Source organism: Bombina bombina, chromosome 5 (assembly GCF_027579735.1).
Source record: "Bombina bombina isolate aBomBom1 chromosome 5, aBomBom1.pri, whole genome shotgun sequence".
Taxonomy (NCBI): Eukaryota; Metazoa; Chordata; class Amphibia; order Anura; family Bombinatoridae; genus Bombina; species Bombina bombina.
In genome coordinates, this window is record NC_069503.1 from 472,297,902 (window position 1) to 472,442,080 (window position 144,179).

The 144,179-nt window shown below is 39.4% G+C and overlaps 1 protein-coding gene across 1 annotated transcript; it reads left to right on the forward strand.

Moving 5' to 3' along the window:
- Positions 1-43,887: 43,887 nt before the first annotated feature.
- LOC128659387 (carboxymethylenebutenolidase homolog) lies at positions 43,888-111,706 on the forward strand. The gene is made up of 6 exons (XM_053713040.1): positions 43,888-44,080; positions 70,706-70,927; positions 84,689-84,796; positions 96,674-96,816; positions 108,701-108,792; positions 111,347-111,706. Exons 2-6 carry the CDS (start codon positions 70,713-70,715, stop codon positions 111,527-111,529), a joined length of 741 nt encoding a protein of 246 aa, XP_053569015.1. The 5' UTR covers positions 43,888-44,080; positions 70,706-70,712; the 3' UTR covers positions 111,530-111,706.
- The last annotated feature ends 32,473 nt before the right edge of the window (positions 111,707-144,179 follow it).

Here is a 144,179-nt window from a genome sequence, read left to right on the forward strand (position 1 = left end):
AAGTGAGCAGTGAGAGAAAACTGCTCGTTAGCACCGCACAGCTCATAATGAAAAACTCGTAATCTAGCCGAAAATCAGCTAAATAAACAATATACACACTTAGCTTTGGTAGAAATTGTGTACAGGCAGCTTAGTTCCGACAGTAACATCAGAGGCAGGATCAGTCTGAGACATCTTGCAAAATGTAACAAAAAAAATAAAAGTAATATTTAAACAAAATATCCAATTTCCTCAAAATAGCAATTTCAGGAATGGGAAAAAACGCTTATGCTAAAATACTTATATGAAAATAAAATTAAAAAGCAAACATCATAGCCCTCTGTAAACAAATGAGAGCAGAAAGCAAAAGAGGGAGAGACTTAATTTAACAATTCTTTTGTGCCAATAATGACGCAAACAAAGTTGAAAACTTTTGGCGCCAAAGTTAACAAGAAATGACACGTCATAACAATCGCGACTTCGCGCCCCCCAAAAAAATTGCATCAACAAAGACACAATAAATGACATAACTAGCGTCACAACAAACGCAACCTCCACACCAAAAATATTCACGCCAAGAATGACGCAATAAATAGAAGCATTTTGCGCCATCGCGAGCCTAATTTGCCTGCGAATATTTGAAAAAACAAGTCCGAAGTTACAACTAGCTGGAACCCCAGGTAAGAAAAAAAATTACTAAATATCTCCCAAAAACATCATTTCCATGCTGAAACTGTTAGCCTGCAAAGGGAAATAAACATAGACCTGACTCATGGCAAATATATTCAATATATATTAAAACTTTAAAATATAAAGTGCCAAACATAGCTGAGAGTGTCTTAAAAAATAATATATACTTACCTGAAGACACCCATCCACATATAGCAGACAGCCAAACCAGTACTGAAACATATCTGCAGAGGTAATGGTAGAGGAGTATAATGTCGATCTTTAAAGGGAGGTGGAAGATGAATCCCCATGACAGAATTTAAAGAGAGCCTTAGAATAGATTTTAGGTGAAAACATGGCATCATCAGGCAATACTCCCTTCACATCCCTCAGACAAACACTGTACTTTGAGAGGAATTGGGCTTCAAAATGCTTAGAAGTGCCTTTCACAGAAGAAAATCAAGCACGACTTGATTCACCATCCTCCAACAAAGTTTGTAAAACTGAGGTATGAATGAGGTGGGAAGTGTATTTATAGGCATTTTGAGGTTTGGGAAACTTTTCCCCCTCCTGGTAGGAATGTATATCCCATACGTCACTAGCTCATGGAGTCTTGCCACTTACATGAAATAAATAAATAAATAAATATATATATATATATATATATATATATATATATATATATAAATATATACGCCTCACATTTTTGTAAATATTTTATTATGTCTTTTCATGTGACAACACTGAAGAAATGACACTTTGCTACAATGTAAAGTAGTGAGTGTACAGCCTGTATAACAGTGTAAATTTGCTGTACCCTCAAAATAACTCAATACACCGCCAATAATGACTAAAACGTTGGCAACAAAAGTGAGTACACCCCTTAGTGGAAATGTCCTAATTGAGCCCAATTAGCCATTTTCCCTTCCCGGTGTCATGTGACTCATTAGTGTTACAAGGTCTCAGGTGTGAATGGGGAGCAGGTGTGTTAAATTTGATGTTATCGCTCTCACACTCTCTCATGCTGGTCACTGGAAGTTCAACATTGCACCTCATGGCAAAGAACTCTCTGAGGATCTGAAAAAAAGAATTGTTGCTCTACATAAAGATGGCCTAGGCTATAAGAAGATTGCCAAGACCCTGAAACTGAGCTGCAGCATGGTGGGCAAGACAATACAGCGGTTTCATAGGACAGATTCCACTGAGAACAGGCCTCGCCATGGTTGACTAAAGAAGTTGAGTGCACATGCTCAGCGTCACATCCAGAGGTTGTCTTTGGGAAATAGACATATGAGTGCTGCCAGCATTGCTGCAGAGGTTGAAGGGGTGGGGGGGGGTCAGCCTGTCAGTGCTCAGACGATATGCTGCACACTGCATCAAATTGGTTTGCATGGCTGTCATCCCAGAAGGAAGCCTCTTCTAAAGATGATGCACAAGAAAGCCCACAAACAGTTTGCTGAAGACAAGCAGACTAAGGACATGGATTACTGGAACCATGTCCTGTGGTCCAATGAGGCCAAGATAAACTTATTTGGTTCAGATGGTGTCAAGCGTGTGTGGCAGCAATCAGGTGAGGAGTACAAAGACAAGTGTGTGTTGCCTACAGTCAAACATGGTGGTGGGAGTGTCATGGTCTGGGCTACAGTTCATTGACGGAACCATGAATGCCATCATGTACTGTGACATACTGAAGAGGAGACTTGGCCACAGGGCAGTATTCCAATACGACCCCAAACACACCTCCAAAGTGACCACTGCCTTGCTAAAGAAGCTGAGGGTAAAGGTGATGGACTGGCCAAGCATGTCTCCAGACCTAAACCCTATTGAGCATCTGTGGGGCACCCTCAAATGGAAGTTGGGGGAGCACAAGATATCTAGCATCCACCAGTTCTGTGATGTCGTCATGGAGGAGTGGAAGAGGACTTCAGTGGCAACCTGTGAAGCTCTGGTGAACTGCATGTCCAAGAGAGTTAAGGCAGTGCTGGAAAATAATGGTGGCCACACAAAATATTGACACTTTGGGCCCAATTTCGACATTTCCACTTAGGGGTGTACTCACTTTTGTTGCCAACGGTTTAGACATTAATGGCTGTGTGTTGAGTTATTTTGAGGGGACAGCAAACTTAGGCCTAGATTTGGAGTTTGGCGTTAGCCGTGAAAACCAGCGTTAGAGGCTCCTAACGCTGGTTTTAGGCTACCTCCGGTATTTGGAGTCACTCAAAATAGGGTCTAACGCTCACTTTTCAGCCGCGACTTTTCCATACCGCAGATCCCCTTACGTCAATTGCGTATCCTATCTTTTCAATGGGATCTTTCTAACTCCGGTATTTAGAGTCGTGTCTGAAGTGAGCGTTAGACATCTAACGACAAAACTCCAGCCGCAGGAAAAAAGTCAGTAGTTAAGAGCTTTCTGGGCTAACGCCGGTTTATAAAGCTCTTAACTACTGTGCTCTTAAGTACACTAACACCCATAAACTACCTATGTACCCCTAAACCGAGGTCCCCCCACATCGCCGCCACTTGATTAAATTTTTTTAACCCCTAATCTGCCGACCGCCACCTACGTTATTCTTATGTACCCCTAATCTGCTGCCCCTAACACCGCCGACCCCTGTATTATATTTATTAACCCCTAACCTGCCCCCCACAACATCGCCTCCACCTACCTACACTTATTAACCCCTAATCTGCCGACCGCAAAGCGCCACCACCTACGTTATCCTTATGTACCCCTAATCTGCTGCCCCTAACACCGCCGACCCCTATATTATATTTATTAACCCCTAATCTGCCCCCCACAACGTCACCTCCACCTGCCTACACTTATTAACCCCTAATCTGCCGACCGGAGCTCACCGCTATTCTAATAAATGTATTAACCCCTAAAGCTAAGTCTAACCCTAACACCCCCCTAAGTTAAATATAATTTTAATCTAACGAAATTAATTAACTCTTATTAAATAAATTATTCCTATTTAAAGATAAATACTTACCTGTAAAATAAATCCTAATATAGCTACAATATAAATTATAATTACATTGTAGCTATTTTAGGATTAATATTTATTTGACAGGCAACTTTGTAATTATTTTAACCAGGTACAATAGCTATTAAATAGTTAAGAACTATTTAATAGCTACCTAGTTAAAATAATTACAAAATTACCTGTAAAATAAATCCTAACCTAAGTTACAATTAAACCTAACACTATACTATCATTAAATTAATTAAATAAACTACCTACAATTACCTACAATTAACCTAACACTACACTATCAATAAATTAATTAAATACAATTCCTACAAATAAATACAATTAAATAAACTAGCTAAAGTACAAAAAATAAAAAATAACTAAGTTACAAAAAATAAAAAAATATTTACAAATATAAGAAAAATATTACAACAATTTTAAACTAATTATACCTACTCTAAGCCCCCTAATAAAATAACAAAGACCCCCAAAATAAAAAATGCCCTACCATATTCTAAATTACTAGTCAGATTGAGCTCGCATTCTATTGGCTGATCGGAACAGCCAATAGAATGCGAGCTCAATCTGATTGGCTGATTGGATCAGCCAATCGGATTGAACTTGATTCTGATTGGCTGATTCCATCAGCCAATCAGAATATTCCTACCTTAATTCTGATTGGCTGATAGAATCCTATCAGCCAATCGGAATTCGAGGGACACCATCTTGGATGATGTCATTTAAAGGAACCGTCATTCGGCTAGTAGGCGTCGGGAGAAGAGGATGTTCCGCGTCGGAGGTCTGCAAGATGGATCCGGAAAAAAGAAGATTGAAGATGCCGTTGATACAAGACTTCATCCGGATCATGGACCTCTTCAGCTCCCGCTTGGATGAAGACTTCATCCGGATCATGGACCTCTTCAGCTCCCGCTTGGATGAAGACTTCAGCCGGATCATGGACCTCTTCAGCCCCCCGCTTGGGCTTGGATCAGGACATCGGAGGAGCTCTTCAGGACGGATCGGTGAACCTGGTATGGTGAAGATAAGGTAGGAAGATCTTCAGGGGCTTAGTGTTAGGTTTATTTAAGGGGGGTTTGGGTTAGATTAGGGGTATGTGGGTGGTGGGTTGTAATGTTGGGGGGGGTATTGTATGTTTTTTTTTTTTACAGGCAAAAGAGCTGAACTTCTTGGGGCATGCCCCGCAAAGGGCCCTGTTCAGGGCTGGTAAGGTAAAAGAGCTTTGAACTTTAGTAATTTAGAATAGGGTAGGGCATTTTTTATTTTGGGGGTCTTTGTTATTTTATTAGGGGGCTTAGAGTAGGTGTAATTAGTTTAAAATTGCTGTAATATTTTTCTTATGTTTGTAAATATTTTTTTATTTTTTGTAACTTTAGCTAGTTTATTTAATTGTATTTATTTGTAGGAATTGTATTTAATTAATTTATTGATAGTGTAGTGTTAGGTTAATTGTAGGTAATTGTAGGTAGTTTATTTAATTAATTTAATGATAGTATAGTGTTAGGTTTAATTGTAACTTAGGTTAGGATTTATTTGACAGGTAATTTTGTAATTATTTTAACTAGGTAGCTATTAAATAGTTCTTAACTATTTAATAGCTATTGTACCTGGTTAAAATAATTACAAAGTTGCCTGTCAAATAAATATTAATCCTAAAATAGCTATAATATAATTATAATTTATATTGTAGCTATATTAGGATTTATTTTACAGGTAAGTATTTATCTTTAAATAGGAATAATTTATTTAATAAGAGATAATATTTCGTTAGATGTAAATTATATTTAACTTAGGGGGGTGTTAGTGTTAGGGTTAGACTTAGCTTTAGGGGTTAATACATTTATTAGAATAGCGGTGAGCTCCAGTCGGCAGATTAGGGGTTAATAATTGAAGTTAGGTGTCGGCGATGTTAGGGAGGGCAGATTAGGGGTTAATACTATTTATTATAGGGTTAGTGAGGCGGATTAGGGGTTAATAACTTTATTATAGTAGCGCTCAGGTCCGGTCGGCAGATTAGGGGTTAATAAGTGTAGGCAGGTGGAGGCGACGTTGTGGGGGGCAGATTAGGGGTTAATAAATATAATATAGGGGTCGGCGATGTTAGGGCAGCAGATTAGGGGTACATAGGGATAATGTAAGTAGCGGCGGTTTACGGAGCGGCAGATTAGGGGTTAATAATAATATGCAGGGGTCAGTGATAGCGGGGGCGGCAGATTAGGGGTTAATAAGTGTAAGGTTAGGGGTGTTTAGACTCGGGGTACATGTTAGGGTGTTAGGTGCAGACGTAGGAAGTGTTTCCGCATAGCAAACAATGGGGCTGCATTAGGAGCTGAACGCGGCTTTTTTGCAGGTGTTAGGTTTTTTTTCAGCTCAAACAGCCCCATTGTTTTCTATGGGAGAATCGTGCACGAGCACGTTTTTGAGGCTGGCCGCTTGCGTACGCAACTCTGGTATCGAGAGTTGAAGCTGCGTTAAAAATGCTCTACGTTCCTTTTTTGGAGCCTAACGCGGCCTTTATGTGGACTCTCAATACCAGAGTTATTTTTATGGTGCGGCCAGAAAAAAGCCGGCGTTAGCTACGCGGGTCTTTACCGACAAAACTCCAAATCTAGCCGTTACACTGTTATACATGCTATACACTCACTACTTTACATTGTAGCAAAGTGTAATTTGTTCAGTGTTGTCACATAAAAATATATAATAAAATATTTTAAAAAATGTGAGGGGTGTACTCACTTTCATGAGATACTATATATATATATATATATATATATATACCTTTCTGCTGCTTTTTTTTCTAACACCCAAGAACTCATATCTTTGATCCCTTATAACTTTTGTGTGCAATATTTTTTAAATAACTTTTATTAGACAATGTTAAACTAAATATAACTTTGTAATGTATTTTTTAAGTGCATTGTGCAACTTTTTTGTTTCAGAAAACAGTTAAAGGGCCATAATACCCAAATGTTTAAACACTTGAAAGTGATGCAGTATAGCTGTAAAAAGCTGACTAGAAAATATCACCTGAACATCTCTATGTAAAAAAAATATATATTTTACCTCAAAAGTTTCTCAGTAGCCACATCCCTTTGTAAAGGACTTCTAAGCAACAAATCAGTATGTCTGTCCAGGAACAGCCGAAGGAGCGAGCTTTCGTGCACACTCATCTTATTTCCCTATTCAGTGTAAGGAAGTTTACAATGAAATCTCATGAGAGTTAAGTGAAATCTCATGAGATCACAGTAAAAAAGTTCATGACCTCAGCACTGTTGATGCTGATTGGCTGCTGTTCATTTTGGGCTGCAGCTGAGTATAACATTTTACACAGAACTTACTCTGGTGAGCTGAGGAAATTGTGAGGTAAACTATCTTCCTTTTCCTGTCAGCTTTTACAGTTATGCTGCATCAGTTTCAAGTGATTTAGCATATGATTAGTATGTCCCTTTAACCACAGCTCTGATATTGCGGTAAGTATTTTAGCATAAATCGCGATTGCGCTAGCGAAATCGTGATTTCACTTAACTTGTAATACAAGCGCAATGGAAAGGGGGCGCAAACAATCGCGATAACACTAGCACAATCGTTCGGGCCTCACTTGTGATCAAGCCCTAAATGTGCTTTGTATTAATCATTTCCCAGCGTAGTTAATTAAACCATTGCTTTATGCTTAGTTTAAATTGCTATAAATTTCACTCTTAAATAGATCACTAGACTGTGTTGAATTACAGATTAACAGAGTGCATTTGTGTAATGTATTTTAGCTAAAGCACAATTTACTAAAGTGAATTACATGTGTTGAAATGTAAAAAGGAATGTAACTAGACTTCAAATATACTGACAAGAGCAGTGTGACAGCTTACATCTTACAATACCATTTGTATATTTAGTACATATATATTTATTTGCAAGATTAAAAAATAGCTAAATTACATAAAAATGTATGCAGTATGTGAAATACATATCTTACATCATTTTCAATAAATCAGCATTGAGTAAGTCTTTTTGTTTATTAAAGGGACATTGTACACAAGATTTTTCTTTGCCTAGATGTTTTGTAGCTGATCCATTTATATAGCCCATCTGGGAGTGTTTTTGTAACAATGTATAGTTTTGCTTATTTTTTAATAAATTGTGATGATTTTCAGACTCCTAACCAAGCCCCACAGTGTCAGATGTATACACTCGTTTACAGACTCCTTCTGGCTCCTGTTTATGTTATCTGTCTTTTCATATGCGGGGGGGGGGGGGGGTCTGCTTTTCTGGTTTCCCAGCCCCTTTCACCGGGTGTCCCAGACTAACCTCATCAACAGTGCTAAACTGGGAGCTTCTAAGTAAGTTTTTAAAAGGTTTTATACTGGAATTTTAGACTTGTATCTGTGCATATTCTTCTATATAGAAGTGTCTATAACAGCTTGACATATTTTATTCATGTAACAGCTAATAACGGTCCTAGATGTGCAAAATCCAGCATTTAATCCATCTGCTTCCTACAGAGAGTAATGTTGAAGATATATTGCCCGTACTGCGGTTAATATTTTTTGGAGTCTCACGTTCAGCTCAATACTATTTTTGGGCATATATGTATATTTAATGTAGGAAAAACCTAAATATTCAATAGGGGAAAACAGCTGATACTATAGTTTTAGTTAAGCATTAAGAAAGCATGGAAATTCCTAAATTACCACCTGTTAACAAATATATTCAAATATAAAATTATTTAATTTTGCAGAGATGGGGATATTTAATTTTTGAAATGTTATCCTTTTTTAATAATTAGGTGGTAATTTAACTTTGGCATTGAAAGAGACATTAAGGGGCATATTTATGATTGTGCGAGCGGACATGAGCCGATATAGCATACGCTCTCGGCATTTATCATTGCACCAGCAGTTCTTGTGAACTGCTGGTGCAATGCTGCCCCCTGCAGATTTGCGTCCAATTGGCCGCTAGCAGGGGGTGTCAATCAACCCGATCGTATTTGATCGGGTTCAATTCTGTCGATTTCTGTCCATGGCCTCAGAGCAGGCGGACAAGTTATGGAATAGCGGTCTTTAGATAAATATGCCCCTATACCTCAAATTTTTCTTTCATGATTCAATAAAGCATTTTAAAAAAAGTTTTCAATTTGCTTCTGTTATCAAATTTTCCTAGTTCTTTTGGTATCTTTTGTTGAAAAGCATGTAGGCAAGCTCACTAGTGTGCATGTTTGTAGCACTATAGGGCAAGATTACAAGTCTTGCTTCGAATCAGTTGCAAAAATAACGTGCACGTTATGGCTGTTTCACAATTGAGGTTGCGCAGCTATTACAAGTTGCAAAATAACTTATTTTGCGAGCGCTTTAAGCAGCGTAATCCATACAGCCAAATTACGTGTGCGTTCACGTATTCCCCATAGAAGTCAATGGAGAAGAGAAATAGAAAAAAACTAAACACTAAAACCATAGTCTGTTGTGCAAAGCCCTTGAAGTATTCTCCTCGAAAAGTGTACATGAAAATGCGAATATTTCATATTGGGAAAAAAAATTCTTAGCGGAATATGTTCTATTTATTTATAAATAAATATTTCTCTATATATGTGATGATTTTTGGACTAATATATCTATTTATAGGGAGATATGTGTATAAATAAATATAAATATATATATATATATATATGAAAAAGTACACACCAGCTATGCCACAATTTAATTTTGTATGAGTGCAGATGATTGTAAATTATAGAATCACCTGGTACAAGGAGGTTCCCAAGTTAATTAATGACTCAAGAAGAAAAAAGGGAAGGAGTAACCTCTAAACCAGCACTTACTCATTAATGAAAAATAAACCAGAATAGTAGGATTTGACTCATTAAACAGAGAGGAAACAGTCTTCAAGTGTATATATATATATATATATATATATATATATATATATATGTATATATATATATATATATATATATATATATATATATATAAAGTAGTGTTGATGTTGGAGGGCACTCACAGGACTTGATATGAAGCCAATGAATATACATCTTTATTTTCAAATTAGTTTCACATTAATAAAATGTTGATGTTTCAACCCATTTGTGGGCCTTCTTCGACACAATTATCATCTGAAAAAAAATACAAAATATAAGTTGACAATATACTGTAACAACCGCAAACTATAAATTAACAGTTAATTACAACAGTGACAACCCTCCACCATAGAAAGTAACAACAACAAAAAACAAATGAATAGTACACTAGCTCAATGCTGAGCTCACCACATTAAAAGCCAGGGAAAAGAAAAATATTATGTATCTCTCACATAGTAACCACAAGACCACCTCTTATTTACTACATACAAAAATGTATGGGCCACAGCTTTCAAAGAAAAGGAATAATGTATATGCAATAGGATATATGGATGCCCATCTAAAAGGTTACCAATATGCCCCACAACGAAGAGATCTCAATCTTCTAACTAGAAAATCAATAGTGAGTGCACTGGCCTGCAAAGTAGAAATCCCATCACTATACAATCAGCAGTGAATACATACAAGACAAGAGTAGGTACCATTCATACCCAAAACGTGATATACAGCAAACTTCCAGTGTCAATATCCAACAATAGGACCTACCCATAAAAATTCAAAACATGGCACTACCCCTTAGAAGTGCATACTCATGTATACCACTATGCAGCAATATACCCACATATAGCCGATTGAGAATGTTACCGATACCATGGCCACATTGAGCAATCCCTATTTGATTTCCTCATCCCGGAACACCCTAGACACCCTATTATTTATACTATCCCCAAAATCCATAAAAATCTGGTTAATCCACCTGGCCGCCCCATTGTTTCTGCTGTGGGGTCCCTCTTTCAGAATCTGGCTAAGTACATTGATTTCCACTTACAAGAGTTTGTGAGGGATACTGAAGCCTTTTTACAGGATTCTATTGAGCTCCTCAATCTACTCCAGGACAGACTGTTCCACACACTGCCTATTGGTTACACTTGCTGTCAATAGCCTCTATACCATTATAGGCAGTGAGACAAGCTCTAAGTGATTCTAATACTTACATGGGTCCCCCTATAGAAATACTCCTGGATTGGCTTATGATGTGTTAATTATTTCAGGTTTGAAGACACGTTTTACCTCCAATTAGTTGGTACGGCCATGGGGTCCAGTTTAGCCCCCTCGTATGCCAACTTGTTCATGCCTGGGTAACCCCAATGTCCTTCTGTACCAATGGTATATTGATGATCTCTTTGTAATCTGGGATGGATCAGTTGAAGAACTTTGGAAATGGATTGACATCATTAATACTTTAGAGGCAGCAGTCAAGTTCAAGAGTGAGATGAGCTCGAAAAAAATACATTCCCTTGACCTGTGCATATATAAATCAGAGATTGATGGTGATTGTTAGCTGAAAACGAGCCTGTACTCCAAGCCTACCGACAGGAATACATTGTTACAATTTGATAGTTACCACCCTATACAACTTAAGAGGGGAATTGTAAAATCCCAGTTTATGCGAGTCATACGCAATAATTCTGAAGCAGATCAGAGGATGACTCAACTTGAGGAGATGAGAACAAAGTTCTTAAATAGGGGATATAATCCAAAAATGCTCCATGAGATTCTGGATGAGGTGAGACACTGCAACCGCAGTAGCCTGATCCATGGGTAGCAGAAATCGACTGTTACCAGCAGTGAAGCTTCTATCAATTTCATTACTGATTACACTCCAGCAACCACTAAAGTGAGGGACGTTATCCATAGAAACTGGCCTCTAATCAGTGGTGATAGATCCTTACCGTTTAAGGATAAGCCACCGTCAAGAGTAGTCCACAAAAGTGGCCGCAGCTTAAAGTCTTTGTTGATGAAGACGGATCCTTGGAAAAGAGAAAAGACGTGGCTCCAAAAGGTAAAAAATGGCTGCTACAAATGTGGCAGCTGTGTGACATGTAGTACCCTCCTTACGGGGGAGAAGTTCCATCACCCAGGTACAACTAAGACCTACTGGATTAGACACCGGCTCACTTGTACCTCTGACTTTGTGATATACTTTTTGTCCTGCCCATGTAGCCTTTATTACATTGGCAAGACCATTACTACTTTCCGTGAGAGACTTGCTAATCATAAGAGTGCTATTAGAACTGCCCTCAAGGAGGGACAATCGGACCAGCCTGTGGCAAGGCCCTTTGTGGAACAATGACACCCCATTTCATCATTCAGAGCCATGTTGATTGATAGAGTGGCCACGGGGTGGTGATAGGAACCGGGAATTACTGAAGTGTGAAGCGCAATGGATATATATGCTGAACACACTTTCTCCAGTGGGCTTGAATGCCAGTATTGACTATGCTCTATTTTTTTGAAGTTTGAGCTTATGATGCTATTGTGATTATCCAGCTATAAGTATTTATTATGTGTTTCTCTAGTCACCTATATCTCAGGGTGCCTCTCCACTTCTCTATGTACATCTGTCCTCTCTATTAGTATCATCTTTGAGCATTGGATGTGGCCCTGGTTGATGCTCAATCTCTGTCAATATTTCGTTCATCATGTCCCCTTTTATATTCTTTGGTCACCTACATTCCTGGGTGTCCTTCTGCATCCTCTCAATATACATTTGTCCTCTCCAATAGTATCACTCTTGAGTAGTAGGTACGGTCTCGGTTGGTGCTCAATATCTGATATATATATGTATGCTTGGGTCTTGGTTTGTGGTGGAGGAACTTATGTCCATTTTTGAGTGATTTTTAATCTTGTGTGCAGTGGTGTGTCCATTGCATGAGATTATATGGATCTCTATACGAGGGTCTGTGGATGTGAGTATGGCACTCCACTCTTGTGCTTTGACTCAGCCTGTGCTTTGGCATTCTCTTGCCATTAGCACTGTTAGGGTTAATTAGTGGACATAGCATTATATTATGAATCTTGCTAATAGACACTTTATTTGTTGTGAATGGTTGTGGGGAGGTCAGTTGGGCTCTAGATGTCCAATTTGACAGGTTACTGTGGTGATAGGGTGTAGCTTCTCATTACATAAATGGTGACAGTTAAAGTATTTTTGTTTGTTTTTCCTGTGTTGTGGTATGGTTGTTATTACTCTTTGTGACTGACCATAGTGTGCACTTATATTGGTGGTTCATTATGTTTAGGATTATACAAGTAAGTATTATGATGAATGTTTCACTAGGGAGATTGTGCGGGTGACCTACACACTTGGCTTCCGTGTTTATGGGTGTGACTGAATGCGCCCTGATGATTGGTTAGTGTTTTGTGTGGTTGCCCCATGTACAGGCTATACATTTTATGTCCGGTATCTCCGATATTTTCACCGGGAGTCCAATATTGAACATCGTTGCAGGGAGTGCTGATCGCACTAATACAGTGAGTGGTCTATGGTTATGGTTGGGTTTACACCTCATCTCTGCCAGCATTGCCATGTTGGATGTGTGGCTAGTTCTGGATTAGCATACAGCGATCTTCGGGGTCTCCATGGCATCTGTGTAAGCTTACATTTTATATCTGCTATACTGGGGATACAGCATTAAACTATGAGTCCTGTTTACATGGATTTTGATTTTTTGTAGGCGATTATGGGGACTCTAGTTATGCCATAGATGTCTAGCATAACAGGTTACTCTGTTACATGATGTAGTTTTTGCCATGTTAATGGTGACAGTTGAAGTGTATTTGTTTTTGTACATTGTTGTCACACCTTTATGTAATTGATTATGGCGTGCACCTATAGTTGTGGGTCATTGCATCTTGGTTTATGTGTGTGCGCTACAGGATGATCACTCCACCAGTGTGACTGTGTGGATGGCGTGCACACATGATTTCCGTGTTTGTGGGTGTGCGTGAATGAGCGCTGATGATTGGCTAGTGTATTCTGGGATTGCCCTATTTATAGGCTGCACATTGTATTTCCGGTATCTCCGATACCTTCATTGGGAGTCCGGCATTGAACGCCGCTGCATGGAGTGCTGTTTGCACTAAAAACAGTAAGTGGTTTATTGCTATGGCTATGTTTCCTACTCATCTCTGCCAGTAGTGTTAAGTTGAATATTTGTTATTAGCATATGATGATTTGTGGGGCGTTCATGGTATCGGTAACATTCTCAATCGGCTATATGTGGGTATATTTCCGCATAGTGGTATACATGAGTATGCACTTCTTAGGGGTAGTGCCATGTTTTGAATTGTTATGGGTGGGTCCTATTGTTGGATATTGACACTGGAAGTTTGCTGTATATCACGTGTTGGGTATGAACGGTACCTACACTTGTCTTGTATGTATTCACTGCTGATTGTATAGCGCTGGGATTTCTACTTCGCAGGCCAGTGCACTCACTATTGATTTTCTAGTTAGAAGGTCGCAATCTCTTCGGTGTGGGGCATATTGGTAACCTTTTAGATGGGCATCCATATATCCTATTGCATATACATTATTCCTTTTCTTTGGAAGCTGTGGCCCATACATTTTTGTATGTAGTAAATAAGAGGTGGTCTTGTGGTTACTATGTGAGAGATACATAATATTTTTCTTTTCCCTGGCTTTTAATGTGGTGAGCTCAACATTGAGGTAGTGTACTATTCATTTGTTTTTTGTTGTTGTTACTTTCTATGGTGGAGGGTTGTCACTGTTAATTAACTGTTAATTTATAGTTTGTGCCTGATACAGTATATTGTAAACTTAGATTATATCTGTATAGTCTGTAATTTTTTCAAATGATAATTGTGTTGAAGAAGGCCCACAAATGGGTTGAAACGTCAACATTTTATTAATATGAAACTAAGTAATATATTCATTGGCTTCATAACAAGTCCTGTGAGTGCCCTCCAACATCAACACTACTTTACATATTAATTTGAGGATAGCACCCAGGCTGTGGCTACACCTGTGTGGATGGAGTGCTGGGCTACTGGCTATATATATATATATATATATATATATATATATATATATATATATATATATATATATATGCGAATATCTCTTTGAAAATCCCTCAGAGATATTGTTTAATGTGCATAAGATTCTAATGGAAAATCTTTTCATTATCTTCCTAGGTAAACATATCTCTTTACATATATTATTTATTATCAGGTATTTGTAGAGCTCCAGCAGGTTCTGTAGCACTATGAACATGGGTAGTATATAAAAAACGACTACAGGGATCAAATGGGGAGAGAGGGTCCGGCCGAGAGTTGCACTGTTGTCGTCGGCTCTTAAGAAGGTGAACTACAAACAGCTGGGTTCATAGGCTTACATGCCATGGGGTTTTAGAGGATAGCAGTGGAGATAGGAAGGTTAGTGTAGGTTGTAAGCGTCCCTGAAAAGTAGAGTCTTCAGGGAGCACTTGAAGCTTTTAAAACTAGGGGAGATTCTTGTGGAGCGAGGCAGAGAGATGGGAGCCAGTATTGAGAAATCTTGTAGACGGGAAAGTGAGGAGGTAACAAGAGAGGAGGAGAGTAGGATATCATGAGCGGAGCGAAGGGGACGGGAGGGAGAATATCTGGAGACAAGGTCTGAGATGTAGGGGGGAGCAGTACAATTGAGGGCTTTGTGTGTCAGAGTGAGAATTTTGTGTTTAATCCTGGAGGCAAGAGGAAGCCAGTGAAGGGATTGGCAGAGAGGTGCGGCAGATGAAGAGCGACGTGCAAGGAAGATGAGCCTGGCAGAGGCATTCATTATGGATTATAAAGTAGCTAGGCAGCAGCTAGGGAGACCAGAGAGGATAGAGTTGCAGTAGTCAAGGCGGGAAAGGATGAGAGAGTGTATTAAAATCTTTGTTGTGTCTTGTGTAAGGAAATGTCTAATTTTAGCAATGTTTTTAAGGTTGAACCGGCAGGCTTTAGCCAAGGAGTGAATGTGAGGAATGAAAGAAAGATCTCAGTCAAGTGTTACCCCAAGACATCGGGCATGTGAGGTTGGGGTAATGATGGAGTTGTCAACAGTTATAGAGACATGGGGGTGGAGATTTTAGAAGTAGGGGGGAAAATTAGGAGATCAGTTTTGGAGAGATTTAGCTTGAGGTAGTGAGAGGACATCCAAGATGAGATATGAGAGAGACAGTTAGTGACACGGGTTAGCAAGGAAGGAGATAATTCCGGTGCAGAGAGGTAGATTTGGGTATCATCGACATACAAATGATAATGAAACCTGTGGGACTTTATTAAAGAACCTAGTGAGGACATGTAGATTGAGAAGAGAAGGGGACCGAGGACAGAGCCTTGTGGTACCCTGACAGAAAGAGGTAATGGGGCAGAGGATACCCCAGAGTTTCCAGGTTTCTCTATGTATGTGTATGTATGTCAATGTAAAATCCCTACGTCTGCTTTTTTTTTCTAACACCCGCGATCTTTGAGCCCTTATAACTTTTTGTCTGCAATATTTGTTTTAAATATTTTTTGTTAAACAATGTTAATATGAGTGCAACTGTACTTTGTAATGTATTTTTGAAGTGTTTCATGAAACTTTTATGTTGCGCAAAACTGTTAACTACAGCTCTTCAAGCACGGAAAGGATTGTTGCATAAAAGGTTAATTTGCGTGCGTGCAATCGTGATTTTTCAAGACTTGTAGAGCGATATTACTTATTCGGTGCAAGCTTCAGTGTAACTGCTGAAACAAGCGCCACCTGTAATTTCACCGAACACATCAGGGTATAACATATACGGCGCCGGCAGTTCATAAAGTGCCGTAAATCGGATAAACTAGCGATGTCCAGAAATTAGCGTAAATACAAATTTCTGGAGTCGCCAGTGACTTATGGCACTTCAGAAATTGCCGGCACCTAAGAAAATAAAAAAAATTAAATCTCCCGTAAAAGTCTAACCCGCATCCCAAAAATAAACCCGACATGTAAAACCCCTATATACGCCATCAAACCCACATCAGAACTATTAATAAAAGTATTAACCCCTAAACCGACAACCCCCCAATGCAATATGCCTAATTAAACTATTAACCCCTAATCCGCCATTCACACACATGGCAATCTAACTAATAAAAGTATTAACCCCTAAATCCACCAACCCCAACACTGCAAACTACCTAATTAATGTAACTACCTAAATAATCCGCCATTAACCCACATCGTAATAAACCTAATAGATGTATTAACCCCTAATCTGCCATTAACCCACATCGCAATAAACCTAATAGATGTATTAACCCATAATCCACCATTAACCCATATCTCAATAAACCTAATAGATGTATTAACCCCTAATCCACCATTAACCAACATCTCAATAAACCTAATAAAACTATTAACCCCTAATACGCCATTAACCCACAATGCAATAAACCTAATAAAACTATTAACCCCTAATACGCCATTAACACACAATGCAATAAACCTAATAAAACTATTAACTCCTAATCCACCATTATCCCACAACGCAATAAACCTAATAAAACTATTAACCCCTAATCTGCCAAACCCACACAACATTTCTTTCATATTAGCAAGAGTCCATGAGCTAGTGACGTATGGGATATACATTCCTACCAGGAGGGGCAAAGTTTCACAAACCTCAAAATGCCTATAAATACACCCCTCACCACACCCACAAATCAGTTTAACGAATAGCCAAGAAGTGGGGTGATAAGAAAAAAGTGCGAAAGCATAAAAAATAAGGAATTGGAATAATTGTGCTTTATACAAAAAAATCATAACCACCACAAAAAAAGGGTGGGCCTCATGGACTCTTGCTAATATGAAAGAAATGAACTTATCAGGTAAGTTCTTACATAAATTATGTTTTCTTTCATGTAATTAGCAAGAGTCCATGAGCTAGTGACGTATGGGATAATGACTACCCAAGATGTGGATCTTTCCACGCAAGAGTCACTAGAGAGGGAGGGATAAAATAAAGACAGCCAATTCCGCTGAAAAATAATCCACACCCAAAATAAAGTTTAAATTATAAGCAGAAGATTCAAACTGAAACAGCTGCCTGAAGTACTTTTCTACCAAAAACAGCTTCAGAAGAAGAAAACACATCAAAATGGTAGAATTTAGTAAAAGTATGCAAAGAAGACCAAGTTGCTGCTTTGCAAATCTGATCAACCGAAGATTCATTCCTAAACGCCCAGGAAGTAGAAACTGACCTGGTAGAATGAGCTGTAATCCTTTGAGGCGGAGTTTTACCCGACTCGACATAAGCATGATGAATTAAAGATTTCAACCAAGATGCCAAAGAAATGGCAGAGGCCTTCTGACCTTTCCTAGAACCGGAAAAGATAACAAATAGACTAGAAGTCTTTCGGAAATTCTTAGTAGCTTCAACATAATATTTCAAAGCTCTAACAACATCCAAAGAATGCAATGATCTCTCCTTAGAATTCTTAGGATTAGGACACAATGAAGGAACCACAATTTCTCTACTAATGTTGTTAGAATTCACAACCTTAGGTAAAAATTTAAAAGAAGTTCGCAACACCGCCTTATCCTGATGAAAAATCAGAAAAGGAGACTCACAAGAAAGAGCAGATAATTCAGAAACTCGTCTGGCAGAAGAGATAGCCAAAAGGAACAAAACTTTCCAAGAAAGTAATTTGATGTCCAACGAATGCATAGGTTCAAACGGAGGAGCTTGAAGAGCCCTCAGAACCAAATTCAAACTCCAAGGAGGAGAAATTGACTTAATGACAGGTTTTATACGCACCAAAGCTTGTACAAAACAATGAATATCAGGAAGATTAGCAATCTTTCTGTGAAAAAGAACAGAAAGAGCAGAGATTTGTCCTTTCAAGGAACTTGCAGACAAACCTTTATCCAAACCATCCTGAAGAAATTGTAAAATTCTCGGAATTTTAAAAGAATGCCAGGAAAAATGATGAGAAAGACACCAAGAAATATAAGTCTTCCAGACTCTATAATATATCTCCCTAGATACAGATTTACGAGCCTGTAACATAGTATTAATCATAGAGTCAGAGAAACCTCTTTGACTAAGAATCAAGCGTTCAATCTCCATACCTTTAAATTTAAGGATTTGAGATCCTGATGGAAAAAAGGACCTTGCGACAAAAGGTCTGGTCTTAACGGAAGAGTCCACGGTTGGCAAGAGGCCATCCGGACAAGATCCGCATACCAAAACCTGTGAGGCCATGCTGGAGCTACCAGCAGAACAAACGAGCATTCCTTCAGAATCTTGGAGATTACTCTTGGAAGAAGAACTAGAGGCGGAAAGATATAGGCAGGATGATACTTCCAAGGAAGTGACAATGCATCCACTGCTTCCGCTTGAGGATCCCTGGATCTGGACAGATACCTGGGAAGTTTCTTGTTTAGATGAGAGGCCATCAGATCTATTTCTGGAAGTCCCCACATTTGAACAATCTGAAGAAATACCTCTGGGTGAAGAGACCATTTGCCCGGATGTAACGTTTGGAGGCTTAATCCGCTTCCCAGTTGTCTATACCTGGGATATGAACCGCAGAAACTAGACAGGAGCTGGATTCCGCCCATACCAGAATTCGAGATACTTCCTTCATAGCCAGAGGACTGTGGGTCCCTCCTTGATGATTGATGTATGCCACAGTTGTGTCTGTCTGAAAACAAATGAACGATTCTCTCTTTAGAAGAGGCCATGACTGAAGAGCTCTGAAAATTGCACGGAGTTCCAAAATATTGATCGGTAATCTCACCTCCTGAGATTCCCAAACCCCTTGTGCTGTCAGAGACCCCCAAACAGCTCCCCAACCTGTCAGACTTGCATCTGTTGAAATTACAGTCCAGGTCGGAAGAACAAAAGAAGCCCCCTGAACTAAACGATGGTGATCTGTCCACCACATCAGAGAGTGTCGTACAATCGGTGTTAAAGATATTAATTGAGATATCTTTGTGTAATCCCTGCACCACTGGTTCAGCATACAGAGCTGAAGAGGTCGCATGTGAAAACGAGCAAAGGGGATCGCGTCCGATGCTGCAGTCATAAGACCTAGAATTTCCATGCATAAAGCTACCGAAGGGAATGATTGTGACTGAAGGTTTCAACAAGCGGATATCAACTTTAGACGTCTCTTGTCTGTCAAAGACAGAGTCATGGACACTGAATCTATCTGAAAACCTAAAAAGGTTACCCTTGTCTGAGGAATCAATGAACTTTTTGGTAAATTGATCCTCCAACCATGATCTTGAAGAAACAACACAAATCGATTCGTATGAGATTCTGCTAAATGTGAAGACTGAGCAAGTACCAAGATATCGTCCAAATAAGGAAATACCACAATACCCTGTTCTCTGATTACAGACAGAAGGGCACCGAGAACCTTTGTAAAAATTCTTGGGGCTGTAGCTAGGCCAAACGGTAGAGCCACAAACTGGTAATGCTTGTCTAGGAAAGAGAATCTCAGAAACTGATAGTGATCTGGATGAATCGGAATATGCAGATATGCATCCTGTAAATCTATTGTGGACATATAATGCTCTTGCTGAACAAAAGGCAGGATAGTCCTTACAGTTACCATTTTGAATGTTGGTATCCTTACATAACGATTCAATATTTTTAGATCCAGAACTGGTCTGAAGGAATTCTCCTTCTTTGGTACAATGAAGAGATTTGAATAAAACCCCAGCCCCTGTTCCAGAACTGGAACTGGTATAATTACTCCAGCCAACTCTAGATCTGAAACACATTTCAGAAATGCTTGAGCCTTCGCTGGGTTTACTGGGACACGGGAAAGAAAAAATCTCTTTCCAGGAGGCCTTATCTTGAAGCCAATTCTGTACCCTTTTGAAACAATGTTCTGAATCCAGAGATTGTGAACGGAATTGAACCAAATTTCTTTGAAAAAACGTAATCTGCCCCCTACCAGCTGAGCTTGAATGAGGGCCGCACCTTCATGTGGACTTGGGAGCTGGCTTTGGTTTTCTGAAAGGCTTGGATTTATTCCAGACTGGAGATGGTTTCCAAACTGATACCGCTCCTGAGGATGAAGGATCAGGCTTTTGTTCCTTGTTGTGACGAAAGGAATGAAAACGATTATTAGACCTAAATTTACCTTTAGATTTTTTATCTTGTGGTAAAAAAGTTCCTTTCCCTCCAGTAACAGTTGAGATAATAGAATCCAACTGAGAACCAAATAATTTATTACCCTGGAAAGAAAGGGAAAGCAGAGTAGACTTAGAAGACATATCAGCATTCCAAGTTTTAAGCCATAAAGCTCTTCTAGCTAAAATAGCTAGAGACATATACCTGACATCAACTCTAATGATATCAAAGATGGCATCACAAATAAAATTATTAGCATGTTGTAGAAGAATAATAATGCTATGAGAATTATGATCTGTTACTTGTTGCGCTAAAGCTTCTAACCAAAAGGTTGAAGCTGCAGCAACATCCGCTAAAGATATAGCAGGTCTAAGAAGATTACCTGAACACAAGTAAGCTTTTCTTAGAAATGATTCAATTTTCCTATCTAAAGGATCCTTAAAGGAAGTACCATCTGCCGTAGGAATAGTAGTACGCTTAGCAAGAGTAGAGACAGCCCCATCAACCTTAGGGATTTTGTCCCAAAATTCTAATCTGTCAGATGGCACAGGATATAATTGCTTAAAACGTTTAGAAGGAGTAAAAGAATTACCCAAATTATTCCATTCCCTGGAAATTACTTCTGGAATAACTACAGGAGATTTAAAAACCTTATCTAAACGTTTAGATTTAGTATCAAGAGGACTAGAATCCTCAATTTCTAATGCAATTAGGACTTCTTTAAGTAAAGAACGAATAAATTCCATTTTAAATAAATATGAAGATTTATCAGCATCAACCTCTGAGACAGAATCCTCTGAATCAGAAAAACCAATATCAGTATCAGAATGATGATGTTCATTTAAAAATTCATCTGAAAAATGAGAAGTTTTAAAAGACTTTTTACGTTTACTAGAAGGAGGAATAACAGACATAGCCTTCTTAATGGATTTAGAAACAAAATCTCTTATGTTATCAGGAACACTCTGAGTATTAGATGTTGACGGAACAGCAACAGGTAATGTAACAGTACTAAAGGAAATATTATCTGCATTAGCAAGTTTGTCATGACAAACAGTACAAACAACAGCTGGAGGAACAGATACCAAAAGTTTACAGCAGATACACTTAGCTTTGGTAGCTCCAGCACCAGGCAGGGATTTTCCAGAAGTATCTTCTGACTCAGCTTCAATCTGGGACATCTTGCAATATGTAATAGAAAAAACAACATATAAAGCTAAATTGATCAAATCCCTTAAATGACAGTTTCAGGAATGGGAAAAAAATGCCATAGAACAAGCTTCTAGCAACCAGAAGCACAAAATAATGAGACTTAAATAATGTGGAGACAAAAGTGACGCCCATATTTTTTTAGCGCCAAAAAAGACGCCCACATTATTTGGCGCCTAAATGCTTTTGGCGCCAAAATGATGCCACATCCGGAACGCCGACACCTTTGGCGCAAAAAAACGTCGAAAAGGACGCAACTTCCGGCGACACGTATGACGCCGGAAACAGAAAAAATGTTTGCGCCAAAAAAGTCAGCGCCAAGAATGACGCAATAAAATGAAGCATTTTCAGCCCCCGCGAGCCTAACAGCCCACAGGGAAAAAGACAAATTTTAAGGTAAGAAAAAATTATTTATTCATATGCATTATCCCAAATATGAAACTGACTGTCTGAAATAAGGAACATCCTGAGTTAAGGCAAATAAATGTTTGAATACATATATTTAGAACTTTATATAAAAGTGCCCAACCATAGCTTAGAGTGTCACAGAAAATAAGACTTACTTACCCCAGGACACTCATCTACACGTAGTAGAAAGCCAAACCAGTACTGAAACGAGAATCAGTAGAGGAAATGGTATATATAAGAGTATATCGTCGATCTGAAAAGGGAGGTAAGAGATGAATCTCTACGACCGATAACAGAGAACCTATGAAATAGACCCCGTAGAAGGAGATCACTGCATTCAAATAGGCAATACTCTCCTCACATCCCTCTGACATTCACTGCACGCTGAGAGGAAAACCGGGCTCCAACCTGCTGCGGAGCGCATATCAACGTAGAATCTAGCACAAACTTACTTCACCACCTCCATAGGAGGCAAAGTTTGTAAAACTGATTTGTGGGTGTGGTGAGGGGTGTATTTATAGGCATTTTGAGGTTTGGGAAACTTTGCCCCTCCTGGTAGGAATGTATATCCCATACGTCACTAGCTCATGGACTCTTGCTAATTACATGAAAGAAATACTAAATTACAATTAAAATAAAAAAGCTAAAATTAAATTAATCTAAGATTACAAAAAATAAAAAAGTCTAACATTACATAAAATGATAAATTATCCAAAAAAAAATTAAAGCTAATTCCTATGAAAATAAAAACACCCCCTAAACTAATGCTAAACTACCAATAGCCCTTAAAAGGGTTTTTTGTAGGGCATTAATTTAAAAGATTTGAACAGTCAATAGGATTTCAGTAGCTCTCATCCTATTGGCTGATTTGAATTTGAAGAATCAAATCAACCAATAGGAATGCAAGGGACGCCATTTTTAAACGCGTACCTTGAATTCACTATTCAGTGTACGGCGGCGATCGTACAAAGAGGATCCTCCACGCTCCATGGCTCCACGGTCGCCGGTCCTGCTCCACGCTCATCTCTGCTCCGCGCCGGCTTGGTCCTAATGGCGGATTAGGGGTTAATAGTTTTATTAGGTTTATTGCGATGTGGGTGAATAGCGGAATAGGGGTTAATATACTTTATTAGATATTGCGGTGAGGAATTGTGGTTGACAGGTCGATAGATATTGCGCATGCATATGTAATTTTGCCCGGAATACCCGCGCAATGGAAATTGATTGTAAAAGGACCATATCGTGTGTGGAAAACTCATAACGTGCGACTTGTAACCTACCTAGATATGCACTTTGACAAAGAATACAATGATAACAACGCAAATTTGATAATATAGTTAAATTGGAAAGTTTTTTTATTTTTAATTGTTTGATATGTCCCTTTAATGGCCATGTATGGTGTAGCTTGTCCATTGTTGAAATTGTAGTAGAGTTAGTGCATTATATAATATTGCCAAAAATGAGAAGCTCAGTTCAAATTGTGATCTTTATATACAGGCGTACTTCTGAGATATTGCAGATCCAGTTCCAGACCACCGCAATAAACCGAATTTCCCAATAAACCGAATAGCGCAATGAATTTGTCATACAAATGTTTTTGTTTCCAGTGCATAGAAAAGTTAAGTTTGCACTATACTATAGTCAATTAAGTGTGAAAAAGCATTGTCTAAAAATCAATGTACAAACCTTAAAGAGACAGTCAATACCAGAATTTTTGTTGTTTTAAAAGATAGATAATTCCTTAATTACCCATACCCAAGTTTTGCATAACCAACACAGTTATATTAATACACTTTTTACCTCTGTGAGTACCTCGTATCTAAACCTCTGCAGACTGCCCCCTTATTTCAGTTCTTTTGACAGACTTGCATTTTAGCCAATCAGTGCTCACTCCTCGGTGAATTCACGTGCTTGAGCTCAATGTTCTTGGAGTTCAGCTGACTTTCTTCACTACAAGTTCATCCTGAACTCCTACTACTCTGCCCTTAATCTCTATAAGCAGCAATACTTCTCTAATCTCATCTCTACTCTTTCCTCTAACCCAAAACGTCTGTTCTCCACGTTCAATACTCTTCTCCGCCCACCCCCACATCCTAATACAACCTCTCTCTCAGCTCAAGATTTTGCCAGCCACTTCAAAAACAAAATTGACTCCATCAGAAGTGAAATCAGCTCTCAACATACTACCAATCTCCCACCCCCTCAAAAGCTCACAATCATCCAAAACCCAAATATCCAAAAATGCAGCTCTTTTGCCCCTGTTAACAAGGATGAAGTTTCTGCCCTTATACTGTCCTCCCACCTCACTACCTGTCCCCTCGACCCCATCCCCTCACAGCTACTCCCCGCCCTCTCTTCTACCCTCACCCCCATACTCACACACATTTTAAACCTCTCCCTCAGCACTGGTATATTTCCCTCATCTCTAAAACATGCACTGGTCACACCTACTTCCTCTTGCCTCAGAGCTCCTCGAAAAGCTAGTATACGCATGTCTATCCCATTTCCTTACAATAAACTCTCTTCGTGACCCACTGCAATCTGGATTTCGTCCCCATCACTCTACAGAGACAGCAATTGTCAAGGTTACCAACGACCTACTTACAGAAAAATCCAAAGGCCACTTCTCTCTGCTTATCCTCCTTGACCTGTCTGCAGCATTTGACACTGTTGACCACCCTCTTCTGCTCCAAACCCTCCAATCCTTCGGCATCTGCGACACAGCTCTCTTGTGGTCCTCTTCCTAGCTGACTAACCGTACATTAAGTGTAGCCTTCTCTGGAGCATCCTCTGCCCAGTTACCACTTTCTGTTGGGGTACCTCAAGGCTCTGTCCTCGGTCCCCTTCTCTTTTCAATCTACACGTCATCACTAGGTTCCTTAATAAAGTCCCATGGGTTTCAATATCATTTGTATGTCGATGACACCCAAATCTACCACTCTGCACCAAACCCAGCTCCTTCCTTACTAACCCGTGTCACTAACTGTCTTTCTCATTTCTCATCTTGGATGTCCTCTCACTACCTTAAGCTAAATCTCTCCAAAACTGAACTCCTTATTTTCCCCCTTCTTCCAATGTCTCCTCCCCCAAAATTTCTATAACTGTTGATAATTCCATCATTACTCCTACCCCGCATGCCCAATGTCTTGGGGTCACACTTGACTCAGATCTTTCCTTCACTCCTCACATTCAGTCCTTGGCTAAAGCCTGCCGCTTCCACCTTAAAAACATCTCTAAAATTAGACATTTCCTTACACAAGATACAACTAAGATTTTAATCCATTCTCTCATCCTTTCCCACCTTGACTACTGCAACTCCGTCCTCTCTGGTCTACCTAGCTGCCGCATAGCTCCTTTACAATCCATTATGAATGCCTCTGCCAGGCTCATCTTCCTTACTCGTCGATCTTCATCTGCTGCGCCTCTCTGCCAATACCTTCACTGGCTTCCTCTTGCCTCTAGGATTAAACACAAAATCCTAACTCTGACATACAAAGCTCTCAACTGCACTGCTCCCCCCTACATTTCAGAACTTGTCTCCAGATACTCTGCCTCCCGTCCCCTTCGATCAGCTCAGGATCTCCTCCTCTCCTCCTCTGTTGTTACTTCCTCACATTCCCATTTACAGGACTTCCCCAGACTGGCCCCCATCTTGTGGAACTCCCTGCCTCGCTCCACAAGACTCTCCCCTAGTTTTAACAGCTTCAAGCGCTTCCTAAAAACTCTACTATTCAGGGATGCTTACAAACAACACTAACCTTTCCTAACTCCATTGCTTTCCCCTTGAACCCCTTAGAATATTAAGCCTATGAGCCCAGCTGTTTGCAGATCGCCTTCATAAGAGCCGACTACAACAGTGAAACTCTCGGCAGGGCCCTCTACCCACTTGATCCCTGCAAAAGCTATCCTGTATACCGACTATGTTTACAGCGCTGCGGAATCTGTTGGCGCTCTACAAATACCTGATAATAATAATAATAATAATAATGTTATCTATATGAAACACATGAACTAACGCCATCTAGTGGTGAAAAACTGTCAAAATGCTAAACCAAAATTGGTGATAAAATTCAATGGAAAGTAGTTTGTAAATTACATGCCCTATTTGAATCATGAACGTTTTTTTTTGGACTTGACTGTTTCTTTATTTAAAAAAAAAAAAACACTTTATTTAAAAAAAATGCTAACCATCTGAGCCTTAAGTAATCTATTTGCTAGTGGCAGTGGTGTGTGTGTATATGTAAAACGAGATATGCCGGTATAAATTTTTACATAAATATACAAAGCCAGGGAAATCCTGGGGTTTAAACACTCAGTAGGAATATGGAGGAACATATAATACAAGGGAAAAAAGTAGAGTGTGTGTAACACAAGTATCCTATATTAGTCCACAAAAGAAGTTTATGGAGGGTGCTGAGTGCCAAACGTAATGAGTGAATATAAATGGAAAAGAAGCACCTATAGCAACACTCGCTTATAGAGAGTAAGAGGAGGTAGGGACCCCTATCATTAAAATATAACTTTTAATAATGATCAAAGATATATGAAAATCCATAGGAGACAGATAACACAAACAACATATAGTGTTAAAAACGGCATAGATGGATACCTACAAACAACAACCCAATCTCGCCTTTGAAAAAGCTACGGCGAAATGTACATCAGGCGACCGCTGCCTTCAATACACAATCCCTATGTGTGAATTATATTCCACATAGATCTGTTAACTTAGCCTAATTTAATACTAATCACTTGGTACTACTTGCTTTGGGCTTTTCCCTTAAATATTATTTAGTGTTGTCCGTGCGTGTGAAATTTGTGCCACATTCAGATTAGGCTAACTGTACTGGGTTTGTCTTTGTGTATATCTCTCTGGCCTGTTTGCTTTATATGTAATTAGGACTGTGTCCCCTCCATTTTAGTGGTTGAATTGTTCATACAGTTTTACATATCCGTTTGTGTGAAAATTGTTCCACATTCGGAGTAGTCCATTAACTCAGGGTCTATATATAGGCCCCCCCTATTGGGGTATTTACCCCTTTCACATGTTTGGACAGTGTCCACTAAATAGACTAATATATGCGCATATATGATATTAGGGGGCCCTATATTCATCCCAGTATTTAACGACCAGTGATATCATCACTCTTTGGGTTGTTGTTTGTAGGTATACATCTGTGCCGTTTTTAACACTATATGTTGTTTGTGTTATCCGTCTCCTACAGACTTTTACATATTTTTGATCGTTATTAAAAGTTATATTTTAATGATAGGGGTCCCTATCTCCCCATACTCTCTATAAGCGAGTGCTGCTATAGGTGCTTTTTTTCCCATTTATATTCACACATCTATTACAAGACTAAACTTAATCAGAACTTCACTTAACCACAACGCAATCAAAATTTTGTAGAGTTTAAGTTTTGAATTTCCATTAAATGAGCCCTTAAAGTGCCAGAACACTCTAGAAAAATCTATTAAGCATATAAAAGGGCGCTATTTAAATGTGTTAAATTATATTGCATGAAAATATATTTAGTTAAAGATATTTTGTTCTTGTTTAAATGTTGCCATTGTGGCATGAACACTCATTTGAAATAGTGGCCATTTTTATAGGTTTACTTTTTCGATCATATAATGGGGTATATATATGTATTAAAGTGCGAGCGGACATGATACGATGTAGCGTATCATGTCCGCCACACATCGATAAATGCCGACAGCATATGCTGTCAGCATTTATCATTGCACCAGCAATTCCGGTGAACTACTGGTGCAATGCCGCCCCCTACAGATTCGCAGCCAATCAGCCGCTAGCAGGGGGTGTCAATTAGCCTGATCATATAGGATCGGGTTGATTTATAGAAAGATTGGGATATATTCCCTGGAAAGAAATGCTATGTAGCACTCTCTGCCCAGACTGGGGTAGAGCCACTAGTACCTTTTTAAAATTTAACTTTTATTTTTCACTTTAAAAAGAATGGGTGAACACAAACAAATTAAAATATCTCTATCTCTAAATGGCTGGTGTCAAATATTTCTGGTTGTTGTCAAATTGTTCAAGTGACCGGCTGTTTTTCTAATACTTTTATATGTAGTTTTGTTAGATCAGTCGGTACTCCGTTATATTAGTCAAATCAGGTTGATCAGAACCTTGTAATGGGTATTTGTTGTATTTGGGTGTCTCTTATATTTTTCGAGGCTTGTATTAGTGTAAAGTTGGTTGGAATTAAGCCTGAGTGACAGCAGGGATTGTCAGGTTTTGTTCACGTTTGTACATAGATCTCGGTAGTGGTTGGGTATTTTGAAATCTATTTTGCTTTATTATGTAAGTGTACGTATGGCCCTGTTTGGGTATCTCTTATATTCAGAGTTATTTTTGTATATTCCACTTATATTTTACATAAATTCTGCGACCATATAATTGAAATCTGTTATTTTTCTCACTCCTTAAAAATAAAGTGATCCCATATTTGTATTGCGTGTATTTTTTATGTATAGTCTTAAATACTTAATTCAATAAAGACACCAGTGTGCCTGAATTTTTACTGATAGTTTTTTTCTCTAAGACCCACTGAGGCCGCGGACATAAATCGGGTTGATTTATGTCCGCGGCCTCAGATCAGGCGGTCTTTAGACCGCTGCTTTATAACTTCTGTTTCCGGAGAACTCCATACGGAGCTTGATAAATCGACCCCAATCTGTTTATTTCATATACTAATATAGTTAATGTAAAAAATATATAAAGTGGATACAAATTATCCATGTAGAATGACATATTTAGCTTTCTAAAAGGTCATGTTAAAGGGTCATTACAATGAAAACATTACATGCTCTCATTCGTTAGTGTGTGTAATTGTATCACTATTGACCCTGTAAATCTAAAAAATCAGAGCATGTAATTTATTTTACTATAACGGCCCTTTAATGTCTTTTTAGGAATTTAATTAAAATATATGTTTTAGACAGCTAAGTGTCCACCTTAAAAAAATATTAGCAATTGTCATAAGTTTTTGCATTTATTTATTTTATTAATAATTCCAGACCTAAGGGGCCACCTGCATACAAGAAGTTCAGGACACCAAAGCACATAAGTGTCTCCTTCCAAGTGACTGGTCCACTAATTTCCCTCAGTGTTTAATCTATCAAATCCTAATTCACTGTTCTTTTTTGGTGCCCCATAATATAAATTCTGGAAATTATTGCCCTGTTCAGTTCCGAAGTTGAGATTCCAATTCTTTCTCTTTTTTTCTTATCACCAGGCAGTGACCCACTATGGCCTACTTTCCATTGAGGTAGTAAAGTTTGGAAACTGGTGGTAACATAAAAATTCTCCATAAATTTTAACGGAAATAAATGTTTTTATCACAAGTTTCAAAAATGTACCATCTTAATGGAAATTAGGCCTCTGTTTAAGACTAGATGGTGCAAAGCAACACAATCACTCAGAAGAAAGTTTACATTATATCTGCATAAGGCAGTTTCTACTAGATTTAATGATGGAAAAGATGGACACTTACTAACGTGGGTCTAGTTTCCATTGATGAGATAAATTGTTAAAAAAAAAAAAAAAGGTGATAAAAACATGTATCCCCATTAAATTCTATGGATCTTTTTTATGTTATCACCAGTTTCCAGACTTTACCACCTCAATGGAAACTAGGCCTTGGTATTTACCCCTTTGCGGCCAAAGTTGTATAACTGAAATTACATTGGTTCAATATAAGTACATAGTTATAAAAACATAATTTATGTAAGAATTTACCTTATAAATTAATTTCTTTCATATTGGCAAGAGTCCATGAGCTAGTGACGTATGGGATATACATTCCTACCAGGAGGAGCAAAGTTTTCCAAACCTCAAAATGCCTATAAATACACCCCCCACCACACCCACAATTCAGTTTAATGAATAGCCAAGAAGTGGGGTGATAAGAAAGGAGCGAAAGCATCAACAAGGAATTGTAATAATTGTGCTTTATACAAAAAAATCATAACCACCATTAAAAAGGGTGGGTCTCATGGACTCTTGCCAATATGAAAGAAATTAATTTATCAGGTAAATTCTTACATAAATTATGTTTTCTTTCATGTAATTGGCAAGAGTCCATGAGCTAGTGACGTATGGGATAGCAAATACCCAAGATGTGGCACTCCATGCAAGAGTCACTAGAGAGGGAGGGATAAAAATAAAGACAGCCAATTCCGCTGAAAAATTAATCCACAACCCAAATCAAAAGTTTTATTCTTATAATTAAAAAAACTGAAATTTTAAGCAGAAGAATCAAACTGAAACAGCTGCCTGAAGTACTTTTCTACCAAAAACTGCTTCTGAAGAAGAAAAAACATCAAAATGGTAGAATTTAGTAAAAGTATGCAAAGAAGACCAAGTTGCTGCTTTGCAAATCTGATCAACAGAAGCTCCATTCCTAAAAGCCCAGGAAGTAGAAACTGACCTAGTAGAATGAGCCGTAATCCTCTGAGGCGGGGATTTACCCGACTCCAAATAAGCATGATGAATCAAAAGCTTTAACCAAGATGCCAAAGAAATGGCAGAAGCCTTCTGACCTTTCCTAGAACCAGAAAAGATAACAAATAGACTAGAAGTCTTTCTGAAATCTTTATTAGCTTCAACATAATATTTCAAAGCTCTTACCACATCCAAAGAATGTAAAGATCTTTCCAGAGAATTCTTAGGATTAGGACACAATGAAGGGACAATAATTTCTCTACTAATGTTGTTGGAATTCACAACCTTAGGTAAAAATTTAAATGAAGTCTGCAAGACCGCCTTATCCTGATGAAAAATCAGAAAAGGAGACTAACAAGAAAGAGCAGACAATTCAGAAACTTCTAGCAGAAGAGATGGCCAAAAGGAACAATACTTTCCAAGAAAGTAATTTAATGTCCAGAGAATGCATAGGCTCAAACGGAGGAGCCTGTAAAGCTTTCATAACCAAATTAAGACTCCAAGTTGAAGAGATTGATTTAATGACAGGCTTAATACGAACCAAAGCCTGTACAAAACAATGAATATCAGGAAGATTAGCAATTTTTCTGTGAAACAGAACAGAAAGAGCAGAGATTTGTCCTTTCAAGGAACTTGCAGACAAACCCTTATCTAAACCATCCTGAAGAAACTGTAAAATTCTAGGAATTCTAAAAGAATGCCAAGAGAATTTATGAGAAGAACACCATGAAATGTAAGTCTTCCAAACTCGATAATAAATTTTTCTAGACACAGATTTACGAGCCTGCAACATAGTATTAATCACTGAGTCAGAGAAACCTCTATGACTAAGCACTAAGCGTTCAATCTCCATACCTTCAAATTTATTGATTTGAGATCCTGATGGAAAAAAGGGCCTTGAGACAGAAGGTCTGGCCTTAACGGAAGTGGCCAAGGTTGGCAACTGGACATCCGAACAAGATCCGCATATCAAAACCTGTGCGGCCATGCTGGAGCCACCAGCAGTACAAACGAACGCCCCATTATGATTTTGGAAATCACTCTTGAAAGAAGAACTAGAGGCGCATCCACTGCTTCCGCCTGAGGATCCCTGGACCTGGACAGAAACCTGGGAAGTTTCCTGTTTAGATGAGAAGCCATCAGATCTATTTCTGGAAGCCCCCACATCTGAACAATCTGAAGAAACACATCTGGGTGAAGAGACCACTCTCCCGGATGTAAAGTCTGGCGACTGAGATAATCCGCTTCCCAATTGTCTATACCTGGGATATGGACCTCAGAAATTAGACAGGAGCTGGATTCCACCCAAGCAAGTATCCGAGATACTTCTTTCATAGCTTGAGGACTGTGAGTCCCACCTTGATGATTGACATATGCCACATTGTCTGTCTGAAAACAAATAAACGGTTCTCTCTTCAGAAGAGGCCAAAACTGAAGAGCTCTGAGAATCGCACAGAGTTCCAAAATATTGATAGGTAATCTCACCTCTTGAGATTTCCAAACCCCCGGCGCTGTCAGAGATCCCCAGAGAGCTCCCCAACCTGAAAGACTCCCATCTGTTGTGATCACAGTCCAGGTTGGACGAATAAAAGAGGCCCCTTGAACTAAACAATGGTGATCTAACCACCAAGTCAGAGATAGTCAAACATTGGGATTTAAGAATATTAATTGTGATATCATTGTATAATCCCTGCACCATTAATTCAGCATACAAAGCCGAAGAGGTCTCATGTGAAAATGAGCAAAAGGGATCGTGACCAATGCTGCAGTCATGAGACCTAAAACCTCCATGCACATAGCTACTGAAGGGAATGATTGAAACTGAAGGTTCCGACAAGCTGCAATTAATTTCAGACGTCTCTTGTCTGTTAGAGACAAAGTCATGGATACTGAATCTATTTGGAAACCTAAAAAGGTTACCCTTGTCTGAGGAGTCAAAGAACTTTTTGGTAAATTGATCCTCCAACCATGTTTTTGAAGAAACAACACTAGTTGATTCGTTTGAGATTCTGCAGAACGTAAAGACTGAGCAAGTACCAAGATATTGTCCAAATAAGGAAACACCGCAATACCCCGCTCTCTTATTACAGAGAGTAGGGCACCGAGAACCTTTGAAAAGATCATTGGAGCTGTCGCTAGGCCAAAAGGAAGAGCAACAAATTGGCAATGCTTGTCTAGAAAAGAGAATCTCAGGAACTGATGGTGATCTGGATGAATCGGAATATGAAGATATGCATCCTGTAAGTCTATTGTGGACATATAATGCCCTTGCTGAACAAATGGCAGAATAGTCCTTATAGTCACCATTTTGAATGTTGGAATTCTCACATAACGGTTCAAAATTTTTAGATCCAGAACTGGTCTGAAAGAATTCTCCTTCTTTGGGACAATGAACAGATTTGAATAAAAGCCCAGACCCTGTTCCTGAACAGGAACTGGCACAATTACCCCAGATACCTCCAGGTCTGAAACACACTTCAGGAAAGCCTGAGCCTTTTCTGGGTTCACTGGAATGCGTGAGAGAAAGAAACTTCTCACAGGCGGTCTTACTTTGAAACCTATTCTGTACCCTTGAGAAACAATGTTCTGAATCCAATGATTTTGGATTGAATTGATCCAAACATCCGTGAAGAATTTTAGTCTGCCCCCTACCAGCTGAGCTGGAATGAGGGCCGCACCTTCATGCGGACTTGGGGGCTGATTTAGACCTTTTAAATAGCTTGGATTTATTCCAGACTGAAGAAGGCTTCCAATTGGAAACCGTTCCCTTAGGGGAAGGATCAGGTTTCTGTTCCTTATTTTGTCGAAAGGAACAAAAACGGTTAGCAGCCTTAAATTTACCCTTAGATTTTTTATCCTGAGGCAAAAAAGCTCCCTTCCCCACAGTGACAGTTGAAATAATTGAATCCAACTGAGAACCAAATAATTTATTACCTTGGAAAGAGAGAGATAGCAACGTTGATTTAGAAGTCATATCAGCATTCCAAGATTTAAGCCATAAAGCTCTTCTAGCTAATATAGCTAAAGACATATATCTGACATCAATTCTGATGATATAAAAAATGGCATCACAAATTAAATTATTAGCATGTTGAATTAACTTAACAATGCTATACACATTATGATTTGATACTTGTTGCGCTAGGGTTTCCAACCAAAAAGTTGAAGCAGCTGCAACATCAGCCAAAGAAATAGCAGGCCTAAGAAGATGACCTGAACATAAATAAGCCTTCCTTAGGTAAGATTCAAGTTTCCTATCTAAAGGATCTTTAAAAGAAGTCTGCCGTAGGAATAGTAGTACGTTTAGCAAGAGTAGAGATGGCCCCATCAACTTTGGGTATCTTTTCCCAAAACTCCAATCTATCAGACGGCAAAGGGTACAGCTTCTTAAACCTTGAAGAAGGAGTAAAAGAAGTACCCAGTCTATTCCATTCCCTAGAAATTACATCTGAAATAGCATCAGGAACTGGAAAAACCTCTGGAATAACTACATGAGGTTTAAAAACTGAATTTAAACGTTTACTAGTTTTAATATCAAGAGGACTAGTCTCCTCCATATCTAATGCAATCAACACCTCTTTCAATAAAGAACTAATATACTCCATTTTAAATAAGTATGAAGATTTGTCAGTATCAATATCTGAGGCAGAATCTTCTGAACCAGATAGATCCTCATCAGAGATAGATAAATCAGAATGTTGTCGGTCATTTAAAAATTCATCAATTTTATGAGAAGTTTTAAAAGACCATTTACGTTTATTAGAAGGTGGTATGACAGACAAAGCCTTCTGAATAGAATTAGAAACAAATTCTCTCACATTAACAGGAATATCCTGAGCATTAGATGTTGAAGGAATAACAACAGGTAATGGATTACTACTAATGGAAATATTTTCTGCATGTAAAAGTTTGTCATGACAACTATCACAAACTACAGCTGGAGGAACAGTTACCACAAGTTTACAACAAATGCACTTAGCTTTGGTAGAACCGACATCAAGCAGCAGGATTCCAATATTGGATTCTGAAATAGGATCAGTCCAGATTGAGACATCTTGCCATATGTAAGAGAAAAAATAACATATAAAGCAAAATGATCAATTTCCTTATATGACAGTTTCAGGAATGGGAAAAAATGCAAACAGAATAAGCCTCTGGAAACCAGAAGCAAAAATACATGAAGACTTAAATAATGTCAAAAGTCTGGCGCCAAGTATGACGCCCACAACTGACAAAATATTTTTGGCGCCAAAAACGTCTGCAACAAACATGAGCGTCATAGATGAGGCAACTACGTGAAAATTCTCGGCGCCAACTAAGACGCCGGAAATTACGAAAATACGTTAACAATTGTAATTCTCGTGCCAAAAAGTCTCGCGCCAAGAATGACGCAATAAATTATAGCATTTTGCGCACCCGCGAGCCTAACAGCCTGCAATTTAGAAAAAAATCAATTTGAAAAATTTCAGGTAAGAATTTTTATATATATATATATATATATATATATATATATATATATATATATATATTTGCATTTCCCAAAATGAAACTGACAGTCTGCAAAAAAGGAAATATACTGATAAACCTGAATCATGGCAAATATAAGTACAAACATTATATTTAGAACTTTACATTTAAAGTGCCAAACCATAGCTGAGAGTGTCTTAATAAAGGAAAAGATGCTTACCAAAAGACACTCATCTACATATAGCAGATAGCCAAACCAGTACTGAAACGAGAATCAGCAGAGGTAATGGTATATAAGAGTATATCGTCGATCTGAAAAGGGAGGTAGGAGGTGAATCTTTACGACCGATAACAGAGAACCTATGAAATAGATCCCGTTAGGATGACCATTGCATTCAATAGGTAATACTCCCTTCACATCTCTCTGTCATTCACTGCACTCTGAGAGGAACCAGGCTTCAGCACGCTGAGAAGCGCATATCAACGTAGAAATCTAGCATAAACTTACTTCACCACCTCCATAGGAGGCAAAGTTTGTAAAACTGAATTGTGGGTGTGGTGGGGGGGGTGTATTTATAGGCATTTTGAGGTTTGGGAAACTTTGCCCCTCCTGGTAGGAATGTATATCCTATACGTCACTAGCTCATGGACTCTTGCCAATTACATGAAAGAAAACTACATCTTATAGATACTGAATGACTATCATACCAATAATACAATTGTTTTAACCTCTTGATTATTTTGTTACACTCCAGTCATTTAAAGGTTAAATTAGTGCTATGTGTGTGTTCCAGTAAATCATGATTTCTGCGTAAAGGAAAATTAAAATCAAAATAATTATTTTCTTGAAATGTTTATGTATACATCAGATCCTGACGCTGCGACATTCTACAGAGTAAATTCTTAATGAGTACAGGAGCTCATTTATATGCCTCAAACTCAGGGCCGGCACTGTAGGCACAGTAGGCATGTGTCTACAAGCACATTGCAGGGAGGAGTGCCTTTTTGTAGTCAGTGTATTTTAAAAATATTTTTTTTTCTGAGAGCATTAGTTTGAGTAAGAATTATGCCGCCAGCTACTTACAGAGTCAAGTGCTTCATTGGGAATATGTTACAGTAGTACAGGTAGCCATGAAGGAGAGAGGGGCAAAAATTAAAACTAAACTCCTCCCATTTTCGCCAGGCATGTTTACTGTTAAAGTTTCACTTTTATTTTATGTACTTCTGTTGCCTCCCTCACACAGCCAAGCTCCATGCTGATAACTGTGGTGCAGACACTTTTTGTTGAAGGAATGAAGGCTTCAGGACAGGTAAGGGCTGTACAAGGCTTTTAAATGCTGCCTAGAATGACAACATAACAAGCAGAACACACTTTAACCCCTTGGCTACCACAGAGGATTGCAGTGTATTCATTTGTTATGTGCTGTATTCCTTTTTTATAGCCAGGGGGTTAAATTCTGCTTCAGGATGTATGTTTTTGTTCTATAAACGCCCTGGAGGTGAGGAGGCTATGTGGGACTAGCTGCTCTGCACTTTATTACAAGTTGCTGATTGTGATTTACAGCCTTTATGGCACTTTGACAACAATGTTTGTAGACTGTAAGGCTGTTGCTATAAATGAAGAGCTTGTTTACTAAAGGTTAACTAGCAAAATAAAAATGTGTATGTGTGTAAACCACTTACATGACATATTTGTGTGTATATATATATATATTTTGCATACAAAGAGAAGCGCTCTACCAGGAACGAACAACAGCTGGACTGACCTTACTTGGCGGGATCAGACTGATATACTTCAGGAAAGTTTTCTTCTGTGAAAAGCACACTGGTCTAAAAGAGGCTGCTTCCGGGTGGTAAATCGCCATAGAACAAGCCACTGAGCTGTTGTTCGTTCCTGGTAGAGCGCTTCTCTCTTTGTATGCAAATTATTATGACCCTGGGGAAGTCTCCCTATGGGTGATGGGGGAAACCAGACGTGGACTCCTTGCCCAGTGTGCTTAGAGGAATGTGGCTGCACCTCACTGACGAGGCCCATAGGAGGCCGAAACGATCGTCTGGGGTTGTCATGTTCCTTGTTCAGAGGAGAATTGCCTGGTATTTCGGGGCTGGACTGACCTCACTTGGCGGGATCAGACTGATATACTTCAGGAAAGTTTTCTTCTGTGAAAAGCACACTGGTCTAAAAGAGGCTGCTTCCGGGTGGTAAATCGCCATAGAACAAGCCACTGAGCTGTTGTTCGTTCCTGGTAGAGCGCTTCTCTCTTTGTATGCAAATTATTATGACCCTGGGGAAGTCTCCCTATGGGTGATGGGGGAAACCAGACGTGGACTCCTTGCCCAGTGTGCTTAGAGGAATGTGGCTGCACCTCACTGACGAGGCCCATAGGAGGCCGAAACGATCGTCTGGGGTTGTCATGTTCCTTGTTCAGAGGAGAATTGCCTGGTATTTCGGGGCTGGACTGACCTTACTTGGCGGGATCAGACTGATATACTTCAGGAAAGTTTTCTTCTGTGAAAAGCACACTGGTCTAAAAGAGGCTGCTTCCGGGTGGTAAATCGCCATAGAACAAGCCACTGAGCTGTTGTTCGTTCCTGGTAGAGCGCTTCTCTCTTTGTATGCAAATTATTATGACCCTGGGGAAGTCTCCCTATGGGTGATGGGGGAAACCAGACGTGGACTCCTTGCCCAGTGTGCTTAGAGGAATGTGGCTGCACCTCACTGACGAGGCCCATAGGAGGCCGAAACGATCGTCTGGGGTTGTCATGTTCCTTGTTCAGAGGAGAATTGCCTGGTATTTCGGGGCTGGACTGACCTTACTTGGCGGGATCAGACTGATATACTTCAGGAAAGTTTTCTTCTGTGAAAAGCACACTGGTCTAAAAGAGGCTGCTTCCGGGTGGTAAATCGCCATAGAACAAGCCACTGAGCTGTTGTTCGTTCCTGGTAGAGCGCTTCTCTCTTTGTATGCAAATTATTATGACCCTGGGGAAGTCTCCCTATGGGTGATGGGGGAAACCAGACGTGGACTCCTTGCCCAGTGTGCTTAGAGGAATGTGGCTGCACCTCACTGACGAGGCCCATAGGAGGCCGAAACGATCGTCTGGGGTTGTCATGTTCCTTGTTCAGAGGAGAATTGCCTGGTATTTCGGGGCTGGACTGACCTTACTTGGCGGGATCAGACTGATATACTTCAGGAAAGTTTTCTTCTGTGAAAAGCACACTGGTCTAAAAGAGGCTGCTTCCGGGTGGTAAATCGCCATAGAACAAGCCACTGAGCTGTTGTTCGTTCCTGGTAGAGCGCTTCTCTCTTTGTATGCAAATTATTATGACCCTGGGGAAGTCTCCCTATGGGTGATGGGGGAAACCAGACGTGGACTCCTTGCCCAGTGTGCTTAGAGGAATGTGGCTGCACCTCACTGACGAGGCCCATAGGAGGCCGAAACGATCGTCTGGGGTTGTCATGTTCCTTGTTCAGAGGAGAATTGCCTGGTATTTCGGGGCTGGACTGACCTTACTTGGCGGGATCAGACTGATATACTTCAGGAAAGTTTTCTTCTGTGAAAAGCACACTGGTCTAAAAGAGGCTGCTTCCGGGTGGTAAATCGCCATAGAACAAGCCACTGAGCTGTTGTTCGTTCCTGGTAGAGCGCTTCTCTCTTTGTATGCAAATTATTATGACCCTGGGGAAGTCTCCCTATGGGTGATGGGGGAAACCAGACGTGGACTCCTTGCCCAGTGTGCTTAGAGGAATGTGGCTGCACCTCACTGACGAGGCCCATAGGAGGCCGAAACGATCGTCTGGGGTTGTCATGTTCCTTGTTCAGAGGAGAATTGCCTGGTATTTCGGGGCTGGACTGACCTTACTTGGCGGGATCAGACTGATATACTTCAGGAAAGTTTTCTTCTGTGAAAAGCACACTGGTCTAAAAGAGGCTGCTTCCGGGTGGTAAATCGCCATAGAACAAGCCACTGAGCTGTTGTTCGTTCCTGGTAGAGCGCTTCTCTCTTTGTATGCAAATTATTATGACCCTGGGGAAGTCTCCCTATGGGTGATGGGGGAAACCAGACGTGGACTCCTTGCCCAGTGTGCTTAGAGGAATGTGGCTGCACCTCACTGACGAGGCCCATAGGAGGCCGAAACGATCGTCTGGGGTTGTCATGTTCCTTGTTCAGAGGAGAATTGCCTGGTATTTCGGGGCTGGACTGACCTTACTTGGCGGGATCAGACTGATATACTTCAGGAAAGTTTTCTTCTGTGAAAAGCACACTGGTCTAAAAGAGGCTGCTTCCGGGTGGTAAATCGCCATAGAACAAGCCACTGAGCTGTTGTTCGTTCCTGGTAGAGCGCTTCTCTCTTTGTATGCAAATTATTATGACCCTGGGGAAGTCTCCCTATGGGTGATGGGGGAAACCAGACGTGGACTCCTTGCCCAGTGTGCTTAGAGGAATGTGGCTGCACCTCACTGACGAGGCCCATAGGAGGCCGAAACGATCGTCTGGGGTTGTCATGTTCCTTGTTCAGAGGAGAATTGCCTGGTATTTCGGGGCTGGACTGACCTTACTTGGCGGGATCAGACTGATATACTTCAGGAAAGTTTTCTTCTGTGAAAAGCACACTGGTCTAAAAGAGGCTGCTTCCGGGTGGTAAATCGCCATAGAACAAGCCACTGAGCTGTTGTTCGTTCCTGGTAGAGCGCTTCTCTCTTTGTATGCAAATTATTATGACCCTGGGGAAGTCTCCCTATGGGTGATGGGGGAAACCAGACGTGGACTCCTTGCCCAGTGTGCTTAGAGGAATGTGGCTGCACCTCACTGACGAGGCCCATAGGAGGCCGAAACGATCGTCTGGGGTTGTCATGTTCCTTGTTCAGAGGAGAATTGCCTGGTATTTCGGGGCTGGACTGACCTTACTTGGCGGGATCAGACTGATATACTTCAGGAAAGTTTTCTTCTGTGAAAAGCACACTGGTCTAAAAGAGGCTGCTTCCGGGTGGTAAATCGCCATAGAACAAGCCACTGAGCTGTTGTTCGTTCCTGGTAGAGCGCTTCTCTCTTTGTATGCAAATTATTATGACCCTGGGGAAGTCTCCCTATGGGTGATGGGGGAAACCAGACGTGGACTCCTTGCCCAGTGTGCTTAGAGGAATGTGGCTGCACCTCACTGACGAGGCCCATAGGAGGCCGAAACGATCGTCTGGGGTTGTCATGTTCCTTGTTCAGAGGAGAATTGCCTGGTATTTCGGGGCTGGACTGACCTTACTTGGCGGGATCAGACTGATATACTTCAGGAAAGTTTTCTTCTGTGAAAAGCACACTGGTCTAAAAGAGGCTGCTTCCGGGTGGTAAATCGCCATAGAACAAGCCACTGAGCTGTTGTTCGTTCCTGGTAGAGCGCTTCTCTCTTTGTATGCAAATTATTATGACCCTGGGGAAGTCTCCCTATGGGTGATGGGGGAAACCAGACGTGGACTCCTTGCCCAGTGTGCTTAGAGGAATGTGGCTGCACCTCACTGACGAGGCCCATAGGAGGCCGAAACGATCGTCTGGGGTTGTCATGTTCCTTGTTCAGAGGAGAATTGCCTGGTATTTCGGGGCTGGACTGACCTTACTTGGCGGGATCAGACTGATATACTTCAGGAAAGTTTTCTTCTGTGAAAAGCACACTGGTCTAAAAGAGGCTGCTTCCGGGTGGTAAATCGCCATAGAACAAGCCACTGAGCTGTTGTTCGTTCCTGGTAGAGCGCTTCTCTCTTTGTATGCAAATTATTATGACCCTGGGGAAGTCTCCCTATGGGTGATGGGGGAAACCAGACGTGGACTCCTTGCCCAGTGTGCTTAGAGGAATGTGGCTGCACCTCACTGACGAGGCCCATAGGAGGCCGAAACGATCGTCTGGGGTTGTCATGTTCCTTGTTCAGAGGAGAATTGCCTGGTATTTCGGGGCTGGACTGACCTTACTTGGCGGGATCAGACTGATATACTTCAGGAAAGTTTTCTTCTGTGAAAAGCACACTGGTCTAAAAGAGGCTGCTTCCGGGTGGTAAATCGCCATAGAACAAGCCACTGAGCTGTTGTTCGTTCCTGGTAGAGCGCTTCTCTCTTTGTATGCAAATTATTATGACCCTGGGGAAGTCTCCCTATGGGTGATGGGGGAAACCAGACGTGGACTCCTTGCCCAGTGTGCTTAGAGGAATGTGGCTGCACCTCACTGACGAGGCCCATAGGAGGCCGAAACGATCGTCTGGGGTTGTCATGTTCCTTGTTCAGAGGAGAATTGCCTGGTATTTCGGGGCTGGACTGACCTTACTTGGCGGGATCAGACTGATATACTTCAGGAAAGTTTTCTTCTGTGAAAAGCACACTGGTCTAAAAGAGGCTGCTTCCGGGTGGTAAATCGCCATAGAACAAGCCACTGAGCTGTTGTTCGTTCCTGGTAGAGCGCTTCTCTCTTTGTATGCAAATTATTATGACCCTGGGGAAGTCTCCCTATGGGTGATGGGGGAAACCAGACGTGGACTCCTTGCCCAGTGTGCTTAGAGGAATGTGGCTGCACCTCACTGACGAGGCCCATAGGAGGCCGAAACGATCGTCTGGGGTTGTCATGTTCCTTGTTCAGAGGAGAATTGCCTGGTATTTCGGGGCTGGACTGACCTTACTTGGCGGGATCAGACTGATATACTTCAGGAAAGTTTTCTTCTGTGAAAAGCACACTGGTCTAAAAGAGGCTGCTTCCGGGTGGTAAATCGCCATAGAACAAGCCACTGAGCTGTTGTTCGTTCCTGGTAGAGCGCTTCTCTCTTTGTATGCAAATTATTATGACCCTGGGGAAGTCTCCCTATGGGTGATGGGGGAAACCAGACGTGGACTCCTTGCCCAGTGTGCTTAGAGGAATGTGGCTGCACCTCACTGACGAGGCCCATAGGAGGCCGAAACGATCGTCTGGGGTTGTCATGTTCCTTGTTCAGAGGAGAATTGCCTGGTATTTCGGGGCTGGACTGACCTTACTTGGCGGGATCAGACTGATATACTTCAGGAAAGTTTTCTTCTGTGAAAAGCACACTGGTCTAAAAGAGGCTGCTTCCGGGTGGTAAATCGCCATAGAACAAGCCACTGAGCTGTTGTTCGTTCCTGGTAGAGCGCTTCTCTCTTTGTATGCATATATATATATATATATATATATATATATATATATATATATATACACACAGTATACATACACATCACATTAAAAACTGTTCATCTGTTCTTTTATCAAGTGAGTGTGGTATGTTTGTGTTTTGTTGTAAATTAAATTTTACCCCTGAATTTTCTGGATTATTTACTATAGATCTTTATACAAATACCACTGTCTAGGTCCTAAAAGTAGAGCTCCTAAATATTCTTGCTGCCTTCTAATTTTAAACACATTTGTTGACCCCTGGATTACATATAATCTACATTCCATTTTTTCCTTTGAGAGCAACATCATATTATATTTATATTACAGAACAAAATAAAGTGTAACATCTGTGTGTATTTGTACTAAAAATATCAGAGTTCACAAGATTTTTTCATGTAGTGGAAAAAATACCTACATTTTATATTTTCTTCCACTGGCTGCAAAGGTTGTTGATGAGCTTGCATGCTGCTAGTTTTAATATTGCTATTGTTTACCCAAAACTGTGTTTAACTCCAACAAAACGTTAAGCACATAGTCAAAGTCATCTCCAGAAAAGCAATGCACTAATGGCTTGTCAGTAAACATGTCCTATGAGCCCATCTGGATCTGCACAGATGTATATTGCTGTCTCAGAACTGACATTGACTATGTGTTTAACTCTTTTGCAAGAGGCTAACACACTTCTGTGCAAGCACTAGTGCTATAATAAAATGCCCTATCAAACTGTCACATTTTATGTCCCTTTAAATAGGGTTTTCTTTAGAATATTTTGCATTTAAAGTTTAACATGATTATTTTTTGTTATACAGAATAGAAATTGTATGGCCCTATGAGTTAAGTGAATATTGATTTTTGGTGTAGCTTCCATTACAACAAATATTAAAATAGGTGTATGTATTTGTGTATCTCCATAAAAGGAAAAATGTAATTACCTAAAGCTTTAATGTTTTACATGTAATATTTATTTTTAGTTTCCCTAAATAATAATAAAAAAAATTCCTCATTTTTTTTCACTTTTTTTTGGGGGTGGGTGGGCGCTTCAGGTTTTTGTGCCTACAGATACCTGAGATGTAAATCCGGCCCTGATTGACCATGTGGTACTGTGAGTTTAACCCCTGCGACTATTGCTGCTGAATGGATCAGCATCAGGTTCCGCTCTGACCAGTAAAAGTTAAACACACAGTAACATAGGGTCAATAGTTGTAAAATTAGATTCTCCAATGAATTAGAGCATGTTATTTTTCACTACATCATTGACTACCATTAAAATAGCAAAATACCACATTTTCAATCCTAATGAATGTTTATTTATTGATAAGTGTTAATCAGACATTATGTTCCACAGCCCTATTTCTCCTTTAACAAACATATAAGTATATATTTGCTTTTACTTTGAAAGTTATTGTTACAGAAATGTAGAAAAGCAGAACTAGTGTTTCTTGTTAATTTGTATGTTTAAGAGCAAAATGCTAAGTCATTCTGACAAGTGAATTGATTTTGTCATTACTTATCTTCATAAGCAAAATGAGAACTATCCTGTTATTTCTTTCTGACGCTTCATTACTTTGACAAAAATCAAATAATCCATTATGGGTGTGCCTCACCTAAATATATACCTGGGTTGTGTTCAGAACAGTATTTATTTCTGTCAAACCATTTGTAAGACAGACTTTTACTACAAACTTCAAAGCTGCTAGATCTGGAGAGTTCGTCCAGCACACAAAAAGGTAAATCATTACTTTTGTTAAAGGGAAATTCTAGTGTAAAATAAAATACTATATTTCGTTAGATCATTTTATTTTTAAACAGATTAGTTTCTTTTACTATGTGTTTAACTCCTTCAAAGTTGCCTACATTCTAATTGATTAACGAGTACTTTTTGCATTGGTATTAATTGCTTACTTTGTGTCAGATAACGAGTGGAGTGCTATTAAGTCCTTTTGTTCGCTCGCTAACTGTGCTAGAAGTGTATTTTTTGCGCTCAAAAAGAAGTTAGAATATCTTAATAGTGATAACGTATTGCCCCGTAGAAGTCAATGGAGGAAAAAAAGGTGGAAAAACACCCCACTCTCCCGCTAACCCAAACGCATATTCTCAAGTGTGCTAACCCAACATAAAAATATTAATATTAAACATTCCAGTGTTCTTCACATAGCAGAATATGTTATATGTAGAAATATGTATTTAAGAATAAATAGATCTGATGGTATTTTGGTACTATATACAGTATATATACCTATATATATATATATATATATATATATATATATATATATAATGATTATATATAGGTATAGATATATACAGATATATATATATATAGAAATACCTATTTATAAATACATAGAACATATTCTGCAGAACATTGGAATGTAAAATATTTACAGTAAATACACATATTTAGACAAGTATATGTATGTGTCTCTATGTTAAAGCCCTTTGCCTGCCTTTTTTTCTAACACCTGAGATCTCATATCTTTGAGCCTTTATAACTTTTGTGTGCAATATTTTTTAAAAATAGTTTTTATTAGATGGTGTTATTATTAACGTAACTGTACTTTGTAATGCATTTTTGATGTGTTTTGCGACTCTTTTTAGTTTCACTAAACAGCTAACCAGAGCTCTGTGGTTACGGTAATCAATCTAGCGTAAATCGAAAATTGCACTCATTTTCTTTCAAATTGTAATAGATGCGCAATTTAACTTGCGTGCAAACAAATGTGGAAATTCGATATTGCTCGCACGCAAACAATAGTGCTCCACTCATAATCTGGCCTTTTGTGTTTAAAGGGCCATTATTGTTGAAAAATGTAATTATTTAATTCATTAGAGCATGTAATTTTAAGACTAGTGGCCTTGCGAAGTGGTTAAACACATAGTAGACATTCTGCTCTGGATTTACACAGCACTGCTGGTCCTGAGCGGAAATTGCCTCAGACCCAATCAACAGAGCTAGTCAATGACCTTTATGTGCGACTTTCTATACTGAATGACTGAGAGGCAGTTTCAGCATTAAGCTGGTCCCTAGTGGTACTTTTTTACGATGTGTTTAATTCCTTTGTGGTAGTTAAATCCAAGGAGGTGCACAGTCGCAAGTCTTAAAATAACACGCTTAAAATAAAACCTCACAAATTACTTAGATTTAAAGAGGTATTCTAATGCAAAACTGACATGCTCAAATGCATTCGAAAATTACATTATTAATCATAGGTAATGTATTTAAGTCTTGCAAATTGGTTAAACACATAGGTAAATTCCTGCTCTGGAGAGGCAAATCTGATTATTGGCAGCTATGCATGGCTGCTGCTATTGATTAGTTTGCTGTTCAGGTGCTGATATGCCTGTGTACTATCTTTGCAGAAATTAAAAACATACAGGTAGATTATGAGTTGTGCGTTTGTCTTTTAACGCTGAAAAAATTGTAATTTCAGAGTTAAAACAGCAATGCAGCCATTACACATCTTGTCGGTATAGCAAGCCTTTTAGCCTGTAACGCAACGTCAGTCCCGCACTCGTAAAAATTATGTTTTTTCATGGGACTTCCATAGCGCTGCCATTACGAGTTTTGCAGTGAGGCTAAAAAGCTTGCGTTACACCCTATAACGACAAGATCCGTACCGCCATCTGAGAGCAGTAGTTATGAGTTTTACGCAACAAAACTGTTACATAAAACTCATAACTAAACTGTTACAAAGTACACTAACACCCATAAACTACCTATTAACCCCAAAACCGAGGCCCTCCCGCATCGCAAATACTATATTATAGTTATTAACCCCTAATCTGCCACTCCCGACATCGCCGCCACTAATAAAATTTATTAGCCCCTATTCTGCCACTCCCTGACATTGTCACCACTATAATAAAGCTATTAACCCCTAAACCGCCGCCCTCCCACATCTTAAACACTATTTAAATATTATTAACCCCATATCTGCCATCCGCCCACATCGCCCCCACTATACTAAAGTTATTAACCCCTATTCCGCCGCTCCCCGACACCGCCGCCACAATAATAAACCTATTAACCCCTAAACCGCAAGCCCCCACAACGAAATATACTAAATTAAACTATTAACCCCTAAACTTAAAGCCCCCTACATTGCAATAAACTAATTTAAACTAGTAACCCCTAAACCTAACGTCCCCCTAACTTTATATTAAATTTACAATTTCCCTATCTTAAATTAAATTAAAACTTACAATACCTATCAAATTAAAAAAAAAGAAGTTTAAACTAACAAACTAATATAACTATTAAACTAAAAAAAACAGACTCTTTTGTTTGTTCCATTTAAAAAATGGCAATTAAGATGTATTACAGTTTTACGCTTTTTTAAAAATGCATGGTCCTGTATAAACCATAATTGTCTTGTCAGGCATGCAGAGGCGGTGAGAGTTGTCCTTACCAGCCAATTAGCATTAAGGGAATAAAAAATGCTGTGTTGTTTCAGTTTAAAGGGACACTGAACCCACATTTTTTATTTTGTGATTCAGATAGAGCATGCAATTTTAAGTAACTTTCTAATTTACTCCTATTATCAATTTTTCTTCATTCTCTTGCTATCTTTATTTGAAAAAGAAGGCATCTAAGCTTTTTTTTTTATTCAGAACTCTGGACAGCACTTTTTTAATGGTGGATGAATTTATCCACCAATCAGCAAGAACAACCCAGGTTATTCACCAAATATGGCCTGGCATCTAAACTTACATTCTTGCATTTCAAATAAAGATACCAAGAGAATTAAGAAAATTTTATAATAGGAGTTAATTAGAAAGTTGCTTAAAATTTCATGCTCTATCTGAATCCTGAAAGAAAAAATTCGGGTTCAGTGTCCCTTTAATTGTAACATATAAGTGAAGCAGTACTTATAATTACCTGGTAGTACTGCAGTAGACATGAGTGTCTATTGGTAGGCACAAGAGGGGGTTCCTGGCTTGCCCTCAGCTGGCCAGAAATTTCCCGCAGTGGCATTTTTAGACACAACTTGTTGGAGAAAATTGCAGGTGATGTCTGCCTACATCAGGCTCTCACTCTCCCTGAAGGAAATACCCAGAAGCTGGCTAAACTATTTCAGTCACTATGGTAGCAGGGGAATTAGCCTACCTACTCCATGTCACAGTAATCAAGGAATGAAGGACCACAATTAAGGCAAAAATGAACTTAGGGATTCCAAAATACTGTTGTAGCCTAACTAGTAAATTAAGAGGCTGCTGGAAGTTGTCACATTTTTAACACATAATGATTCTTTGTTGTAATAATGCAAGATACACATATTTCTTATGAGGCTTGTATACACTTTCGGCTAGATTACGAGTTTTGCGTTAGAGGCTGTGCGGTGCTAACGAGCAGTTTATGCTCACCGCTCACTTACAGACAGCCCTGGTATTACAGATTTTTACAAACCCGGCGTTAACCGCAAAAAAGTGAGCGTAGAGCAAAATTTTGCTCCACATCTCACCTCAATACCAGCGCTGCTTACGTTAGCGGTGAGCTGGTAAAACGTGCTCATGCACGATTTCCCCATAGGAATCAATAGGGGAGAGCCGGCTGAAAAAAAGCAGCGTTTAGTTTCTAACGCAGCCCCATTGATTCCTATGGGGAAATAAAAGTTATGTCTACACCTAACACCCTAACATGAACCCCGAGTCTAAACACTCCTAATCTTACACTTATTAACCTCTAATCTGCCGCCCCCGACATCGCCGACACCTACATTATATTATTAACCCCTAATCTGCCGCTCCGGACACCGCCGCCACCTACATTATATGTATGAACCCCTAATCTGCTGCCCCCAACATCGCCGACACCTACATTATATTTATTAACCCCTAATCTGCCGCCCCCAGTACAAAAACAAACAAACAAACAAACACTAAATTACAGAAAATAATAAAATAATTACAAGATTTTTAAACTAATTACACCTCATCTAATCCTCCTAACAAAATAAAAAAGGCCCCCAAAATAAAAAAAAAGCCCTACCCTACACTAAATTACAAATAGCCCTTAAAAGGGCCTTTTGCGGTGCATTGCCCTAAAGTAATCAGCTCTTTTACCTGAAAAAATTTACAATTCCCCCCCCAACATTAAAACCCACCACCCACACAACCAGCCCTATTCTAAAACCCACCCAATCCCCCCTTAAAAAAACCTAACACTAACCCCCTTGAAGATCACCTTACCGGGAGACGTCTTCACCCAACTGGGCCGAAGTCCTCAACGAAGCTGGGAGAAGTCTTCATCCAAGCCGGGTGAAGTGGTCCTCCAGAAAGGCAGAAGTCTTCATCCAGACGGCATCTTCTATCTTCATCCATCTGGCACGGAGCGAGTCCATCTTCAAGACATCCGATGCGGAGCATCCTCTTCTTCCGACGGCTAAACACAGAATGAAGGTTCCTTTAAATGACGTCATCCAAGATGGTGTCCCTTCAATTCAATCGGAATTAAGGTAGAAAAAATCCTATTGGCTGATGCAATCAGTCAATAGGATTGAACTGGCATTCTATTGGCTGATTGGAACAGCCAATAGAATGCCAGCTCAATCCTATTGGCTGATTGGATCAGCCAATAGTATTGAACTTCAATCCTATTGGCTGATTGCATCAGTCAATAGGATTTTTTCTACCTTAATTCCGATTGGCTGATCGAATTCTAGCAGCCAATCGGAATTGAAGGGATGCCATATTGGATGACGTCATTTAAAGGACTTCGGCCTGGTTGGGTGAAGACTCTTCCCGGTAAGGTGATCTTCAGAGGGTTAGTGTTAGGTTTTTTTAAGGGGGGATTGGGTGGGTTTTAGAGTTGGGTTGGTTGTGTGGGTGGTGGGTTTTAATGTTGGTGGTGAATTGTAATTTTATTTTCAGGTAGAAAAGCTGATTAATTTGGGGCAATGCCCTGCAAAAGGCCCTTTTAAGGGCTATTTGTAATTTACTGTAGGGTAGGGCTTTTTTATTTTGGGGGGCTTTTTTATTTTGTTAGGGGGATTAGATTAGGTGCAATTAGTTTAAAAATCTTGTAATTTGTTTATTATTTTCTGTAATTTAGTGGGGTTTTTTTTTTACTTTAGATAATTTTATTTAATTGTAATTAATTGTATTTAATTTAGGGAAATAATTTAATTGTAGTGTTAGGTGTAATTATAACTTAGGTTAGGTTTTATTTTACAGGTAAATTTGTCTTTATTTTAACTAGGTAGTTATTAAATAGTTAATAACTATTTAATAACTATTGTACCTAGTTAAAATAAATACAAAGTTGGGGGCGGAGCCGGAACGCCGTCGAAGATGGCTGTGTCTCACTGAAGCTCCTGTTAGTGGAAAGCTATAAGGCACAAATCCTGCACATCTAACTATCGTTTGGTCCCAGAAAGAACAAGACAAGATCGGTGTCAATGTGACACATCTATTGCAGCTCCCGGTTGTTTGATCACTTGCGGCAGACCGCCGTGAATATTGAGGCCTACACGGAGTTAGAGCCGAGGTAATGGTGGACACTTGAATCTAGAGACCGAAGAATCTGATATACAGACAAGCAGACTCAATCGGGTAAGCGATCAAGCATCGCATATATTATTGAAACAGCCTAAATTGAGACAATTAGGCTCATCCCCGGTTCTTCACATATTGAACCATCAGATTACCGGGGGGGGGGGGCGCAACGCACATGTGCTATGCATGTATAATGGAAAAGGGACCCAGTACTTTTCTGCACGACATATATAAAAAACAACCTCACAAGAGCCCTAATCACCTTGCTCAGTCGACCCAATAAGTTAATACAACTGAGATGTTAACAAAGAATTATGTAATAGACACTCATCTAAGAAGAACCATTAATCTGGTAATTACAACATTAGCTCACCAAATTTTGAGATAGATCCTCCTATATTCCATAATATTCACACAATCTGCTATAGACATGTCTACTAGAAGAGTGTCTAAACTAGAAAAATAGTTTAAAGCAAACTCAGGAAGCGTCAATACCTTCTTTAAAGCTATGGATAAACAAAAACCTATTGAAGATACTGCAGAGGAAACTACAGTCCACATGTCAGATATTACACAAGATACTGTCGCTCTAGTCTCCCCACCATCTGACAAAGCTACAGTAATAGATAAAGAAGGACCTGTCACTCTTAAAGCGATGGAATCATTAATAAATCAGGTAAAATCCTGTATCAAAGAGGAGTGTGCAGACCTTAAGAAAGAGCTAAATGATCTGGGTACAAGAGTGGAAACCCTTGAGGGAGATAGAGAGGAAATGACATCTGAAATTTTACTGATATCTAATAAGATGCGTATTCAGCAAAAACAAATAGTAGATTTGGAATCAAAACTAGATGACATCGAGAATAGGACGAGGCGTAGTAATCTATGTTTAAAAGGAATACCTGAAACCGTCCTAGGACCTCACCTACGTAATTACTTGGAAGGACTATTTAGGTCACTATTAGGGGACAATTACACAAACTCTGCTCCTATCCAACTAGAAAGGGCACATCGCTCCCTGAAACCAAGACCCACGGATGAGAATCCACCTAGAGATGTGGTGCTATGTTTCACAAAGTTCCAAGAGAAGGAATTAATTCTACAGCAAGCACGCCAACAACAATCCTTTCAATATCAAGGCGCTACAATCAAATTTTTTTGCTGACTTATCAATAAGAACCTTACAGAAAAGGAGAGAATTCAATGTTCTCACCCAGCACCTCCATAACTTAAACATACCCTATAGATGGGGGTTTCCTGTCCAGATACAGGTTACCAAAAATGGAAGAAGATTCGACTGTAATCAACCGGACAATATAATCACCTTTTGTAACAGATTAGATATCTCCCTTCCAACTATTGGACAGGGTGAAGCTTCCTTATCCTCGAGTTCAAAGAGACTTAAAATCCTCCTAACAAGAGACATCAACCCCAAGACCTGCAACAAACAAACCAAGCTAGGAAATCTTTCGCCACTTCTCAACCAGGATGAACGGAAAACTTTTTTCTTTTTTTTTGAAGTGCTTCAAACCTGGATAATTTTACTATCCCCTCTACTGGGTTACATTTACTCACCAATGACTCTCCAGATATGCAGCTGACCGGCTATCTTTTAAGTAGCCGATCCAGACCCAATATTATCCTTATGGAGTCTATTCTCTACTGACAATCGTCGCTGTTGTTCACAAGAGAAGGGAATCAGACGATTTTGGAATGAGATTTACAAGCCTTATGGATCCTTTGAATCATAGGGTTCTAATTCTATGATTACCTGTCATTTACCTATATAATTAAGACCTACAACAGAGGTCCAGTAACTACTTGTCTTGATATTTTATGCATGCATGAAAATACCCAGTTTAAGGTTCCACATTTATACTTTTCGTTTTCAGGTTTATAAGTTGAGGAATCTATTGTTATTTGACTGAAATAACCCCTTTTCAGATAGGCCTTACAGGTTTTAAATGTTTTTGATAATCTGAAACCATATCTAACTAAATATAATGGAGAATAAGTTAGCTCCTGAGCAGTTATCCAATTTGTTGAAATATATGCCAATTTATATTGTTCTTTTTTTCTTTCAATGTTATTTGTTGGTAAGTTGTACTGTTACAAACTGCTATTTGTGACTGGCCCTTTAAATGGAAGGTTGCCCTGCTTCCCTGGATTTTGGAGAAGCCTATTTGCCAGCCTCCTTCCTCATGACTATGGCCCCTGGAAGATTGTGCCCCTGAGAGTATATTGACTTTTGTTGGGTGTGTGTGGCCCTTTGGGAAACGTCTGGGGACATATTGTGACTCTGGTGAACAATGCCCCCTTTAAGACTATGTCCCCAGACCTGTGAAATGACTTGTCCCTGGCTTTCTCCCACTTGGTTCAGTTTCATTGTGTGCCATTAAGAGTTAAATTTTGTTCAGCTTCAAGAAACCTATTCTACATACAAGTCTGCTGGGATTAGCTCTAATTAGGTTTAGTGATCAACTTTCCCATTGTCTAATCAGACTAGTATTGATAAGGTGGACTGCATTGTTTTATTGTGTGTAATGTTATCTGCTGAAGTAAATGTTGTGGCCTGTCAAAGGGAGTGTCTCTCTATCTAATATCAAATGTGTGATGGGGGATTTTATGCCTCCCCCTGAGAGTGTCCTGTTTGCATGTAACCTCAATAAAAAGGAGGCTGTGTGCTCCAGCACATCAGACCTATTTTCTGTCCCTCTAACTTGCAGCTTTGACTCATGTTTGTAGGGGACAGCTTATAATCACTACAGGGATTGCTGACTATGGTGCTGATGATTCTTTGGTGAGCGCTAGGAGCATCCTTTTCTACGGTCCAACTTCCAGCCAGCCTGGAGGCAACCGTAACATTTGGCGGCAGCGGTGGGATAGCATCCTAGCGCAAGGAGCAGCACCACAACAGCACTGGTATCGTAGGAGAGTTATTGAGGGCAACGCTAGCCACTGCGCAGCGTCCCTACCTACAGCAGCATGGAGCTGACAAGACACTATTCAGAACCCTGTGAAGAGCACCTCAACCTGATCCGTCGCTATGAGGGCGCGGATTTCGTTCCAGAGGTAAAGAGGCGGCTAGTCCGATATGGTCCAGACCCTGCACAGGAGGTAGTCAGTCGCATCATCCGGGAATTGGATACGGAGAACAAAGCGGCACGAGCTTTTGAGCGCCAACTGTGGAGTTTGAGGGTCTGGACACCTGGTCTCCAGCGAGAAAGTGAGTCACAGGGAGCGGAGAGCAACGACCTCCCTTCCCAGCGGCAGCCAGAGTTACAGGGAGAGGAGAGCAGCGACCTCCCTCCCCAGCGGCAGTATACCGTGCAGAGGGAAGAGACAACCAGTCCCCTTCCCCAGCCAGAGATACCAGAGGCAGCAGGCCTCATAGACTGGTCCTGGGAGGACCCCCAGCAGGCAGGTGGAGATGGGACCGCAGTCTCTCTACCGGCCCTACAGGGATGCTGGGCAGGCGGCCCAGATCCCCAGCGACAGACCCAGCTACAGGGAGGGGAGAGCATCGACCTCCCTCCCCAGCCGGAGTGTGCCTTCCAGGGAGAGGAGACAACCGGTCTCTCTCCCCAGCCGCAGCATGTTCCACAGGAAGCGGAGAGCATCGACCTCCCTTCCCAACGGCCACCGGAGTATCAGGAGGAGGAGGTAAGCCAATCTCCCCCTCCCCAGCTAACTCCTAACTTGGGCCCAGGGTTAACAGTGGAGATGTTAACCCCCACTGACCCCCACGTTCCCTTTGCCACCGGGCAGGACTATGCCCCAATTCCCCCAGCAGAAGAGCTGGCATCAGAACAGAACGCTGCTGGCCTCTGCCCTACAGACCCCCTTGTTACAGGACTGGCCTGCAAACCCCTCACCCCAGCAGAAGCGCTGGCACCAGGGCAGAGTGCCGCTGGCCTCTGCCCCCCAAGTACCATCAGCTATTTGCACAGCTGCGCCAGGAAGGCAGAGGATGCTACACTTTCATCCTATAACCTGGAACCTACAGGCCAGTGCTACTTGTTGTGGGGGGGCTGCTTTGCTGCTAGTGTTTATTTGTGGGTGGGTTGCGAGACTAACTTAGGCACTGACCGACAGAAGGTCAGGTGCCTTGTTAGTCTCCTTCCAAAAGGGGAGATATGTTACAAACTGCTATTTGTGACTGGCCCTTTAAATGGAAGGTTGCCCTGCTTCCCTGGATTTTGGAGAAGCCTATTTGCCAGCCTCCTTCCTCATGACTATGGCCCCTGGAAGATTGTGCCCCTGAGAGTATATTGACTTTTGTTGGGTGTGTGTGGCCCTTTGGGAAACGTCTGGGGACATATTGTGACTCTGGTGAACAATGCCCCCTTTAAGACTATGTCCCCAGACCTGTGAAATGACTTGTCCCTGGCTTTCTCCCACTTGGTTCAGTTTCATTGTGTGCCATTAAGAGTTAAATTTTGTTCAGCTTCAAGAAACCTATTCTACATACAAGTCTGCTGGGATTAGCTCTAATTAGGTTTAGTGATCAACTTTCCCATTGTCTAATCAGACTAGTATTGATAAGGTGGACTGCATTGTTTTATTGTGTGTAATGTTATCTGCTGAAGTAAATGTTGTGGCCTGTCAAAGGGAGTGTCTCTCTATCTAATATCAAATGTGTGATGGGGGATTTTATGCCTCCCCCTGAGAGTGTCCTGTTTGCATGTAACCTCAATAAAAAGGAGGCTGTGTGCTCCAGCACATCAGACCTATTTTCTGTCCCTCTAACTTGCAGCTTTGACTCATGTTTGTAGGGGACAGCTTATAATCACTACAGGGATTGCTGACTATGGTGCTGATGATTCTTTGGTGAGCGCTAGGAGCATCCTTTTCTACGGTCCAACTTCCAGCCAGCCTGGAGGCAACCGTAACATGTACTTTATCACATATTCTATAATTCATATGAGTTGAGCCACATCAGACCCAATAGTAACCCTATGATGCCTATTTCCTACTAATAACCGCCATTGTTGTTCATATGATGTAGGCCACAGATGATTTTAAGCTGAAACTTTCAAGCCTCTTAGATTTTCTGAATCATAGGTTGCCAATCCTGTTACTATCTGAGATTCACCTATAACAATAAGACTTGTAATATAAGGTCTTGTAATCATTGGTCTTGATACTTCATGTATATATGAAAAGGCCTAGTTAAGGTTCCACTTTTTCGTGTTCAGGTTGTATAAATGTTTTTTTTTTGTGTGTTTTTTTTAATACAGGGAGTGCAGAATTATTAGGCAAGTTGTATTTTTGAGGATTAATTTTATTATTGAACAACAACCATGTTCTCAATGAACCAAAAAAACTCATTAATATCAAAGCTGAATAGTTTTGGAAGTAGTTTTTAATTTGTTTTTAGTTATAGCTATTTAGGGGGATATCTGTGTGTGCAGGTGACTATTACTGTGCATAATTATTAGGCAACTTAACAAAAAACAAATATATACCCATTTCAATTATTTATTTTTACCAGTGAAACCAATATAACATCTCAACATTCACAAATATACATTTCTGACATTCAAAAACAAAACAAAAGCAAATCAGTGACCAATATAGCCACCTTTCTTTGCAAGGACACTCAAAAGCTTGCCATCCATGGATTCTGTCAGTGTTTTGATCTGTTCACCATCAACATTGCGTGCAGCAGCAACCACAGCCTCCCAGACACTGTTCAGAGAGGTGTACTGTTTTCCCTCCTTGTAAATCTCACATTTGATGATGGACCACAGGTTCTCAATGGGGTTCAGATCAGGTGAACAAGGAGGCCATGTCATTAGATTTTCTTCTTTTATACCCTTTCTTGCTAGCCACGCTGTGGAGTACTTGGACGCGTGTGATGGAGCATTGTCCTGCATGAAAATCATGTTTTTCTTGAAGGATGCAGACTTCTTCCTGTACCACTGCTTGAAGAAGGTGTCTTCCAGAAACTGGCAGTAGGACTGGGATTTGAGCTTGACTCCATCCTCAACCCGAAAAGGCCCCACAAGCTCATCTTTGATGATACCAGCCCAAACCAGTACTCCACCTCCACCTTGCTGGCGTCTGAGTCGGACTGGAGCTCTCTGCCCTTTACCAATCCAGCCACGGGCCCATCCATCTGGCCCATCAAGACTCACTCTCATTTCATCAGTCCATAAAACCTTAGAAAAATCAGTCTTGAGATATTTCTTGGCCCAGTCTTGACGTTTCAGCTTGTGTGTCTTGTTCAGTGGTGGTCGTCTTTCAGCCTTTCTTACCTTGACCATGTCTCTGAGTATTGCACACCTTGTGCTTTTGGGCACTCCAGTGATGTTGCAGCTCTGAAATATGGCCAAACTGGTGGCAAGTGGCATCTTGGCAGCTGCACGCTTGACTTTTCTCAGTTCATGGGCAGTTATTTTGCGCCTTGGTTTTTCCACACGCTTCTTGCGACCCTGTTGACTATTTTGAATGAAACGCTTGATTGTTCGATGATCACGCTTCAGAAGCTTTGCAATTTTAAGAGTGCTGCATCCCTCTGCAAGATATCTCACTATTTTTGACTTTTCTGAGCCTGTCAAGTCCTTCTTTTGACCCATTTTGCCAAAGGAAAGGAAGTTGCCTAATAATTATGCACACCTGATATAGGGTGTTGATGTCATTAGACCACACCCCTTCTCATTACAGAGATGCACATCACCTAATATGCTTAATTGGTAGTAGGCTTTCGAGCCTATACAGCTTGGAGTAAGACAACATGCATAAAGAGGATGATGTGGTCAAAATACTCATTTGCCTAATAATTCTGCACTCCCTGTATATAGTTATTTGACTGAAAAAACCCTTCTTCAGATAGGCCTGACAGGTTTTCAATGGTTTTGATAATTTGAATCTACATTGGATTAAATACTATGGAGAATAAGTTTTCTCCTGTTCAGGTAACCATTTTTTGGAAAATTTGTTTACTGTTAGTTATTTATAAGTTGTATTGTACCACATACTCTATAATTTATATGAGTTATATATAATATAACCAGTAGTTTATATCTCACTACAAAAGGTTGTAACACAACACAAGTTTATCCATTGTCTGTTCACATCTCGACTAGAAACAAGTTTAGCTTCTTTGTCAGATGTTAACTACTTTTCATCCCCTACTCTCCAACCCGTTGAGAAATGTTGACCCGATCCCATGTTGTAATATTGTGCAGTTTTTGATTATTGTTGCTCATCGATACTCATGGCTTCATATAACTGATCTAAAAGTGCCCTTCCTGTCCCATTCTAAACTAACAAAGCCTTATCATTCCACTGCATGACCCCCTAACAACTTTCATTCAAAACACAGAAATTGATAGCTCTCTTTGCAATTTCTTAACACCCCACTTGACCCACTTTCTCCTCTCCTCACTCTCCAACCACATTACCCCAATTTCAAGGAATTCTCTCTAACAGTACTGCATCAATTACCCAGAACATGACTGACTTAGACATCAACGCCAATAGAATTAAGACTAATTTGAATAATCTTAAAATTGCAACCCAGAAGGTCAAGGGTTTTTTATCACCACAAAAACGATCTATAGCACTACACGACTTCCACAAAAAACATCTAGATATAGTATTTGCCCAAGAGACACATTTTAGGAAAAAACAGGAACCCAGACTCCCCACCTACTACTACAATAAACATTTCACTAGTTCCAACACAACTAAGAGGAACGGGGTGTTTATACTTCTCAAAAAAGGACTACCTTTTGACTTATTACACCGCTGCCAAGATGACAAGGGCAGATTTATTCCTATAGTAGGGCTCTGCTACGGTAAACCCATCACCTTATTAAATATATATGCCCCAAACAGACCCAACCCTTCATTTTTTAGAAAAGTGATGACTCTACTACTCGATCATGCAAAAGGTCCAATTTTCATAGCAGGAGATTTTAACTTCCCCTTAGACCCCTCATTAAATGTATCCTCAGGGAAATCTTACATACCTATTAAACACATCAAAGCCAACTGGCTGGCACTACAAACCATACCCACTTTTGACACGTGGAGACTGACCCATACCATGATCAAAGATTACACCTTTTTTTCCCATCCTCAAAGAACAAAATAAATACAAAGTTGCCTGTAAAATAAAAATAAACCCTAAGCTAGCTACAATGTAACTATTAGTTATATTGTAGCTAGCTTAGGGTTTATTTTATAGGTAAGTATTTAGTTTTAAATAGGAATTATTTAGGTAATAATAGTAATTTTATTTAGATTTATTTAAATTATATTTAAGTTAGGTGGGGTTAGGGTTAGACTTAGGTTTAGGGGTTAATAACTTTATTATAGTGTGCGGCGGCGGCGTTGGGGGTGGCAGATTAGGGGTTAATACATGTAGAAAAAAGTGAAGGAGACAAGCGAACAGAGAATAGAGCACTCGCAAAAACGTTGGCATAGGTGGCTATTCAGTGTTGGTATACAACATTAAAACAACATTTATTATGCAAAAAAAGAGATAAAAACTACTATATAAGTAGTAATTAATACTTAGATTAAAAAACACACATATAATGGATGGCTGTCTATCCACAATGGCCCCAAGAAATATAACGGTAGAACTCAGAAATTGAGTAGGAGGGATTTTGGGCAGAGACACACCAAACACGGTTCACGGATTGCACAATTTCTATCTAAAAAAAGAGGATTGACCTCAAACGTAATTATACTCTCTAGTGCAATGCTGGACAGGTGTGAATCTGTCCAAATTAATCCCTAATGACACAATTAATAATAATAACGATAAGGGGAAGTGTAGGTAGCGTAGGTCCACACAAACAAATTAATATACTATACACAGACACAGATTGTGAGGGCAGAGGTTGCAAACTAAAGTGTTCACAAATAAACCAATAGCAAGAACTGTGCCTCAAATAAATAAACTATAAGGGAATGTTAACCCATATGAATCAGCCCAATCCTGGTATAGTATAAACAAATGGCTAATATAATGTGACCAGCATGAGTACACTTAGGGGATAGTACAGCCGTAATGGCGCCTGATGCGCATTTTGCCTGGCTTGGCTTTCTCAAAGGCCTTGAGAAATAGTGTTTGCTATGCGGGAGTGCAGCGGTTTAGGGGTTAATATATTTATTATAGTGGCGGTGATGTCCGGTTCAACAGATTAGGGGTAAAAAAAAAATATTTTAGTGTTTGCGATGTGGGAGGGCCTCGGTTTAGGGGTTAATAGGTAGTTTATGGGTGTTAGTGTACTTTTTAGCACTATAGTTAAGAGTTTTATGCTACGGCGTTGTAGTGTAAAACTCTTAACTACTGACTTTAAAATACGGTACCAGTCTTGACAGGAGAGGGTATACCGCTCACTTTTGGTCAGACTCGTAATACCGGCGCTATGCAAGTTCCATTGAAAATATAGGATACACAATTGACGCAAGTGGATTTGCGGTATTTCCGAGTCTGGCCAAAAAAGTGAGCGGTACACCTGTACCTTCAAGACTTGTAATACCAGCGGGCATTAAATAGCAGCGTTGGGACCGGCCAACGCTGCTTTTTAAGCCTAACGCAAGATTCGTAATCTAGCCGTTTCTATTTTATTTTAACTCATGACCATTGTGATGTATATAGTGTTAATAGAACTTACAAATCCCTAGGGCAGTTACCCAGGACACTAGAGTCACATAAAGCATGTCTGTCACCTGGTGTGGTAGAGACTAATATTAAGCAGGAGAACTTTATTTATGCTGTGAGTCTGTCACTGACTTCCCAGTTGCAGGGGAGAGCATGAGTTGTGAGGACAGAAGCTGTATTGCTTTAATATGAGGCTGTAACCATGGGCTGATGTTTGTTCAGTGGCTTCTGTTTCTCTCAGTCACACCCAGCTGCACAAATTAGCTTGGTCTGCTAGAGAGGTTGCACAGCAGGATGTTCTTTCATTTCGTAGGACCTGCAACATGCAGTGATAGGAGTGCAAGGAGAGCTGAATTTGAAGGCTGCCTTATGATATTTATATTGTATTTAGCTAGACTAGTTAAGTAATGTCCCTCCAAGTGACATAAGTGCAGAATCATGTCACACAAATTTATACTTCTCAGGGTTTATATGGCTGGTACACAAGGCTGAAGTGCATTACATGGTACATGAGTACTACATCAACTATCTTATGTCCGGCTTTGGGAGTGAGGGATGGGAAGGGGTTTATCAGTCATGTATAGTTCAGTGGCACTTCTACATTTCTTGGGAACAGAGAGAGGCTTAATGGTTAGGGATGAAATATTGGTTAACTAATAGCATATTATATAGTATATGGTGATAGCTCTAAAGTACATTAACTTTAAAATAAAGCTGTATAAGAAACAACATAAAAAGGGGTCAGATTTCTGCATGTAACTTACTCAGAAGTGTTAAATATTACTGCAGAGTGTATGAAAAGGGCAGTATGGAAATGTTCAGTCATTGCTTTCAAGATATTTTTAAAGGGACAGTAAACCTTAAAAATAATGTTATATAATTCTGCACATAGTGCAGAATTATATAACATTATTTAGGTGCTATAGCTATAAACGCCTTTTTTACCTTTTAATTTGTTAAAAATATGGTGCTTTTACAGACCCGCTCTCTGCTCTCTGCTGAGCGGGTCTGTTATATTTAGTCAGCGCATCGGGCCAGCTGTATAGTCACAGCCCGGCCCGACCGTGCCATAGCACTAAGTGCAGCTCGCTCCTGTCACAGATGGGTGACAGATGGGTGAAGAGACCATTCGCTTGGATGTAACGTTTGGCGACTGAGATAATCCGCTTCCCAATTGTCTATACCTGGGATATGAACCGCAGAAATTAGACAGGAGCTGGATTCCGCCCATACCAGTATTCGAGATACTTCTTTCATAGCCAGAGGACTGTGAGTCCCTCCTTGATGATTGATATATGCCACAGTTCTGACATTGTCTGTCTGAAAACAAATGAACGATTCTCTCTTTAGAAGAGGCTGAAAATTGCACGGAGTTCCAAAATATTGATTGGTAATCTCACCTCCTGAGATTCCCAAACCCCTTGTGCTGTCAGAGACCCCCAAACAGCTCCCCAACCTGTCAGACTTGCATCTGTTGAAATCACAGTCCAGGTCGGAAGAACAAAAGAAGCCCCCTGAAATAAACGATGGTGATCTGTCCACCACGTTAGAGAGTGTCGTACAATCGGTTTTAAAGATATCAATTGAGATATCTTTGTGTAATCCCGGCACCACTGGTTCAGCATACAGAGCTGAAGAGGTCGCATGTGAAAATGAGCAAAGGGGATCGCGTCAGATGCAGCAGTCATAAGACCTAGAATTTCCATGCATAAGGCTACCGAAGGGAATGATTGAGACTGAAGGTTTCTACAAGCTGATATCAATTTTAGACGTCTCTTGTCCGTTAGTGACAGAGTCATGGACACTGAATCTATCTGGAAACCTAAAAAGGTTACCCTTGTCTGAGGAATCAATAAACTTTTCGGTAAATTGATCCTCCAACCATGATCTCGAAGAAACAATACAAGTCGATTCGTATGAGATTCTGCTAAATGTGAAGACTGAGCAAGTACCAAGATATCGTCCAAATAAGGAAATACCACAATACCCTGTTCTCTGATTACAGACAGAAGGGCACCGAGAACCTTTGTAAAAATCCTTGGAGCTGTTGCTAGGCCAAACGGCAGAGCCACAAACTGGTAATGCTTGTCTAGGAAAGAGAATCTCAGAAACTGAAAGTGATCCCATACGTCACTAGCTCATGGACTCTTGCTAATATGAAAGAAATGAATTTATCAGGTAAGTTCTTACATAAATTATGTTTTTCCTATTTGTCTTCTCCATTGACTACTTTGGGGAATACGTGAACACGCATGCAATTTCACAGTTTGCATTACGTGGCTTAACGCACGCACAAAATAAGTTATTTCTCAATTTATAACTGCACAATCCCAAATGCGAAAAAGCCATGACGCGCTGAGTTTTCGCAACTGATTTGTAATCTTGCCCAAAGGGTATTGTGTGGAATGGTACCTATTTTATTAAACTGTAAGCTCATCCTATTTTACAGATGGTAACAGTCTCTTTATATTGCAATCATTGTAGTGTGATAATTAGATAAATCACTGTGTCACAGGTACTGCTAGGCTATGTAAAACCTGTCAATATACATTAGCCTCAAGCCTGAGACTAATAAAGAGGTAATATTCATAAACTAATACACAAGATAAAATGAGGCAATATCACCTGTTAGTCATAACACAATGAGAACCAACAGAAACATAAAATTGTTTTAAAAGAACGACAAAGAAAATAGCGCTACCTAATATATGTAGGCTTAGCTAAAGCATGGGGTCGGACATGGAAAAATTGTAAGTTCATCCTGATTTAGCACCTAAAGATATGCGCAGCAGGTAGCATTGAATTGCTTATACAGTGTACAGATTAAGCTTGAGGAGGCAGCCCACTTAATTATAGTGTAATGTGTTATTAGCAATTGTTTCCTTATATTGTAGCAAGTATAATAATTAGTAAGTCACAATGTCACAAGTACATGTAAGATAAATAAAAACTGCTTGCAGCAGTAATGAAGTATTAGCCTATGTTTCCAACTAATATAAATTGCGATATTCCAACATATACATATACATGATAGGCAATTATCACCAACACTTACAGAACGTTAGGAACTAGCGAAACATGTAACTCATTTAACCTCTAACAGAAATTACAACTCTGAATAGTTTCAGTGGTCAACCATTCAGAATGGAGAAGTGGCTTTCATTCAGTTATAAACAAAGAAAGAAATTAGATGTGAGTGAAACCGAGAGCTGTTGCAGTAGACTTATGTCCAACAGGGTATTTATAAGTTTCTTGCAATAATATTACTCCAGTGTATATAGTTTGTTAAGAATGCGTAGCAGTAATATAATGTAGACATCCAGATATGTAGCGCTGCGGAATCTGTTGGCGCTCTACAAATACCTGAAAAATAATAATAATAATAATGAAGGCAACATAACAGGCAGTCACATTCATTTTACAACATACAGTAGCTACCTTAGTTAGTACTCCAGACTATTTGTTAACTCAGCGAAAACCAGAGGAGCCTTGGCTTTGCAGTAGAAAATGTAAAGACACTAATCAGCTTCACACCACACTGGTGAAAACAAGAAAAACATATTTTTTGATCAGCCAATTCCTCTGCACTCTGAGGCTGTCAAAAAATACCTCTTGCTCCTTATGTTTAGGATTTTGAGTAATGTAAACCTATCAAACAGGAAGATTATCCATCTGATTCCAAACTTGAGTAAGGTTGCAAGCTCGATTGCGACTGATGCTGCAGGCATAGAGAGCATAAGGAAAGGAGTTTTCAACTAATATCGGGGCAGTTTCCACTTATGGCGAAAGGGTATCAGTAGATGGATGTCATGTTCCTCAGAAAATGCGCTATCGATGACTGCTTCATCCCTGCATTGTTCAGATGTGATATCCGGATTTGCAATAAGAAGTAGGAAAGTCATCTTAGTCATCTCCAAACTGGAGCTTCACAGCTCAACTCTAGATATATGGTCCCCAACATCTTGTCTATTGGGGGGGAGTGGTAGTCAGCAGAACTGATCCAGATGGAGGGCAAGGATCAGTCATCATAGGATAGGCCGTATGTCCTCTGACCATTTCTTGATGAAATGTAATGGCAGCAATGGAGATCTGAGACTCTGATTAAAAGCAGCTGGGCTGCACAGTCACTTGCTCTATGTTCATATGACAAGGTCTCCCCGCATTGTGTACCATCCTACTCACAAAACTCACGACTAGAGAATAGTTGATCCAATTTAGGTTAAAGAATTGCCAGTAATTTAATGGCAATTTTTTATGCATCCATTGCCTTGTGAGTGGCAAAGGCAACTTTATACAAAGTTGTGTAAAATGTCTTCCGGTGTAGAAGAGATTGGATTTCTTCTATTTGTCCCGGACAGCCTAACTGTCAAGGGATAGGCAGATGGCAGAAAATGATGGCAGTAAAATGAAATTTAAATGATGTTTCTTCAGAGCTGAAGAGACCTGCAGCCATCTTGGAGAGCCGCCCACCGGAAGTTTCTCATAAAGCAACTTTTATATTATTTCATTATTGTATTGTTTAAAGTGCTCATTTATTAAAGGGACACAATTTGTAAGCTGCATGATGAAGAATAATTTTGAGAAGATTTTTGCTATGCATAATACAACTTTATTTTATGAACTAAGGACATTGTTTTATGTTTTTTCTTTTCACTGAATTTCCTTTCCCTCATAAAAAAGAACCTTTGCTAACCAATCACAAGCTAATAAACCTATATAGCATGAACTCTGTTTGCACATGTGCAGTAAAAGAAAGAGATTGGGGTAGCCTGTCCTCTTCCCTTAAAGTGTCTTACCACTGATTCACCTTAGTTACTTTTTTAAATAAACAGACCTATATTCCTTTCTAATTACAATCTAACACCTAAATATAAATATATATGAATATATACACAATAATATTCATACCTAAACGATTTAGCATGCCCACAGTTATTGCAAAGAATGCTTTTACTGTGATTCACCTAGATTACGGGTTTTGCGGTACGGATATACCGCTGAAAAATTGGCCATTGCATGTGGAATGGCCTGTAACGCATATTACAAGTTGCAGCTGGATAGCTATTCCCCAAGCATTTTAGCCTGTAACGCGATGTCCATTCTGCACTAAAAAAATTACGTTTGAGTACAGGATTTTCCATTGCGCCGTATTACATGTTGTGTGGTCTAGCTAAAATGCTTGGGTTACACTAACACACATAAACTACCTATTAAAACCTAAACCTCCACCCTCCTGCATCACAAATACTGAAGTAAACCTATTAACCCCTAATCTGCCACCCACCCACATCGCAGACACTAAAAATAAACCTATTAACCTCTAAAGCGCCTGTCCCTCACATCGCCAACACTATATGAACCTATTAACCCCCTAAACCGCCAGCCCACACATCATAACTAATAAACTAAACCTATTAACCCCTAAACCGCTGGCCCCCCACATTGCAAAACACTAAATTAAACTATTAACCCCTAAACCTAACACCTCCTAACTTTAAATTAAAAGTTACAATATAAGTATCTTTAAATAAATAAAAACTTACCTGTAAAATAAAAAAAAACTAACATTAAACTATAAATTAACCTAACATTACTATTCTATTTTTTTTTTTTTTTAAAAACTGCCAATTAAAAAAGCTAAATTAAAAATTTAAATAAACCTAATACTACGGGGGAAAAAAAAATCTAACATTACAAAAAATAATAAACACTAAAATTACGAAAAATAAAAAACTCTAAGATTACAGAAAATAATAAACAAAATGATCAAAAATAAAAACAATTACACCTAATCTAATAGCACTATAAAAATAAAAAGCCCCCCAAAATTAAAACACCCCCAACCTAATAATCAACTACCAATAACCCTTAAAAGGGCCTTTTGTAGGGCATTGTCCTAAGTTAAACAGTTCTTTTACATTAAAATATTACAAAGTCCCCCCTAAAAGTAAAAAACCCACACCGAACCAACCCCTCAAAATAAAAACCTAAGTCTAAAAAGATCCTAAGCTACCCATTGCCCCTTTGTATGGGTATTGCCCTTAAAAGAGCATTCAGCTCTTTTACACTGCTAAAAAGCCCTAATCTAAAAAAAAAACCCACGCAAAAAATTGAAAAAACAAACAACTAACACTAACTCCAGAATATCTACTCACGGTTCCTGAAATCCGGACATCCATCCTCATCCAGGCGGCGAGAAGTCTTCACCCAGGCGTCATAATCTTCTTTCATCGCGGGACCATCATCTATCTTCATCCCGGTGTTGCGGAGCTGTGGAGGCGCAGAGCATTGTCACCAGCAGCACGGACATCCAGCGTAAAGGATCCTCTTCATATGGTTACCGCCTGTTCAAATCAGCCAATAGGATTTCAGTAGCTCTCATCCTATTGGCTGATTTGAAAATGTCAGCCAATAGGAATGCAAGGTACCCCATATTTAAACAGGTACCTTGCATTCAAGCTTCAGTGTACGGCGGTGACTGTATGAAGAGGATCCTCCATGCTGGATGTCCGCGCTGCAGATGCTCTGCACCTCCACAGCTCCACGACACCGAGATGAAGATAGAAAATGGTCATGTGACGGAGGAAGATGTCGCCGCCTGGATGAAGACTTCGCCTGCTGGATGAGGATGGATGACCGGACTTCAGGAACCATGAGTAGATATTCTGGGGTTAGTGTTAGTTTTCTTGTTTTTCATTTTTTGGGGTGTTTTTTTTTTAGATTAGGGCTTTGGGCAGTGTAAAAGAGCTGAATGCCCTTTAAAGGGCAGTAAAAGAGCTGAATGCCCTTTTAAGGGCAATGCCCATACAAATGCCCCTTTAGGGGCAATGGGTAGTTTAGAGTTTTTTGGACTTAGGTTTTTTATTTTGGGGAGTTGGTTGGGTGGGGTTTTTTTACTTTTAGGGGGGACTTTGTAATATTTTAATGTAAAAGTGCTGTTTAACTTAGGGCAATGCCCTACAAAAGGTTTTTAAAGGGCTATTGGTAGTTTGGTAGATTAGGTGTAATTGTTTTTATTTTTGATAATTTGTTTATTATTTTTTGTAATCTTAGAGTTTTTTATTTTTCGTATTTTTAGTGTTTATTATTTTTTGTAATGTTAGATTTTTTGATTTTTTTCGTAGTATTAGGTTTATTTAAATTTGTAATTTAGGTTTTTTAATTCGTAGTTTTTTTTATTTTATTAGAATAGTAATGTTAGGTTAATTTATAGTTTAATGTTAGTTTTTTTTATTTTACAGGTAAGTTTTTATTTATTTAAAGATACTTATATTGTAACTTTTAATTTAAAGTTAGGAGGTGTTAGGTTTAGGGGTTAATAGTTTAATTTAGTGTTTTGCGATGTGGGGGGCTGGTGTTTTAAGGGTTAATAGGTTTATTTAGTGTCGGCGAGCGGCGGATTAGGGGTTATAAACTTTATTTAGGTGTCGGCGATGTCGGGGGTTGGCGGTTTAAGGGTTAATAGTTTGAATAGAGTAGTAACAATGTGGGGCGCGGCGGTTTAGGGTTTAATAGGTTTATTTAGGTGTTAGCGATGTGGGGGACGGCAGTTTAGGGGTTAATCACTTTATTTAGTGTCAACCATGTCAGGGGGTGGCGGATTAGGGGTGTTTAGACTAGGGATTTATGTTAGGGTGTTAGGTTTAAACTTAACTTTCTTTTCCCCATAGTCATCAATTGGGTTGAGTAATGGCGATTTGCCATTCCGCGATCGCAGGTGTTAGTTTTTTTTCCAACACTCTCTCCCCATTGATGTCTATGGGGGAAACCGTGCACGAGCACGTAAACTCAGCCCTTGGCTTTTGTGTGGTATGGAGCTTAACGCACCATAACGCACAGCACAAGGAGGTTTTTCAGTAACTCGTAATGGCAGCGCTATGGAAAGTGCGATACAGCTCATTTTATTGCGTTCTTTATGCACCCGGTATAGCGCAAAACTCATAATCTAGCCGATTGTTAATAAATAACTTATAATCCATCTTAAAAGAAGAAAGACAAACTGGGAAGGGGTGGGAATAAACAAAAAAAAATCACTGAAAATTAGATAACAATATTAACCCAAGCCTACCTGGGAGAAAGTGGACCAAGCACAATATTCAGATGTGTTTTACAACAAAAGGCAACAAAATGAATAATGAATGTAAGCTGCAATAGTGTTATATTTCTATAATGAAACATTATACATTGTTAAAACGTTGAGTTTAATGGTCCTTTAAATATTAGGTTTATTTAGGGGACATATTAAGTACTTTGGGGTTTTATTTGGGGAGTTCTGTACATATAATACTCTGTAAACTTTCTTTGGGTCCTAAATTGTTTAACTGGTGTCTATATTAAAAGGAAATTTATAAAGCTCAGTGAGAGAGTGCACTGTTTTCTGCATTGTTAAACTGGTGTCAACGTCAAATCCCAGAGTGAAAGTATTCTGAAGAAGGAAGCTGTGTACTTGTGTGTGTGTACATATGGATTTTATGGGTGGCTGTTTGTGTGTGCATATGGATGTCTATGGGTGGCTGTGTGTGTGCATGTGGCTGTATATGGGTGGCTGTGTGCATGTCTATGGGTTCCTCTGTGCTTGTACGCATGTCGATATCTATGGGAGTTTGTGTTATGTCTGTAGGTGCACCTATGGGTGCTTCATTTAAAAACTAATGAAAGCAAGACATTGAAGGTTGCACTTTAAAATTTTAATTTTTTTGGTGGTGGTGGGGATTTAAGATTCTCTAGGAACTGCCCTGATAAGTGCATTAAGCAAAATATATCTTAAAATAGCATGAAACTCTTTTGGTATTCTTTGTTGAAAGGCATTTCTAGGTAGACTAAGGAGCAGCAATGTACCACTGGAAGCTAGCTGATGATTGGTGGCTACACATATACTGTACCTCTTGCCATTGGCTCATTAGATGTGCTCGGCTAGCCCCCTTTAGTGCATTGCTCCTTAAACGACACTGTAGTCAAAATTAAACTTTCATGATTCATGCAATTTTAAACAACTTTCCAATTTACTTTTATCATCAAATTTGCTTTGTTCTCATGGTAACATTTGTGTAAAGGTAAACCTAGGAAGGTTCATATGCTAATTTCTAAGCCCTTGAAGGCTTCCTCTTATCACAGTGCATTTTGACAGTTTTTCACAGTTCAACAGCGCTAGTTTATGTGTGCCATATAGATAACACTGTGCTCACTCCTGTGGAGTTATTTATGAGTTAGCAGTGATTGGCTAAAGTGCAAGTCTGATAAAAGAACTGAAATAAGTAGGCAGTCTGCAGAGGATTAGATAGAAGGTAATTACAGAGGTAAAACATGTATTCATACAACAGTGTTGGTTATGATAAACTGAGGGAAAAAAAGGAGTTTCTATCTTTTTTTAAACAATAACAATTCTGGAGTAGACTGTCCCTTTAAGAGCTGACTTTAACTATATGTTTAAGATGTTTGTAGGGCTTAAAGGGACAGTCTTCACCAGAATTTTTATTGTTTAAAAAAATAGATAATCCCTTTATTACCCATTCCCTAGTTTTGCATAACCAGCACAGTTATATTAATATATGTTTTACCTCTGTGATTACCTTGTATCTAAGCCTTTGCTGACTGCCCCCTTATCTCAGTGCTTTTGACAGATATGCAGTTTAGCCAATCAGTGCAGACTCCTAAATATCTCCACGGGAGTGAGCACAATGTTAGCTATATGACACACATGAACTAGTACTGTCTAACTGTGAAAAACTTTCAAAATGCTCTGAGCTAAGAGGCGGTTTTCAATGGTTTAGAAATCAGTTTGAGCCTAGCTAGGCTTAGCTTTTCAAAAATACCACCAAGGGAACAAAGCAAATTTGATGATAAAAGTAAATTGGAAAGTTGTTTAAAATTGCATGCCCTGTCTGAATCATAAATTTTGACTAGACTGTCCCTTTAAGCACAAATGCAAGTTGTACTGAAGATGTGCTTTAACTTACTTTTTTAGTGATTAAATTCAAATACCCTGCTCACTTCAAAAGTAATTTTTTCTTTGTTAACTAATGGTTTCACTTGTTCTCCAATCAGCGCTCTAGCCATATGGCACTCACCTTTTTTTTTTTAAGATCACTGATTGGAGAACAGTTCCCACTGTTAGCTCACAAAAAAACTTTTGAAGTGCACGGCCAGAGTGCAGGTTATTTGATTTTTAGCGCTAAGTGCTAAGTTAAAGGGCAAAACTTATCAAGCCCCGAAAAAATGTGTCTAAAAAATTGCGATTATTTGCGCAATAATTGTAATGTGTGAAGTCAAAAATGTCGCCAGTAATTATCAAAAAAGTAGAGACTTTTTGGGGCAATTTTTTTTTGTGATATTAAGCGAATGGCTGATCTAGTTTTCTTGCGAAAATATAATTTTCACTTTATTTATCAAACTTAACTTTAGCCACCGGTAAATGGTTTTATTGTTTTTGTCCTATTATAACAGAATAAATTAATCAAGTGATTGTTTGTAAGAATGTTATTTCTTATACATTAAAGTTATTTTTATTTTGCCCCTTCTTTGGCGCTCTTTCATCGAGGAAGATTGCCTACTTTTTTGAGCTTATTTTTGTTCTTTTTATTACATTTATTTCAACTGCAAAATAAATTATTATACTTTTTTATAAATCTGTATATACCGTTTTGTTATTTATTTAATTAATTATTATTCTTAAGGTTCTGCGCCTTGTTGTGGGCAATTTCTAACCCTAGATACAGCCATTGGCGAAAAAAAAAATACATTTATTAATTTTCCCTCCAGACCAACAGTAATATCGCTCTTTATTTTTCACTACCTCGCAACCTACAAATTGGTGAGATTAAAAACAGTTATTATTAAATGCACCACTTTTCACAAATATATGAGAACTGTGAATATTTACAGGCATTTTAAAATACCAATAGCATTTCCAGACAACTTATTCGCATATATTAAAGACTTGCGAATGGTCATGAGTCAATCCGTTCGCACATATGAAAAGATGCAACTTTATTGGTGCATAACCTTTCATAAATATGGTGATATAATTTGTGAGGGTTTTTTTTTACGACAAATGAGAGAATTTTCTTTGATAAACTTTGCCCAAAGTGTATCTTCATTACAACTGATGAATTAAACTCCATCAATAATATTGCGCTAACTTTCCGTACCGGTTTATACAAAGGAGAAAGTTTACGATCACTTTAATAGCCTGTATTACATATTGTTTTTCCCTTCAATTTTCTTTCCGTTTTAGTTTCCCAATGGCAAATGAAGCAAGACCTTGTCCTTGCGACCTTGGAGATGAGTTTGATTATAAGGGACTTGGGCAGGAGATACAAATAGATCACATAAAGGCGTATGTCTCCAAACCCCAGACGAGCACAGACAAAGCTGTAATTGTGGTTCAGGATATCTATGGATGGGAACTTCCTAATACTAGACTCTTCGCTGATCTGCTTGCTGCTAATGGATACACGTAAGACATTTAAATAAAATACTCATTTCAGTACATGTTTAGAAATAATCCTTGTATAAGTAAATTATGGGTAGGTGTTAAAGGATGATAGTGTCGGGCAAAAAAAGACAAATGGAGTTGCTCTCTGCAGTTCTACTCAAAATAAAGGTATAATCAGAGAAAACAAATCTTTTGCGCGTAAACAGCTAGACACTATCACACTGGAGGTATACTGACAAACTATGAAAAGTGATGCGTTAAAAATATAAAGAATATAGAAATTTATATAATAAATATATAAAATATAAAAACTCTCTTCACTTTGAAGCAATAATGAAAAACTCTCTTCACTAAAAAACAAGATATTTTACTTAAACAATAGAGTCAATTACAAATACATATTAAAAATTAAAAACCACCGGTGGTGTAGGATTATACCAATTTTAAAACTTGTAGAATATCTTTGTACAATACAATGATTATTGTTTCTAACTTTACTATCACTGTCAATGACACCACTATCTCCCCATCACCCCAAGTCCGCTGCCTAGGAGTTACACTCGACTCCAATCTGTCCTTCATACCCCACATCCAATCGCTTTCTTCATCCTGTCGCAACCACCTACGCAATATCTCCAAAATTTGTCCTTTTCTGAGTGCTGAAACTACTAAACAGCTAATTCATTCCCTAGTAATTTCCTGGCTTGACTACTGTAACAACCTACTAACTGGCTTTCCTCTCTCCCGCCTCTCCCCCCTTCAATCCACCCTAAATGCCTCTGCTAGGCTAATCCACCTCTCCCGACGCTCTGTATCCACTGCACCCCTCTGAAAGTCCCTTCACTGGCTCCCCATTCACAGCATAATTAAATTCAAAATTCTCACTCTGACCTACAAAGCCCTTACAAATGCAGCCCCCCATACCTGTCCTTACTCATCAACAAATATAATCCAGCCTGTCCCCTAAGATCCAACAACGATCTACTCCTTGCCTCTTCTACCATCACCTCCTCTCATGCTAGACTACAGGACTTCTCTCGTGCAGCACCAACCCTCTGGAATGCTCTTCCTCGAGCTGTCAGACTTTCCCCCAACCTCTCCTCCTTTAAACGCTCCCTAAAGACCTTCTTGTTCAGGGAAGCCTATCACCAAATCAGCAACTAATGAATTCCCCTTACTAATAGTTGCCCTCATCTAACTCCACACTAACATCATTCCCACCTTTGCAGTCTCCACCTCCTGTTTCTCACCCTCCTACCCATTTAGCTTGTAAGTTCCCACGGGAACAGGGCTCCCAATTCCCTCTGTATTTGTTTGTTAAATTTTGTCTGGTGTCTCATATTGTACTGTCCTTTTACCTTTGTTGCCCATGGACAGCGCTGCAGAATCTGTTGGCGCTTTATAAATAAAGAATAATAATAATGATTAGCAATATAGTATATAAAATGCATTTTCAAATGAATTGCCTCTTTAAGCAAGGTGCAACTAAATAAAGGGCATCTAATGAATGCGCAAGTAAAACAAAACGTATCTCCACTGCCTGATTCTAAACAAACAAGCTATGTGTATATAAGAGCAGATAATAAACACTCCCTTTTGGAGAGAACAGTAAAAGTCTCTTAAAGTGTCTCTGTAAAGGCTCTGTTATATATCTTTTCAGATGAATGTCTTAAAACTCCAAATTTGGTAATGTTCCAAGTTAACAGACTCCAGTCTGATCAAAATATGACAAAAAAAAACGCAGTACAATCCGATATAGGAGTATCTTCAAGTATACACCTCCATTCTTCACAGATCACTTACCTCTAGTTCCTCTTTGGGTGTTTGTTGTGTAGTGGTATAAACCTGTATTTGACAGACCACTTACCCACCTTCCTGTGTGATCTAGGTATTTAGTGAGAGCTGTCTTCTCCGGAGCAGTGACTCAAGTTAGCGTTCTCCTCGTGTCTCTCGTCGACTCCTTCCGGGTTCTTGATGTCACTTAGTCACGTGATCTCATTACAGCAAATGGTGGTGCTTAGATTCGTCAAGCAAACAACAGAGCGCTCTGTTTGTTAGAATTTCGGACCTTTGAGTACCATCTACGCGTTTCAGCCTCAGCCTTTATCAAGATACTTCTAGTGTGGTCCTTTGCTTCTTTTATTGGTGTTTCTTCATAAGTGGCTTTTTTGTCAGCAGTGCAGCCAGGTTCTTCTTGACTATAACCCGAGTTTTATGACATTCATCTGAAAAGATATATAACGGGGACTTTGAAGAGACACTTTTAGAGACTTTTACTGTTCTATCCAAAAGGGAGTGTTTATTATCTGCTCTTATATACGCATAGGTTGTTTGTTTAGAATCAGGCAGTGGAGATACGTTTTGTTTTACTTGCACATTCATTAGATGCCCTTTATTTAGTTGCACCTTGCTTAAAGGGACACTGAACCCAAATTTTTTCTTTTGTAATTCAGAAAGAGCATGCAATTTTAAGCAACTTTCTAATTTGCTCCTATTATCAATTTTTCTTCATTCTCTTGCTATCTTTATTTGAAAAAGAAGGCATCTAAGCTTTTTTTGGTTTCAGTACTCTGGACAGTACTTTTTTATTGGTGGATGAATTTATCCACCAATCAGCAAGGACAACCCAGGTTGTTCACCAAAAATGGGCCGGCATCTAAACTTACATTTGTGCATTTCAAATAAAGATACCAAGAGAATGAAGAAAATTTGATAATAGGAATAAATTAGAAAGTTGCTTAAAATGTCATGCTCTATCTGAATCACAAAAGAAAAAAATTGGGTACAGTGTTCCTTTAAAGATGCACTTCGTTTGAAATTGCACTTTATATACTATATTTCTAATCATTGTATTGTACAAAGATATTCTACAAGTTTTAGAATTGGTATAATCCTACACCACCGCTGGTTTTTAATTTTTAATATGTATTTGTAATTTATTCTATTGTTTAAGTAAAATCTCTTGTTTTTTATAAAGTGAAGAGAGTTTTTCATTATTGCTTCAAAGTGAAGAGAGTTTTTATATTTTTATATTTTTATATATTTATTATATAAATTTCTATATTCTTTATATTTTTAACGCATCACTTTTCATAGTTCGTCAATATACCTCCAGTGTGATAGTGTCTAGCTGTTTGAGCACAAAAGATTTGTTTTCTATATAAATTATCCTTAAAGGGAAAGTAGATTCCATTTTGGAACTTAGTTTACACTGCTGGTATCTGAAGAAGAGTTGCTGCACATGGCAGCTCTAGAAGGAGGCGGGGAATAACCTCAATGCTATGCTTATCAAATGTATTTAGTGTTTAATGTCCCTTTAATTGAAATAGATTTTTATTGAACACTTGTCAAATGACATAATATATAACAATAGAAATACTGCGTTTGTATCAAGGTCTAGTCTCATAACATCAATATGGTTACCAGAATGTCCATAGTGAACCATAAAAAACTGAGAGGCAGATCTGAGTCCAGTAAGGTTCCAATCTCTTTCATTGGTTAGCAGTTCTATAAATCGGAATGTCCTTTTTTTCCCTTGCATCTCATTACTTGACTTGGTCATAGCTGCAATATACTATGTTTTCTAAATCTCTGAATAAAGTACTTATACCTACCCCAAGTGTTCTAATTTTCAAAATAATTAAATCTTATTATAACATAAAAAGTCAATAAACAAAACAAATATAACAAATAAACTAATGCACTGTACGCCTTCATCTAATTATTTATTTTTTAGCATCTCTGAATGAATATATGGTTATTAAGTATCCACTAAGTATTCTCAAATATATTACCTGTCTGTAGTTAAGTGAGGCTCCCTATCCCTCTATCAAAGGTACACAATCCTTTCTATATGTCCAATTATGTCTTTATACTTTACTGAAGGACTACACTAAATCTTGAATATGTGCCGCTGACTCATACATTTGAAATATGTTCTTAATCCTCCCCAACACTTCTGACCATTCTGGTACTCCTATTTTCCAATGTTTAGCTATAGTTATATAGGTTACTGTATATACAATTCTTATTAAAGGGACACTGAACCCAAAAATTTTCTTTTGTGATTCAGATAGAGCATGCAATTTTAATCAACTTTCTAATTCACTCCTATTATCATTTTTTCTTCGTTCTCTTGCTATCTTTATTTGAAAAAGAAGGCATCTAAGCTTTTTTTTTGGGTTCAGAACTCTGGATAGCACTTTTTTATTGGTGGATGAATTTATCCACCAATCAGCAAGGACAACCCAGGTTGTTCACCAAAAATGGGCCGGCATCTAAACTTAAATTCTTGCATTTCAAATAAAGATACCAAGAAAATGAAGTAAATTTATTAATAGTAAATAAGAGTAAATTAGAAAGTTGCTTAAAATGTCATGCTCAAGATATAATTGGAAAATGGCTTGCTTTTGTCTGTATACAGCACTACAGAGTTTCTCAAAGATAGTTTTGGGCTGTGGTACATGTAAAGTATTTATGTATGTGTGTATGGCTGATGCTATTTGTAAGAACAAAAACCATGGTAATCATATGGGGTCTAGTTTCTGCTGGAGTTGAGTAAAAGTCAGTATTTTCTTATTATCAAGAAAGTCGGCAATTCGATAAAGATCTTTATGTGCCCATTTGTCTATCTGATTTCTAGAGTCTCCTGATAGTAGGTATTTTAAGGGTTTTATTAAAGAGTTAGTGGGTAGTAAGATTCCATATTTATTAACCAGTGCTATATGTTTAATTGTCATCATAGTTATTGGGCTGCAGTAGATATCACTAGACTTATAATTTTCTTTATCCCACAAAATATCCTCTGGTGAACTATACCCCCCTATGTCAGCTTCTAGTTTAGGCCAGATCACATCGTCCTGTGTCTGACCGAGTTAAGAGTTTTGGGCTAATCTAGCTGCCGAATAATAAACTGCAAGATTGGGAACTCTGACCCCCCCTAGTTGTCTATGTCGGGTTAGAATTTGTTGAGGAATCCTTGCATGTTTGAAGTCTCTAAGAAATCTATGCAACTCCGATTGAAGAGCCTGTAGTTCAGTTCTGTCTATTTTGATTGGTAGGGTTCTAAAGAGATATAGGATTCTCTTAATAGATGATAATCTACCATACCATGAAAAATGATATTTTTTTTCCATTTAGCTAAGTGCGACCTTATTGATTTGTATAGGGGAATATAGTTTGATTTGTATAATTGTGTAGAATGTGTTGTTAGTTTAATTCCTAGATATTTTATTTTGTTTTTAACCCATTTAAAATCAAAATTTGTTTCTATAAGTTTGACAGTATGTTTAGGTAAATCTATTTCGAGGGCTTCGCATTTATCCAAATTTATTTTATAACCCGATATATCAGAGAATTGTTTTATAGTCTTATATAGATTAGGGAGGGATATGAGTGGCTTAGTCACCGTTAATAATACATTGTCGGCAAATAGGGTGATTTTATGATGTATATTTCGTATTTGCATTCCTGTTATGTCAGGGGAGTTTCATATAGTCGCAGCCAGTGGTTCAATGCATATTGCGAAAAGGAGGGGTGAAAGTGGCCAACCCTGTCTAGTACCATTCAGGATGTTAAAGGTTTTAGATTGATGTCCTATTGCTCTAATATGTGCTGTGGGTGTGGAGTATAGTCCTTGTATTGCTGTCATAAATGGTCCCTTAAAACCTAACTTTGTTAGTACTGTTTTCATATATATCCAATCCACTCTATTAAATGCCTTCTCTGCGCCCAAAGAGAGGACCAGAGAAGAAATTCTATGATGGTGGAGATAGTCTAGCACTATAATCATCTGTTACACATTGTCTGGGGCTTCCCTAATCGTTAATAAATCCCACTTGGTCTGGGTATTTGATGGAAGGTAAAATATGTTTGAGACGATTGGCTAATATTTTTGTCACAATTTTGATGTCCTGGTTTATGAGGGATATGGGTCTATAGCTAGAGCCTTGTTTAGCATTTCTTCCTGGTTTTGGAATTACAACTATTTTGGCTTGGAGGAGGTTTGTAGGGATGGTTTGGCCTTCCATAAAATGATTAGCAAAGTTGACTAAGTGAGGAACCAATGTGTCCTGATCCTCTTTCGTCAAAAGTGGTAGTTTGGTCTGGTTTAAAAAAAATCTAAGCAAATTATGTGTGTGCTCGTTATGTTGTACCTTCTTTCCATCATATAGGTCACTATAGTACTCGGCAAAGGTATCCACTATTTCTTGTCTGTGAGAGGTGGTGTGTCTTGTTGTGGTTTGTATATTTGGAATAGACATTGCTTGGTAGCTATCTCTTATTTTTTTGGGGAAGTATTTATCTGGTTTGTTTGCATAGAGAAAGTAGTTTGTTTTAAGTCTGTCAGCTGTCCTGATTGAGCTATCATTTAGCAGTGTAAGCAAAGTTTGTCGTTTTTGTTGTAATGTTGAATATGTTGTGAGCATGTTTGTTTATGTTCTCTCTCTAATGCTCCTATTTCAGACTGAAGTCTTATGATTTGTGCATTAGTCTTTTTCTAACCACCAATTTGTGAGCCGCCCAAATAGAGACTGGGTTTAGCGTTGTGTCTGTGTTAATCTGCCAATAGTCGCTCATATGCCTTAGTAAATTATCTTTAGTAGTGGGATTTTTCCGACATGAAGAGTCAAATGACCATGTTTTAATTCTTCCTTGCTCTCCAATAATTCCCATTTGGAGTTGAGCTATGGAGTGATCCGACCAAACACAAACATGTACAATGGCAGAATATAGAGTTGGTTGCAGTATTTGACTTGTGAATATAGAGTCGATCTTCGTATAGCACTTGTGTGCTGCAGAATAATATGTGGTGTCTGAGGTGTCCCTGTATAGTGTCGCCAAGCGTCTTGTAAGCCATGTGGAGATAACGCTTCAAATATATGTTTAGCTGTAACTTTTTGCCTCATTTTTTTCTTTGATAAGTCAGTTGCAGTTTTTTTAATGCTATGAGATCTATATTAAAATCCCCTGCTAGAATAATTCTTGTTTTAGACCAATTTGTAAGCAAATTAGAAATATGTCTAAAAATATATATCTTGTTCGTTTGGTGCGTATATATTACATTGTAAAACCTCAGTGTCTTGAATGTATCTGGCACAAGTATATATCAGGCTTTCCTATCTTTTATTGTTTCTCTATGTATAAAGTTTAGGGATGAATGGATTATTATGGATACTCCTTTTGTTTTAGAGCCTGAGGTTGCATGAATGTGCTGTGAGTACTCCCTAGACCAATATTTGGGTATCTGTTTCTTAATAAAATGGGTTTCTTGGAGATATACAAAGTTTTTTTGTACTTAGTTATTGCTGTCCTTTTTATATCAGAATTAAGTCCCCTCACATTATGTGAGATCAAGTTAATTCCAGGATTTGTTAATGTGATGACTATGTTTCGTTGTCATGCTCAATGAGATATATAAAATGTCTCTTACTATCTTTATTGTCAGTTTTGTATATAGGTCGAGGTAATCTAGTGTGTTATTTCTTTTTCAAATAACTTTTTCCAGCAGATTTTTTAGTGGAATAGTTTTCAGGCATACAATGAAATAAATACAGTGCAATACACTGCAATAACAAAAAGAAACAAATTTCAACATTGAATATAAAACCAAACAAACATAATATGTAATCAAGTATTTGCATTGATATACATTATGGGTAGTGATATTATCTTTCTCTCGAGATTAGTGTGCATCGCAATAGGTGACTCTGTGAAAAGAAGAGCATGCTATAATATAACATCTCCTCAAGGGAAAATAACCTGTAATAATCCATGCAGATTTTCTGAGTATATTATGACTGATAGTACCTGGTCTTTGTCGGTTAGGTAGTAAAGTAAGTTACCAAACTTTGCCAGTCAGCTGATACATCTCTGCCAGCCTTCTTCTTGGATAATATGTTGAGTCGTTGGTGGTTTTTGTATTCAGGTTTTAGCTCTTTTTACTTTAGACTAACTTGACATCTTGGGATTGAGTGGTAAAGACATCTTTTCAGCTGACTCTGCCAGATCTGTGTCTGGGGGAATCTCCGGTGTTCCAAACCATAGAGCTTGCATATCTCAGGAATCTCTGTAGGCGTTTTGATTGTAGTCCTCCTTCTATCTTTAAGTATGTTTAGGGCAAAGGGAAGGCCCCAGCGATATGGGATCTGGTTTTTCCAAAGTATAGATGTTAGGGCTCGTAGTCTGTTGCGTCGCTGTAAGGTTCTTACGCAAAGATCTTGAAAAAATGTAACCACATTCCCTTGAAATTTAAATGTAGGATTCTTTCTTGCTGCATTAAGAATCTTTTCTCTATCTGTGAACTTAAGGAACTTGACAATTACTTCCCTTGGAGGTAAATCATTTTTAGGCCTTGCTCTGAGAGCTCTGTGAGCTCTTTCTATCTGGTATTCCGTATCTTCCGTATCTGTCGTGATGGCTCCAAGAAGTTTTTGAAGATAGGGGAGTAGATCTGAGGAACTGACCGTCTCAGGTATTCCTTTGAGTCTGATGTTCGACCTCCTACTTCGATTCTCCATGTCCTCCATCTTGTCATGAAGATCTATCAGTTGTTGTTGTTGAGAGGAGATTGTTTGCGATATTGTATAAACATTTTCTGCTAGGTCATCTTTATCATTTTCCAGCCCTTCAACTCTATTTCCAAGTTCAACCATCTCATTTTTGATATCTTATAAGCTGTTGGAAACAGTTGCGTGTAGATTATCAATTTTTTCCCACGGTTTCTCGAAATTAGCAGCAATGTCCTGTTTAGACACCAAAAGATGTAAATCCGCTTAGTCGCTGGTGTTTGAGCATCAAGGGATATTTGTTGCTGAGTTTCTGAATCAGTTTCTTCCTCATTTTCCATTGTTATGGCTTCTGATTATTTATTAGCCTTTGCTGCTCTAAAATATGTGTCCATAGGAGCTGATTTGGTAGCTTTGTCTGGTTTATTAAGCTTCCTAGTTGACATCTTATATGTATAAATTTGTCTTCTCTCAGCTTATTGAAAAACAAACTGTCCCAGCTTTACTATAAGTTTTGCTTATGTTTAAGGCAACTAGTGTGTTCCAAAGCCCAGAGTAATGTCAGCTGTGTCTTTCGTTGTTAGGTCTGCTGTTATGTCCTTCGTTAGCTTCCCCCTGCTAATGTGGGAATAAAATTAGGCTTCCTCTTAAAACATACTTATCTTATTTGTTTCCAGTCAGGTTATTATTAATATTAGGAGTGCAGACATCCCAACTCTCCCTGAAGTTCAGGGAGTCTCCCTGATTGTAATAGCGGCTCCCTGATGCCAGCAAATGGAATGCAATCTCCCTGAAACTCCAAGTACCATGATCCAATGTGGCCCAAATACGGAAAAGTGTTTCTTTAAGGAATGCCTTTAGTTGCTGGGACATTATAGAACCCTCAAAACATCAGTAACCAAAAAGCCCCCCTGATTTTAATAAAATAAAACATAAATACTACCTTATTTACTGCACATAATTAAACTTTGTATTCTAAAATATTTAAGCATTCAACAAGCGTACAATCACTGGAAAATAGGTTTATTGTATGTGGTTGTGCAATAAAGCTCCTTTTTTTAATGTGACTTTAGTGGGAAGTCACTATCTTATTTAGGGTTTCAAGGTGTCCAATATATAAGGGGGGGGGGGGGGGGTTGCGGTGCAGTAGCGGGTGAAGCCACCTCCCTGAAATTAGTTTTTGAAGGTTGGGATGTCTGGGAGTAATACCTCAGTTGCTTGATGTATTAACTTCTGGTTCTACTGTGCAATACTATATTGTTAAGGCCTTATGTCTCAGTTAGATATTATTATTATTATTATTATTAGGTATTTGTAGAGCGCCAACAGATTCCGCAGCGCTATAAACATAGGCGGTATACAAGGTAACATTTATAGGGGGTCAAATAGGTAGAGGTCCCTGCCGAGAGTTGCATTGTTGTAAACCGCTCTTATGCGGGTGATCTTCAAACAGCTGGGCTCATAGGCTTACATGCTAAGGGGTTCAATGGGATAGCAGTGGAGTTAGGAAAGGTTAGTGTAGGTTGTATGCATCCCTGAATAGAACAGTCTTTAGGGAGCGCTTGAAGCTTTCAAAACTAGGGGAGAGTCTTGTGGAGCGAGGCAGATAGTTCCACAAGATGGGAGCCAGTCTGGAGAATGTGAGCAGATAACAAGAGAGGAAGAGAGTAGGAGATCATGGGCAGAGCGAAGGGTCGGGAGAAAGAGCATCTGGAGACAAGGACTGAGATGTAGGGGGGGGGGAGCAGTGCAGTTGAGGGCTTTGTATGTATATATCAAGAGGAAGCCAATGAAGGGATTGGCAGAGAGGTGCAGCAGATGAAGAGCGACGTGTAAGGAAGATGAACCTGGCAGAGGCATTCATTATGGATTATTAAGGAGCTAGGCGGCAGCTAGGGAGACCAGAGGATGGAGTTGCAGTAATCGAGGCAGGAAAGGATGAGAGAGTGATAACTGTTAATATCGGCCGCTAGTAGAGGGTGTCAATCAACCCGATTGTATGAGATCAGGTGGATTGATGTCCACAGCCTCAGAGGCAGCGGATGAGTTAAGGAGCAGCGGCCTTAAGACCGCTGCTTCTTAACGCCTGTTTCCGGCGAGCCTGAAGGCTTGCACAGAAACCGGTGCATTAGGCACAATACGGGCCATGATAAATCGTCCCCAAGAGGTGGGAGCTAGCTGCTGTTTGGTTGCTGCGTATATACGCCCCTTGTCATTGGCTTACCAATGTGTTCAGCTAGTTCCCAGTAGTTCTTTGCTGCTCCTTCAACAAAGCACACCAAGAGAATGAAGCAAAAAATGATAATAAAAGTTAATTATAAAGTTGTTTAAAAATGTATGATCTGATTCTTTAATGTCCCTTTAAACAATGCAACATTAATAATTCCCCATTTTGTCATTGTTGACATTTATTTTAACAATATAATTGCCAGGGGAAATTACATGTTTATACGGAGTTCTATGAGGGGGAAAATCTATTGATTACATACTATGTAGCCCTATTTTAAGCCATATGTTTTTTACAGTGGTATTTTTTTCAATTTATGTTTTTTTATTAACTGTTAATCAGTTACGTCAATAAGAACCACTGGGATTCAGGCCCAAATAAAAAACATAAGCCTGTTACAACAGAGAGCTGGTACCAATTCAGTCAGAACCTTGTCCTGAATGTTAAAGGGACATAAAAATGCAAAAAAAGAAAATGCTCTGATCTGTAAGAGCATTTTATTATTGCACTCTTGTTCTATATAACTATAGATTTGATCACAATCCTTTAGAAAAAAATGTATAATGCTTTTTCTACACAATTCACTGCTAACGTCTAAAGGGATTTTTATAGATAAATCTATTGATAAGCTTATCTAAATGATTGTAATTGATTCCTTTGTTTATTTCCTGCAATAGGATTAAACTCATAGTTAAAGGCATAGATATGTCAAAATTGAAAAAGTAAAAGTTATTACTGTTTTTTTTGCAGCATATGCACATATCCTTAGAGGGCCCGTGCACCAAACACCATGCCTGCTATAGACAGCAGTTGCTTGTATGACAAAAATTCTGCCTGAACAATCATGAGACCAGATTACAAGTGGAGCGCTAAATATCACTTTAAAGAAAGTGATATTTGCGCTCCAATGTGTAATACCAGTGCACGCTAATGTGTGTTGATATTACAAGTTTACAACAATGCGAACACGAGCTTACGTTTGCATAGTTGAGAAGCATTGCGTTCACGAGAGCGCGCTTCCATAGGCTGCTATAATAAATGTATTAACCCCTAAATTTAAGTCTAACCCTAACCCTAACACCCCCTTAAGTTAAATATAATTTTAATCTAACAAAATAAATTAAATCTTATTAACTAAATTGTTCCTTTTTAAAACTAAATACTTACCTGTAAAATAAACCCTAATATAGCTACAATATAACGAATAATTATATTGTAGCTATTTTAGGATTTATATTTATTTTACAGGCAACTTTGTATTTATTTTAACTAGGTACAATAGCTATTAAATAGTTATTTACTATTTAATAGCTTTCTAGTTAAAATAATTACAAAATTACCTTTAAAATAAATCCTAACCTAAGTTACAATTAAACCTAACACTACACTATCAATAAATTAATTAAATAAATTACCTACAATTACATACAATTAAATAAACTAAACTAAATTACAAAAACAAACAAACACTAAATTAAAAAAAATTAAAAAAGATTACAAGAATATTAGGCTAATTACACCTACTCTAAGCCCCCTAATAAAATAAAAAAGCCCCCCAAAATAATAAAGGTCCCTACCCTATTCTAAATTAAAAAGTAATCAGCTCTTTTACAAGCCCTTAAAAGGGCTTTTTGCGGGGCATGCCCCAAAGGTTTATTTTACAGGTAAGTATTTCGTTTTAAATAGGAATACTTTAGTTAATAAGTTTTAATTTATTTCGTTAGATTAAAATTATATTTAACTTAGGGGGGTGTTAGGGTTATTGTTAGACTTAGCTTTAGGTGTTAATACATTTACTATAGTAGCGGCGAGGTCCGGTCGGCAGATTAGGGGTTAATGCTTGAAGTTAGGTGGCGGCGATGTTAGGGAGGGCAGATTAGGGGTTAATACTATTTATTATAGTGTTTGTGAGGTTGGAGTGCGGCAGTTTAGGGGTTAATACATTTATTATAGTGGCAGCGAGCTCCGGTCGGCAGATTAGGAGTTAATAAGTGTAGTTAGGTAGCGGCAACGTTGGGGGGGGCAGATTAGGGGTTAATAAATATTATGTAGGTGTCGGCGATGTTAGGGGCAGCAGATTAGGGGTTCATAGGGATAATGTAGGTGGCGGTCGTGTGCGGTCGGCAGATTAGGGGTTAAAAATATTTATTATAGTGGCGGCGATGTGGGGGGACCTCGGTTCAGGGGTACATAGGTAGTTTATGGGTGTTAGTGTACTTTAGAGCACTGTAGTTAAGAGCTTTATAAACCGGCGTTAGCCCATAAAGCTCTTAACATACAGCCTTTCCATGGGCGGTAGGAGTCTTGTCGGTAGAGGCTTTACCGCTCACTTCAGCCAAGACTCTAAATAGCGGTGTTAGGAAGATCCCATTGAAAAGATAGGATACGCAATTGGCGTAAGGGGATCTGCGGTATGGAAAAGTCATGGCTTGAAAGTGAGCATTAGACCCTTTCCTGCCTGACTCTAAATACCAGCGGGCAGCCAAAAGCAGTGTTAGGACCCCTTAACGCTGCTTTTGACGGCTAACGCAGAACTCTAAATCTAGGCGTTAATGTTTTAAAACAAATTAATTTCCTTTATACAGGAATTTTTTTTCAATAGCTAAACTCCATCCACCATTTGCCTTATTTGGAGGAGCCAATCTCCAGGGACATATATGTAGCAGAGTTAGCATTTATAAGTCAGCAGGGGGGCATTTCAAGTTTTAAGAATTAGAAACTGCTCAATTTTCATGCAAGGGGGCAAAATAAATAATGGAAGTGTATTTCAAAGTAGTTTCATTTTGCATAACTAAACATTATATATAAAAAATCTCCAGGTGTTTACTGTTCCTTTAAAATTGCATGCCCTATCGGAATCATTAAAGTTTAATTTTGACTTTCATGTCACTTTAACTTTTAAATAACTGCTTAAAGAAAAGCAAAAAAATATTGCATACGATTATAAAATTCCATATTAACATGAATAAACTATATATTAAAGGAAGATGGTATATAAAACAATCTTGAACTTATACTATAACTTTTGCATACATACATTTAATACAGGGCTGTCCTTGCTGATTTTTTTGCGGGTAAAGAACCTTGGAAGTCAACTAATGACAGCGCCACCTTTTTTGACTGGCTTGAAACTCGACCAGCAAACAAAGTAGACAGGTACGAATTTGTTTTTAATATCTACAAATAAGATAACTAATATTATTCTGTAATCTTTTTTTTTAATCTAGGGAGAGACACAAGAAAATCTGGTGAATTTTAATGCTGATACACACCCATAATGACAATATCATTGTGCTACAAATGGTGCAATAAGTATTTTGCAAAACACAAAAAAGGGCATCTCTTTAGAAATTACTTAATGGCAAAGGCTTTCTTTTATATCATTTTTTAAAAAAAAGCATTGCTCTATTAGGGATAGATTATGAGATAACTGTTGCGCACAAGCGATAATGGGTTTATCGCAGCTCTGTGCATGTGGCAGAAGTATCACGCATATAACAAGTAGAAAGTAAACATGTTTGCTTGAGGGTAATTGGATTAAACATGCATTTGTTTAGTGTGACTTTAGAGCTCTAGATAATTGTTATGCGAGACAAAAAAGATGTACAAAACACATCAAAAATACATTGCACAGTTGTACAGTTACAATCATAATAACACTGACTGATACATTTATTAAAAAAAATAATGCATAAAATAATTATAAGGGTTCAAAGATATGAAGTCACAGGTGTTGGGGGAAAAAGGACTGCAAAGGACTTAAAGGGACACTAAACCCAATTTTTTTATTTTGTGATTCAGATGAAGCATGCAATTTTAAGCAATTTTCTAATTTACTCCTATTATCAATTTTTCTTTGTTCTCTTGCTATAAAGCAGGAATGTGATGCATAGGAGCCGGCCCATTTTTGGTTGAGAACCTGGGTTATGCTTGCTTATTGGTGGGTAAATGTTATCCTCCAATAAGCAAGCGCTATCCATGGTGCTGAACCTAAAGTGGGCTGGCTGCTAAGATTAACATTCCTGCTTTTAAAATAAAGATAGCAAGAGAACAAAGAAAAATTGATAATAGGAGTAAATTAGAAAATTGCTGAAAATGTCATACTCTATATGAATCCTGAAAGAAGACATTTGGGTTCAGTGTCCCTTTAAACATAGAGATAGTAACATATATACATGTCTAAATATGTGTGTGTTTATATGTTATATTTGTGTACATATGTATTTATGTATTTACATATATACACATATAAACATATATATACATTGGAGCCCTTTTCAGGCAAGTAGCTGAAAACATGAAAAAACATATTTATGCAATATTTATATTTAATGTGTATTTACTGTAAATATTTCACATTCCAATGTTCTTCACATAGGGGAATATGTATATAAGTATTATTAAATAGATATTCATATATATATATATATATATATATATATATATATATATCTGTTTATATCTATAAATAAATATAATCATATAAATATATGTATATTCACAGTATAAAGTAAGATAGAATAACAACCATAATTAGGTTGCTATTAGGAAAGACAGGGATTTCAGCACAACCTTTTTAAATATAAATGCTAAGCAAGTGCAAAGTGCAAAGCTTGAAGTCTATTCTCATCATCCACAGGCTTCCAGGGCATACATCCAATGACTAATTTTATTAAACAAGACACAAGAACCAAATAAAGAAGTACTGATAGACGTAATGCTTGAAACACTCTATGCTGTCAAAATGTATTATATATTTAGCATTAGGTTTGCTGAAAGAGTTAGAAACTGTAAAGGGTATGGACTGACAACACCTCCACTAGAGGGTGGTTACGTACTAGACGTAAAATTAGCCACCATAGTGATCCTTGAGGATCTATGCCAGTACAGTTAAGCGTGTTAGAAACCTAAAACAAGCAACATACAGATATATAGAATTCGTTGAACAACTAAATCGTACGTAATGGAGCTATAAAGTAGCTCTTAGTATTGTGCACAATACGTTATTTAGCAGATATATTTATGCAGTCATACCTTAATCTTATGACAAAAAACAGTATAGACTATGGGGGATGAAAAACAACTCCAGTATCAGCGGGCACCACCAATATAATAAGAGGTCTCTGGTGTCATGAAAATTTGTTCTGGATCTATGTTTAACAACCCCAGGATACAGTCTAACTGGGTGCTAACAGCTTAGATTTGAACATACAGTTTTCTTAATACTGATATTGTGACAAGACAAAAAAGGACTATGGGGGTGAAAAAAGCAACTCCAGTATTCAGCGGACACCACCAGTATAGTAAAAGGTGTCAGGTGTCATGAATATAAAAGTATCTGGATCTATGCTTAACAGCCCCAAAACAAGTCGTTTTGTCTTTTACAGCTTATATTAAGCAGGTAGCATCATACATTGTCATATAATATACATCATACAATATCAGAAATGATGTGGTTGTACACAAGTTGTTGTTATCTTAAAGTAGTGTATAAATAACACCAGCAGAAAGTCTTAGATACATCCAGGTGATCAGTGCCGTATTTCGATTTAGTACATCAAACACCCTCAGAAATCTTGGTATGGTAACGGACTGGAGTATAAAGTCAGCTTATTATACAACCGTATTTCTTTCATGTAATTAACAAGAGTCCATGAGCTAGTGACGTATGGGATATACATTCCTACCAGGAGGGGCAAAGTTTCCCAAACCTTAAAATGCCTATAAATACACCCCTCACCACACCCACAAATCAGTTTTACAAACTTTGCCTCCAAGGGAGGTGGTGAAGTAAGTTTGTGCTAGATTCTACGTTGATATGCGCTCCGCAGCAAGTTGGAGCCCGGTTTTCCTCTCAGCGTGCAGTGAATGTCAGAGGGATGTGAAGAGAGTATTGCCTATTGAATGCAGTGATCTCCTTCTACGGGGTCTATTTCATAAGGTTCTCTGTTATCGGTCGTAGAGATTCATCTCTTACCTCCCTTTTCAGATCGACGATATACTCTTATATTTACCATTACCTCTACTGATTCTCGTTTCAGTACTGGTTTGGCTTTCTACAAACATGTAGATGAGTGTCCTGGGGTAAGTAAGTCTTATTTTCTGTGACACTCTAAGCTAAAGTTCTAAATATATGTATTCAAACATTTATTTGCCTTGACTCAGAATGTTCAACTTTCCTTATTTTCAGACAGTCAGTTTCATATTTGGGATTATGCATTGAATTATCATATTTTTCTTACCTCAAAAATGTGACTTTTTTCCCTGTGGGCTGTTAGGCTCGCGGGGGCTGAAAATGCTTCATTTTATTGCGTCATTCTTGGCGCGGACTTTTTTGGCGCAAAAATTCTTTTCCGTTTCCGGCGTCATACGTGTCGCCGGAAGTTGCGTCATTTTTTGACGTTATTTTGCGCCAAAAATGTCGGCGTTCCGGATGTGGCGTCATTTTTGGCGCCAAAAGCATTTAGGCGCCAAATAATGTGGGCGTCTTATTTGGCGCTAAAAAATATGGGCGTCGCTTTTGTCTCCACATTATTTCAGTCTCATTTTTCATTTGCTTCTGGTTGCTAGAAGCTTGATATTTGGCATTCTTTCCCATTCCTGAAACTGTCTTATAAGGAATTTGATCTATTTTGCTTTATATGTTGTTTTTTCTCTTACATATTGCAAGATGTCTCACGTTGCATCTGAGCCAGAAGATACTACAGGAAAATCACTGCCTGCTGGATCTACCAAAGCTAAGTGTATCTGCTGTAAACTTTTGGTAGCTATTCCTCCAGCTGTTGTTTGTAATAATTGTCATGACAAACTTGTTAAAGCAGATAATATTTCCTTTAGTAATGTACCATTGCCTGTTGCAGTTCCCTCAACATCTAAGGTGCAGAATGTTCCTGATAACATAAGAGATTTTGTTTCTGAATCCATAAAGAAGGCTTTGTCTGTTATTTCTCCTTCTAGTAAACGTAAAAAGTCTTTTAAATCTTCTCTCTCTACAGATGAATTTTTAAATGAACACCATCATTCTGATTCTTTGGACTCTTCTGGTTCAGAGGATTCTATCTCAGAGATTGATGCTGATAAATCTTCATATTTATTTAAGATGGAATTTATTCGCTCTTTACTTAAAGAAGTACTAATTGCTTTAGAAATAGAGGATTCTAGTCCTCTTGATACTAATTCTATACGTTTGGATAAGGTTTTTAAAGCTCCTGCGGTTATTCCAGAAGTTTTTCCTGTTCCTAATGCTATTTCTGCAGTAATTTCCAAAGAATGGGATAAATTGGGTAATTCATTTACTCCTTCTAAACGTTTTAAGCAATTATATCCTGTTCCGCCTGACAGGTTAGAATTTTGGGACAAAATCCCTAAAGTTGATGGGGCTATTTCTACCCTTGCTAAACGTACTACCATTCCTACGTCAGATGGTACCTCGTTTAAGGATCCTTTAGATAGAAAAATTGAATCTTTTCTAAGAAAAGCTTATCTGTGTTCAGGTAATCTTCTTAGACCTGCTATATCATTGGCTGATGTTGCTGCAGCTTCAACTTTTTGGTTGGAAACTCTAGCGCAACAAGTAACAAATCGTGATTCTCATGATATTATTATTCTTCTCCAGCATGCTAATAATTTTATCTGTGATGCCATTTTTGATATTATTAGAGTTGATGTTAGGTTTATGTCTCTGGCTATCTTAGCCAGAAGAGCTTTATGGCTTAAGACTTGGAATGCTGATATGGCTTCTAAATCAACTCTACTTTCCATTTCTTTCCAGGGAAACAAATTATTTGGTTCTCAGTTGGATTCTATTATTTCAACTGTTACTGGTGGGAAAGGAACTTTTTTACCACAGGATAAAAAATCTAAAGGTAAAAACAGGGCTAACAATCGTTTTCGTTCCTTTCATTTCAACAAAGAACAAAAGCCTGATCCTTCGTCCTCAGGAGCAGTTTCAGTTTGGAAACCATCTCCAGTCTGGAATAAATCCAAGCCTGCTAGAAAGGCAAAGCCTGCTTCTAAGTTCACATGAAGGTACGGCCCTCATTCCAGTTCAGCTGGTAGGGGGCAGGTTACGTTTTTTCAAAGAAATTTGGATCAATTCTGTTCACAATCTTTGGATTCAGAACATTGTTTCAGAAGGGTACAGAATTGGTTTCAAGATGAGACCTCCTGCAAAGAGATTTTTTCTTTCCCGTGTCCCAGTAAATCCAGTGAAAGCTCAAGCATTTCTGAATTGTGTTTCAGATCTAGAGTTGGCTGGAGTAATTATGCCAGTTCCAGTTCCGGAACAGGGGATGGGGTTTTATTCAAATCTCTTCATTGTACCAAAGAAGGAGAATTCCTTCAGACCAGTTCTGGATCTAAAATTATTGAATCGTTATGTAAGGATACCAACGTTCAAGATGGTAACTGTAAGGACTATATTGCCTTTTGTTCAGCAAGGGAATTATATGTCCACAATAGATTTACAGGATGCATATCTGCATATTCCGATTCATCCAGATCATTATCAGTTCCTGAGATTCTCTTTTCTAGACAAGCATTACCAATTTGTGGCTCTACCGTTTGGCCTTGCTACAGCTCCAAGAATTTTCACAAAGATTCTCGGTGCCCTTCTGTCTGTAATCAGAGAACAGGGTATTGTGGTATTTCCTTATTTGGACGATATCTTGGTACTTGCTCAGTCTTTACATTTAGCAGAGTCTCATACGAATCGACTTGTGTTGTTTCTTCAAGATCATGGTTGGAGGATCAATTTACCAAAAAGTTCTTTGATTCCTCAAACAAGGGTAACCTTTCTGGGTTTCCAGATAGATTCAGTGTCCATGACTCTGTCTTTAACAGACAAGAGACGTCTAAAATTGATTACAGCTTGTCGAAACCTTCAGTCTCAATCATTCCCTTCGGTAGCCTTATGCATGGAAATTCTAGGTCTTATGACTGCTGCATCGGACGCGATCCCCTTTGCTCGTTTTCACATGCGACCTCTTCAGCTCTGTATGCTGAACCAATGGTGCAGGGATTTCACGAAGATATATCAATTAATATCTTTAAAACCGATTGTTCGACACTCTCTAACGTGGTGGACAGATCACCATCGTTTAATTCAGGGGGCTTCTTTTGTTCTTCCGACCTGGACTGTAATTTCAACAGATGCAAGTCTCACAGGTTGGGGAGCTGTGTGGGGATCTCTGACGGCACAAGGAGTTTGGGAATCTCAGGAGGTGAGATTACCGATCAATATTTTGGAACTCCGTGCAATTTTCAGAGCTCTTCAGTTTTGGCCTCTTCTGAAGAGAGAATCGTTCATTTGTTTTCAGACAGACAATGTCACAACTGTGGCATACATCAATCATCAAGGAGGGACTCACAGTCCTCTGGCTATGAAAGAAGTATCTCGAATTTTGGTTTGGGCGGAATCCAGCTCCTGTCTAATCTCTGCGGTTCATATCCCAGGTGTAGACAATTGGGAAGCGGATTATCTCAGTCGCCAAACGTTGCATCCGGGCGAATGGTCTCTTCACCCAGAGGTATTTCTTCAGATTGTTCAAATGTGGGGGCTCCCAGAGATAGATCTGATGGCCTCTCATCTAAACAAGAAACTTCCCAGGTATCTGTCCAGATCCCGGGATCCTCAGGCGGAGGCAGTGGATGCATTATCACTTCCTTGGAAGTATCATCCTGCCTATATCTTTCCGCCTCTAGTTCTTCTTCCAAGAGTAATCTCCAAGATTCTGAGGGAATGCTCGTTTGTTCTGCTAATAGCTCCGGCATGGCCTCACAGGTTTTGGTATGCGGATCTTGTCCGGATGGCATCTTGCCAACCATGGACTCTTCCGTTAAGACCAGACCTTCTGTCGCAAGGTCCTTTTTTCCATCCGGATCTGAAATCCTTAAATTTAAAGGTATGGAGATTGAACGCTTGATTCTTGGTCAAAGAGGTTTCTCTGACTCCGTGATTAATACTATGTTACAGGCTCGTAAATCTGTATCTCGAGAGATATATTATAGAGTCTGGAAGACTTATATTTCTTGGTGTCTTTCTCATCATTTTTCTTGGCATTCTTTTAGAATACCGAGAATTTTACAGTTTCTTCAGGATGGTTTAGATAAGGGTTTGTCCGCAAGTTCTTTGAAAGGACAAATCTCCGCTCTTTCTGTTCTTTTTCACAGAAAGATTGCTATTCTTCCTGATATTCATTGTTTTGTACAAGCTTTGGTTCGTATAAAACCTGTCATTAAGTCAATTTCTCCTCCTTGGAGTTTGAATTTGGTTCTGGGAGCTCTTCAAGCTCCTCCGTTTGAACCTATGCATTCATTGGACATTAAATTACTTTCTTGGAAAGTTTTGTTCCTTTTGGCCATCTCTTCTGCTAGAAGAGTTTCTGAATTATCTGCTCTTTCTTGTGAGTCTCCTTTTCTGATTTTTCATCAGGATAAGGCGGTGTTGCGAACTTCTTTTGAATTTTTACCTAAAGTTGTGAATTCCAACAACATTAGTAGAGAAATTGTGGTTCCTTCATTATGTCCTAATCCTAAGAATTCTAAGGAGAAATCGTTGCATTCTTTGGATGTTGTTAGAGCTTTGAAATATTATGTTGAAGGTACGAAATCTTTCCGTAAGACTTCTAGTCTATTTGTTATCTTTTCCGGTTCTAGGAAAGGCCAGAAAGCTTCTGCCATTTCTTTGGCATCTTGGTTGAAATCTTTAATTCATCTTGCCTATGTTGAGTCGGGTAAAATTCCGCCTCAGAAAATTACAGCTCATTCTACTAGGTCAGTATCTACTTCCTGGGCGTTTAGGAATGAAGCTTCGGTTGACCAGATCTGCAAAGCAGCAACTTGGTCCTCTTTGCATACTTTTACTAAATTCTACCATTTTGATGTATTTTCTTCTTCTGAAGCAGTTTTTGGTAGAAAAGTTCTTCAGGCAGCGGTTTCAGTTTGAATCTTCTGCTTATGTTTTTCGTTAAACTTTATTTTGGGTGTGGATTATTTTCAGCAGGAATTGGCTGTCTTTATTTTATCCCTCCCTCTCTAGTGACTCTTGTGTGGAAAGATCCACATCTTGGGTAGTCATTATCCCATACGTCACTAGCTCATGGACTCTTGTTAATTACATGAAAGAAAACATAATTTATGTAAGAACTTACCTGATAAATTCATTTCTTTCATATTAACAAGAGTCCATGAGGCCCACCCTTTTTTGTGGTGGTTATGATTTTTTTGTATAAAGCACAATTATTCCAATTCCTTATTTTATATGCTTCGCACTTTTTTTCTTATCACCCCACTTCTTGGCTATTCGTTAAACTGATTTGTGGGTGTGGTGAGGGGTGTATTTATAGGCATTTTAAGGTTTGGGAAACTTTGCCCCTCCTGGTAGGAATGTATATCCCATACGTCACTAGCTCATGGACTCTTGTTAATATGAAAGAAATGAATTTATCAGGTAAGTTCTTACATAAATTATGTTTTTTTCAGCAAACAGGCTTCTCAATTCCGTTGTTACGCAAACTGGATCAGCATCTTTGGTTCACCTCCGAACCGGCATAATCAGCGAGGACACCACAGCGGTCTGTCGAGCAAAGACGTCCACCTCCACTTCTTCCATCACTGCCGACGCGTGTTTCACCCCCTACGTGACCTCAAAGATCATAGGGGTTTTCTCATAGGGGTTCCCTCCGCTTTGCCCTGAGGAAACCCCTATGATCTTTGCAGCCATGTGGGGGGTGAAACGCGCGTCGGCAGTGACGTACGAAGTGGAGGTGGACGTCTTTGCTCGACAAACCGCTGTGGCGTCCTCGCTGATTATGCCGGTTTGGAGGTGAACCAAAGATGCTGATCCAGTTTGCGTAACAACGGAATTGAGAAGCCTGTTTGCTGAAAAAATACGGTTGTATAATAAGCTGACTTTATAACTTTGATACTCCAGTCCGTTACCATGTCCGAATTTCTGAGGGTGTTTGATGTACTAAATCGAAATACGGCACTGATCACCTGGATGTATCTAAGACTTTCTGCTGGTGTTATTGATACACTACTTTACGATAACAACAACTTGTGTGCAACCACTTCATTTCTGATATTGTATGATGTATATTATATGACAATGTATGATGCTACCTGCTTAATATAAGCTGTAAAAGACAAAACAACTTGTTTTGGGGCTGTTAAGCATAGATCCAGATACTTTTATATTCATGACACCTGACACCTTTTACTATACTGGTGGTGTCCGCTGAATACTGGAGTTGCTTTTTTCACCCCCATAGTCCTTTTTTGTCTTGTCACAATATCAGTATTAAGAAAACTGTATGTTCAAATCTAAGCTGTTAGCACCCAGTTAGACTGTATTGGTTGTTAAACATAGATCCAGAACAAACTTTCATGACACCAGAGACCTCTTATTATATTGGTGGTGCCCGCTGATACTGGAGTTGTTTTTCATCCCCCATAGTCTATACTGTTTTTTGTCATAAGATTAAGGTATGACTGCATAAATATATCTGCTAAATAACGTATTGTGCACAATACTAAGAGCTACTTTATAGCTCCATTACGTACGATTTAGATGTTCAACGAATTCTATATATCTGTATGTTGCTTGTTTTAGGTTTCTAACACGCTTAACTGTACTGGCATAGATCCTCAAGGATCACTATGGTGGCTAATTTTACGTCTAGTACGTAACCACCCTCTAGTGGAGGTGTTGTCAGTCCATACCCTTTACAGTTTCTAACTCTTTCAGCAAACCTAATGCTAAATATATAATACATTTTGACAGCATAGACTGTTTCAAGCATTACGTCTATCAGTACTTCTTTATTTGGTTCTTGTGTCTTCTGTAATAAAATTAGTCATTGGATGTATGCCCTGGAAGCTTGTGGATGATGAGAATAGACTTCACATACCGCTGAATGTGGAGCTTTGCACTTGCTTAGCATTTATATTTAAAAAGGTTGTGCTGAAATTCCTGTCTTTCCTAATAACAACCTAATTATGGTTGTTATTCTATCTTATTTTTTTTTTATAATGTAAATATATAATTAGTTTAAGGGTCTGCACTCCGTTTTTTTCCTTCATATAAGCTTTTACATTCACCTGAGCATTGATTTTTAGCTCGAGGTAAAGTTCTATATTTAAAGTTTTGACTGGTCTCCCTTTCCCTACCTATATTGTGAAAATAAATATATGTATAGATATATATTTTAACAAAAAAAATCATGTATATATAGAAATATTAATTTAAGAATAAATAGAACATATTCTGCTATGTGAAGAACATTGGAATGTGAAATATTCATATTTCATAGGTTAGCGCACTTGATTAAACGCAATTGATTTTCACGCGAGTATGGGTGCTATTTTTTCACTTTTCACCATCTATTGAAGTCTTTGGGGGCATATGTTGACGAGTTCGCAATATTCAAAGTTCAGCTTTTTGCGAGCTTCTGGTTAGCGTTCGTGCTCAAACTTTTTACTTTCAACTTGTAATGCATGTGCTGTTCAACGCGCGCAAAAAGCTTACGTTTAGCTAAGTTAACACACAAGCAGGAGCGCTAATTTGCACTCCACTTGTAATCTAACCCTTAGTGTGCACATTAAGATCATATTACAAATGGTGTGTTAAGTGTTGTGCTCGAGCACAATTCAAAATACAGCTGTAAAATGTTGTGCTTTTTAAGACCTGAAGTAAACCATTATGTTTTAATAGTACAGAATATAACTACATGGAGAACTATACTACTTACACACAATATACAATATGCGCAGCATTAGCTCAGTGCACCATTAGCTTAAAACTCAAGCTATATCTGAATTAAAGGGACAGTCAACTCAAAAATGTTTTATTGATTAAAAAGGTAGATAATGCTTTTATTACCCATTCCCTTAGTTTTGCACAGAAAACATGGTTATATTAATATACTTTTTACCTCTGTGATTACCTTGTACCTAAGCCTTTTCTGACAGCCCCCTGATCACATGACTTTTTATTTATTATCTATTGACTTGCATTTAAAGGGACATGAAACCCAATTTCTTTCTTTTATGATTTAGAAAGAGTATATTATTCTAAACAACTTTTTAACTTACCTCTATTATGTAATTTGCTTTATTTTCTTGATATCCTTTGCTGAAAAGCATATCTAGATAGGTTCAGTGGCTGCTGATTGGTGGCTGCACATAGATACCCTGTGTGATTGGCTCACCCATGTGCATTGCTATTTCTTCAACAAAGAATATCTAAAGAATTAAGCAAATTAGATAATAGAAGTAAACTGGAATGTTGTTTGAAATTGTATTCCCTATCTGAATCAAGGACATTTTGGGGTTTATTGTCCCTTTAAGCCAATTAGTGCTGTGTTTTTAGAACCCACAGGCGTGAGCACAATGTTATCTATATGGCTTACATGAACTAGCACTCCCCTGTTGTGAAAAGCTAAGAAAAAAGCATGTGATCATAGGGCTGTCTTTAGTGACTTAGAAACAAATAGAAATTGAGTGGTTTAAATGTTATAAAGTATATTAATATACCAGTGTTGTTTATGAAAATCTGGGGAATGAGTAGTAAAGGCATTATCTATCTTTTTAAACAATAACAATGTTTATGTCGACTGTCCCTTTAACTGTGTGCCCCTATTGAAGACTATAATGTGAGGGATTTTGCACACCTGCACTATCAGATATGTAGATATTATCATGCCCTAGACTATCGCTCAAGTGATTAAACAATAACTTTGACCTTGTAATAGGAGAACATAAATAGGGCTATTGATGGCGCTTGAGCTATTTTAACACACAATAATGCTACTATTTTTGTGCTTCATTTGTAATCTAGCCCCTAGTAAGCTATGATCATTAATGCAAAAATAATATACTCTAACAATTTAGAGGATACAGATTTGTGTTTTTGAATGTCCATTGAGACATTAGTTTTAAGTCAATTTAAGATGCTAAAAGAAAGAAGAAAAAAAAAACAGAAATATAAAATATAAAATTAATATCTGTGGCCTAAATCATTGCTTGTTACAGGGAATTTGATGCTGTGTTGAAGTATTTAAAAGAACAATGTAAAGCAACGAAGATCGGGGTAATAGGCTTTTGCTGGGGAGGTATTGTGACCCATTATCTGATGCTAAAGTACCCTGAACTTAAAGCTGGAGTTGCATTCTATGGTAAGTTGTTATATTTTCCATTAAAGGGATACAAAAGTTCAATAATACAATGCTGTAACATGCTAAATCATTTTATTAGTGCATTGTTGCTTGAACAGTTTTTAACCCCACAAAATGAGTGAAACACTCAGTAAAGATTAGCTCTGGAGTGCCAATCCACTTCTGCTCCACAGATGAACATGATTGGTGATTGTTGGATATGCAAATATGTCAGTGTGCCACTCCTTTTTGGCTCAATTGATATGTTTAGCCCAGGATCAGTAGTGCATTGCTGGTCTGTAACTGACTTAAACTATGTGTAACTTTTAAGAATAATGTTTAGTGATCACAATTAATAAAAAATAGCTAAAAAAAATATACCAATATCAATAAAATCCTTTTTTTTAACTATATTTGGAGAGTTACAGTTTCATTACAACACAATGGGGCCAATTTACCAAGCGGTCAACCGACCCCAATGCTTCTAATTACGTGCGATCCTTCAGGCTCGCCGGAATCAGGAATTAAGAAGCAGAGGTCTTAAGACCGCTGCTCCTTAACTCATCCGCCTGCTCTAAGGCTGTGGAAATCAATCCGCCCAATAGTGTACGATCGTGTTGATTGACACCACCTGCTAGCGGCCGATTGACCGCAAATGTGTAGGAGGCGGCATTGCACAAGCAGTTCACCAGAACTGCTTGTGCAATGTTAAATGCCAACAGCGTATGCTGTGGGCATTCAGCGATGTCTGGCGGACATGATCTGCTACAGCGGATCATGTCCGCCAGACATTGATAAATCGGCCCCTGTATCTCAATTAATCTTTGCAATCCTTTTCCTTTCTCAGAAACACACATCTTTACATACACACAGATTTTTCGAGATATTTCAACTAATTTTTGGCTAGATTACGAGTTTGCACTCCCGCATCGCAAACATTAGTTAAATATTATTAACCCCTAATCTGCCGGCCCTAACATCGCTGCCACCTACCTACATTTATTAACCTCTAATCTGCCGTCCTCAACGTCGCCGCCACTATAATAAAGTTATTAACCCCTAAACCTAAATCTAACCCTAACCCTAACACCCCCTAACTTAAATATAATTTAAATAAATCTAAATAAAATTACTACAATTAACTAAATTATTCCTATTTAAAACTAAATACTTACCTATAAAATAAACCCTAAGATAGCTACTATATAACTAATAGTTGCATTGTATCTAGCTTAGGATTTATTTTTATTTTACAGGCAACTTTGTACTTATTTTAACTAGGTACAATAGTTATTAAATAGTTATTAACTATTTCATAACTACCTAGTTAAAATAAAGACAAATTGACCTGTGAAATAAAACATAACCTAAGTTACAATTACACCTAACACTACACTATAATTAAATTAATTTCCTAAATTAAATACAATTAATTACAATTAAATAAAATTATCTAAAGTACAACCCCCCCCCCACTAAATTACAGAAAATAATAAAATGATTACAAGATTTTTAAACTAATTACACCTAATCTAATCCCCCTAATAAAATTAAAAAAATTAAAAAAATAATAAAAAGCCCTTCCCTATACTAAATTACAAATAGCCCTTAAAAGGGCCTTTTGCGGGGCATTGCCCCAAAGTAATCAGCTCTTTTACCTGTAAAAAAAGTACAAATCCCCCCCCAACATTAAAACCCACCACCCCCACAACCAACCCTACTCTAAAACCCACCCAATCCCCCCTTTAAAAAACTAACACTAACCCCCTGAAGATCACCCTACCGTGAGAAGTTCTTCACCCAACTGGGCCGAAGTCCTCAAACTAGTCGGGAGAAGTCTTCATCCAACCGGGCAGAAGTGGTCCTCCAGACGGGCAGAAGTCTTCATCCAGATGGCATCTTCTATCTTCATCCAACCGGGCAGAAGTGGTCCTCCAGACGGGCAGAAGTCTTCATCCAGACGGCATCTTCTATCTTCATCCATCCGGCGTGGAAGGGTCCATCTTCAAGACATCCAACGCGGAGCATCCTTCTCGGCCGACTACTACCTGACGAATTAAGGTTCCTTTAAGTGACGTCATCCAAGATTTCTATCAGCAAATCGGAATTAAGGTAGGAAAAATCCTATTGGCTGATGCAATCAGTCAATAGGATTGAAGTTCAATCCTATTTGCTGATCCAGTCAGCCAATAGGATTGAGCTCGCATTCTATTGGCTGTTCCAATCACGTTTTACCAGCTCACCGCTAACGTAAGCAGAGCTGGTATTAGAGTGAGATATGGAGCAAAATTTTGCTCTCCGCTCACTTTTTTGCGGCTAACGCTGGGTTTGTAAAAACCCGTAATACCAGCGCTGTCTGTAGGTGAGCGGTGAGCAGAAACTGCTCGTTAGCACCGCACCCCTGTTACCGCAAAACTCGTAATCTAGGCGATTGATTTTTGTTTACAGCTTATGAACATAAGTTAGAGCTAGCATCGAATTAATATTTATTTTTCATTTGGTTTAAATGAAATATTGTTATTGCTCCCTAAGTATTTTTAAAGCTGCTGTCATTTATTTGTGTCAGTGTGAGTGTCACCACTATAAAGGCCACACTTGGTATGCTATTTATGCTTAAATAAGCTTGGGTACTAAATACATTACTATGGAGCCTAAAGGGTACTCAAAGGAACAAATATTTGCAAGTAACCTGCCTATTTTCCTGACTGAAATTAAGGGAGGAAGATGTATAAAGGCCTGTAAAACTCTGTGACACACTTTTGAGGTCTGTTATGCAAATAAAACTAATGTTCGTTAAATCACTCATGAAATTTGCAAAATTTGAAATCTGCAACAAATGCACACTAATCAATCGTATCTAACACTTCTGTCACATTAAAAACAATACACTGTTTTGAATTAGTTATATAACCCTCAGTGTGTTACTTTGTCTCTTGTGAGTTTATCCTGGAAGGTTTTGTTCATAGACCTATAATAAGTTTGAACTACCCCAGGGCTATTTCCATACAGCCGGTCACCCAAAGCCTGGTTTTATTTTATTGTGAGCAGCCTACTCTAACCTGCTAAAATTCAACTCCTTCCCAGCATGCTGCCACCTAAGGGGTGGAGCACTACAATACGTATTTAGCAAATATTAAAGGCAAAGTACAGGTAGAACAGCCAGACAGTCTGTGATATATATTTCAAAATATTTGCACACACGGACAGTTGGACACCTATGATACAGGCTGCCAGTAACACACATCACAAAATTTATCAGAGACTGTTCGGGACAGGAAGGTTGATGGCTGAGTCAGGTAGATATTGGGGTGTGCCTAACTGTTTTTTTGCAAGCTGGCCTGGAATCTGAGAGCTGCAGAAGGGACAACAGGCAGACCTCCCAAACTGTGATGTGACAATCCTGCAAAATGTGGACAGCTGAGAGCTCTGCATCAATGTTTTCATACCCCACAGAACATCAGTTTTTTTTGTTTTTTTTTAAACTAAGCACTATTTTGCAACACTAGAAATAAAGGCTGTTTTCCTGCAGGGTTGTACACACTGCTAGAATTAAGCATAAAAATACTATTATTTTTTAATATCAAGCAGGGACGTAACTACAAAGGACTCTGAGGTCCTAATTGAGACTGAACCCATATGTATATATGTGTGTGTGTGTGTATTTGTATGCGTTAACTTCATGCATATATGTTTGTATGTGTTTATGTATATATTTGTGTACATGTGAATACATATCTATAGGATGTGTTTATATGTTTACATATTAATCTGTACACATACATACAGATATACACATGTATGCACACACACAATTTTTAAATGGAAAGCATAAGCACTACGATTACATTACTACCCACTGCAGCTGTGGCATGCTATGGGGTTGGCACTACCCTACCACCCTCTACTCACTGCAGCTGTGACAAGCCCAGGGGTGGGCACTACCCTCCTACTCTCCCACCCCATGTATCAGTATTACTCACTGGAGCTGGGACAAGCCCATGGGTTGGCACTACCCTCCTACTCTCTAATTCAGTTTATCAGTATTACTCACTGCAGCTGTGACAAGCCCAGGGGTGGGCACTACCCTCCTACTCTCTAATTCAGTTTATCAGTATTACTCACTGCAGGGGTGGGCACTACCCTCCTACTCTCTAATTCAGTTTATCAGTATTACTCACTGCAGCTGTGACAAGCCCAGGGGTGGGCACTACCCTCCTACTCTCTAATTCAGTTTATCAGTATTACTCACTGCAGCTGTGACAAGACCAGGGGTTGGCACTACCCTCATACTCTCTAATCTAATGTATCAGTATTACTAACTGCAAATGTGACAAGTCCAGGGGTGGGCACTACCCTCCTACTCTCTAATCTAATGTATCAGTATTACTAACTGCAACTGTGACAAGTCCAGGGGTGGGCACTATCCTCCTACTCTCTAATCTAATGTATCAGTATTACTCACTGCAGCTGTGACAAGACCAGGGGTTGGCACTACCCTCCTACTACCTAATCTAATGTATCAGTATTACTCACTGCAGCTGTGACAAGACTAGGGGTGGGCACTACCCTCCTACTCTCTTGTTACAGAAGCATTAGTTATTTTGTTGTGAAGAAACTTATTTCCCAGCAGCAATGCCTGAACCAGCCAAGCCAGCGCCTAAGAAGGGCTCCAAGAAAACTGTAACAAGTATCATTTCATAAAGGGTTAACTCTGTTCAGTTTTGAGAAAACTATTTTCTGAGGCAGGTTTCCTAGCATATTGTGTACTGTAATTAAGTTTGTGATAAGCATTCACTGCTAGGTGATAAGAAGGACTCAATTGTTTTCTTGTGTGTACTTGTTATCTGCGGTGGCCTGTCCAAGGGCTTTGTCTAAATGTGTGATGGGGGATTTTATGCTTCCCCCCCTGGGAGTGCCCTGTGTGCATGTAACCTAAATAAAAAGCAGGCTGGGCATCCCAGTCCTCAGTTCTTGGTTGTCCCTCAATCGCAGCGTTGACTCGTTTTTGTGGGCAGAAGGGTATCCTAGCTGTACTACAGCTAAGGGGGATTATTCTACATTTGCGAGACTCATATAGAATACTATGGAAAGCAGTTTCTCCCCTCTTCAGCAATAGGAATCCAGGCTACTAAGCGGTCCATCTCTCAGCGAGACTAAGGGTAACCGTAACATTTGGCGGCAGCGGTGGGATTTTTCCTGGATTTCCTAGGAGAGGTACAGAACGGATGGAGAGCGCTTACGAAAAATTGAAGCGTACAACCCTAAAGGATTTACTTGAAAGCAGAGAGGGGTACGCCAGCAACCGGCCGAGGAGAGAGCTGATCGCAGAATTGACCGAACTGGATCAGAGCTTCACAATGGCGGAAACACCGACCACGATTAGTGACGAAAAAACCAGGATTGTTCGGGAGAGGCTCTCACTGTACGGGCCGAACCCCTCCATGGAATTGGTACAGCAGTTGATGGCGGAAGCGGACAAGGATATACGAGAGACTCGAGCCCACGAACTCAACCTAGCGAACGCACACCGCAATGCTGAAGCCCCGCAGGTAATCATCCCTGTCGAAAATGCTGGGAGGCCCAAGATACCCTATGCGGCATTTCGACCCTTCCTAGAGAGCGAGACAGGGATTGATGAATATTTGGCGGACTTCGAAAGGCAATGTGCCCTGCACCAGATTCCCAACAGGGAGTGGCCCACGATATTGTCTGGGAAACTATCCGGGCGAGCCCTGGAAGCCTTTCGTACTCTGGGTGCTGAGGAAGTGACACAGTATGAGCCAGTTAAGGAGACACTGTTGCGACGGTACGCAGTAACTCCGGACGCGTATCGCCGACAGTTTCGGGGCACGAAAAAGAAGCCTAACGATACCCATATGGAATGGGCGCACCGAATGCGGAGAGCGGCAAATCACTGGATGAGCGGAAGTAAAGCGGTGACTGGTGAGGAAATTTTACAATTGTTTCTCTTAGAACATTTTTATAATGGCATGGAACAGCAAGGGAAGGAATGGCTGCGAGACAGGCGACCTTCTACCTTAGAAGAAGCAGCCAAATTGGCCGATGAACATTATGACTCCCGTCTTCACGAACCCAGAGAGGTTTACCGTGCACCCCCTCGTGCTGAATTCCGAGCCCCGGTGCCCGCAGGGCCCGCCCGACACTCAGGACCACCCAATAACAGCTCTGAGCGTCCCAGACCGACTTGCCACCGATGCAAGCAACCAGGGCATTTGATGGCTAGCTGCCCCCTTAATACGCACCAGACACCCAGGAATTACAATTACCCCTCTGGGGCATATCGTCCGGCCCGGACCCTCTGTGTTAACCAAGAGGCCCCTATGGAGGAATATTTGGGGCCGCTTCACGAGGCGGACCCTGTATATGCTGCCTCAGATAACCGCCAGCACCATCGGCAGAAGGTATGGCTCGAGGGGCGATCTACCGAGGGATTGAGAGACACAGGGGCTACTATCACGCTGGTACAGAGTCATTTGGTGCCGGAGCACAAGCGATCTGGACAGACTGTGGCCGTTAGAGTGGCGGGGGGGGATGTGTACAAAATTCCAACAGCTAAAGTGCATCTTGATTGGGGAGCGGGAAAGGGGGCTGTGAACTTGGGCATAATGGATAATTTACCTGCCGAAGTACTACTGGGCAATGATTTGGGCCCCATGACTTCTGCCTATGCTCCAGTATGCAACAACGAGGCGGACCCAGTGACTACACGGGCCCAAGCCCGGACGGAGCGAGAACTCTCACCAGTGCGGGAGACACAGGTAAGACCTACCCCGACATTGCCTGACATGTTAGGCCCCATACCCTGGGACACCCCAGATGCTTTCGAGACAGAGTCTAAGACTGACCCGACCTTACAAAAGTACCGGGAACGAGCAGAGACCGGAGGGGGCGGGGCAGATAATGAAACATTCTTATGGGAAAAAGGGAAACTATACCGCTGGACAGAGAAAAGGGGACAGCGTAGGCGACAGCTGGTAGTGCCCCACAAATACCGTCAAGAAATCCTCAAGATAGGCCATGACATCCCCTTAGCAGGCCACCTAGCTGTAACCCGTACCCTACACCGCATTACTCACACGTTCTTTTGGCCAGGGGTACACGCCGACGTTAGAACTTACTGTAACACCTGCGATGTGTGTCAACGAGTAGGAAGGCGAGGCGATCACCCTAAAGCCCATCTAGTAAATATGCCCATTGTAGAGGAACCCTTCAGCCGGGTTGCTATTGACCTAGTGGGACCACTGGCTACCCCTAGTCCCTCCGGTAAGCGCTACATTCTTACCGTAGTGGACTACGCTACCAGGTACCCAGAGGCTGTCGCCCTATCCAACATACAAGCGGATACGGTAGCGAATGCACTAGTACAGGTGTTCTCCCGGGTAGGATTTCCAAAAGAAATCCTATCCGACCGAGGCACCCAATTTACGGCTGAATTGACCCAACAACTCTGGCAGGTTTGCAAAATTAAGTCCCTCCTGAGCTCCCCATACCACCCCCAGACGAACGGGCTGTGTGAGAGGTTCAATGGGACCCTCAAGCAAATGCTCAAGACGTTCACTCAGGAATACCGAGACTGGGAACGCTTCCTGCCGCACCTCCTTTTTGCTTATCGGGAGGTGCCCCAGGAAACGACAGGGTTCTCTCCCTTCGAGTTGCTCTACGGAAGAAAGGTACGGGGACCCCTAAACCTGATCCGGGAGCACTGGGAGGGAGAGATGGAGACTGACGGTGTCCCCATTGTGCCATACGTGCTGGAACTCAGGGACCGAATGGAGCAATTAGCCAAATCCGTGCGGGCTAATCTCCAGTCGACCCAGAGAAGACAGAAAGTATGATACGATCGGGGGGCCCGAAAGAGAATCTTTACCATAGGACAAAAGGTGTTAGTACTTAAGCCGGTGAAGACAGACAAATTGCAGGCGTCCTGGCAGGGCCCCTACCAGATCGTAGAGAAAAGGGGAGACACCACTTATGTGATAGCTAGCTGCCACGACAACAATCTTAGAAAGACATTCCATGTAAACATGCTCAAGGAATATTTTGAGCGACCAGAGAACGTGACGGCCGTATGTTGTTCCCCTCAGGAAGGCCCCGACAGTCTACCCATTCCAGACCTATTAGAAAAGAGTCTCCCCACAGGTATAGTGGCTCAGGTTCAGATAGGAGACCGACTTAGCCCCACTGAAAGGGAGCAGCTCAACCAACTCCTACAGTCCAAACACCTCACCTTCTCCCCGAAGCCAGGGTACACTACTTTAACCACCCACCAGGTAGATACTCCGGGACAAGCTCCCTTGCGCCAGGCTCCGTACCGAATCCCCGAAGCAGTTAGGATAGGAATGAAGAAGGAGATCGATGAGATGCTCCAACTCGGGGTAATTGAGCCCTCCGATAGTCCCTGGGCCTCCCCAGTTGTCTTGGTGCCCAAGAAAGATGGGACCACCCGGTTCTGCGTAGACTATCGGAGGCTCAATGAAAAGACCGTGACGGACGCTTACCCTATGCCCAGGGTAGACGAGCTACTCGATCGTATAGCCAGGGGAAATTACCTGACCACTATTGACCTCTGCAAAGGTTACTGGCAGATTCCCCTGGCCCCGGAGGCTATCCCCAAGTCGGCATTCGTCACCCCATTCGGCTTATATCAGTTTAGGGTAATGCCGTTTGGGATGAAGAATGCCCCAGCTACATTCCAGCGCTTGGTGGATAGGCTCCTGGATGGCTTCCAGAGTTTTGCTTGCGCCTACCTGGACGACATAGCGATCCACAGTGAGTCATGGGAGGACCACTTAGCTCACATAGGAATGGTTCTGGATCAGATCCGGGCTGCTGGCCTGACTCTGAAGCCAGAAAAATGCCACTTTGGGATGGCCGAGGTACAGTACCTGGGTCACCGGGTGGGGTGTGGAAAGCAGCGACCAGAGCCGGCCAAGATAGAAGCTGTCGCCAATTGGCCCACCCCCATCACTAAGACTCAGGTCCTAGCCTTCCTGGGCACGGCAGGGTACTATAGACGGTTCGTACCAGACTACAGCACACTTGCCAAACCCCTGACTGACTTGACCAAGAAGAACTTACCTCGACAGGTCCTGTGGTCTCCCCACTGTGAAACGGCTTTCCAGGCTCTCAAAAATGCTCTAATTAACGCTCCTGTCTTGGCGGCTCCAGCCCTTAACAAACGTTTTATCGTCCACACAGATGCTTCCATGTTCGGGCTGGGAGCCGTCCTCAGCCAAGTAGGCGAAGATGGAGGGGAGCATCCAGTTGCCTACATCAGCCGGAAGCTCCTGCCCCGCGAAGTCAGCTATGCAGCGGTCGAAAAGGAGTGTTTGGCTTTGGTGTGGGCATTAAAGAAATTGACTCCCTATTTATATGGGCAGGAGTTCACTCTGGTCACCGACCATAACCCGTTGGTGTGGCTGAACCGGGTCTCTGGAGATAATGGCAGGCTATTACGTTGGAGTTTATCGTTGCAACCCTTCAATTTCACCATTACTTACAGACCTGGGAAACAGAATGGCAACGCCGACGGGTTGTCCAGACAAACCGACCTCAGCCCCGCATAACCAGCGGTCTGGACAGCCTTAGTCTGCCCCGAAAAGGGGTCAGACCGTGTCTGCCAGAGTGTTCCACAGAAAGGGAGCACTGTTACAGAAGCATTAGTTATTTTGTTGTGAAGAAACTTATTTCCCAGCAGCAATGCCTGAACCAGCCAAGCCAGCGCCTAAGAAGGGCTCCAAGAAAACTGTAACAAGTATCATTTCATAAAGGGTTAACTCTGTTCAGTTTTGAGAAAACTATTTTCTGAGGCAGGTTTCCTAGCATATTGTGTACTGTAATTAAGTTTGTGATAAGCATTCACTGCTAGGTGATAAGAAGGACTCAATTGTTTTCTTGTGTGTACTTGTTATCTGCGGTGGCCTGTCCAAGGGCTTTGTCTAAATGTGTGATGGGGGATTTTATGCTTCCCCCCCTGGGAGTGCCCTGTGTGCATGTAACCTAAATAAAAAGCAGGCTGGGCATCCCAGTCCTCAGTTCTTGGTTGTCCCTCAATCGCAGCGTTGACTCGTTTTTGTGGGCAGAAGGGTATCCTAGCTGTACTACAGCTAAGGGGGATTATTCTACATTTGCGAGACTCATATAGAATACTATGGAAAGCAGTTTCTCCCCTCTTCAGCAATAGGAATCCAGGCTACTAAGCGGTCCATCTCTCAGCGAGACTAAGGGTAACCGTAACATCTCTAATCTAATGTATCAGTATTACTCACTGCAGCTGTGACAAGACCAGGGGTTGGCACTACCCTCCTACTCTCTAATCTAATGTATCAGTATTACTCACTGCAGCTGTGACAAGACCAGGGGTGGGCACTACCCTCCTACTCTCTAATCTAATGTATCAGTATTACTCACTGCAGCTGTGACAAACCCAGGGGTTGGCACTACCCTCCTACTCTCTAATCTAATGTATCAGTATTACTCACTGCAGCTGTGACAAGTCCAGGGGTGGGCACTACCCTCCTACTCTCTAATCTAATGTATCAGTATTACTCACTGCAGCTGTGACAAGTCCAGGGGTGGGCACTACCCTCCTACTCTCTAATCTAATGTATCAGTATTACTCACTGCAGCTGTGACAAGTCCAGGGGTGGGCACTACCCTCCTACTCTCTAATCTAATGTATCAGTATTACTAACTGCAGCTGTGACAAGCCCAGGGGTGGGCACTACCCTCCTACTCTCTAATCTAATGTATCAGTATTACTAACTGCAGCTGTGACAAGCCCAGGGGTGGGCACTACCCTCCTACTCTCTAATCTAATGTATCAGTATTACTAACTGCAGCTGTGACAAGCCCAGGGGTGGGCACTACCCTCCTACTCTCTAATCTAATGTATCAGTATTACTCACTGCAGCTGTGACAAGTCCAGGGGTGGGCACTACCCTCCTACTCTCTAATCTAATGTATCAGTATTACTCACTGCAGCTGTGACAAGACCAGGGACTGGCTCTACCTTTACACCTTGGGGCATATTTATCAAGCTCCGTATGGACAGAAGTTATGAAGCAGCGGTCTAACCTGTCTGCCTGCTCTGAGGTGGCGGACAGAAATCAACCCGATCAAATACGATCGGGTTGATTGACACCCCTTGGCCGCGAATCTGCAGGGGGCGGCATTGCACGAGCAGTTCACCAGAACAGCTGGTGCAATGATAAATGCCGAGAGCGTATGCTGTCGGCATTTATTGATGTGCAGCGGACATGATCCGCAATATCGGATCATGTCCCCTCGCACCATCATAAATAGGTCCCTTTGTGTTTAAGTATTTGCCAAACAATGTACTGTGCCACCCACTCCTCATTTCGGCACTGGATTTATTTGTGATATTTGTTTTGCACTTATAAATCTAATGCTGAAATGAGCCACATGATGCAGACCACTGTAATTTTCTGCATTTGTTGCACAAATGAATGAGGAATAACGAAATCAAGCACTTCCCTTATGGGTATAAGTATGGGTGTTGGGGGAGAAATACTCCCCTTTTAAATAGTGTTCCTTATATCTAAGCATAAGTACTCGTTGTGATGCCAAGATCCACCAGGTTTATAATGATGCACAGCACATGTGCACTACAATCATTTCTGATGCTGCTCATGTTGCCACTAACTTTATTATGCTAAGGGCATTGCTGGGCACCCCTGAAAAATATCTGCAGATGCCCATGGGTATAGGCAAGCAATAGGTCAATAATGCATTGCAGAAACCTAATATTGCAGCATTATGTTCCTTTAACAATTAACCATATTTATTATAAGACTGTATATGAGTAATACAGAAAACTAATGTACAAGTCAGTATCCAATAATGTACTTTTTCCCCCCACCAGGCTTAGTCCGTGAGGACTGTGATAAATATGAGCTGCTAAACCCAACTTTATTTATTTTTGGCGAGAATGATCCTCTCATACCCCTTGCACAGGTAAGTCATAGCTGATTTTCTCCTTTGCTAATTATTTCCTCTATATTTAGAAACTGAACATCTTAAAAAGAAAAACTTTTGATACATAACTTTAAATGTATTTAGTTTCGGTGAGGCTGGATTTACTCAGTTCTCCCACCAATGGTTGCATTGTTCTGTGTGTGTTCAGTTAAACAGATCCTGGATACTCAGCACCTGTGTACTTGTTGATACCAGAGGTTATAAAAGCTACAGCTATGCATCAGTATCTGTTTTTTGTGCCTGGGAAAGGTTGTGGATATTAGGGAGGGAATGCATGCCCACGACTGACAGCCTGAGCTAATTCTAGGTTAGATGTTTGTGAGATAATTTATAGTTTGCTATTGTGTAGGGTTGCAGCTGACAAAATGAAAAGAAAAGGATCTTCATGTGAGACTGTGGCTTCTAGATTGTCCCAGAATTAAAATAATAATAGGATGTATAATGTGATGTTCTGTAATCTGTAGTCAGAGCACTGACCTTTTATTTAGCACAAGTCTCCCATCTAAATGAAACACTGTGCTGATTAGTCCCCTGCACAGGCAGGGTGCTTTACAGCAAATAAACATACTTTATTTCTCTTTATTTAGCATATTTATTTGGGTCAATTTATTAATGTGCGAGCGGACATGATAAGATGTAGCGTATCATGTCCGCCGCACATCGATAGATGCCGACAGCATACCCTGTCGGCATTTATCATTGCACCAGCAGTTCTTGTGAGCTGCTGGTTCAATACCGCCCCCTGCAGATTCGTGGCCCATCGGCCACTAGCAGGGGGTGTCAATCAACCCGATTGTATAAGATCGGGCGGATTGATGTCCGCAGCCTCAAAGATGGCGGACGAGTTAATTCTTTATTTCCTGTTTCCGGCAAGACTGAAGGCACACGTGGAAACAGGAGTATTTGACCCCAATTGGGCCATGATAAATCGGCCCCTTAGTGTTTGCCTTACTCCAGCTGTAGGTCTTCTGCTGTAGGTGACTGCAGTCTGTGAGCATTTTAGAGACCTTGCCAATGCTTCTCTCATTTACATTTGTTTTAGAGCTTCACATTCCCCAGTTAGCCACAGTCAATTAGCTGTCCTGAGACAGATTCTCCAGGATTCTTATTTTCACAGAAATAACTGAACAATGTTTATTAAACGTAATCATGAAGCATGGTGCTGCAAATTTTTTCTGACTCAGTTATGGAAGCAACATTTGTAAAGGCAGAATATTTGGAGAGGTAGCTCTATGGTAGTCGTCTCAAAGTATTATGTGGCCCTCAAGATAGTTTATTAGGTAAAATATTAATATGGCCAGATCAATTTTCTTAGGGTTCTACAAGTTGATGTTCTATATCAACACTGACAAGATAAATATAAAGACAAGCATGCATTGTCTAGTCTAGACTCCCATTACCCACTGCTTAGATAAATGTCACTATGTATTCAATTCCAGAATAATCACTTCCCTTAGCTCTCACAAGATAAATATGCACTGTGTATGTCTATTGGGCACTACAGCTCCTACCATGCACTACTACTTGGGTAAATGTTTCTAGCATATCCAGTTTCAGAGCACTCACTCTGTTCAAGTGGCCCCCATTGGAGAAGAACACTTGGCCACAATGGCCAGTGGCCCCTGGATCCAATGAGCTTGATACCCCTTCTCTGTCATGTTGCTTTTACACTCCTATGGTTTCAAATCACTTTTTTTTACTTCATTACAAATTCATGATCCCTGGTAAATGTTTTGGGGGTTCTTGACCCTTCTGGGCATTACTGGCCTCTGGTTGTAAGGAATATGAGACAAAGATATGAGCTAGTTTTTTGTTTTGTTTATAGGTTTGGGGGGGGGGTGTAAATTGCACAGTGCCTACAGCAAAACCTGTATACACCACTATAAGCAATCACTTTGTAAGAAACTGCTTTACAGGTTGGGTCATTATCCTGCTGCTTTGAAGTAAAATATAGTAACTCATAATGTATTTCCAAGCCCTCTGTGATATTCATTATTTATGTCGTATCATGAAGGGTTACCTGGGTGCTATGCTCGTGAACGCGCTTGGGTGCATGCGCATACTTATGAAGCAAGCCATCATATACAGATTATGCAAATATTCATGTAATATCACGCAGCGATTGGTGGTTTTAAAATTAACCAGGGCTATGTCACACCCGACATTTATGGAAGATGTATTAGGTTCTCAGAACATAAAAATTTCAAGTTTATATTCCAAATTATACATTTTTATTGCATAATATTTATATAGATGTTTGACAGATAATCTACTTTTAATATTGGTTGTTTAAACATTGTCATTGAAAACAAAGTTTACTGGTCCTTTCATATTGTCACTAGTTTGGCATATTGTTAGCTTTTATGTCCCTTTATTGTACTGTTAATGCTTTTAATGACCTCATTCATAACAAGAACTGCTCGCAATACAGCATTTCACTGCTTTTTATGCACCTTTTATTTCATTTTCAAACATAACATTAAAAACATATAACAATTGTGTCAAATTTATTTACATATCACACTTTTTTTAGGTTCATTCATTGGAACAAAAGTTTAAGGAACATTGCAAAAATGATTTTAAAGTCAAAGTGTTTCCAAAGCAAACACATGGATTTGCTCATCGAAAAAAAGAAGAAATCAATCCAGATGATAAACCTTATATTCAGGAAGCAAGAAAAGATATGTTGTTGTGGTTAAAGAAATATATCAACTAGTTCCATGTTGCATAAGTGTCACACACAATGTTACTCTGCATTTTTCTGCATGAAAATTATTATCCTGAGTATTTTTAAACAGCTTTATTTCTTAATCACTCATCATAAAGAAATAATTCCTTGATTAATGTGATAAACAAAATTTGTGATTTATAAAAAATTCCATTATTATCTCAATTTCGTTTCATTTTATTTAAATGTCTATAACTCAATTACCATTACACCCATTTGAAACTCTCTGAAAGGATTATGAACCTATATTTAGGGGAGTTACATATTTGCTCATTTCCTTATTCTTTGTCTGTTATCCTTTTATTTTAAATTCAAATAAATCACTCTTATGACTTAATGTATGATTAAATAATGGTACATTCCAAACAGAGAATGTGGTTATATCAGGACAATAATCAGATCTAATATACATGCCAGGCACTCTGGGCTGATACAAATCAATAACAATAAAATTGGACTTCAGTAATGCAATGCGTTATTTAATTTGCAAGCACTTTTGTGACACAAAATATATATCATCAAAAACAAGTATCACACAATTAAAATCACATTTTTTGTATAATATTATTATATCCTTACAAAGAGCTTTTGATGATTTTACCTTGTTGAAAGGAAACTGAGCGCTAGACAGTTGTCTGTATGGACATGCTGGGCATCTTTTTGTAAAACCAATATTTTAAAAATAAAAAAATAAATACATTGAAACAGGGCCGCCATCAGGGGGTGACAGGGGTGACTCCTGTCAGGGGCCCAATGGGCTAGGGGGGCCCCATGAGTCAAGAACTAAAAAAAATATATATATATTTTTTTTTAATTTTGGCAGCCACCAGTGGGTACTACAGCAGAGTGCTAATTGAGCATGGGAAATGTTATTACAAGGAGTAAAGTATTAGCATTTGAGAGGATTTCTGAGTGTGCACTAAACCACTATGCACAGTGTGAGACAGACTTGGCACTTTGTTTGTAGAGTATGTGCCTGAGTCAGACGGCTGATCACTTTCATTTGCAGAGGAGGTAGGAATTACTTAGCAAATGTTTTTTATTTCTTTGTGCAATTTAAGATTGTAACTTCAGTGTGGTAGTAGTTGTATGGTGGGGCCAGGAGTCCATAAAAACACATTTTTTTAGCAGCAGTGTATTTATGATTATTTGACAATGCTGTAGAAATTCTATATTTAAAACCACGCAGAAATGTTTCCTCCTCAATACACAAATAATATATATTACATTCCAGTTTACTACTCCGATGCAAGGACTTTCCAGATACAAGGAGGCATTTTATCTAAGATTTTTACATCTGCATAACATGTTATACTCTCAGACTAAGATTGCTCAGTGTTGGAAATGAGACAGGTTAACTTAAAACTGTTCAGTTTACTCTACAGCTGACTTAATTTTGAAATGCATACCAACAAGCTTAAATCCTGCATTTAACCAGATCTAATGGTATGATTACCACAGCTTATGGTTCCACCAAGACCATATAGAGTACAGCTTTTTCAAAATCCACAAGTACAGCTGACAGATGGGAACATTTGTACACTATATTTGAAGTGGTGCTCTTGGTTGGGGAAAATGGGGAAAATATCAAACAAACATATGTCAACCTTTTAAAAGTACTTTTCTTCATCTAGCCATCTACCCAGATCATTAATGTACAATTTTGAATTCACAGAATTATTTTTGTTTGCACATTTACAAATATGATTCTTTAAAAAGTGATCTCTTAATTTCTGCATTTTTTTTTATCATGCATGTCACACACTGTTGATTTAGGGGATGCAAGGTGCATAAATGTTTCCTCCTGTGAGTGTTTCTGTGGGTGTCTGTGTTTATGTCTTTGTGCTTTGGTTTGTGTCTCTATGAGTGTGTATGTATTTTTTTCTGTTGGTATCTCTGTGAGGGTGGGTGTGTATGTCTTTGTGCATTTTCTGTGGATGTCTGTGAGGGTGTGTGCATATGTCTTTTTTAGCTTTTTCTATGGGTGTCTCTGTGAGGGTGGGCGTGTGTTTGTCTTTGTGTATTTTCTCTGGATGCCTCTGTGAGGGTGGGTGTGTATGTCTGTGTTTTCTGTGGATGTCTCTGTGAGGGTGTGTGTGTGTGTATGTATGTCTGTGTTTTCTGTGGATGTCTCTGTGAGGGTGTGTATTTTCTGTGAGTGTCTCTGTGAGGGTGTGTGTATGTCTTTGTGTGTTTTCTGTGGATGTCTCAGTGAGGGTGTGTATGTATGTCTTTCTGTGTTTTCTGTGGGTGTCTCTGTGTGTGTATGTCTTTGTGTGTTTTCTGAGGCTGTCTCTGTTGGTGTTTCCTTGGGTGTATGTGCAAGTTTGAGTTTGTGTGTGTGTCCATTGTCTGTTCCTTTTTAGGACATTTTGACCTTACTACTGATTATTCACATCTTTCTACAGACTTTGAGACTAATTAGACCTTTCCGGAAGTCACCAATCTACCATTTAACCTTTAAATTATTGTTTAGGCAGTTCAGGGCCCTTCCTTTCAGCCACTGCATGTGGTTGTCATCATTTAGTTGGCATCTTCCTTTACAAAAAGATAATCAGAACTATCCTCCTTTTTTACAAAACTGTAGTTTACCTCATTACTTGTCAGGTCAATGTAAACAAGTGCTAAGTGTCTGTTTGGGTGTCTGTGTCTGAGTTTCTTTGCGTCTTTGCTAGAGTGTCTATATGTGAATCCTTATGTGTGTGTGTGTGTTTCAGTGTATGTTACTACCTTTCCAACATTTCCAAGTTTAAATAGACACTTAAGAATAAAGTGCATATACGTTTTAGTCACTTGGTCAAAAATTGCACATGTCAAAGGAGGGGGGGGGCCTGATCAATGGTTAAGTCAGGGGCCCCAAACTTTCTAGTGGCGGCCCTGCATTGAAAGGAAAGTTAACATAAAAAGGACGTTTATTAAAATGTTTCTCAGTAGGCTCTTATTCCAATATTATGCAGAACTCTCATCTGTTGTGGATTTGTATTTGTGGACCTTATAAAAGTCCTAATTTTCCAGTAGCACCTAGCCACACCTCTATCTGTCCACAAGACCCAGCTCCACCCTCTCATCCCAGAGCTGTGTACCCCACATCACATGACACTGCCCTAGTTTGCTTCAACTGCCCCTAGACTTTCCTAAGGCCCAATATTCAAAGCATCGACAGACCATCAGGAAACTGCTTTGATGGTCTGTCACGATATTCAAAGAAAAGGGGCATGTCCGAGCAATGCCGACTCATCGCCATTTTGCTGCGAAGGGGGGGCCAAATTATCAAGAATGGAGCTTGATGCCCCTGTTTCCGCGCGAGCCTTCAGGCTCACCGGAAACAGTAGTTATGAAGCAGTGGTCTAAACCGCTTCTCCATAAATTGTCCGCTGCCTCTGAGGCTGCGGTCTTCAATCCGACCGATCCTATATTATCGGGCTGATTGAACTGCTTGTGCAATGATAAATATCGATAGCGTATGCTGTCTGCATTTATCGATATGTGGCGGACATGATACACTACATTGTATCATGTCTGCCTGCACTTTAGTAAATCGGCCCCATAAAAGACTGACTTGATTCCTTGCACCCTACTCGATCGACATCCCTATTTTAGGAATCAGCGAGGTTTTGGTAGCCCTCCAGCATTTACCTCATCTCCTTGACAAAATATGCATTGCCATCATGTACAATGTAGATTATTTAAAGTATTGGATTAAAAGGGATTTATTGGTTGCTTACTATTATTTCAAGCATAAATACTGTATATATTTGAAAATATATGTTTCTGTTTCAAATAATACTGAGCAACCATTAAATCTTTTTTAAGATATCTACATTACTTTAAACCATATGCATTGTACATGACTATGCTTATTATTATAACATTGACCCTTAATCTGCCATAACGTTAAACTAATTGTAGAAGCTATGGCCCTACACATAAATATTCAATGTTTCAAATGATGCATTGTTATGTAGAATGCATAATGTTTAAATATTTGCATATAAATTAAAATGTAATTAATGTTGCTTGTTGGTTTATTATTTATAATTAAAGACAGTATAAATAATATTATGGGTCTACATTACTGCATGCCTGTTATGTAAAAATATTTAATGCTACGGACTATTATAACATACTGTAAATATATATTAACATATATATCTGTTATCACTAATAAACACAACAAGCCAACATAAAAATGTTTTAATGTATATGCAATACTTAAAACATTATACAATATACATGCGTATCTGTTTAAATATTATTATTATATGTAACTGTTTAAATATTGAATATCAATGCAAGACCTGACTACATTATATCTACAATCTTTGAAATAAAATGCATGGTCATGTATAATGCATATTAGTTTAAATATTGGATATATAAATTAAAATGTAGATATTCTTGCGTGATGCATTTATTATTGTAAATACTTGGCTGCGTAGACAAGGACCCGCTTCCATGGCCAAAGGATTGAACAGTTAGAAAGGAGTCCCAGTACTCCAGATAGATGCACACAAAAAAAAGTCCAAAGTGTTCAAAAATGGACCATAAAGTTTATTCAGCATAAAAAAGCAAATGAATACAGAATCCAACAGAGGTTAAAAAAAGGAAGTAAGTAGGTCAGTAAAACACCTGACCAGTTTTGGTCATTAGACCGTAATCATAGGCTAATGTTTAAATATTATTATTATATGTAACTGTTTAAATACTGAATATCAATGCAAGGCCTGGCTACATTATATCTACAATCTTTGAAATACAATGCATGCTCAGGTATAGTGCATATTAGTTTAAGTACTGGATATATAAATTAAAATATATATATTCTTGCTTGATGCATTTATTACTGTAAATATAAATATATTTTTTAAATATATAATTATGTTATAAAAGACAGTTGCATTATAATGATAGTATTACATAACTGCATGTATGTTATGTAATAAAAATATTGTAATACTAATGCATTTTCTAAACTAAATATACATTTTCAAATATATATTTAACCCTTTGAGTGCTAAGCACTTTCCCACCTGGGTGCTAAGACTTTTTAATGTTTTTTTAAAAAATTTTATTTTTTGAACAATTTGTTTTTTAAACCTTTTTTTATTTTTACACTGCTGGAAAGGTGAGATACCGGCTTCTAAGCAGCATGCCCCCTGCTCCTATACTTAACATTGTTAAGTATAAATAAAGTTGCGCGGTGACGTCATCACGTTATTGCGCGTGACGTCACCACGCAAAACGGGAAGCCCCGGTGATGCCTGTCACTCTACAGGCACGATCGCCAGGGTAGGAGCGGGTGGGAGCCCCTAGATCTCCCTCAAGGTGGGAGAGAGCTAGCGACAGCTCTGAGCCGACATTAGCACCAGAGTGGGAAACTCTGTGACGGATCAGAGCCGTCATTAGCACTCAAAGGGTTAAAGGGACATTATACACTCATTTTTTCTTTGCATAAATGTTTTGTAGATAATCTATTTATATAGCCCATAAAGTTTTTTTTTAAAATTAATGTATAGTTTTGCTTATTTTTAAATAACATTGCTCTGATTTTCAGACTCCTAACCAAGCCCCAAAGTTTTATGTGAATACGCTCGACTACCTACTCCAGCTTGCTCCTGTTTGTGTAAAGGGTCTTTTCATATGCAAAAGAAGGGGGAGGGGGGGGAGTGTCTTATTTGCCACTTGCAGTGGGCTTTCCAGCTACCTTTTCAACAGAGCCAAACTGACAGCTTCTAAGCAAGTTTTTAAACCGTTTTATACTGGATTTTTATTTCAGTATCTGTGCATATTATTCTTTATAGTAGTGTCTATTACATGCAGTTATATGAAAATGAGTGTATACTGTCCCTTTAAGTACAAAATAAAAAAATAGAAAATAAAATACAATTACATTTTTATACAATAGTTAAAATAATTTGCATCAGACATAAGAATGCATATTTTTTTTTTAAATTGTAGATAAATACACTATTAATTAACCCCTAAACTGCCCTAATCTAATCACCTAATCAATCACCATACAGGTATGAGGGGTGGTTAGGAGATTAAGGCCTAATAAATGGTAACCATCAATTATCACCTAATCAACCCCTATACAGGTATATGGGGTGGTTAGCAGATTAAGGCCTAAACACTCACCTCCCAACGCAAACTAGAACTATTCTTACTCCCCTCTAAACTAACCCCCCTTCTAAACCCCACTAATTAAAAAAAAAATAACCTAAACCGCCACAACCCCAAACGCAATCTAACACTACTGTACCTAACAACCCCCCACTATACTACCCCTCCCCTCTAAACTAAACCCCCACATAAACTAAAGTATCCACAATAAAAAAATGTTTTTTTTGGCAGGTATTCACAGGTTTTCACATTTAAGGCCATTTCATCAGGAACATTTTCTTTTCATTTCACACTTTAAAGGGACAGCCAGAGCATATGTTTTTAAACAACTTTCCTATTTACTTCTTGTATAAATTTTGCTTTGTTGTCTTGGCATCCTTGTTGAAGGAGCAACAATGTGCTACTGGGAGTGTAACGTAAAAATGGTTTACCTTGGTTTATTGCTGGAACCAATCTCTCAGGCAGGAGTCAAGAACAGGCTGAAATTGGAGAGGCGGTAGCAAATGTGGTGGCTTAAGGAGTATGCAGGAGCATAGTCAGGAGATGAACCAGAGTCAAGCACCACTGTATTCAATAATAGCCAGGTGTTAGAAGAGAAGGGATAGGCAGAGACATAATCCAATAAGCAGTTCCAGGAGTCAACAACAAATATCGCAGTACACAGCTCAAGGTGAAAGTAAAGGTTAATGGGACACTCAAGTCAAAATGAAACCTTAATGATTCAGACAGAGCAGCAATTTTAAATAACTTTCCAATTTTCTTCCATTAACAAAATGTGCAGTTTTTTTTATATTTACACTTTTTGAGTTACTATTTCCTACTGAGCATGTGCAAAAATTCACAGAATATACGTATATGCATTTGTGATTGGCTGATGGCTGTCACATGATACAGGGGGAGTGGATTTGTCAGAAAAAAATCTACTACTCATTTGAAGTAAAAACTAAGTGCTATTGCATTGTCTTGTTATCATGTATTTGTTGTTTATGCAAATCTACTGTATTTACTGGTGCTTTAAGCCAAATTTGTAGTCCAAAATACGAGCATGGGTCAAAACCAAGAGGACAGGCCAGGAACAAGAACGTTAGGAATTTTATCAAGAATTACCCAGCACAGAAATATGTCACTTAGAGCCTTTTAACACTTCCTCTGCTGGCACCAAAATCTTCACCAGGTCACTTCCAACATCAAAGGTACATATATCGCTACACTTAGCACAGGTAACATCAGACTTATCAGTAATAGAAGAGTCAAAAGGATCCCTTGTGCTAAACTTAGCTCACTCTTCTATCACTGGCTCCAAATCAAGGAAAGGCATTAGCACACCCTGAACCTTCCATTGCGATGAGCCTACCTGCTTTGGCTCAGCCCCGGGTTCCATCCATTTTCACCGAGCCTACCTAGGAATGCTTTTCAACAAAGGATGCCAGGAGAACAAAGTAAATAAGATAACAGAAGTAAATTGGAAAGCTGTTAAAAATTCAATGCTCTGTCTTAGTCATGAAAGTTTTATTTTGACTTTACTGTTTCTTAAGAACCCATCAAGTGCCTTGCATTGAGTAATTAAAAGGTATTTTATGTCCCTTTAAGTGGCATACAGGTTTACATCTATAACTGCCTGCTAGAAACCTGGCTACAAATATGACAATGTATATTTTTGCACAAGAGTATTGTGACATATATTCTTTTTCTAACAAATAATCTGATTCAATTGCCATATCCCAGTATAGGAAATAAATGAGAGATAACACATTTAAACATTATTACAACAGGATTATAAGAAAAAGCAATATACCTGCATGGTTTTTAATCTAGTTGGCATCCGCTGACAATGTTGCTATGCTTCTACTTACAGCTAAAGTGCAACTTAACATTTCTCTATGGGCAAGAATTTATTATGGTAACTACAAAGTTACATCATAGTTGACGTACAAAAACAACAAACAACAAACAAAATACCAACTGCTTGATCATAGCCCAGCTGTAGGGGGTATGGAAGGGGGGCATTGGCATTAATATACTGGATCTAGTCCTTACCAAAATGCATGTTATTGCCAAAATGGTTAAAAAAATACTAATCTCTGTTTTTCTCTATAGATATTGTTTATACTTGAACCCTGGTGGCCCTTCCCCTTTGTAGTATTCCACTTACATGATGCAATGGAACATTTATATTTATATTATGTATATGAAATAACAATGTGCAAAGAGGATTAAACACGTAAGTAATGTAGCTGTGTTCTGCAATGCTTGCAGCTTTTAAGCAGGACTTCACTAATCCACAAATGACCTGCTCTAAGGAATTATAGTATGAAATTGTTGCATTAGATTAGATTTTCTGTACAGATTTACTCACTGCAATAATCTGTTTTCAAATTTAAATCCATTACAATCCGTTCATCAGAAAAATAGCTAATGTAGAGCCTCATTGGCTAGGAACGCCACAAGGGTTAAGGCCTGGAGGTCAGTGAAAGGGTAGGGAATGCTGCTTTATTAAAGAGGGTCTTAACTGGGTTATAGGCAGTTTACAATGGCTCCTTGGCTCTTTCTGCTCTAGGGAAGACTGTGTTTCCTACCATCCCTACTGTGATATTGTCATGGTAGCGTGAGTGGAACTGCTTCCTTAGGGTTGCTTGTAGTTGCTGTGGCCGGGGTTTTGTTAGTTAAACTTTGCTTGGTAAGTCCATGGTCCTTAATTTTATTCTCACTTCTGTCTTAACTGGCTTATGCAGCCTGGTAGTCTAGATGTCCTCTTAAGGGTTTAAGCTGTTTAGGCCCTCTATTGGCAGGAGGTTGCAGCCTGTTTTGAGCCCAATTTGGGGAAAAAGCAGGCTAATGGTCCAGGATGAAGAAGGGGAAATGGGTGCTTCAGGTGGGAGCATGGGGTGCTTCTCAGACAGATCAGACAAAAGAGCTCCAGAAAGCCTTAGTACCATTATCGTATGCAGATCTTGCTGTAGTCTATGATAGGGGTCACTCACCTCTCATGGTTTGAGGAGGATAGGAATTCACTTGGGGCGATATGTTTCTGAATAAGTTTAGCATTTTATACATTATTATTTAATAAATGCAACCAGTGATGGTCTTTACTTCAGTTAACTGAAAGTTATTTGGTAATGTTTAGGTGTCGTGGGCTACCAGTTAACAACCTTCTAGGCATTTAATTCTTTAACGTTTTCAAATGGTTTGCAAATTAATATAAATATCATGCACACTCAGTTCACATTTTAACAAACATTTTGCTTTGAAGTTTTATGGTTTGAAAAGTAAACATAGCAGTTTTACAACTGAAAGAAATAAACCTTCTGAAAATTAAACAAATATTTGAATGTTTGTTCGTGTGTGCTATGAAGTGTTTAGATGTTAAAAAAATAAAATACACTCATTTCAAATCTGATGACTGCAACATTTTCCAAACAAGTTGGGACAGGGGCAATTTAGGACTAATAGCGATTTGACAAGTTGAAATAAGAAGGTGATGTGAAACAGGTGAGGCAATCATGTAATCATAGTATATAAGGAACCTTCAAAAAAGGCCTAGTCCTTCAAGAGCAAGGATGGGTCGAGGCTCATACAATCTGTCAACAGATGCGTCAGTGAATAATCCAACACTTTTGAGAACAACATTCCACAAAGACAAATCGGTAGGCAATTCACCTTCTACAGTGCACAATATAATTAAAAGTTTCAAGGAAACTGGTCAAATCTTGGTGTGTAAAAAGCAAGGCCAGAAATCCCCTATAAATGCACGTGATCTCCGATCCCTCAGACGTCACTGTCTCAAAAACTGCCATGAGTCTGTATTGGATATCCTAACATGGACTTGGGAATACTTTGGTAAACCTTTGTCAGTCAACTTCTCTGGGCTCGGTCTCATCTGAGATAGACAGTAGTACAGTGAAATCCTGTTTTGTGGTTTGATGAGTCAACATTTCAAATAGTTTTTTGAAAAATCAGGTGTTGTGTTCTCCGGGCCAAAAAGGAAAAGGACCATCCAAGCTGTTATCAGCATCAGGTCCAAAAGCCAGCGTCTGTCATTGTATGGGGGTGTGTCAGTGCCCATGGCATGGGTAACTTGCACATCTGTGAGGGCACCATTAATGCAGAAATATATGTATACATTTTGGAGCAAAATATGCTGCCATCCAGACATTGTCTTTTCCAGGAACGTCCATGTTTTTTCCAGCAGGACAATGCCAAACCACATTCTTCCCAGATTACAAGTGCAGAGAGTGCGGGTGCTAGCATGGTGTTACAGAAGCATTAGTTATTTTGTTGTGAAGAGCTTATTTCCCAGCAGCAATGCCTGAACCAGCCAAGCCAGCGCCTAAGAAGGGCTCCAAGAAAACCGTAACAAGTATAATTTCATAAAGAGTTAACTTTTTTCAGCCTTTAGAAACTATTGCCTAAATACACATTTGCTGGCTTCAGCTCTAAGTTTAGTGATAACAAATCCCATTGTCTAATCACCTCCGGAGCCAGACTGCTAATTGATAAGATGAACTTGTAAACTTGTTATCTTAAGTACTGTAATCCTATTGTGGCCTGTCAAAGGACAGTGCTCTCTATCTAAATGTGTGATGGGGGATTTTGTGCTTCCCCTCCTCTCCCCCTGGGAGTGCCCTGTGTGCATTTAACCTTAATAAAAAGCAGGCTGGGCATCCCAGTCCTGAGTTCTTGATTGACCCTCAATCGCAGCGTTGACTCGTTTTTGTGGGCAGAAGGGTATCCTAGCTGTACTGCAGCTAAGGGAGATTATTCTATATTTGCGAGACTCATATAGAATACTATGGAAAGCAGCTTCTCCCCTCTTTAGCAATAGGGATCCAGGCTACTAAGCGGTCCGTCTCTCAGCGAGACTAAGGGTAACCGTAACATTTGGCGGCAGCGGTGGGATTTTCCTGGATTTCCTAGGAGAGGTACAGAACGGATGGAGAGCGCTTACGAAAAATTGAAGCGTACAACCCTAAAGGATTTACTTGAAAGCAGAGGGGGGTACGCCAGCAACCGGCCGAGGAGAGAGCTGATCGCAGAATTGACCGAACTGGATCAGAGCTTCACAATGGCGGAAACACCGACCACGATTAGTGACGAAAAAACCAGGATTGTTCGGGAAAGGCTCTCATTATACGGGCCGAACCCCTCCATGGAATTGGTACAGCAGTTGATGGCGGAGGCGGATGAGGATATACGAGAGACTCGAGCCCACGAACTCAACCTAGCGAACGCACACCGCAATGCTGAAGCCCCGCAGGTAATCATCCCTGTCGAAAATGCTGGGAGGCCCAAGATACCCTATGCGGCATTTCGACCCTTCCTAGAGAGCGAGACAGGGATTGATGAATATTTGTCGGACTTCGAAAGGCAATGTGCCCTGCACCAGATTCCCAACAGAGAGTGGCCCACGATATTGTCTGGGAAACTATCCGGGCGAGCCCTGGAAGCCTTTCGTACTCTGGGTGCTGAGGAAGTGACACAGTATGAGCTAGTTAAGGAGACACTGTTGCGACGGTACGCTGTAACTCCGGACACGTATCGCCGACAGTTTCGGGGCATGAAAAAGAAGCCTAACGATACCCATATGGAATGGGCGCACCGAATGCGGAGAGCGGCAAATCACTGGCTGAGCGGAAGTAAAGCGGTGACTGGTGAGGAAATTTTACAATTGTTTCTCTTAGAACATTTTTATAATGGCATGGAACAGCAAGGGAAGGAATGGCTGCTAGACAGGCGGCCTTCTACCTTAGAAGAAGCAGCCAAATTGGCCGATGAACATTATGACTCCCGTCTTCACGAACCCATGAACTACCGAGCTCCAGCACGGGTCGAACCCAGAGAGGTTTACCGTGCACCCCCTCGTGCTGAATTCCGAGCCCCGGTGCCCACAGGGCCCGTCCGACACTCAGGACCACCCAATAACAGCTCTGAGCGTCCCAGACCGACTTGCCACCGATGCAAGCAACCAGGGCATTTCATGGCTAGCTGCCCCCTTAATACGCACCAGACACCCAGGAATTACAATTACCCCTCTGGGTCCTATCGTCCGGCCCGGGCCCTCTGTGTTAACCAAGAGGCCCCTATGGAGGGATATGTGGGGCCGCTTCACGAGGCAGACCCTGTATATGCTGCCTCAGATAACCGCCAGCACCATCGGCAGAGGGTATGGCTCGAGGGGCGATCTACCGAGGGATTGCGAGACACAGGGGCTACTATCACGCTGGTACAGAGTCATTTGGTGCCAGAGCACAAGCGATCCGGACAGACTGTGGCCGTTAGAGTGGCGGGGAGGGATGTGTACAAAATTCCAACAGCTAAAGTGCATCTTGATTGGGGAGCGGGAAAGGGGGCTGTGAACGTGGGCCTAATGGATAATTTACCTGCCGAAGTACTACTGGGCAACGATTTGGGCCCCATGACTTCTGCCTATGCTCCAGTATGCAACAACGAGGCGGACCCAGTGACTACACGGGCCCAAGCCCGGACGGAGCGAGAGCTCTCACCAGTGCGGGAGACACAGGTAAGACCTACCCCGACCTTGCCTGACCGGTTAGGCCCCATACCCTGGGGCACCCCAGATGCTTTCGAGGCAGAGTCTAAGACTGACCCGACCTTACAAAAGTACCGGGAACGAGCAGAGACCGGAGGGGGCGGGGCAGATAACGAAACATTCTTATGGGAAAAAGGGAAACTATACCGCTGGACAGAGAAAAGGGGACAGCGTAGGCGACAGCTGGTAGTGCCCCACAAATACCGTCAAGAAATCCTCAAAATAGGCCACGACATCCCCTTAGCAGGCCACCTAGCCGTAACCCGTACCCTACACCGCATTACTCACACGTTCTTTTGGCCAGGGGTGCACGCTGACGTTAGAACTTACTGTAACACCTGCGATGTGTGTCAACGAGTAGGAAGGCGAGGCGATCACCCTAAAGCCCATCTAGTAAATATGCCCATTGTAGAGGAACCCTTCAGCCGGGTTGCTATTGACCTAGTGGGACCACTGGCTACCCCTAGTCCCTCCGGTAAGCGCTACATTCTTACCGTAGTGGACTACGCTACCAGGTACCCAGAGGCTGTCGCCCTATCCAACATACAAGCGGATACGGTAGCGAATGCACTAGTACAGGTGTTCTCCCGGGTAGGATTTCCAAAAGAAATCCTATCCGACCGAGGCACCCAATTTACAGCTGAATTGACCCAACAACTCTGGCAGGTTTGCAAAATTAAGTCCCTCCTGAGCTCCCCATACCACCCCCAGACGAACGGGCTGTGTGAGAGGTTCAATGGGACACTCAAGCAAATGCTCAAGACGTTCACTCAGGAATACCGAGACTGGGAACGCTTCCTGCTGCACCTCCTATTTGCTTATCGGGAGGTGCCCCAGGAAACGACAGGGTTCTCTCCCTTCGAGTTGCTCTACGGAAGAAAGGTACGGGGACCCCTCAACCTGATCCGGGAGCACTGGGAGGGAGAGATGGAGGCTGACGGTGTCCCCATTGTGCCATACGTGCTGGAACTCAGGGACCGAATGGAGCAATTAGCCAAATCCGTGCGGGCTAATCTCCAGTTGGCCCAGAGAAGACAGAAAGTATGGTACGATCGGGGGGCCCGAAAGAGAATCTTCACCATAGGACAAAAGGTGTTAGTACTTAAGCCAGTGAAGACAGACAAATTGCAGGCATCCTGGCAGGGTCCCTACCAGATCGTAGAGAAAAGGGGAGACACCACTTATGTGATAGCTAGCTGCCATGACAACAATCTTAGAAAGACATTCCATGTAAACATGCTCAAGGAATATTTTGAGCGACCAGAGAACGTGACGGCCGTATGTTGTTCCCCTCAGGAAGACCCAGACAGTCTACCCATTCCAGACCTATTAGAAAAGAGTCTCCCCACAGGTATAGTGGCTCAGGTTCAGATAGGAGACCGACTTAGCCCCACTGAAAGGGAGCAGCTCAGCCAACTCCTCCAGTCCAAACACCTCACCTTCTCCCCGAAGCCAGGGTACACTACTTTAACCACCCACCAGGTAGATACTCCGGGACAAGCTCCCTTGTGCCAGGCTCCGTACCAAATCCCCGAAGCAGTTAGGACAGGAATGAAGAAGGAGATCGATGAGATGCTCCAGCTCAGGGTAATTGAGCCCTCCGATAGTCCCTGGGCCTCCCCAGTTGTCTTGGTGCCCAAGAAAGATGGGACCACCCGGTTCTGCGTAGACTATCGGAGGCTCAATGAAAAAACTGTGACGGACGCTTACCCTATGCCCAGGGTAGACGAGCTACTCGATCGTATAGCCAGGGGAAATTACCTGACCACTATTGACCTCTGCAAAGGTTACTGGCAGATTCCCCTGGCCCCGGAGGCTATCCCCAAGTCGGCATTCGTCACCCCATTCGGCTTATATCAGTTTAGGGTAATGCCGTTTGGGATGAAGAATGCCCCAGCTACATTCCAGCGCTTGGTGGATAGGCTCCTGGATGGCTTCCAGAGTTTTGCTTGCGCCTACCTGGACGACATAGCGATCCACAGTGAGTCCTGGGAGGACCACTTAGCTCATGTAGGAATGGTTCTGGATCAGATCCGGGCTGCTGGCCTGACTCTGAAGCCAGAAAAATGTCACTTTGGGATGGCCGAGGTACAGTACCTGGGTCACCGGGTGGGGTGTGGAAAGCAGCGACCAGAGCCGGCCAAGATAGAAGCTGTCGCCAATTGGCCCACCCCCATCACTAAGACTCAGGTCCTAGCCTTCCTGGGCACGGCAGGGTACTATAGACGGTTCGTACCAGACTACAGCACACTTGCCAAACCCCTGACTGACTTGACCAAGAAGAACTTTCCTCGACAGGTCCTGTGGTCTCCCCACTGTGAAACGGCTTTCCAGGCTCTCAAAAATGCTCTAATTAACGCTCCTGTCTTGGCGGCCCCAGCCCTTAACAAACGTTTTATCGTCCATACAGACGCTTCCATGTTTGGGCTGGGAGCCGTCCTCAGCCAAGTAGGCGAAGATGGAGGGGAGCATCCAGTTGCCTACATCAGCCGGAAGCTCCTGCCCCGCGAAGTCAGCTATGCAGCGGTCGAAAAGGAGTGTTTGGCTTTGGTGTGGGCATTAAAGAAATTGACTCCCTATTTATATGGGCAGGAGTTCACTCTGGTCACCGACCATAACCCGTTGGTGTGGCTGAACCGGGTCTCTGGAGATAACGGCAGGCTATTACGTTGGAGCTTATCGTTGCAACCCTTCAATTTCACCATTACTTACAGACCTGGGAAACAGAATGGCAACGCCGACGGGTTGTCCAGACAAACCGACCTCAGCCCCGCATAACCAGCGGTCTGGACAGCCTTAGTCTGCCCCGAAAAGGGGTCAGACCGTGTCTGCCAGAGTGTTCCACAGAAAGGGAGCACTGTTACAGAAGCATTAGTTATTTTGTTGTGAAGAGCTTATTTCTCAGCAGCAATGCCTGAACCAGCCAAGCCAGCGCCTAAGAAGGGCTCCAAGAAAACCGTAACAAGTATCATTTCATAAAGAGTTAACTTTTTTCAGCCTTTAGAAACTATTGCCTAAATACACATTTGCTGGCTTCAGCTCTAAGTTTAGTGATAACAAATCCCATTGTCTAATCACCTCCGGAGCCAGACTGCTAATTGATAAGATGAACTTGTAAACTTGTTATCTTAAGTACTGTAATCCTATTGTGGCCTGTCAAAGGACAGTGCTCTCTATCTAAATGTGTGATGGGGGATTTTGTGCTTCCCCCCCTCTCCCCCTGGGAGTGCCCTGTGTGCATTTAACCTTAATAAAAAGCAGGCTGGGCATCCCAGTCCTGAGTTCTTGTTTGACCCTCAATCGCAGCGTTGACTCGTTTTTGTGGGCAGAAGGGTATCCTAGCTGTACTGCAGCTAAGGGAGATTATTCTATATTTGCGAGACTCATATAGAATACTATGGAAAGCAGCTTCTCCCCTCTTTAGCAATAGGGATCCAGGCTACTAAGCGGTCCATCTCTCAGCGAGACTAAGGGTAACCGTAACACATGGCCTGCTTGCATCTTGACCTGTCTCCAATTGGGAATGTGTGAAGCATTATGAAGCGCAAAATAAGGTAACAAACGCCCCGTACAGTTGCGCAGCTTAAGACATGCATACAGGATAAATGGGGGAACATTCCACTTGCTAAACTTAAACAACTGGTCTCTTCAGTGCCCAAAAGCTTAATACGTGTTATTAAAAGAAAAGGTGATGTTACCCAGTGGTAAACAGTCGACTGTCCCAACTTTTTGGAGTGTTTTGCAGTCATCAGATTTGGAATGAGTGTATATTTTCAAAAATACATTAAATTCACAAAGTAAAACATCAAATAATGTGTTACTAATGTGTTTTCAATAAATTACAGGCGTGAATTTAAAAGGACTGTCAACACCTGAATTTTTGTTGCTTTAAAAGATAGATAATCCCTTAATTACCCATCCCCCAGTTTTGCATAACCAGCACACTTATAATAATACACGTTTTACCTCTGTAATTACCTTGTATCTAAGCCTCTGCAGACTGCCTCCTTATTTTGGTTCTTTTGACAGACTTGCATTTTAGCCAATCAGTGCTCACTCCTCGGTAAATTCACGTGCATGAGCTCAATGTTATCTATATGAAACACATGAACTAACACCCTCTAGTGTTGAAAAACTGTCAAAATGCATTTATATTGGAGGGGGCTTTCAAGGTCTACGAAATTAGCATATGAACCTCCTAGGTTTAGCCTTCAACTAAGAATAACAAGAGAACAAAGCAAAATTGGTAATAAAAGTAAATTGGAAAGTTGTTTAAAATTGCATGCCCTATTTGAATCATGAAAGTTTTTTTTGGACTTGACTGTTCTTTTAATTTGGTGCCATTGGCTGCTTATTTTTTCTTCCACATTGGCCTGCAAGAAACCTCTGAACATTAGCTATTGCACATATATATATTTTTAAATGTTTAATGAAATTTAATGTTAAAAATGTAGATGATCTGTAAATATAGTGAACTTATCTCTGATTGACTAATTCACATAGATGTTATTCATTAAAGACTGTGGTAATTCCAACCTTACAAATTTGTATATGATTAAAGGGACATTCTAGTCAAAATGAAACTTTCATGATTCAGATAGGGCATTCAATTTTAAGCAACTTTCCAATTTACTTCTATCATCAAATTTGCTTTGTTGTGTTGGTATTCTTTGTTGAAAGTTAAACCTAGGTAGGCTAATATGCTAATTTCTAAGCCATTGAAAGCTGCCTCTTATCTCAGTGTATTATGGCAGTCTTTTTTACAGCTAGACAGCCCTAGTTCATGTGTGCCATAGAGATACCATTGTGCTCACTCCTGTGGAGTTATTTGTGAGCCAGCACTGATTGGCTAAAATGCAAGTCTGTCATAAGAACTGAGATAAGAAGACAGTCTGCAGAGATTTACATAATCACAGAGGTAAAAAGTATATTAATGTAACAGTGATGGTCATGCAAAACTGGGGAATGCGTAATAAAGGGATTATCTATCTTTTTAAGCAGTAACAAAGATAAAACCAAGCTGAGAGCTTTTTTTTTTTACATTATATTTTTCCTTTATTAAAGTTTTCAAAATAATATCATTGCAAAAAGAAAAACAATATATATTTAGATTCTCTAATACGTAACAACTTGCTTTGAAAACAATTTCCTTTAAACATATAACCATTAAAGGGACAGTCTAGGCCAAAATAAACTTTCATGATTGAGATAGAGCATGTAATTTTAAACAATTTTCCAATTTACTTTTATCACCAATTTTGCTTTGTTCTCTTGGTATTCTTAGTTGAAAGCTTAAGGTTCATATGCTAATTTCTTAGACCTTGAAGCCCACCTCTTTTCAGATTGCATTTTAACAGTTTTTCACCACTAGAGGGTGTTAGTTCACGTATTTCATATAGATAACACTGTGCTTGTGCACGTGAAGTTATCTGGGAGCAAGCACTGATTGGCTAGACTGCAAGTCTGTCAAAAGAACTGAAAAAAGGGGCAGTTTGCAGAGGCTTAGATACAAGATAATCACAGAGGTTAAAAGTATATTATTATAACTGTGTTGGTTATGCAAAACTGGGGAATGGGTAATAAAGGGATTATCTATCTTTTAAAACAATAACAATTCTGGTGTAGACTGTCCCTTTAAATCTTTTAGTTTCTAATATATTTTCAATTTCACGTACGAATCCTCCTTTGAGCTTATCTATAACATATATCCTATAGGAAGGGATGGGGGGGGGTAGAGGGGGGGAAAAAAAAGAAAAAGGAAAAAGAAAATTTGTTTTTTTATATAATTTTTAATCTCTAGAATACTGGGAACCGAGGAGTCTCGCCATTTCTTGAGGATTAGATTTCTTGCTGCCAATATTGTCACATTTCTAGCTTTTTTATGTTCGGGAGCTAAAGGGGATTCTCTGAGGAAAACAACCTCTGCCAATGAGAGAGAGAGAGAAGGTATCTTCAGTGCTTTGTTGAGCCAGAATTCTATTTTCCGCCATAACTGTCTTATCTTAGGGCATGCCCAAACCATGTGAATTATATCAGCTGCCAAATATGCACATTTCGGGCATATATTAAAATTATGGTTATGCCATTTAAATCCCTTTAATGGGGTATAGTAAGATCTATAAAGTAGTTTAATGTGTGACTGTCTCCAACTCGCAGATAATGTAGTCTGAGCTATTGTAGCTATGGACTTCTCTACTTGATCAGCCTCAATCCTTAATTCTGGTGACAAAAAGTTCAATTTTTGTGATATCTGTTGCAAGTTAGATTCTCCGTGTTGACTAATAATCAGCTCATACCAAGTAGAGATAGAGGTTAGATCATTTTTGGCCAGGATGGGCCAGTTATCTAACTTGCCCCAAGTCCAAGACGAACCAAATTTCTCAGTAAGTGAGAAAAAATAGTGCCTGGCCTGAAGGTAAGCAAAGAAGTCCCTGTTACTTAGATTAAATTCCTGTTTCAATCTGTCAAAAGTTTTTATTGATGAAGTATCTTATCTATAAATTGAGTCATGAAAATTAAGCCCTTCTCATGCCAAGTGTAAAATATTTGAGAGTGAGAGCCTCCTTGAAATTCTGGATTACCACACAAACATTGGAATTTTGGTATGGAGAGATCAACACCTAACTTCTGCCCAAATGTTTTCCAAGCCTGTATTATCATATATATGGAGCTAAAGCATTTTACTTCCTTCGGAATTAAATGAGTCGGGCAGTGGATTAAAGCTAAGGGGTTATAGGGATATAGAATATTCCTTTCAAGCTTATTATTTGTAAAATAATCTTTATTCACAATCCAATATATCGCAATGCGGGAAAGAAAAACTAAACTATATTTGCTAAGATAAGGGAGACAACAGTATACTGAAAAAAGGGTGTGCTCAATCTGCGCTGGGATATTTACCAATAAGCCACTGGGTAAATGGAGTATCCTCAAACTCCACAAAAACAAATACACTCATACAATAGTAATAAAGATATATTACTATAATAACCCCTGGCGCTAATGTGTAGCTTAAATTGGTAATGCAAAAAGGCTCTAATTAGTATATACTATACACAATAAATCCCCTTAGTGAGGTTGTTCTAATATATTAAATATACCCTTACATATGTGAGTAATTCATATGCGTTAAATAATTATAAGAGACAAACCCATTTAGGGATGCGCTTGAGAATGATTTTGAAAATAGTGGTAGTGCAAGTGAAAAATCGAACAAATTTTATTACAATCTTAATCATACAAAGAATATTTTCTAAAACTAAATTTAACTAAAAACACTCTGATCAGGCGTTTGACAATGTAGTATCAATAAAAAAAAACTAAATGCCAAATAAAAAATAATAATAAAATTACATAAAAATAAAAGGATATAAAATATTATAACAATGACAATGAATAAAGCAACCACTATTGCAAATGGTTATTTCAAAGAGCAAAGATCCCAATAGGAACCAAGGAAGATCCACGTCAGCTGGAGGTAAGAGATGTATAACCGGAGCTGTAACGAGATTTGAGATCCAAATGAACAGACAGGAAGAGAGACAAATTTAAGGTGTTCACTTATTACTTACACCGAAAATGCTCTCTGAAGTCCCAGCTGTCTTTCTATAGTGGTCCTGGAGTGGATCACTGCTGGATGGGTCACCGCAGAGGAATCTCTTGTCTTTAAGATCCGTGGCAGCACTCGCACCAGACAGTCTTTAGGATCCGTAGCAGCACTTGCGCCAGACAGACCAAACAGTGCTCTGGGTCTCTGTGCGGTCGGCAATTAGTTCCAATCACCTGTGTGTTAGAAGAGTGGGCGGAGCAACGCGTTTCAGCCCGGTCTGGGCCTTTGTCAAGCTCCTGATAGATGGGAGATCAGGTCTTTTAAACCGTCACCCATGCATACGATTGGTTAAGCACTAATTCAAAACAAAGGAAGTTGTAATACAGATACAAAGTTAATACATTTTTACATTTTTACCGATTTCAACTGTTGTTACTTTCTGCTCTTGTGCATAATACATTTAAGAATGCACAATTTGTTTTTGAGTTTCAACTTGTGAAAGTAAAATTAGAGTTCAAAAATAGTGGAGAAATAAACTTCACTATTTAGATGTTAACTAATAATATTTCAACCATCTCCTGACGTTATATACATTAATAAAAACATTTATACAATTCACTAATGTGATTAATTTTGGTATGTCTAAGAATTCAATAATATAGCGATCATTTTTCTTATAATGATTTCAGCACTAAATACAAAAAATCACAAGAGGGGAAATGTATTCGTTTTTCACCTGCACCCCCTTATATCATCTGACCCAAGCACACCCCACAGGAAGAGAGCATTAAAATAGGGATTATATCAGTGAGGCTCATACAGCTTTCTGCGCCAGTTATATTATCCCAGTGTTAACTCTTAGTATTCCTTAAGTATATCCGCTAGATAACCATACAGTAGTCAAATCAGATACCCTTAACAAACATAAGTTTAAGTTTATAATATTAATGGTAATAATTATAAAAATAATAAAAATAATAGAAATTCGAGTGAAAGACGAGAATTATTCTCTGAGAAAGCACCCTATATCGAAATCTAAGTTTAAACCATTCGGTTTAAGCGATTTCAGGTCAAAAATCCATTTAGTCTCCTTTTTTAATAATTCTGACTGTGTATTTCCCCCTCTCCAATTTTTCTTCAACTTATCTATACCCATATATGAGAAACACCTCAGATCTCCCCCATTACAAGTGATAAAGTGTTTTGGTATAGGGAGATCCTTATTCCTGTCTAGATCGTGTTTTTCAATCGACCAGATATGTTCACGAATCCGGTCGAGTAGGGGTCTCTCCGATTCCCCTACATATTGCTTGCCACATTTACATTGTATTAGATCACCGATTTATCTGAGCATCTTATAGTGTCTCTGATTTTATAAGATTTTCCTGTGACAGTTGATTTGAATTCTTTCTCCTTTTTAGAGTGTTTACACGCCTTACAAGTTAGGCATGGAAAAAAACCTTTTAAGGTTCTTCCTTCTAAGTCTATTTGTTTTTCTTTATTCAAAATCTTATGTCTATTTTTATTTTCAGTTGGTGCTAAGATCGACTTTAAGTTTCGAGCTTTTTTGTAAATGATTTGTGGTTTCTTAGGGAGTAGGGGGCCTATTAGCTCGTCGTTCTTTAAAATTCACCAGTGTTTATTTAATATTTTTTCTATCAGAAATGTATTATTACTATAATTTGTAATAAATGGAATAAATAAATTATCTTCTGTGGTTTGTTGACTTTTTGGGGTTTTTTTTCTATTTTTATTCCCATTTTTATTCTTATTTACCAAATCACATCTATTTACTTGTCTTATTTCTTGTCTTATTATCTCTATCTTTTTGTCACTATAGCCCCTATCTACAAATTTCTGTTTAAGTTTTTCAGACTGGCTATCAAAATCAGTTATACTTGTGCAGTTTTTCTTTATGCGCAAAAACTGCCCTTTAGGGATATTATCAATCCATCTTGGATGGTGACAGCTCGTGTGGTGGATATAGCTGTTTGCATCCACATTTTTGAAATGTGTTTTTGAATGTATTTTGTTATTCACAGGGAATAGTTCTAAATCTAGAAAATTCACACTTTTTTTGCTTTTATCGCAAGTAAAGCGAAGATTCATCTCATTATTGTTCATGCTTTCAATGAACTCATTTAGCTTAATTTCATCACCATCCAAGATGGATTGATAATATCCCTAAAGGGCAGTTTTTGCGCATAAAGAAAAACTGCACAAGTATAACTGATTTTGATAGCCAGTCTGAAAAACTTAAACAGAAATTTGTAGATAGGGGCTATAATGACAAAAAGATAGAGATAATAAGACAAGAAATAAGACAAGTAAATAGATGTGATTTGGTAAATAAGAATACAAATGGGAATAAAAATAGAAAAAAAACCCCAAAAAAGTCAACAAACCACAGAAGATAATTTATTTATTCCATTTATTACAAATTATAGTAATAATAAATTTCTGATAGAAAAATTATTAAATAAAGACTGGGGAATTTTAAAGAACGACAAGCTAATAGGCCCCCTACTCCCTAAGAAACCACAAATCATTTACAAAAAAGCTTGAAACTTAAAGTCGATCTGTCTAAAAATAGACATAAGATTTTGAATAAAGAAAAACAAATAGACTTAGAAGGAAGAACCTTAAAAGGTTTTTTTCCATGCCTAACTTGTAAGGCGTGTAAACACTCTAAAAAGGAGAAAGAATTCAAATCAACTGTCACAGGAAAATCTTATAAAATCAGAGACACTATAAGATGCTCAGATAAATCGGTGATCTATCTAATACAATGTAAATGTGGCAAGCAATATGTAGGGGAATCGGAGAGACCCCTACGCGACCGGATTCGTGAACATATCTAGTCGATTGAAAAACACGATCTAGACAGGAATAAGGATCTCCCTATACCAAAACACTTTATCACATGTAATGGGGGAGATCTGAGATGTTTCTCATATATGGGTATAGATAAGTTGAAGAAAAATTGGAGAGGGCGAAATACACAGTCAGAATTATTAAAAAAGGAGACTAAATGGATTTTTGACCTGAAATCGCTTAAACCGAATGGTTTAAACTTAGATTTCGATATAGGGTGCTTTCTCAGAGAATAATTCTCGTCTTTCACTCGAATTTCTATTATTTTTATTATTTTTATAATTATTACCATTAATATTATAAACTTAAACTTATGTTTGTTAAGGGTATCTGATTTGACTACTGTATGGTTATCTAGCGGATATACTTAAGGAATACTAAGAGTTAACACTGGGATAATATAACTGGCGCAGAAAGCTGTATGAGCCTCACTGATATAATCCCTATTTTAATGCTCTCTTCCTGTGGGGTGTGCTTGGGTCAGATGATATAAGGGGGTGCAGGTGAAAAACGAATACATTTCCCCTCTTGTGATTTTTTGTATTTAGTGCTGAAATCATTATAAGAAAAATGATCGCTATATTATTGAATTCTTAGACATACCAAAATTAATCACATTAGTGAATTGTATAAATGTTTTTATTAATGTATATAACGTCAGGAGATGGTTGAAATATTATTAGTTAACATCTAAATAGTGAAGTTTATTTCTCCACTATTTTTGAACTCTAATTTTACTTTCACAAGTTGAAACTCAAAAACAAATTGTGCATTCTTAAATGTATTATGCACAAGAGCAGAAAGTAACAACAGTTGAAATCGGTAAAAATGTAAAAATGTATTAACTTTGTATCTGTATTACAACTTCCTTTGTTTTGAATTAGTGCTTAACCAATCGTATGCATGGGTGACGGTTTAAAAGACCTGATCTCCCATCTATCAGGAGCTTGACAAAGGCCCAGACCGGGCTGAAACGCGTTGCTCCGTCCACTCTTTTAACACACAGGTGATTGGAACTAATTGCCGACCGCACAGAGACCCAGAGCACTGTTTGGTCTGTCTGGCGCGAGTGCTGCTAAGGATCCTAAAGACTGTCTGGTGCGAGTGCTGCCACGGATCTTAAAGACAAGAGATTCCTCTGCGGTGACCCATCCAGCAGTGATCCACTCCAGGACCACTATAGAAAGACAGCTGGGACTTCAGAGAGCATTTTCGGTGTAAGTAATAAGTGAACACCTTAAATTTGTCTCTCTTCCTGTCTGTTCATTTGGATCTCAAATCTCGTTACAGCTCCGGTTATACATCTCTTACCTCCAGCTGACGTGGATCTTCCTTGGTTCCTATTGGGATCTTTGCTCTTTGAAATAACCATTTGCAATAGTGGTTGCTTTATTCATTGTCATTGTTATAATATTTTATATGCATTTTATTTTTATGTAATTTTATTATTATTTTTTATTTGGCATTTAGTTTTTTTTTTATTGATACTACATTGTCAAACGCCTGATCAGAGTGTTTTTAGTTAAATTTGGTTTTAGAAAATATTCTTTATATGATTAAGATTGTAATAAAATTTATTCGATTTTTCACTTGCACTACCACTATTTTCAAAATCATTCTCAAGCGCATCCCTAAATGGGTTTGTCTCTTATAATTATTTAACGCATATGAATTACTCACATATGTAAGGGTATATTTAATATATTAGAACAACCTCACTAAGGGGATTTATTGTGTATAGTATATACTAATTAGAGCCTTTTTGCATTACCAATTTAAGCTACACATTAGCGCCAGGGGTTATTATAGTAATATATCTTTATTACTATTGTATGAGTGTATAAGATAAGGGAGAGCCATACCCCCAATTTTTTTTGGGTAGGTAAAGTTTATTTAGAGAGATTCGAGGTCTTTTGCATTTCCATATGAAATATCGAAGAGCTCTATTTAAACTTTTCCAATCTTTAACTTTTAAGATAACCGGAATATTTTGCAAAGGGAAATTGATTTTTGGAAGGAGAATCATTTTGAATAAAGCAATGCAATCTGATAGAGAGAGTGGGAGATTTTGCCAACTACTCATAAACTCTTTAATCTTAACTAAGATGGGAGAAATATTAAGACCATACCATTCTTGTGGATTAGTTGATATGTTGATTCCTAGATACTTAAAGTAGGACCCTACTTCCTTAAAAGGTATTACCGCAAGGGAAGCCTCGTTCTTTCTGACCCACATTAATTCTGACTTGGATAAATTAACCTTATAGCCTGAGAAGGTTCCAAAGGAGTTAATGATCTAAAGTAATCTCGGAATGTTGTTTTTTGTGTCAGATATATAGATTAACACATCATCTGCATATAAAGCTATTTTTTGCTCTAGAGAACCAATCTTTATCCCCTTAAGGGATTGTCTGATTTTAAGGGCTAAAGCTTCTATCGCTAAGTCAAATAAGAGAGGTGATAATGGACAGCCTTGTCTTGTGCCTCTCTGGAGGCTGATTGATTTTAATTCTAGGTTATTGATAACTAGTTTAGTAGAAGAGTTAATGCATAGATTGTTAATAAAAGAAACAAAATTATCTTTGAAGCCGAAATTAAATAAAGAAGTTAAGATATGCTGATGGTATACAGAGTCAAATGCTTTTTCTGCATCAAGCGCGATAATTGCTATGTCTGACTGATCTTGCGAAATTCCTTTTGAGTTATGAAAATAATCAAGAACTAAAAATAATTCTCTGACTTTAGCCCCTAAATTATGCTTAGTTAAGAAACCTGCCTGATCTTTATTGGTAAGAATCCCTATCTCATGCTGAAGTCTTTTAGCTAAGATTGATGATAATAACTTATAGTTAGAATTCAATAGTGCGATGGGCTGATAAGACTCTTTTTTCAAGGGATCTTTCCCTGGTTTCAAAATTAATGATGTAGTGGAAGCTACAAAATTCGGAGGGATAGGGTTATTTTCTATATAAAAATAATTGAAAAGGTTCCTTAAATGAGGGGTGATAACTTGCACTAGAATTTTATAAAACTCATTAGGAAGGAAGTCAGGCCCAGGGGCTTTCTCCAACTTCATCTCTTTGATAGGCTGAATAATCTCTTGGTCAGAAATGGGAGCATTAATTTTAGTTAATGCTTCACCACTCAGATATGGATGCTCAAGACCTCTCCAGAAGAGATCCGATGTTTCCATATCTGATTCCCTAAATGAGTATAGATCCCTATAGTAAGCAAAGAAAGTGTCCAAGATTCCATTTGGATCTTTAATTGAATTTTCTTGTTCTACCAACAAGTCAATAGAGGAGCTCCCCTGTACATTCTTAACCAGATTAGCTAACATTCTACCTGCCTTATCCCCGTGTCTATAAAACTTAGCTCTAGTTTTAAATTCAGCTTGAACTGAATTGTGCATTAATAAAGTATCTCTCTCTCTCTTAGCAGAGGTATACCTCCTCCAATTAGCAGATGTAGGTTGAGCCAAATAGTTATTGTAGGTATTAGTGAGTGATCTCAGCGATTCATTTTCCCTAAGAGCAGCTTTTCGTTTAACATCAGCCATATAAGCAATGATATCCCCCCTCATTTCTGCCTTACCTGCTTCCCACAGCAAATTTGGATTATTAACTGTACCAAGATTTAGAGAGAAAAATTCAGTAATTCTGGTGATTAGCCAGTTTTTAAATTTTAAGTTTTTCGTTAAGAATTTAGGGGGAAAAAACCGGCGTGATGTGTGTGATTTGATATTCAGTGGGATATTTAATATGATTGGGGTGTGATCTGAGATAGTAACTTGTGTAATTTTAGTTGTAGTTCCGATTTTTAATAGGCTCTCATTTATTAAAAATAAATCTATTCTAGACAGGGAGTTCACACTTCTAGCTTTACATGTGAACTCTCTTTGAGTTGGATTCTGAATCCTCCGAATGTCTTTGAGGCCCAGTGGAAAAAGTTTAGAAGCAGACACTCTTCTAATAGAATGAGAAGAAAAAACAGGATCCACACCAGCTTGCAACATTATCCATTTAACCCATCACTAATAGTAGACGAAGTAACAGGTAAATGAGGAGGAGAAAAATAAATTAACAGTTGTTTAGAAACAGAAGATCTCAAACAAAGAGTTTTAGACTCATATACTTTCAGACAAGAAACAACACAAAGATTAGGATGTTCGAAAAAATAAGGATAGAAAATAGAAGACGTCATAGTTTTAGTACGTCTGGACAGAGAAAAAATTACACCTTGAGGAGAAAATAAAAGAGATAAAAGGCATAATAAAGTTGCAAGCTGTTTAAGAGATAAATCCTTATTATCCGGCCAATTCCTGAAAAAATAAATTAATATATCTACATCCCAAAAATAATTATATTTAGGAATAGCAGGTCTCTTGATATGAATAGCTTTGAGAAGTTTACAAATAGTAACATGTTGACCAATAGGTACATTATGTAATAACTCATGACATGCCGAAATAGCCGAGTGAACAACATTGATAGATCTGTAAGCCAAGCCAGCTTCAAAAAGAGAAGATAAATAATTAATCACTTCGCTTAAATTGGCTGAAATGGATCTAAATTCCTGTTACTGCACCAGCTAGTCCATTTAGTCCAAGTGGATAAATAACATTTCCTGGTTCCTGGTGTCCAAGAGTCTTGAAGGAGGAGTTTAGCCCCTTCCGAAAGACCTTCGGAAGACCAGGATCCCCTAAAATTTTCCAGGCAATTAGTAGAAGAGAACCTGATAGAACTAGTTCGTGAAAATCTCTATTGTGATTGATGAGAAGATCTTGTTGAAGAGGTAAAAAAACTGGTGGAAGGAAGGACATTTCTAGGAGAATCGGGAACCAAGATTGTGCAGTCCACCAAGGAGTTATTAATAGGAGAGAGATCCAGTTCTCTTCACATAAGAGATTGTTCGAGGAATCATTGAGAATGGAGGGAAGGCATAAGCTCCTGTCATTCCTGTTGCTAAAGCTGTCGGATCTGGTCTCCAACTGTAAAAATGAAGGATCTGGTAATTGAGATGAGAGGCGAAGAGATCTATTGAAAAAGGACCTCTTAGTTCTTGAAGTCTGAGAAACAAGAGGGTGTTTAATTTCCAATCGCTGTTGTCTTTTAAATGACGGGATTTAAAAATACCAGGAAGGTATAAATACCAGGAAGGTATTAAAATACCAGAAAGGTATTCCGCTTGAATCAATATATTGTGAGAAAGACATTGATGAATAAAGTCCTTGGTCATTTCTGATAACATCTTTGAAGAAGTTCCTCCTAAACGATTCAAATAACGAACTGCAGAAATGTTGTCCATACGAAGAAGAATAGAGACAGGGGAAACATTCCTGACAAAACTTTTGATTGCAAAAGAACCTGCCAGAAGTTCTAGACAATTTATATGAAGCTTCTTTTCTGAAATAGACCATTTGCCTCCTGTAATAATAGGACTAAATGTTGCACCCCAACCAGAATTGATTGCATACGATTCTAGGATAATGTCCGGAGATAGCTCTCCATATTGGATAATCTCGCTTTTTCTGATAAAGAGATCATCTGAAAATAAGAATAACCTAAATGAAGATAATGCATCTTCAATCTCTGTAAGGCTCGATAATGAAGAGGCACCGGAAATATTGCCTGAATTGAAGAAGAAAGAAGGCCTATAATCCTTGCCAGAGCACGAATAGGAAAATTTTTTATTTTGAGAAGATAATTTATTTATTTCTTGATCTTTTTGATCTTGTCCATAGGAATATTCAAAGTAGAGGAAACAGTATTTATAACAAAACCCAGAAAAATAAAATTTTGAGAAGGAGAAAGTATTGATTTTTTGAGATTGATAATAAAACCTAGATTCTGGAGAAGGTTCATAGTAGTATTTAATTGGTCTGAAAGGATAATAGGATCCTGATGAAAGATGAGGATATCATCCAAATAAATTATTAAACGAATACCTCTCATTCTCAACCAGGAAACTACAGATTTAATTGTCTTAAATTTATAACTGGGCGATAGGAACCTTCTTTTTCTTTACTAGAAACATATTGCTGATAAAAGAGTCTGTAGGATTTAGGACTTGTTCTATTGCTTCTTTTCTTAATAGGTCTGACATTTCTATGTCTAGAAGTCTGGAGTCTGACTGGGAAAAAAGAAATTGGACAAGGAAGAGAATTTTGTATAGGAGGGAGAGAAAAAACAAGGTAAAAACCTGAAATAGTTTGAATGATCCAAGGATCTCTCATGATTTAAAGCCAGTTTTTTAAATAAAGAGCTAGTCTGCCTCCAATTTTTCGTGGGGAAAAAAAAGAGTGTGAGAAAAAGTGAGAAAATTTACCAATGAATGGTCTAAGAGTTGGACTGTTTCTGAATGGTCTTGCTGTCCATTGTCTTCCTCTTGAGGGGAAAAAGTTAGTGGGGGAGGTCGTTGGTGTTGCAAAATTTTGGAATTGAGACCTAGAAACTCCATGGAAGCAGTCGGGAAAGCGGCCTCTGCCTTTCCCGGCCCTATCAAAAATTCTTTTAGACTGATAGAAAATCTTTTTTGTTTTTAATTTAATCTTATTCAGTGAATTAAACTCATTCACATAAATATTTAATTTTTTTAGTCCAGATTCTCCAAAAAGAAGACCATTAGCTTTTTGACCCATTTCAGTTGGAGCAAAGTCTGCAATCTTAGGGTCAATACATTTTAAAACTAAACGTCTTCTTTGAGTTGCCATAGCTAAGTTAGCATCCCCTAGCAAATAGACCAATCTTTGCAACCACTCTCTCATAACGTAAGGATCTAAATTTGATTAATTATAAATAAATTCTTCAGAGAGTTCAAACAATTTTGTAATGGGATCCAATAAATGTAAATATTTGTCTTGACAAGCCTTGAGAAACCTGCCAGGGCCTCTTTTGAAATTAAAATTATTTGCTCCAATAAATTTTAAAAGATTTGGATCAATCTCAGGAGCTAGATGAGTTAAGTGAGGAAGATCCGGCCTGGGGCATTCTGCTTTCAAAATATTTTTAGTTTTATTAGATAATGGCTTTCTAATATAAAAATCTAAAAATGTTGCCACTTGCTTAGATGGTTGCCATTGAGAAGAGCAGGGATGTAAGATATCATTGGGGTCTAAATATAATTCCCCATTATTATCAAATAGTTTAGGTTTAGAGGAAACAGATGTCTTTCTCTTTTTCTTTTTTTGGCATATCTTGAGAAGAAGATGAGTGATCAGATAAACCAATTAACTGTTCATCTGAGCCTTCAATATCAGAAAAAATTAATAATATTATCATTATTATCATCCTCAATCTCTGAGTCTGAAGACTCTCTTGCAGAAACTAAGTCTGCGTGTAGTCTGCCTGCAAATTTTTTACTTTCAAATAAAATATCTGCTGAATCTGAATCAGAAAAGGCATGAATATTAAGCTCTTTCTTTTTTGAAATTGCAGAGATTTTGTCTGAAGAAACCAGACGTGAACCAGTTTTCTTTTTCTTTTTATCTGGTAAACTTTTTGCATACTGTTCCTTTAAATGTTTGGTTTTACAAACAGCTTTTTTAGGTAAAGGGTTATTCTGAGGATTAATCTGAGGAGATTGAGCAGAAGTTATGACTGATTGAATCTGAGACATTTGTTCTTGAAATTGATTAATAGTCTGTAACATGGACTGTAAAGAGCTCTCAGGAATCTTAAGGAGATTTTCCTGAGACATATTAAAATAAATTAAAATTAAAATATATAAACAAACAATATTGTATATAAAATTAATTAAAATAGTAAAGAAAAATGAGACTTCCGGTGGGCGGGCCTAGGGAGCAGCAGCAAGAGAGAAGAGCTCCGCACAAACCAGCAAAAAATAGCTATTTAAAACCTACTTTGGACTGCTTTTTTCGCACCGCTGTATGCCCTTAGCCCACTAATAATTCCTAGGCAGAGTTTGCTGTCCGGAGTGGAGGGGAAAACTAAGACTACCCCCATATTTATTACTGGAGCCGTACATCGCTCCCCCACCAAAGTCGCTAACACACAAGAAGCGCTGCAAAGGCGCGCATCGGAACGGCTGACCCGAGTGACACCATCGGGGCCGTGCAGGTTGTAACTGACCTCAAGGGAGAGATACCAGCCGAGCAGAAGGCGCCACTGCAACCTTAAGGGGACCGCAACACTCCTTTCCCGCCCTTCAGCTGCAAGAACTACCACCCGATCTACCTCGGACTCATCAACTGCCCGACTCCAAGACCGTTCCTCGGAACACTGGGCACATTACCTGCAGCCTTGTCCGGATCCTACCTGATAGAGAGGAGACCCTCACTGGAGATTAACTTGGCGCGAAATCCGGCGCCATCTTGAAAACGGAGTTTCCATCCCTGAGGCCCGGCACAAAGTCTGGAGAGCGGAGAGGGTAAAGTATTGGGTACAATCACTGCCTATCTAACCTCTGACAGCACTAGAATGCATTTTCGCTCATTGAGCCACAAGCACACATTAAAACCCCAATAACGAATTTAAATAACCGTGACCTGCGGTTTTACTGAGCACCCTGCCGCAGCCTAGTATACACTAAACCATATCTATAACTGCAGACAATTGGCCTATTACAGTATAAGGGAGTAAAGACTCTGTTTTGGGGAAGAAGCAGTGCGGCTAACGAAACACGCCAAAGGGGACATTACAAGGAAAACAATTAAAAAACAAACATTTGAACCCTGCAAATTACCCGGCTGACAGAGATACTGCTGCCCTACTATTGGTGGTGTCACATCACAAGGCTGAATTTCATCTCACTCTCTATACAATAGAACTGCAGTAACAGGCTACTCTGATTTCCTAAGTCAGTGTTAAGGAAAACATTTGGCTCCTACACCTTAGAGGGGACACTTGCAGAACTCTGTGCTAGAGGACTTATACTGGTGTTCTGCTTCTCTGGAAAGGGGAGAACTGTATAACTAGATCAGATTTGTCCTGAATGCATGCTTTAACACATGTTTTTTTTTTCCCTTTCTTTTTTTCCTTTTTCTCCCTTAACAGGATAATGTCCCCATCATTTTGAACATTTCATAAGCATTTTGTCATATTCAGGTTGAAAGAGGTTTAGGGATATACCGTTAAAGCATTACTTGCATAGCTAATCTGTATTGATATCTTAAGAGGTATATGGAGAGATATTTAACCAATACTCCCATGGCAAGCCGCAGCAAAGCTAGTTCAGGCAGAAACAAATCTGGAGCTGAACCCTCCAATCAGGGAACCAGCGCTGAGGCTTGCTCAGATAATATTCTGGTTGACACCCATCCTATTGTTAAACAGATATCTCTCCTCTTTATGCCTAAAATTGATAATTTACAAAGAGGGGTTGATACCCTCACAGATGACGTCAAACAGTTTTCCACACGTGTAGCGGAAGCAGAGAATAGAATCTCTGATTTAGAGGACTCTAATGTATCAAACTCTAATACAATTGAAAACCTAGAAAGACAAGCTATGACCCTGCAATTAAAAGTAGACGACCTAGAAAATAGGTCGAGACGCAATAATGTGCGCCTCCTAGGTCTCCCTGAA

What these genes read in the sequence shown, in the direction of transcription:
- LOC128659387 (XM_053713040.1), top strand. Translation starts at nt 70,713, where the DNA reads ATGGCAAATGAAGCAAGACCTTGTCCTTGCGACCTTGGAGATGAGTTT. An exon ending in CCAGCAAACAAAGTAGACAG is followed by an intron (nt 84,797 to 96,673) that starts GTACGAATTTGT and finishes TGCTTGTTACAG; the next exon opens with GGAATTTGATGCTGTGTTGA. An exon ending in AGCTGGAGTTGCATTCTATG is followed by an intron (nt 96,817 to 108,700) that starts GTAAGTTGTTAT and finishes TCCCCCCACCAG; the next exon opens with GCTTAGTCCGTGAGGACTGT.